Consider the following 144179-nt stretch of genomic DNA (forward strand, 5'->3'; position numbering starts at 1 on the left):
TTAGACTTGTATGTTAATGCTTGTTGTCGGTGCATATTATGAGTCTGAATAATAGCAGACTCTATAATATCATTAGAGTATCCCCTGTCGAAAAATCTCAGTCTGCTAGCCTCCTGTGAAGCCACACATTCGGCCTCCAAACTGCATATCTTCCTGATACGCAGCCTCTCCCCATAGGGGATGCTGCGAATCAGGTGGTGCGGATGATGGCTAGCCGCATGCAGGATCATGTTTCCAGCCTTGGGTTTTCTATAGAGTTTAGTGGCTAAGGTGTTATTATCCACATAAACCTGCATATCTAGAAAACAAATGGAGGTAGCATGAATATTGGATGTGAACTCTAAATTAAGGCCATTGACATTCAATTCCCTGACAAAATCCCTTGCTCCTTCTTCCGTACCTCTCCAGGCAAAGAATAAATCATCTATATAATGGAGGTATAAGACAATGTTCTGCTCCATGGTGCCTCTGAGTTATTGCATGAGGACCTGTTCCTCCCACAGTCCCATGTGTAAACATGCGTAACTGGGGGAGAAACAGGCCCCCATTGCAACTCCTCTAGTCTGTTGAAAAACTTGATTGTTAAAAACAAAAAAATTCTGTTCTAAGCACATTTGTATCATGGACAGTAACATCTGGGTTTATGCGCAGCAAAGTTCATTGGTCATCTGTCAAGAAAATGTTCAATGGCTTTCAGCCCATCATGATGTCTAATAGAAGTATATAGGGCCGACACATCCAGAGTCATCAAAAACATCCCTGGACCCCACTCCACATGTTCTATCTTTCTAATAAAATCCGAGGTGTCCTGCACATAAGACCACAGTCATTTGACCCAGTCCTGAAGAAAGAAATCAATGTATTTAGATACATTCTCTAATGAGCTGTTGATGGCTGAAATGATAGGTCTCCCGGGTGGTTTTTTGGAGTCCTTATGAATTTTGAGGATTAGATAAAAAGTAGGGATCACCGGGTGTTCTTTTTTAAGAAAACAAAATTCATCTTCTAATATCAGTCCCCCTCTCCTCCAGGCCTGGAGTTTAGCATGTTGATCCATCCACGTAGCTTTAACAATCTGAATATTGCTTTTCCTATAGCATGAGGAATTGCCCAATTGCAAGTCAGCCTCTGCCAAGTACAGTTGACGCGGCCATAAAAATATATTTCCACCCTTGTCCGCTTGCCGCACTAGAATATTGCAATTTGACTCGAGCTTGCCAACCAGCTGAGAATAGCACCAATTTTGGTTGCTGATGGCATATCTCTTTCTGTTGGTGGAAATATACAATTATTTAAGATCCTCTATGACCAAGTCCTGGTACACATCTACGTTATCATGTAACATTACTGGCTGAAAAATAGATTTAGGCTTGAATGGAGTTTTGCAAAGGCACATTTCTTCATTCATCATGCCTCCTGCCTCGTGATTATCATCCCCATTTTCATTTTGTAATGACCAGATCTCTTCAAATGCTTCTCGGTCCCCCACATTCAATAGCGATGGTGTCAGGTTCTGGTTGCGCCTCATCAACGAAAAGGGTTACGGAAGGAGATGGAACTACGTTTCCCAGAATGCCAAGCTTTCAGGAGGCGGGGTATATAAGGAAGACACGTCCTCCAACAGGCGTCGGATATTTTGGATCCTGACCGCCAATGCCAGGTGAAGTCTCGACGTTCTACGCTGTGTGCGAGGGACGGAGAGGTTTGCTGTACCGTTGTGTTCTTGGGTCCTCTGTTGGCGAGCCTTCTTGCATCGGCTCTTGCGGAGGACATCTATAGTTAGCTTCGTTCAAGTTTTGCTTTGTTTCGTGTCTCCGTTGGCGAGCCTTCTTGCATCGGCTCTTGCGGAGGACACGACTTGTGGTCCTGTTATTATAGTTTCTCTGTTTCCTTTTTTCCTCCGTTGGCGAGCCTTTTTTCAACGGCTATTGCGGAGGAAATACCTGTGTTTGTTTATTTGTTACAACCCAGTAATTCTCCGTTGGCGAGCCTTTTTGCAACAGCTATTGCGGAGGAAGACTGGTATAGGTCCCAGGCTGGGGACGAAGGAGCTCGTCTCCAGAAGTTACCGTGCAAACTTACAGGTAGCTCTTTTCATACTTTACTTTTGGGTGACGTAACCCACACGTTTGCTTTTGGGAGAGATTGTGTCACGTTGTCTTTAGCTTATCAAGTCTACTACTCTTCACCACCTACGGGAAGGGAGAATAGGGTATGTATACCAAGTCTTTCCGGTCATAGAGGGAGTAGAAACAAGATAACGTGGCGTGTTACAGGAGTGATTCTTTGTGTGTTACAGGGGGAATCAGATTGCATAAACGAAAGTGTATGTTCTCAGAAAGAATAGAAGTATCTACTGAGTTACTGCGGGCCACTTTCGATTCACAGGTAGAGAGCTGTTCGTGTCCGACCATCCGATATTATATGGTGTGTTTCTCGTAGAGCCTGTACCAATCATTGTGTTCTCTGTCTTCACAGCTCTCCCTCCCCGCTGTCCCCTTCCTTTCCTTCCCGTTTTGCCCTCATCTGATCCTTCCTTAGCCCACGGCTATTACAGCATTCGGGGCTTGGATAGATCAGGAGGTGGCCTATTTAACAACACGCTGATTCTGAGGACGGAGAGGACAACAGAATATCCGACCCACGAATTTTCTTCCTCCTGATCAGTGTGGTTGTTATGGCTACTCTGGATGATGTGTTGGCGGCCTTGGTACTGGTTCAATCAGAATTGATTGCATCCAGGCAAGAAAACACTGACTTAAGGAACAGGTTAGATAACATCCAGAGAAACCCTTTCAGTGCAGGGACTTCGGGATCTGGTACTACCAATACAGTAGTAGTGGAAATACCACCCAGCATCCCACTAGCGAATCCGGAACGATTCAAGGGAGATGCAGGGTCAGTACAAGTGTTTTTAACACAAGTGATGATGCATTTCTCTTGCAAACCCCGATCGTTTCCCACCAACCAGGCAAAGGTAGCGTTTGCCATTTCATATTTGGTAGGGGACGCGGCTCACTGGGCAGTCCCGTTTATTCAAAGAAACAACCCATTGCTACATGATTGGGATGCTTTCCAGACCGAGTTTACGAAAGTATTCGACAGAAGGGCAGACACTTATACCGCTGACAAGGAGTTGCTTGAATTACGTCAAGGGAATCAGGACATTCTGACTTATCTGAATACCTTTAGACGATTAGTCACTGAGACGAAGTGGCCTGAGGCCAAGCAAACTTCTTTGTTCCATCAAGGATTAACCGAAGAGATGAAAGATGTCATCGCTCAAATCGATCCTCAGCCGGTTTCATGCGAAGACCTAATAAACCTGGTCTTACGCTTGGATCATAGGATCAGGAATCGAAAAGGGGATTCTAAATCCAAGAATAGAACCATTCCATCCTCTAGCCCGGTCAAGAACAATGACAGTTCTGTACTAAGCATGGGCGAATTTTGCGGATCTCGCGTTCGCGAATTTTGCGGATTTGCGGATTCGCAATCCGCAAAATCCGCGAATTCCCGCGAATTTGCGGATTTTTTTTTTTTTGTGTTCGCCCGTGTTTCTGCCAGTTCGCGAGGGTTTTTACAATTTCGCAATTTGCGAACTTACCTGTCGGGTCGCAAGTTTTGCGAACTTGTTGTTTCTACGTGTCCAGCCTGTTTGGGACACTCTTCTTCATCACTGCCACTCTCTGTCATTACTGCCACTCTCTGACTACTCATGCCACCCTCTGGCCCACCCATGCCACCCTCTGTTTCATCACCACACCCTCTGGTTGTCCAGTGTACATTATTTTCGGCAAAGCAAAGCACACCTTCCCTGCCTCAAGTGACCTGAATTAATTTGGGGCTGATTAATGTGTCACAGAATATTTTTTTAGCTGGCACCTGCTTCCTTAGTGCGCCCTGATTAGTGATCTTTTGCACTTGCTAAGTGCTTTCATTGTTGCAAAATTAGTTACAACACCTGCCCTGCCCCAACTGACAATAATGAATTAGGGGCTGATTAATGGATTTTAACTTCCAGCCTGGCTCCTGCTTGTCTCCCTTAGCTGTAATTCAGGACCTTTGTGGCATATGTGTACCTATTCTGAGGTTCAGAGCAGGGTCACATAATAGTTTCAACTGGCAACTGAACTCTGGAGGGGCCCCTCAGGAAGCACTACAGGAAATGGCTACTAATGATGAGCCTGAACTTTTGAACCTGGTAAGTAGTTACTTTCAGTTTTGCTAAGAGCGTATTTCTGCAATTTTGCACTTATTCGCGGGGCGCGAACTCACGCGAACAGTGCGAGCAGTGCGAGCAAAATCCGCTGCTCGCGGATCTGCGGATTTTGCGGGAGATTCGCGAATCTCGCGGATTGCGAATTTCCAGAAAATCCGCAAAATCCGCGAGCGGAACGGATTTTCCGCCCATGCTTATTCTGTACCCCCAGGCCCTGAACCAATGGAGATTGGGGCTGTTCGAGCAGCCTTAACCGCATCTGAGAAAGAACAGAGGCGCAAAGATGGACTCTGTCTTTATTGCAGCAAAAAAGGCCATTTCGTTAGAGAATGCCCGGTCAAGCCTAAGTTTTCCAAGTTCTGTGTTAAGCGGGGTGTCTCAGCAGCTATGGAAAAACCGGCGGAAAACTGAAGCGCTCTGGGGGTAATGAAGGGGTTCCCTGGAGTCGTATTAGTATCCCTTCTATGTTGAATGCTGTAGTGGGAGCACAGCATTTATTCATCAACATCGTATTAATGATCAATATGGTGGAGGTGAATACGCACGCCATGGTGGATTCAGGGGCTACAGGCTTTTTTATGGACATGGCGGAGGCGGAGAAATTAGGCATACCTCTGATCCCTAGAGAGACTTGTAACGATGTCTTTGCGGTGGATGGTAGGAAATTGGATATTGGGCCCATAGGATACCAAACGGCTAAGACAGAGATGAGGTTTGGATGTCACAGAGAATGGGTCACCTTTAGTGTAATCAAGGCTCCGCAATATGGGGTGATCCTAGGCATACCATGGCTGAAACAACACAATCCCGACATAAATTGGGAGACAGATACGATTGTCATGAATTCTAGACATTGTGAAGAGCATTGTTTCAGATACTCTCAGAGTCCTTCGTTTGCTTTGGCATGTGGGGAGTGTGTGGCCACGGCAGCAGAGAAGGAAGTAACACTACCAGAGGCATACGTTGAATATGAAGGGGTGTTTGATGAGGTACTGGCAGAAGAACTACCACCACATAGGCCGTATGATTGCCAGATTGAATTAGTTCCTGGGGCAGTGATTCCAAAGGGTAGGTTGTATGCTCTGTCCGAACCAGAAAACGTCCATCTGAGAACGTACCTGGATAAACTGTTGGAATTGGGGTTTATACGCCCTTCAAGGTCACCTGCGGCATCCCCTTTATTCTTCATTCCCAAGGCTAATGGGGAGTTGAGAGCCTGCGTTGACTTTCGAGCTCTCAACGCGGTAACGGTGAAGAATAGATACCCCTTGCCTTTGATTAACGTGCTCCTCGAACAAGTGAAAAAGGCCACGATCTTCACTAAATTAGATTTAAAAGGAGCCTATCATTTAGTGAGAATGAGAACTGGAGACGAATGGAAGAACGCCTTCAAGACCAGGTATGGGCTATTCGAATACCTAGTCATGCCGTTCGGGCTGTGTAACGCCCCTGCTGCGTTCCAGTTCTTCTTAAACGATGTGTTAAGAGAGATCCTGGATCGTCATGTAATAGTGTACATTGATGACATCCTTATCTATTCTGAGTCGGAAGAGTTACATGTACAACATGTTAAATCGGTATTAAGCATTCTACAGCAAAACAGTCTGTACTGTAAACTGTCCAAGTGTGACTTCCATGTCACCACCGTGGAGTTCTTGGGTGTCATGCTCACCCCACATGGGCAAGAAATGGCTGAACGTAAGATACAAGCAGTTCGTGATTGGCCAATTCCTCGAAACATCAAGGATGTTCAATGTTTTCTTGGATTCGCCAATTTCTATCGGCGTTTTATCAACCAGTTCTCGAATGTGGTGTCACCCATAACACGACTGCTGAAAAAGGATCAGCGTTTTGTGTGGGATGAGAAGGCACAGGAAGCATTTGTGACTCTGAAAGGGGCGTTTATAACTGCACCTGTATTGACTCATCCTAATCCGGACATCCCTTTCATAGTCGAGGCTGACGCCTCAGAGGTTGCTATAGGAGCCGTACTATCACAACGCCATGAGTTAACAGGGCAATTGCATCCAGTGGCCTTTCTGTCTAAGAAACTGACTGGGGCGGAACTAAACTACTGCATAGCAGAAAAGGAGCTCCTAGCGATCAAGATCGCCTTCACAGAATGGAGACATTTTCTCATGGGTGCCAAGCACATGGTGACGGTTAATACTGACCACAGAAACCTTCAATTCATGTCAGCGGCTAGACATCTCTCCCCTAGACAACTGCGTTGGATGCTTTTCTTTTCAGTATTTCATTTCACCATCACTTTCCGTCCGGGAGTAGACAATCGTAAGGCGGATGCCTTGACCCGGCAATCCTCCACGAAAACTCCTGATAAGTGGATGGACGCTCCTATAGTGGATCCCACCAAGGTAGTCTGTGTCATCCAACCGGATGCCTTTTTGCAGGGAATACGGAATGGGGTTAGGTTTGGTTATTGGAAGAGATGGTTGCAGGCACATCCCGAATGGCAGATGAGACACGGTTTTCCGATGAACCAAGGGCGCTTGTTGATTCCTACAGAAACCCTGCAGAAGCAGATGTAACAATGGTGTCACTCTTCTCCCAGCGCTGGACATGTGGGAGTGGAAAAGACTTTAGAACTGATCAAGCGCAGATGTTGGTGGCCATCGTTTCAGGTTTCTGGACCAGGGTCAGCGGACTCGATAATTCTCTCGCCTCGGTGCCCACTCTGATCAGCGATCACACTCGGCAACTCTGGGCATTAGCTTGCCTCATCTTCACTAACGGCCCCACCAGACCGCCGGGGATGCCTGGTCTCACCCTGGAGATACCCATTAAGGGACCATCTCTCAGGGAAGCCAGGAAGGGTTTCGCAGCGGTCGAAGCGCGGAGATACTCCTCCGGGAGTCGATCCTAGCGCTATATAAACTTGCAATTAATTAATTAATCGTTAAGAGTTGATGTCAAGAGGTGGGTTGCATGCTGTGTCGTTTGTGCCAGAGTCAAGTCTGATCATCGTCGCCCTGCGGGGCTGCTTCAGCCCATGCCTACCCCGTCTATTCCTTGGGAACGTATCTCCTTGGACTTTGTGGTAGGACTGCCTAGAGACCAAGGGTGTACAGCTGTGTTGGTAGTCATTGACTATTTGACTAAGATGGGGCATTTCATTGCTTGTCCACAAGTACCCACGGCAGGTCAATTGGCACAACTACTCATGATGCATATTGTACATCTGCATGGCTTACCTGAGGTCATAGTGTCGGACAGGGGCTCGCAATTCACGGCAAGGTTTTGGAAGGCGTGGTGCTCCTCCCTTCATATTGAGACGGCCCTGTCCACGAGCTTCCATCCTCAAACTGATGGACAGACTGAGCGTCTCAACCAAACATTGAAACAACAATCTGCTGGATGATACGCAGTTCGGTTTCCGCAAACACCACGGCACAGAAACCGCTCTCATCAAAGCAGCTGATGATATAAGAGTCATTTGTGATCAAGGAGGAACTGCTTTACTAGTTCTCCTGGACTTGTCAGCTGCTTTCGACACGGTTGACCATAAGATCTTGGTCGACCGTGTCGAGAGGATGGGCATTCAGCTCACCGCTAAGGATCTACTTGCCTCCTTTCTAGCCAACAGAACCCAGGCGGTTACACTGGGCCCCTTCCAGTCGGCTGACCTATCGTTACCGTGTGGGGTACCTCAAGGCTCATCCCTAAGTCCGACACTATTTAATATATACGTGTCGGACCTCGCTAGTGTCATCAAAGCACACGGGATGAGCCTAACCTCATACGCCGACGACACGCAGCTGGTGCTGGCTATAAAGGGCGATGGTCAGAGAGTGGCGGAGAGATTCCAAGGTGGGATGATTGCTATCGGCGAGTGGATGGCAAGGAATTGCCTGAAGCTTAATTCCGATAAAACGGAGGTGGTGATCTTTGGCAATCTCTCCCCGGTCTGGTCGGAAACCTGGTGGCCATCGGCCCTAGGCACACCTCCCTGCCCCACGGTCAAAGTCAGAAACCTAGGTGTTACTTTCGATGACCAGCTTAACTTCATGGCCCATGCAAACAAGGTGGCAGCCAATGCCCACTTCAAGCTCAGAACGGTAAGAAAAATCACACCTTATCTACCAGACTCAGCAGCTAAAACATTAGTCACCTCCCTAGTGCTCACATCACTAGATTACTGTAACGGTCTGCTGCTCAATGCTCAGAGCAGAGTTACCAAAAAACTACAGACCGTGCAGAATGCTGACGCTCGCGTACTGGCAAAAAAAACCAAATTTGTACCCATTTCGGACACGCTCAAAAACTACCACTGGCTGTCCATCCACAACAGGGTCAAATTTAAAGCTTTGTGTACGGTATACAAATCATTACAGGATCAAGGACTATGTTTCCTTAAAAAGCAACTGATTCCTTATAACCCATCGAGAACGCTCAGATCCACCTCTCTCAACCAACTAGTGGTCCAACGTAGCCGTACAGTTTCCTGGGGCGATCGCCGCTTTACAATTGCGGCCCCCAGACTTTGGAACACCCTACCTAACCATATAAAAACAAGCTCCACACTTCTTTAGTTCAGAAAAAAACTGAAAACATGGTTATTCAATCAGTAATTCACAGCTCCGTACTTCCTGATCATGGTGAGACATCAATGCATTTTCAGCGCCGAGACGCCTAAGGGTATTTGTACGCGCTCTACAAATGGCATTAAATAAATAAATAAATAAACAATTCCTGAGGTGTTATGTGTCCCAGGGTAAGAACAACTGGGTGGAGTATCTGTGGCTGGCGGAAGTTGCGCACAATAATGCAACACATTCGGCCACGAAGGTCTCTCCTTTCTATTGTACCTATGGGAGATCTTCCCCGGTTTCTTCCATTTTTGCAACCCTTCAAGGAAGACAAGGTGCCTGAAGCGGCGAGGAGAGTTTCCCAACTCAAGGACATATTGGAACAGGCCCAGAGCAACCTGAGAGCTACGAAGGTGGCTTACAAAACCTCGGCGGACAAAAGGAGACGCCCTGGCCCATTGTATCAAGTAGGGGACTGGGTTTGGCTGTCCACCCGGAACTTCAGATTCAGGAAATACAGCGTCTTCAACCCCCGCTACATTGGTCCCTATCAGGTGATGCAACGTGTCAATCCTGTGGCGGTGAAACTACGGTTGCCTCTGCATCTGCGTATTCATCCTGTTTTCCATGTGTCTCTACTCAAGCCATCGACAGCGGTTGTGCAACGCCTTCCTCCTCCTCTGGTGGTTCCTGATGGTTTGGAGTACGAGGTGGAAGGTATCTTGGATTCTAGGAGGCAAGGGAGAGGACTTCGGTATCTGGTGGCCTGGAAGGGCTACGGACCCGAGGAAAACTCGTGGGAACCGGCGTCTGGGGTCCATGCGCCCCGCTTGGTGGCTGAGTATCATCGGAAATATCCCTTGCGTCCTGGCCCCCTTCGGCACTCTAGGTGAGGGGGGATGTACTGTCAGGTTCTGGTCGCGCCTCATCAACGAAAAGGGTTACGGAAGGAGATGGAACTACGTTTCCCAGAATGCCAAGCTTTCAGGAGGCGGGGTATATAAGGAAGACACGTCCTCCAACAGGCGTCGGATATTTTGGATCCTGACCGCCAATGCCAGGTGACGTCTCGACGTTCTACGCTGTGTGCGAGGGACGGAGAGGTTTGCTGTACCGTTGTGTTCTTGGGTCCTCTGTTGGCGAGCCTTCTTGCATCGGCTCTTGCGGAGGACATCTATAGTTAGCTTCGTTCAAGTTTTGCTTTGTTTCGTGTCTCCGTTGGCGAGCCTTCTTGCATCGGCTCTTGCGGAGGACACGACTTGTGGTCCTGTTATTATAGTTTCTCTGTTTCCTTTTTTCCTCCGTTGGCGAGCCTTTTTTCAACGGCTATTGCGGAGGAAATACCTGTGTTTGTTTATTTGTTACAACCCAGTAATTCTCCGTTGGCGAGCCTTTTTGCAACGGCTATTGCGGAGGAAGACTGGTATAGGTCCCAGGCTGGGGACGAAGGAGCTTGTCTCCAGAAGTTACCGTGCAACCTTACAGGTACCTCTTTTCATACTTTACTTTTGGGTGACGTAACCCACACATTTGCTTTTGGGAGAGATTGTGTCACGTTGTCTTTAGCTTATCAAGTCTACTACTCTTCACCACCTATGGGAAGGGAGAATAGGGTATGTATACCAAGTCTTTCCGGTCATAGAGGGAGTAGAAACAAGATAACGTGGTGTGTTACAGGAGTGATTCTTTGTGTGTTACAGGGGGAATCAGATTGCATAAACGAAAGTGTATGTTCTCAGAAAGACGAGAAGTATCTACTGAGTTACTGCGGGCCACTTTCGATTCACAGGTAGAGAGCTGTTCGTGTCCGACCATCCGATATTATATGGTGTGTTTCTCGTAGAGCCTGTACCAATCATTGTGTTCTCTGTCTTCACAGCTCTCCCTCCCCGCTGTCCCCTTCCTTTCCTTCCCGTTTTGCCCTCATCTGATCCTTCCTTAGCCCACGGCTATTACAGCATTCGGGGCTTGGATAGATCAGGAGGTGGCCTATTTAACAACACGCTGATCCTGAGGACGGAGAGGACAACAGATGGACTTCTTGTAGCCTCAATTATTATCTTTTTCTTAGGCACCTGTCGATGAAATGTACTCAATTTCAATTTCCTGATAAACCTGAAGGTGTCCATTCTTGTGTCCGCATAATTAAAGTTGCATGGGGGACAATACGATAGTCCTAAGCTCAGAACTGATTCCTCTCCTGGACTTAACTTCAAATCTGTCAAGCTAATTATTGCATTGGGGTTGCTGTTTGAGCCATGGAGCGGTTTTGGAATCGGTTCCAGCGCCCTTTTGCCGGTTTCTTTCCCCTGATGCCGCCTTCTTTTGCTCCTTCTGCACCTTTGACTGCGCTTGTAGTTTTGTCTTTGGCTTGGTTTCCAACCTGCACCTGAGGGCGCAAGGTATCTCTCCGATCCTGGCAGAGGAAATTGACTTCTTCTGCCAGCGAAAGTTTGGTAAACCCCAGCTGATGTGACGTGGCTGCCTCCCCTTCAGGTTCGCTTTCAGCTGCTGAGCTCAGGTCTGAAGCTGATATGGACAAGGTGGTTGTTTCCTTTAAGGCTCTATGTTGAGGATTGTTGTTTCTGGCCTTAACCGCATCTTAGCTGCGTGCAAATGTAAAAACTTGCCCGTTGAGGTAGTCAAGACGGTCTCTCTCGAATTTAAAAGTCTTTCTCTTTTTAATGACCTCCTCGTCCTTTTTCAATCTGGCCATCATGTCTTCTCTTAACTTTCGCATTTGATCATTCATTTCCAACTTCCCAAGCTCTACTTCAAGTGTCTCTATTTCCATTTGGATTTTGCCCGTTCACTCTCGGCATACTTTATCAAAATTGCCATCAATCTTGTGGAAGAATTGAGATTAGATTCAGCCCATTCTTTTAGCATTGCTGGGTCAGGTTTGTCGTAGCTGGGGGCCAAGGTAATTCATAGCCCCCGAGGCACTCTCCCAACCTGCAGATATCGGGACAAAGACCGGTGCTCCCACCACTTGGACTGTGCAGAGCAAATTAGTTTCTCCGACTTCTTAAACAAGTACCGAGTGGTGGGATTGCCAGTAACTGCGCTCATGTATGTTGCGGATAGTGACCCCCCCGCCGGGGAGTCCAAAAACATAGTTTCCGCCATCTCCTCGTGGTCTCGCAACACGTTTGCGGATATTTAGGCAATATGGCTGTAAGCAATATTAGTTTGGCACTCTATCAAACGGCCGCTGGCACACTACAAATGTCTTCTGCCAGACTGCAGCGCACACTCCTTACCGGCTCTTCCGTGTGGATACTGCCTCAACCAGACTACCGGCGTTGCGTCCTGTCAGCCGACACGGAACACGCCGGCTTCGGCACACGGGTAGATCAGTCAGCGGCGTCCGGGGGCTCTTGCGGCTTGTTCCTAGCTGGAGTTTTGTATTTCCTGTTCTGGATGACCAGAGAGGAAGACGCTTCCTGCCGCGCTGCCCAAAATACAAGGAGGGATTCTGCTCGTACCTTGGAAGCTGTTTGGTATGGAAATATAAAGTAAATAGTCACCTTCAAACGTTTCTTGAATCAAAACAAATGACGAAGAGCAGACCCGGAATCGAGTGCAAGATTAGAGTGCTTTTATTTCGCCCAGCCTGTCCGCCATAACGCGTTTCGCTTCCCCTGAAGCTTGATCACATGACATGTTGCGTTAGGAAGGACCAGTATTTAAAGTGCAAGTGCTAGTCAATCAGAGTTGAAACAGGCAATGACATAGAGAAAATACTATTATCCTGTAGCAGTTGATGACTTCATCTTTTTCGAGCTACATCGGGCTTGTTCACAAATATTTAAATAAAAATACAATATTTAAATTTCATGTTTACATCAATAGTTCATAAAAACCATATTTGTTTAATTCTTAAAAACCTAATTTGATACATAGTCCGCTAAAAATAATTTTTGGAGCAGTACTGCCCTGAACAGTGCAAATTGACTGTGAAATACAGATATGCTGTTCACAAATAGCTACATCAATGGATAACTCAAAATCCTATGCCTAATGTGGCATGCGCAGATTGAGGATGCAGGCGGAGGAGATGGCGTTGAACTGTGATTTCATGGTGAGCTTGTTGTCAATCATAATTCCGAGGTATGATGGCGTGATCGAAGGCGTAGGTGTGGGTCCCAGGTCTGATGGCCACCAGGAGTCGTTCCATGTGTTGCTGCTGTTGCCAAAGTTCAGTTCTTCTGTCTTGTCTGTGTTCAGCTACAGGCAGTTGTCCTTCATTTAGTTAGCGATATTTGTCATGCAATTATATATATATATATATATATGTGTGTGTGTGTGTGTGTGTGTATGTGTGTGTGTATATATATATATATATGCACACACATCATGTGATGCACGTGTGGGAGGAGCGGCCCATACGTGGGGTCAGAACCAACAACATAAAAGAAAACCAAAAATACAAATGTGGTGTGTGAACAAGAGTACGCCAGTACTCGAAACGTTGCATTTTGCAGGCTTGTGAATAAATAACTTGCCTAGATATCGTGGGGTCCGTCTCTTCTTTCGCCGCGCAAAGTGGAGGTCTGAAGATTTCTTGTGATATATAAATACATATATATATATATATATATATATATATATATATATATATATATATATATATATATATATATATATATATATATATATATATATATATATATTATATATATATATATATATAATGCACTAAAATGCATTTGTCACGCATTATAGCTTCTCGACCTAATAAATGTGCAAGGAAGCACAGTAGGAATAATTACTCAAATCTGCCTGGTTGCGCTTGGGCTTGCAGCCCTGTCAAGTGTAACTTATCACTGGTTACTCTATCGCAAATGTACTAATTTTCCTGCATTCGCGCACTGAAGTGAATTGTCACGAAAAAAACACTCTCTTCTGGCTGAGCGCTGTTAGGCGGGATGGTGTACCGATGCATTTACAAGTCAACTAGAACATTAGCACATCCTGTGTTAATATCAGCTGTGCTCAGCAGATTGTGCAGTTAGCTTCTGTCTGGGGTTGTTAATGGTGACTTTCTTGCCACATTTGGAAAACAGTCCTCCTTTGCCATATACCGTGTCACAAACAGCAAAAGAGCAAGGCACAGGGGCTTCACACGGCGATCGGGAGAAAGCCGCATTCTTCCAGGGTGGTTTGCTCGAGCATCATGGAGATGCAGAGTCCTGATCAGGGAAGGTGATAGTTGGGATTCATACGGTGAGAAGAGGGAGTCAGTCTGCTTTTACTGGCAGGTAAGAACCTCTCAATTTCTAAAAGTTTTAGCTCATCTCACAGCGCTGTGAGTTTTTTCACAACATGAACCATGTCACTAGAGGACGTGACCTTTGAGCGTTTCTTAGGTAGAACTGTGCTGCTATAGGAAGCATTATTTGAAAAAACTTACACAGTGGAGAGGACCAACAGTCACAGCTCTTTTTCCTAATCAAAATGTTTTTAAGTGCTGTGACAGTATCCTTGTGGATGATGCAGCTGGCTGAGAGTGACGAATAGAAGAGGAGGAGTACTTGAATCTGGAGGTCAGATAAACCAACGTCCAGCGTAATCGACATCCTACCAGGACAGGCATCAGGATACTAGTTTTCTACATAGTACTGCCTTCCTCCCTGCTCAGACAGCGTTGTTATCATTAGGAGGAGCACGCACAATAACAATTCAAACAAGTTTCAAACACTTTGCCAGACTCAGATGCATGGCAGTATAGTCCACAAAGCATTTTGATTTCTGGTTCAACAACAGTTCCCATGCATTATAATTTTTTTAATACACTACTGCTAGCTGCAGCAGTTTCCCACTTCTGCTGCTGGCCCTTATGTTCTGGCATGATTTATGTGACACAGTCCACGTGACAACTTCGGTAAGTCATAACTTTTCTGACAATTACCTAAAATGTGAAACAACAACTATGTGAGATGGTGTGCAGGGAGAAGCAGTACGTCTGTAACATAGCTGCCAGGCCAGTTTCTAGGGGTACTGACCCCTTGTGCTAGTCCTGGCTTTTTAGCAGGAGCACTTTGTATTCAGGGAAGACCATAACATTTTAGGAACATTGCAGCAGTCCATTTCATTTACATTGGACTGAAGGGGCTCATTTCTGACATGTATCTCATTACACAGCACTTCTAAAAGTGTCACTCAAAGTGTCACACAAAAGAAATTCAAATGTCACACACAAGCACACTAAATTCTGGAAATGCCACACATAAGCAAGCTGAAAATTTGGCAGCTATGTTTAAGATGTTATTAGAGTTTATCATTGCTCAAATGGGTGTAATTTTTGATAATTATATGTTTCTCTTGTCTTCATTGCTTGATTTTGCTCTTGCTGACTGTCACTTATAATTACACTGAAATTAGGAAAAGGTCACACAAGAAATCTGAAACCTTGGCAGATATGTGGTTCCCCTTCCTTATAAGTACCTTATAAAAGGGATTTTTCTGCTTGTTTTAATCACAATTAAGTTTCACTCTAAGTCAAACGAGGCATGGAATGTCACTCCTAAACACACTTAATCGATGAATAATGTCACATGTGCAATCTTAAACCTTGGCAGCTATCCAATGAGGATGAACAAGGAAGTGAGGAGGATAAAACGCGCCAGTCTGCGTGTTTACGTATGCGTGCGCGAGGGCGGATACATCAATATTGAGAGCAGTGACTGACGGAAGCGCGCGTGGCAAGGCCTCGTCTTTGGCACTAAATGCTAATGACTGAGGCCAGGGATGCCAGCACCGATGGCAGACTGTCTGTCATTCATTACACTGCAGGCGGCGGTGCCAGCAGCGGCTTCTGATGGCTAATGAAAAAGACAAACCTCTCCAGGGCGCTGAGCTGCAAGGATGAACGACAACACGACGCAGACAAATGTGCGCGTGATGTGCAAAACTAATACCCCTTCCTGGAACATAACAACGGTATGAGAAACTTCACGGGCGCGAATACATTCAGTAAAGTATGTACCAGTAAGAAATGAGTTTACAGTGTGCGTGCAGTATTACATCATTCGTATTACATTTAATTTTAATTCAGTGCTGCTTTGAGACCAAGGGACATGCATTCTAGCATAGAAGTACAATAAAGTTCAGTTTCTATCATGCTGCGCTATACATTTTGTTAATATTGTAGTATTTATGACCTCAGAACCAGTCATTAATACCAGATATTGATCTAACTTACATTGTAAGGAGGAGCCAATGTCAGCCATGCTTGTAGCACATGAAGAGACCAGTCCACCTTCTGTCTCTCCTCTGGTTGTCCATTGTAAGAGAGCGAAGCAAAGGCCCAGGGAAGGTAGTTATGGACTGTGTACCAAGCCATCTGATTGGCCGTCCTCCTCTTAACATTCCAATCCATGTCTATTGGAAATTCTATGTCAGGACAGGAGGCTCCGATTATGCTTTCTCATTTCTTTAATGAAATGCTCAGCAGCCAATGAAAAAACAGAACTACAAATCCCATGAATACTTGGGAACAACCATAGAGTATACACTATATAAGTTCCAAACACTAGTCCGTCTTCCTCTTTCTTTGCTGCTCCGCAGCCAGTTAAGTCTATTTACATTATTACTGCTTATTTGCTGTTGTGACTCTTATTATTGTGGTTGTTCATGCACTTGCCTTATCTTGCGCTTTGTGATACCTGCGCGGCTTGTGTGTGCTGTGTTCCGGTCCGCCCTTCGGTGTGCCGGTAATTTTTTCCGTCCGTTTGCGGCGTGTTGTTGGGAGCGCGTTGCTCGCCTCCCAGTGTCTGGCCGCTTGTGCCGGTCGCTTTCAGTGGAGCGGGAGCAGGGGTCCGCGGTTCGCATTGAGAGCGCGAGCGCTCTCGAGCCGGTGTTGTTCTGAGGCTTTGCAGCGTCGCGCATGCGCGCTGCTTTATTTCCGGCTCGAGGCTTTTCTTGTCACGTCCTCCTGCCGGTTGAGTGAAGGAACGCCGTTTGTCTGCATTCAAGCCCACAGCCCTGAACTTTTGACCCCGCTTGACGCCGGAGCACAGGAAAGTGCTTCGGTTGTATTGTTATTGTGCATAGGCTCTGCCTAGAGTGTTTTTTGTCGGCAGGCTTGTCTCCCTCCACATTCAAATTATTTTTTCATTGAGTTTTTACCTCAGTTAAGCCTGCTTTGGGGTTTACACTCCCCCTTTACTGGTATCTCAGATACTCCATATTTACTACAGTCTTGTGGGCATTGACTTTTGCATACTGTTGCAATGGCTGAGTATTATGACGCAGATGAAGACTGTTATTATGATGAGGAGGAGGATACTTCTCTTGAATATGACTTAGTGGAGGAGTTGGATAAAGGTGTTCAACTTTTAGTTAAGAAGGCACTGGTAAGGGCTATTAATCCCCTTAAACGCCATCTTAATGAATATGCAATTCAACAGGGCTGGTTGCCTCCTTCTCAAAAATCCGCAAAGTCTCCTGGTAACCCTCACAAATTAGATTTTCAGAGACTGGCGAAGGTTTTATCTTCAGACAAGCCCAAATCTTCTGCGTCTCTTTATGCGGAGGAGTCCGACCATGGTCAAGCCTCTTCAGGTCACGATTCTCCTCCTAAAAAACGTCTCCGCAAGGAGCATTTTGTTGACGCTCTCGAGCGTCCCCCCCTTCTCAATTTTGAGCCTGAGGACATTGTCCATCCAAATTCCACGTCATGGCTGCCCGCTCCAGCGGTGGCGGCTTATCTGGAGGCGCATGTTCGCCAACCCTTTGAGGCGCCTGTTCGGGCTCGGCTTCGCTCTGAGTGCCCGAGGCCTGACCTGGCAGACCATATTGCTGAAACCCCGGAGGTGGACCCTATGATGGTCACCTACCTTAAAAAATATTCTAAAGACCCCAAGAAAGGCCTGGACCGCTCCTGGCGGTCTTGTCAAGACAAGCTAATGGACATATTGGGTCCCCTATCCAAGATACTGGACCTAGGTTTCAAGGCCAAGGAAGCCTCGGCGACAGTTAACCCTGACGAACTCATCGAATGGGCACAGAGGGCCGTCTGCATGTTTGGGAACGTTAATTGTGCCATTTCAGCAGAACGTCGTCGATCCATTCTCCTGAAACTGGATCCAAAGTTAGCGGAGTTGGCCACCTCTGAGGCAGGTCCGGAGGCGCAGGGCCTTCTTTTTGGACAACCCTTCCTCAAGGAATTGACTAAATTTGTATCTGCCTTTAGCAGCATAGATAAAGCACAGGCTTCCTTGCGCCAGGCCATGCATCCGGTTTTCACCAAGGCCGGACGACAAAGGGGACGGTCGTTCGGCCGTGGATCTCAACAACAGTCCCAGAGGGGTGGCTCGCAGCATCGTGGTGGCCAATACGACTCTGGCTACTCCAACTTTTATCCTTCCAGAAAAGGAAAAGGACAATACGGCAAGGGACGTTCCGGTGGCCACCAAGGCCAATATCACGATTCCGGAGCTACAGGTGAGCTTAATTCAGGCATGCGATGTAATGTTGGGGGGCAGAGTGCAGTATTTTCTGAACAATTGGCGCATGATCTCCAACGTTGCTTGGGTGTTAGAAACCGTTCAAGGTTTCAAGATCGAGTTCTATCATCCAATTCGTCAAACCTGTCTGCCGACCCCTCTACTTTTTTCCGGTCACTCTCAGACTTGTCTTTCGGAGGAGATCAAAGTGCTCCTCTCCAAAGGGGCGATTGTTCCGACCCAACGCCATCCACGGGGCTTTGTCAGTTCAGTCTTTCTGGTCGAGAAAAAAGGAGGCGGGTCTCGCCTAGTTCTCAACCTGAAGGACTTCAACAGCGGAGTGATCTACAGGCACTTCAAGATGGAAGGTATCCATCTTCTGCGGGATCTCCTTCGGGAGGGAGATTGGATGGTCCGTCTGGACCTGAAAGATGCTTATTTATCTATCCCGATTTACAAGCCTCATCGCAGGTTCCTACAGTTTCAATGGCTGAACCAATGGTACGAATATCAAGTTCTTCCATTCGGCCTTTCGTCAGCACCATGGTGCTTCACGAAATTGCTGAGGCCGGTTGTAGAGCATCTTCGTTCCAGGGGGGTTCGTTTGATTATTTACCTGGACGACATTCTTTTCCTGGCGGATTGCCCTCTCAAGCTTCTGCAGCACCTGGAATGGTCCATCATTCTCTTGCAGTCTCTGGGTTTTCTAGTCAATGTTCCCAAATCGGTTTTGGTTCCCACTCAGTCTATCGATTTTCTGGGATTTCAAATAGATTCTTTGACTTGTCAGCTTCTTCTGCCCAATCAGAAGCTCCGTTACATCCGGAGGGAGTTGACATCTGTTATTTCCAGACAGACTGTGTCACTGAGGTCGTTGGCACGAGTGGTAGGTCTTTTAGCGTCCTCGATACAGGCGATTTTTCCAGGCCCTCTTCATTACCGGGCGATGCAACGCCTGAAAATTCAGCATCTTCGGAAAGGTCTCCGCTATTCAGATCAAATTCCTCTCTCGGAGGATGTGCGGATGGAGATGCAGTGGTGGCTAGACCACATGGAGGCCTGGAACGGTCGAGCCCTGTTCGGGTCATCTCCGGAACTGGTAATCGAATCGGATGCCAGTCGATGGGGTTGGGGAGCCCGTTGCGGGTCAGTTTCGACAGGAGGTCGTTGGTCTCCTCAGGAGTTGTCTCTCCATATCAATTGCCTGGAACTCCTAGCGGGTTCCTTTGCGATTCGGTGTTTCTCCCCCCTACAGGCGAATTGTTGCATTCTTCTCAGGATGGACAATGTTTCGGCAGTCCGCTATATCAACAAACTGGGCGGGACACGGTCCAAGATATTAGCGGAGATTGCCAAGGATTTTTGGCATTTTTGCCTCCACCGGAAGATCACAGTTATTGCAGAGTATCTCCCGGGCCGCGACAATCAGGTTGCGGATTGGCACTCCCGTCATCTTCGGGACTTCAGCGACTGGAGACTTCACCCTCGAGTCTTCCGTGCCATTCTTCGACTTTGGGGCCAGTGTCACCTAGATCTTTTCGCCTCTCGCCTCAATGCACAGCTTCCCCTGTTTTACAGCTGGAGACCGGACCCCTTAGCGCTGGCCACGGATGCTTTTCTCCAGCAATGGCCGTCGACTCTATGTTATGCATTTCCCCCGTTCATGATGCTTCCCAGAGTCCTTGCCTACACCAAACGATTTCGAGCGGAGCTGATTCTGATTGCTCCCTTATGGAAGGCTCAAGCGTGGTTCCCGGTTCTCTTGGAGATGTGCTGTGCTCCTCCTCTCCTTCTTCTCCCGAAGCGGAATCTATTGCTGGATCCCCACGGAGATCCGCATCCCCTCATTCTCGCCGGCACTCTCCAGTTGCTGGCATGGCGAATCTCGGGGAACGTTGGTCTGTCCCAGGCATTTCTAGCGACGCTGCCACCTTCATTAGTAACGCCTGGTCTCCCAATACCCACGAGCGATATCGAGGAGCCTGGAAACGCTGAAGTGATTGGTGTGTTCAACGGGAGGTTGATCCCGTTTCAGCGGATATCAGTTTAGTCATTAATTTTCTGACCTCTCTGGCCACTTCTGGCTTGGCTTACAGAACTGTTAGTAGTTTTCGTTCTGCCATCTCGGCGGGCCATATCCATGTCGATGGTAAACCTGTTGGTGAACACCATTTACTTTCCAAACTCTTGAAAGGTATTCACCTCGCGAAACCTCCCACACCGAAATATGTCTCTTTGTGGGATGTTTCGATCGTTCTAAAATTTTTGGAGGCCTGGCCTACTAATCTTTTGTTGTCCCGCAAACAGTTGTCTGCAAAACTGACCATGTTACTGTGTCTTGTTTCTTGCAAACGTGTTTCGGATATTCGTGCTCTAGACCTTGCGGGTCGCTGTTTCACCCCTGAAGGTGTTACTTTCACTCTCTCTAGGAGGACTAAAACCAACACCTCCTCCATAACGTATCCTTCTTTTCCGGATCACTCCAATCTTTGTGTTGTCCAGTGTTTGAAGGATTACGAGGTAAGTACTGCTTCTTTACGCACTGACATGCAGGGTCAGTTGTTGATCGCTTTACAAAAGCCTTTCCGTCCTGTTGCACCGGCTACTCTGTCTCGCTGGGTGCGTTGGCTCATGTCTGAAGCAGGCATCGATGTTTCTGTGTTTGGGGCACATTCTGCTAGGGGAGCAATGGCCTCAAAAGCTTATTCCATGGGTGTTACTCTATTTGACATTATGAAGGCCGCAGACTGGTCTTCGGATTCTGTTTTTAAACAATTTTACTATAAACCAATTGTTAGTATTGCTTCTGTTGTGGTGGACGAGCTTTAAAAAAGCATAATCGGAGCCTCCTGTCCTGACATAGAATTAAAAATTTGCAAACATTCGTGACAAGAATTTTCAATTCTATTAAGGACTAGGAGGCGAGGATTATCCCACCCTATTGTTACCATGTTGCATTATCATGTATTGTACAATATTGCATACTGTTGCAGTTGTTATTTCCTTGTTTCTTTCCCCCCCTGATCTACTTTGATTATTATTTTTCTACATTATTCGGATATTACGACTATATGTCTTTTGCAGGTTCTGACCAGAAGTGATATGGTTATTCTGCCTCGAGAGTTTCCTCTTCCTCCTTGTTCACGGACCCAGGATGCCTCCATCTTCTGCGACAGGATCCTTTGGATTTCGGCAGCTTGTTTGGAACTTTTATTGTTACTGTACCTGGGATTGTTTTTTGATGTGGATCTGATTACCCAAAGAAAGAGGAAGACGGACTAGTGTTTGGAACTTATATAGTGTATACTCTATGGTTGTTCGCAAGTATTCATGGGATTTGTAGTTCTGTTTTTTCATTGGCTGCTGAGCATTTCATTAAAGAAATGAGAAAGCATAATCCTCGCCTCCTAGTCCTTAATAGAATTGAAAATTCTTGTCACGAATGTTTGCAAATTTTTAATTACTGCTAGCATTAGACACTACCATACAGATAAGAAAATAAAACTCGGCTCTAAAGTCCACTTCGCTATTTTACTGGTGGGGTAAAATAAGTTACAGAAAAAAAACAAAAGACAACTGAAGGTTAGTGATTTTCAATTTGTGGGAGGCACGGTTGACAGAAGTGGATAACATGATTTAGATGAAAGATCATCCGATGTACAATTTTCACCAAGTTTGAGCATTTTGAACAGGTGACCTGGAGTCAGGGTCACATATTCATGACCATAAATAGTAACATTGTAACTTTATTTGGAAATGTTTTTATTAGCATATGTAGACTTCCCACATTTTTTAATTCTGTAAAGCGAGCAAAACAGTAAATTATGACAAGAGAATCAACGTACAAGTTGAGCTATGACTTAGATCAAGAAAAAGAAAAAATGGTGAAATATTCAAGAAAAAGATAAGCTGGTGAAATATTCATGCTGGTGCAAAATACTCAAATTCAGTTATCTCACCTTGTCATTTTTATGATGAAGTACGATGTCAACCCATGTGTAAACTATTTCCTGATACTTTGTGTGTCAGCTAGCCTCATAATAGAAAAGTTTAGGCCAATCATGGGTTATCAGCACAAACTTTCAATTTTCCCATGTGTCCCATTAGAAATATGATCTTAGAAGCTCCAGTATAAAGCTGTGGTCAAGAGGGAGGAAACAAGGACAGGCCAAGTACTTCAAAGTTTATTTCGGGTAACTAGCCCATAAAACATATCAAATATCATACAAAACACACTTATAAAAATATGTATATATAAATAAATAATCTTTTTAAAAACATCACACAAAAAAGATACATTTTCAGCAACCAGGGGGAACTGATGTATCAAAAAATCTTTGTGTGAAACATCTAAAAACATAATCTAGCCTTTTCACAGCCCAAAAGATCCATGGCAGGATGCGACCTGTGGAGAAATATTTAGCAAAGACCACTAAAAGCCCGGTCTACCTGGTATAAGGGCCCAGAGAATCAAAACAACAATAGCTGCGATGAAATGTATGAAAAAGCTAAATGCATTAAACCTGTCCTGGTAACAATTTACCAGCATAAATTGGATTGATCAGTAAGTAACTAGGCATAACAGGAGAGGGGTTGAACATAAGAAATCAAAGCATAAAGCCGCCCTCTTCCCGAATAACCACTCAGCCTATAAAGAGCGAATAAGGCCAAAATATTTTGGGGAACTAGTGCCAGATCATTGAAGTCGGTATGCCTCTGTTGCGTCTCACACGTAGACCGACGCATGGGGTCTTGATCCAAGTCCGCCTAGGCCTAACATATGCTGGCAAAATAATAAAATATGCTCAATGTCCTAATCCCATAATTTCAAAAAGCATAAGGATGGTGATTTAGTGCAGTTATTTTTCCAATTGCAAGTGAATTTGCTAACCAGCAAAATACCCAGCCTAAACTTTATCAAACATGTGCGAGCTTGTGGAACTGAATTGCATCCATGTATGATTCCAGAGCAGGTACAGGTTGAAGGCATAAAAAAGTCTCCCATCAGACCTCCTGAAGTTATATTATAATGGAATTTGCTAAGTTTCCTGCTCCGGTAAGCAGTTTTTACTGTTGACCTGGCACTACCGTTTATTGAAGCCAGGTTACTCCAATAGGCACTTAGTCCCAGATTGGCAAGGGGAGATTTGACATGAAAAAAACAAGGGATATGGTGGGCTTTACCGGTGTTTAGAACTTATTCTACAGCTAACCTATATTGCTGTGGCTCGGAAGTAGACCACAACCTGACTCAATAAATGAGAGGTTTTAAAGATGCTGTCTCACCTAACCTTTTGAGACCTAGATAAAAAAAATAAATGGGTCATGGCGGTGCTCTAGGGTAGATGAAACAAATATCTAAGAAAGATGTTTTCCCTGAGAGTCAAACCTCTAGTTTTTTCATTGCCCCTTGTGTCTGCCCCGTACAGGGCTGCAGCCTGTGCCTTTGCCCCATATACTTCTATAGCAGGGGAGACAGATATGGGGGTAGTTATCTTATGTCTCTTCCTTATTGCTGAAGCACTGTGGAGTAATGTAAACTTACATTTTTGAATGTGGGATTTCCTAACTCTAGATTTATCAAGTCTGACTCCCAAATAGTCAAATTTATCAACCATCAGCAGAGTCAGCCCCTTCATCTGGAACCCTCCTCTACTAGATCTATGGGGTTGGAATACTATGACCTTTGTTTTTGTGGAGTTTACTTCTAGGCCTTGGTGATCAAAAAAATCGGCAAATTTAATGAGCAGATTTTGAAGCCCAGATAGGGTCTAATCAATTAATCAATCAGGATTTATAAAGCACGACTAATCACCCGATAGGGTATCCAGGCGCTTGCAGGTCCAGGAGGTTTATTCAAACAGCCCTGTTTTGAGGGTCATTCAGAATTCCAGAATTGAAGTGATGGTCCCGAAGTGCGTGGGAGGCTGTTCCAGGTCTTTGCTGCAATGTGGGCGAAGAAGCGTCCTCAACGACTGCTTCAGTAGATGTGAGGGAGTATGGATAAGTGAAGGGAGGTGGAGAATAATCATCTTGGCAGTTGGTGGAAGTTCAGGCAGTGGTTAATGTAGGTAACGTCCTTGGTTGTGTAGAGCCTTGTGTGTGTGGGTAGGCAGCTTGATTTGGCATCTCTTCTGTACGGGGAGCCAGTGGAGTTTCCTGAGGTGGGGTGTGATGTGGGTTCGTCTGGAAAAAAACGAGGATGAGTCTGGCTGTGGCGTTCTGCATGGCTTGAAGTCTCTGTAGGAGGTGTGCAGCAATTCCTACGTAGAGGGCATTGCCTATAGTCCAGTTGGCTTGTGATGAGGGCTTGTGTCATGATGCGTCTCATGGGTAGGGGTAGCCACTTGAAGATCTTACATAGCATGCACAGAGTGAGGAAGCAGGCGGAGGAGACGGTGTTGATCTTTGACTTTATGATGAGCTTGGTATCATTGATGATTCCAAGGTTTCTGGTGTGGTTGGAGGGAGTGGATGCGGGTCCTAGATCTAATAACCACCAGGAGTCATTCTATGTGTTGCTGCTTGTCTGTGTTCAGCTGCAGGCAGTTGTTCTTCATCCAGTCAGGGATGTGTGCCATTCATCTTTGGAAGCTTATTCTGGTGGCGGTGGGGTCAGGAGTGAGTGAGAGGATGAGTTGGGTGTCGTCTGCGTGAGAAACTATGTTGAGACCATGGAATCTGACAATGTTGGCCAGCGGGGCTATATATGCGTTGAAGAGTGTGAGGCTGGGTGATGAGCCCTGGGGGATACCCCAGGTGATCGTCTTAGGTTCACAGGTGAAAGGTGGGAGGTGGATCCTCTTGGTTCTTCTGGTGAGGAAGGAGGTGATCCATCTGAGCGCATCTCCTTGGATACCGATGTGGTGGAGTCTTTTGATCAGTGTGTCGTGGGATACAGTGTCGAAGACTGCAGAGTGTTCGAGGAGGATCACAGCTGGTGTTTCTCCTCGGCCGAGGAGGGTGTGGATCAGCAGCGGCCCGCGCAGGTAAGAGCGGTGTGGTGGGGGGATTTTGACAGACGGCGAGGGAAAATTAATTATTTATTTGATTTTCCCTCGTAGTCGTCTGTCGAATCCCCCCTCCCCCCAACCCGGCCTCACCGCCCTTACCTGCACGCGCCACACCTGGTTCGCATGTTGTCGGCGGCTGCGATCAGGGCGGTTTTGGAGATGTGATAGATAGGGAAGCCGGATTGGGAGGCTCTGAGTAGCTGGTTCTGCTCCAAGTGTGTCATGAGTTGATTGTTGATAATCTTTTCCAGGACCTTCTCTGGGAATGGGAGCAGAGAGATTGTCCTGTAGTTTTTGAGTTTGCTGGGGTCAGCGGGCTGGTTTTTGGGTAGTGATCTGACTTCAGCTTGTTTCCAGGCATTGGGAAATGTTGCGGTGGTGATAGAGATGTAGAGGAGGGTGGTGAATTCCTGGCCGATCCATTGGTTACCGAGGTTGAAGATGTCATGTGGGCAAGGGTCTGGCGGAAACTCCAGAGTGGATGGATTTAATGGTGGAGGTGGTGCCCTGGGTAAAGAGGATATTCCAGGTGCCCAGTGTGTGGTTTGTGTCGGTTACGATGATGGCATATCTGTTGAGGACGTCCGTTGGTATGGGTTGGGGTTCAAAGTTTCTGTTTATGGTTGCAATCTTGTCATGAAAGAAGTGCGTGAGGTTGTCTCACAGCTCTTGTGAGTGTGTAATGTTGTTTTCGCTGGCAGCCGGGTTAGAGAATTCCTTAACGATGTTGGTGTTGTTGTGGCTGGTTTTGATGCGTTTAGCAAGGGCTGTCTTCTTTGTTGCCCTTAGCAGGCAGTATTAGAGGTTGAGGGAGGTCTTGCAGGGTGGGTTCAGGGTAACAACAGGGTATTGTCTTCAGAGTGCAATGCTGGGATGGAACAACCACCCATCCTGGGGGCGCTGTGAACATAAGTGCTTAGATAGTTAACAGCATCCTTTATATACAGAGAGAACAAGGTTGGAGAGAGGATGCATCCCTGCCACACCCCACTCTTGGCTGGTATATGAACAGTTAGCTCACCACCCATCCCCACCATACCTGTGTGAAGCTGTTTCTTGTGTAATCTCATGAGTACTTTAAGCAGTTCAGGATCAATATCCATTGCTGCAAGGGTGGACCACAGTTGCTCTCATGTAATTAAATCAAAAGCCACCCTATGGTCCACAAAGGCTATATAAAGCTGGTCCCTGGACAGCCTGAGATATTTAGCAACAATCCTATTGAAGAGAATGATCTGGTCGATTGTACTCACCCTATAGCAGAAACCGGCATGAAAAGAGACAGAATGGAGGCCTCATCCATCCAAGTAAGTAGTTTGGCAGGGCCAAGTAATGCAAAAGGAAGAGGGGTCACTCAGCAGGCCAGGGGAGAAGCGATACAGTGGGTTGGTGGAGAAGCATCAAGGCAGGCCAGGGGAGAAGTAACACAAGGGAGAGAACACAGGAAAAGAGAGCACCACAAAAGCAACCCAAGTGTGGGTTGATGAGAGAAGCACATGGGAAAGAGAGTAAAGTGAAAAGGGACAAAAGCATGCAAGGAAGAAGGTAGAAACGCATACACTCTCATGATGTGCTTAAACAAAAAGAAAAAGGAAGTTAATCTTCACCAATCCTTGTGAACACATATATTATTTGGATATTTTCCCATAGGCATTATGCTGTGTTCCCCATGATGTCAAGTGAGTAGACCGAATGCAAATGATTGTGGTATGTAGTTATTCTATACAGGTCACACACTGATTCAGTTGTCTCTCTTTCAAGGTTCAGTTTTTTCTATGTGCATATGCACTGTGGTTTAAAGTATAATTTAAAATATATAGCAAAAATATTTACATAGTTCTAAACAATTTAATGATTTATTTATAGTGATCATTGCCCAGATGATGAGTACCTTTTTTACTGGGGTGTTTTCTGTTATTTAAATTAGTATACAAACGGTTGATGAATCTTTTTTGAGTCTGTGGCACTACAATCCTTTCTTGAAATAGCTATGATGTGACTGAAAAGCACCAATATTTCAGATTACAACTATAGAGACAGTTTCTGTTCGAGAGTTCGAGGTTAAATATCTTTCACAAAAATACAGGTACGCGCAGAGGCCAAATTTGCCCTCTGTCACTTTTTCTTTTTCTGCGAACAAAAGAGAGTTGGCTAAAGATGCCAAAGGAGCCGAAGCTGTGTAAAGATTAGATGAACTCTTGTTAGGGTGAGCATCAAAAGCAGAAGACACATTGCTGCAGGATTAAAATGAGAGATATGATGATAATCAGGTAGAGCACTAGGCAAAAACCCCATGTAAGTAGGAAGGTGTGAGCATGCCCATGTCTGTACAGGAACTCACCTATGTCTTTTAGGTATTCAGGAGCATCTCTAGAAGTGCTACCAACTTCAGTGTTGGGTTCCTGGGAGCAGGAGAAAAGGAAGCGGTATACGAAGAGCCTGACTACAGGGACAGAGATTAATATGAGATTATGAACAGTGCTGAAGCCCAGGTGACTGTCTATGGACGATGTGGTAGAAGTCAAAATGTACTACCGTACTTTCAGCAGGAGCCAGTGAGCAGGCTCTGACACCTGTGAAAACGCGACCCCTACAAGGTCATGTTAATTCCAAATTTGAGTCTGATTATTACCCCATGGAGCAGCGGTCTGCAGATGGCTGCAGTTTGGGCACTTCACTATTGGCTGTCAGTGGGTACTTCTTTGACAAGGCCTAGGGTTATTTAGGAGATGGTCTAGCACCAGGGGACCAAGATAAGGCCATGTTACCCAGGTCCCTCTTTCAAAGGGTGCCTGGGGTATCCAATTTGGGTTGCTCTGATTGATTTAGCATCTGACTTACTCGTTGACCGAAGGGGGCTCCCCTGGTATGAGGGAATGGCTGAGTTCACATAGGCAAGTACTAAGTAGGGGTCATAGTGGTCATCTGGAGGTACCAAATTCCATTTTCTTGGTGATTGTGCTTTACGGGCCAGCGTGGTGGGTAACCATGATTTTGAGTCTTTCAGACAGAAAATTTTATTTCTAACCTTGTATTGATATAGATGTTCAATATAAAGGATATGAATATTTAGAAGTGTGTGAGTATCAAGAAATTATATTCATGTATCCTTAGAAAAATAAATATGACTCGATAATGTTTCATTGCTTTCATGTGGGGTGGGGAATGGGGCTGGTGTATCCGCCCAGATGTCATTCCCACTCTACCTCAGAGGGTCCCTTGCTTGTGTTAATGTGAACTCTTGTCTCTGGAACCAAGCTTGAGCTTTAAAATCCCCTTTTCAGGCAGACATTCAAAAGATGGGAGCCATCTGGACTGTGTTTCATCATTAGGTGCATGAACACACAGGACTACAGTTGCTAGACTGAAGTTGCTATAGGGTAGTAGAAGGCAGAGTGGGCACCGGCTGCTGCGACAGAAATCTTTGGTGGGTGCAGTGCCATGCAGATCCACTCGTCAGTCTATTACATGTTCATCAAACAAATAGCCAGGGCAAGAGGCACACACAGCACTCTTGTGAGGTGGACTGTGAGAGGTCAGCTCACAGCACCTCTTGATGAGTTGCATTGGAATATTGAAATGCATGAGTGTCCCTACTGTGGTGCAAATGTTCCACCCTACCCAAACTGAGATGGATAGCAATTATGAGGTAGAGGAGCACAGTGACTGGCTGCTCTCCTCTGCTACCTTTGGACATAGTGTCAGAGTAACTGCTTGACTGTTAAAGTAACTGTGTGACATGACGTTATTCCCAAACCATCACCCTGACGCCAATGATTCCTGACAGACTCGCAAGCAACATTAACACTTGGGCCATGGCTGGCCTTCGTCTTCTTCTGGTATAGAACATCCAGGAGCATTTTATTCAGAGACTGCCCACCATCTTTTAAAAGTCCCTGCCCCCACTAATAAGTACTGGGGCCACCTACCATCAACCACCAAAACAAAGTAACTGCTGCCCAGACCCCTATTTTTCAATATCACTTTGCATGCTCTAACTTTTTAGCCTGAACTTGTACTTTTTAGAAGCAAAACCACAAGCGTCTCAGATTCCAAGATGCTGTTGGTGAAACATTCTGGACTGTCTGATGGACACTGATTCACTGGAATACCATTTTTAGGTTTCGGCTACCGTCCCACTGCATAAGCAGTGGGTGGGCGGAGCCGAAATCTTTTGTTAGTAGTAGGGGGGCCTGAACACGCCCCTCTTCTCCATTGGCTGGCCTCGTAAATGCTGGCCAGCCATTGGAGGAGAGGAGCGTCACTGAGTTCAGGGCCCTCCTTGACGCGATTCGGGGGCGTTTCCGTGTCTTTTTTTAAGTCACGCCCTCTCCTCTTCCCATTGGCTGGAATTTTACCTTCCAGCCAATGGGAAGGGGAGAGCACGCAAACACGCCCCCAAATCCCAAAATGACCTTGTTTTATTGGCTACTTGGATCCCGGGCGGAATCCGACCTCCGCAGCAAGCTGAAGCGTCAAGGAACAGAACGGTAAATGTGGCTGCCGCCGTGCCCCTGTTTATGTAACATATTCTGGTACAACAAGTGTATGTGTCCTCAAATGCATTTTGCGAGGTTGCTCGGCTTGTGTTTAGATTGTTTTGTAGTTTTATTTAGAGCGAACTGGTCCTGAAGGTATTGGAGCGTGAGCACTAGATACATTGAGCAAGGGTTTTAGGCACGGGAGATTAAGTAGTTTGCCCAGAATCACACGCAGTTTAGCCGACGCAGAGACTCGAGCCGGGGATGCTACATCACGTACCCAGCCTCACTACTCCAGGTGAGCACGTCTCAGTATTTACCGGAAAAGCTTCGCCTTCTGAAGCAGCTGAGCGGCTGCAAGAGTGTGTGGCGCACACTGGGGTCGTCTCTACGAGCCTTTGAGCCCGAACGTTCTCCACGACTCCGTCCGCAGGTCTCTGTGATTAAAAATGGATGCCGGCGAAAAGAAATTCGCAGGGGGAAAAGGAGGAGAATGCTGCCCGTGCCATGAGCACTCCCCCCTGCAGCAAGCGACAATTACAGGAGGCCCGGGCTGAAAACACGAAGAATGAGGCGACCGGGAGCTCACCCCGCACCTCCCGTGCCCAGCGTGTGTGCCCCCCTACGTGGGGCGAAGAGAGCGCCAAGCGGTGCCCGCCTGCATCCACCGCGGCGGAGTGCCCCGGAAAGCGGAGACCCCTGCGGAGCCCACCCGCGGGGTTGAACAAGGGCCGGAGGTGAGCCCGGGCGGTATACTGCCTGGGGGGCGAGCAAGCCTGAAGCGCCCCCCCCCCCCCTTGTGAGTTATTTTAAGCGGTGCCCACCCGCATGGTCGTGGCGCCCTGCCGGGCGCGAGAAAGCCGACAGCAAACACACAGCAAAAGCAGCGCCAGCGGAGCCCACCCGCGACCTGCCTGCAGCGTCTCCGGTCCCCCCCACCCCCGCAGCGCAGCATGTGTGGTTCGTAGTTGCCGCTGCGAGGGTGAATTGACATTAAATGTGAAGCGGAGCGAAGCCCACCCCTCCGTTTGCCCTACAGTGCTGCACCAAACACCCGTGGCACAGGACGCCACTATTGAAACCCCCCACCAGGCAGAAGCCAAAAGGAAACGCACCCCGCTATTTCACACCCGCGAAGAATCAGGAACTCCGCCCACTAGTGCCTGCAACCCGGTCCGGGGAGGTCCGCAGCGTGAAGGGAGCTGCCAGGGCCGACCAAAGCGCCTCAAGCAGGAGAAGAGACGGGGCGGCGAAGAACTGAGAGCCCGACAGCAGCCCAACACTAATCCCCCCCCCCCAGAAAGCTCTGTGTGCAGCCAGCGCCACGAGGTCAGGAGAAAAATCCCAGTACAACTGATGCCAATCCCCGCTCCCGCGTACCGTGGCGAAGACTCCCGGTGAACGCACGCACATAAACATATAGAAGGGCACACTGCACAGCTAAGCGATATTTAGTTTATATCTTGCTGAACGATGAGCGCTTTAGTTCCACTGATCAGGGGCGTAACACAGGCCCCTGCAGCCCCCGCGTTGCGGGGGTCCGCGCTCCAGGGGTCCCGCGCTTCAGTGGCCCCCCACTCTCAGCGGGAGCCAGCAAGCCTAAATGCCGCGCACTGCCTTAAATGGTGCCCGCAAGGCATGCCAGGGCATCTTCTTCATTAATTAATTAAGGTGTGCAGGCCCAGACTCTTAATTAATTATTGGTGCGCACTGCGCAGGCACGGGCCTCGAAGCCTCGACAGTCAGGCCCTCTGGGATCTTTTTATTTAAAGTTGGGTGTGTGGCGCCCAGTTCGTTCCCCGCCTGCGCGTTCTTCAGGGTGTAGCATAGGGGGTGAGGCTGGTGACCAATGCCGTTTTCATGCGTATTGTAATTGAAAGTGCGGGTGACCAGTGAGATGAATCGGAGGCATCCTAGGACCCAGGCCAGCCGGAGATTAGTGCGAACTTGGAAGGACAGTGAGGCCGTCGGGCATCATTTAATTATTACAAGCCCCTGCTTGGCTAGCCTTGCCCTCTTACGCTGCCCGCTCGCACCTACCTGCTCTGAGCAGACAGCTAAGGTGTGTGTTATGCTGCTGGAACTTTTCGGTGCTTGTTTTCAAGTTGGGCCACCAAATAACAGCCCTGCCTTCATTAACTAATTGACGAACGCTACAAATGCCTTTCGCAAGTCCCTCCAACAGTGGCCGATATGCTTTACGTGGTGAGCAACCCTCAGTGATCATTTACATTGATTTTCATTCAGGTTTGTTCTGTGGGATTTTTTTTTAAAGACACAGTCGGTACACAACCGGAAGTACATACCACAACGTGTTAGGTTTTCACAGCCTGAATTTCATACCATTTTTTAGATCCTGCTTTGGCCAGACCTTTTATTTTAAAAGAAAATACATCTGTACAATATGCTTATTTAAAGGGACTCTCGGCCAACTTTCTTCGTCTATTGGGCCGTTGGTGTAATTCACATTTTGCACACAGTATGGGGAAGGGGACCATATCTGTCAAGTTTTCACTTCACTTTTGTGGGACATTTACAGGTCTTCAGTCATTTATGAGTGACATTTCACTGCCTTATGTGTGCACTTTAAGCGACACTTCATAGCGAGTAAGCAGTTGTTTTGATTAAATAAGGTAATATATGTAAGCAGCCATTTTTTGTCAAATGTGACAAACTTGAATCGCATTAGAACAGATGCTATGCTCATGACGTTTTTCAATCACTAGCTATCCCTATCCTTACTGGGCACAGGGCACTTGACTCCTATGCTACACACTGTTCTTTCCACTGTGTAATTCTGGGCATGGTGCTGATGAAGGATTTATTAAACCACAACTGATGATTAGTGATATGTCAATAAAATCACATAGCAGCAGTTAGTGACTACCTGCAGAAACAGATCTCAACATTTAAAAATGTGAATCATTCTGCGTATACTTTTAATGCCTCCTTGTTAAGTATTTCAAGCACCTTAGGTGTCTCTTCCTTGCAGAAGTGAGCCAAAATAGTGAAGAGGCCTTTTTTGTTTGTGGCTGTGACATGTCCAGGGCTTAATTTCAAGTTGTGTGTTAATAGAAATCATGGGGATAAAAATGTTCATGCGAGTTTATTTTTCCATAACACTTCTTGTAATAAATATTGTGACAAAGGACAAAGAATATACCTCAAAACAAAGACACATCACTCCTCTTTGTCACATGATTAATTTCTACAGACCTTTTTATTATTGCGGTTCCATGTTCTTGGAGTATCTTGTTGTTCTAATGGGTGTACGTTCTGATATTTATATGTTTCCCTCGTCTTCATTGCTTAATTTTGCTTGCGAGAAAGTGTCACTCATCATCGTTGAATGTCACTCATAATTGTGCACTGGAATTATGAAAATGTCACACATAAGCAATCGGAAACCTTGGCACCTATATAGAGGTCCTCTTCCCTTACCAAATAATCCATTGGCCCCCATACGCACACAGTGAGTAAAAACACACGTACTCATTATCACATGCACAGGTCAGCGCCAATCAGCTCTGGCCCTGCTTCAGTTGTGTAACAAAGGCACCTGCAGCCCCCCACGGAGTGGGTTGGCCCCAAGCTCCATAGGGCCCCTTCAGAACAACACCCTGGCTTGAGCGCGCCTGAGTGAATCTGAAGGGGGCTTCCTCCGTGTACTTTGCTGGGGGGCCCTCTCAAGTTTCGTGACGCCACTGCCACTGATTGTTATTTAGGAGCTGAAAACAGGAGTATTATATAATTTGCTGAATTGAAGATTTTTTTCCTTACATGGCTTCAATTAATGTGCTACAAAACATTTATTTGGTCACCTCTGTTTCTCGATCATTCTAGTGTTCCATTAGACGTTTCTGCGTATATGTTAATTAGCCCCTGTAAATATCGTTTAAATGCGATGCTTGACAGGGAAGCTCAGTGCCTGGTGTGGTGGGGGTGGTGGCGGTGTTTAAGAGGAGGAAAGTTCGATTTGTGTCTGTGGGGGGGTGTTCTCAATAGGGGGCACGGGTAGCCCTAATCCCTCTGGGTAAGAACCCCTTGCTCACAAACAAGAGACAGCCCATAGTCCTAAGGGGGGCTCAGTACTCTGTGGGAAAGGGGGAGGGGGGGATGGGACACGAAATGCCACTGCCTCCTCTCCCTCCCCACCCCTCACACTTTGTGTCGTCATCTCCCAATACTTTTCCTTTTTAACTTTAATATAATCACAGGCTCTCTGCACGAACTGTTATTGCATCATGAAATTTAACAAATGGCTATTTATTTATTTTATTTAGAAGTTTTCTATAGCGCTAACAAGACCCGAAGGTAACAGAGCGCTTTACAGTAAAAGGAATGACAAGGTGAGACAACAAGACACGTAACAAATAAAGGCGATCCCCAAAAGACAGTATTGGAGGAGGAAAAGTTCGTAACAGTAGGGCTTTTGGTAGAAGGATACAGAGATAGCACATATTTCTGTGGGTGATCCTGGTCATCTAGGACCTAGGGAAAGGATGAGGAACAAGGATTTGAGTTGGTTCTTGAATTCTGCATAGGACGGTATAGTTCTGATATGCGGGGGATAGAGTTCCATATTTTGGGGGCATTTCCAGTGAAGGAGCAGTAAATGTGATAAACGTCAACATTTATAGTTTCGTTTAATGTTCTTTCACCATGACTTAGTCTGCACTGCAGATGACTACACCGCTTTAGCTCTGAGATGGTAACTTTCCTTTAATTGCAATAACTCCACACGTAGAATCTAATTTGATTATCAGAGCTGGCTAACACTGTCATTAAAGTTTAATGCTTTTTGATTGATTGTGCCCATGTTAAAATCTAGAAAATATAATAGCAGTGTCAGCTTCTCCTTGTAAAGCGGATCTTCAAAGGCTCATTCAACTTTTGTTTTGTAATTAGATTTGACATAGAATTATCATTCGCCTTCAGGAGTCAATTTTGCTTATTAATTGGTGCATTCTGTCTTTAAGAGACAAAAAGGTGCAGATATAACTCCATAATCGTATCTGCCCACATCTTCACCATAACATCATACGCGCACATACACTATGATTGGTAAGTGATGTACACTACGTCAGCGACGGTTGTATTTATAAAACTGACGTAATGTGCGCACTCCTTATAAGGAAAGGTGTCACTTGGTGTTTACTCTTTACTAACCAAAGATCTGCAGATTCCACTCTGAAGCCTGCAGCCGACGGTGTCTGCCTACAGTGGGTCTCTATAAATTGGTATTGACACGGAACAAGCCGTGGGTGGAAATATTTATTTAGCTCTTCAGTGGAACAATTGTCACGCCGGCTAATCTGCAGGGATTCTCCCTGAGGCTTCGGGCCGAGACGGTCAATACGGTCTCTGGTTTCTAGGTGTCTCTGCTGTTGCAGGCCCGGGACGTGGCTAGGCACGGAGAGCAGATGGGGACAAGACCTCCACCCCCATTTTAGCGGATCCCTAGCTCGACAACTCAGGGTGCATCTGGTATAACGCCCTATGGGCCATTATTACAGAACAAGCATTTACAATGCAACGGTTTCGCCTTTGGAAAAGTTAGAGCTATTGGCAATGTAAATGACAATGCCATTTATTCATCTGTTTTCAAAACCAACACATAAATACAAATGTTGTCATTTACAATGCCAATAGCTCAAACATTTCCAAAGGCGAAACCGTTGCATTGTAAATGCTTGTTTATAAATGTTCTCTGCTTTTTTACATTTACATAGCGCTTGCGACCCCTTGTAAAGGGTTGTAAGCGCTATATATACAATCAGATCCACTGGAATTAGCATTTTATGAATTACTGATGGCATCGACTCTTCCTTGGAAGACACTTTCCAGTGGCAGGAGAAGCTGAATGTGTTTCTCTCAAAAAAAGCAATTTTTTTCCAACACTGGCTTCCCAAAGAGTGCTCTGCCTGGGCATGCACCTGAATCAAGCACCCACAAAGCTGAGTCCAGGCTAAAGCCATACAACGGGAGGACTGGGGGACAGTATGTGAAGCCCATTTTTTAGCCAATTGGCATTGCACTTTAATTCTTCTACATATAAATTGATTTGCCATAGAGTAAACCTTGAAACAAAAGGAAAGAAAAACCCTGTACGCTTGAAAAAGCCAGAGATTCTCTAGAGTTGCTTGCTAAATTTGTAGAAACATTGTGCAATCAATTAACAGAAGGAAAGAAAGTACGATGCGGCCTTCAAAAACGCTCTTCTTTGTCCTCTGCTGTTTGACAAATATTGGCCAGTGCTACTTTGGAGAAAGAAGAAAGGCCATTGGTATTGCTGAAATTGTCACCACATGGGTACTGCTGTAACCGTTAACTGAAGTGGTAATGGTTGGCACCACATTTCCCAGACCTACTGGCTTCATCAAAACGTATTTCCCGAACACCCTCTTCAGAGAGTACTGTACTTTGTATTGTGAGGAATAACCTTGGCCTTGATCCCCATTCTCTTTGTAAACTGGTCACTGAAAAAGGAAACCCTCAGCCAGGGCTGGACTGAGAATCAAAACCGGCCCTGGCAAAGTGTTTGGCCGCTCCCCTGGGGGGTTGGGGGTGCGGCCGAGCTGTTTACCATGGCCGGTTCCGGGCGATTTCGTTACAGCAGCCAATATTGCAGCTATGCTGCATAAACGGCCCTGTATCAAAATCGGCCCCCAGGGTCCAAAACCGGCCCCCAATCCTGGCGGCCCACCGGGGAAATGCCCGGTGCTCGCTACGGCCAGTCCGGCCCTGCCCTCAGCTTCTGACCAGTTTCTGAGCTTGCAAGTTCACACAATCTATAATTAGCCAAGCAATAAGACGGTGTGATTTTCTAACAAAATAACTACATTTGCATTATCAGCAAAACACAAATCGCGCTGAGCCCAGTTCCACAAGACAGTCTACTGAATACCTAGACCCCTTGGCTTGTCCTGTGCATTTTAACGGATCACTGAAATAATATCGACCTCACAAATATCGAGTTGACAAAATATCGTTGACAAAATATCGATGGACAAAATATCGACTGGCTATCTTTAAACAGGTAAGTACAAAAATATCGACTCTAAAATATCGAGTTACTAAAATATAGACTGTAAAAAATATCGTTTTTTTAAAACGTCTTTAAATTAAGTTAATACTAATGTAGTAATAAATATATTTAGTCTAAACTTTAAATTATTAAAATAATGTTATATTAATAATTATGTATTTTAAAATAAAAATAAATCTAAAAAAATAAGACATATATATTTATATAATTTTTTTAATATTAAATAAACATATATAATAATTTTCCCGTAGCATAGCAAAATAGTTAACAATTATTGTAACAACTGTAGTGAATTCTACAATAGCTAAAGCGTTGGATAGCGTAGGGGTAAAATTTACTATTCCCACTCCAGTGGGTGCAACAGTAGGGAAAGCGTTGGATAGCGTAGGGGTAAAATTTACTATTCCCACTCCAGTGGGTGCAACAGTAGGGAAAGCGCTGGATAGCGTAGGGGTAAAAATTACTATCCCCACTCCAGTGGGTGCAACAGTAGGGAAAGGGTTGGATAGCGTAGGGGTTAAAATTACTATTCCCACTCCAGTGGGTGCTACAGTAGGGAAAGCGTTGGATAGCGTAGGGGTTAAAATTACTATTCCCACTCCAGTGGGTGCAAAAGTAGAGAAAGCGTTGGATAGCATAGGGGTTAAAATTACTATTCCCACTCCAGTGGGTGCAACAGTAGGGAAAGCGTTGGATAGCATAGGGGTTAAAATTACTATTCCCACTCCAAAGAGTGCAACAGTAGGGAAAGCGTTGGATAGCGTAGGGGTTACAATTACTATTCCCACTCCAGTGGGTGCAACAGTAGGGAAAGCGTTGGATAGCGTAGGAGTTAAAATTACTATTCCCACTCCAGTGTGTGCAAAAGTAGGGAAAGCGTTGGATAGCGTAGGGGTTAAAATTACTATTCCCACTCCAGTGGGTGCAACAGTAGGGAAAGCGTTGGATAGCGTAGGGGTTAAAATTACTATTCCCACTCCAAAGAGTGCAACAGTAGGGAAAGTGTTGGATAGCGTAGGGGTTAAAATTACTATTCCCACTCCAGTGGGTGCAACATTAGGGAAAGCGTTGGATAGCGTAGGGGTTAAAATTACTATTCCCACTCCAGTGGGTGCAACAGTAGGGAAAGCGTTGGATAGCGTAGGGGTTAAAATTACTATTCCAACTCCAGTGGGTGCAACAGTAAGGAAAGCGTTGGAAAGCGTAGTTGTAAAAATTAGAATTCACACTCCAGAGAATACAACATTAGGGAAAGTAAATCTTTCATATATAAATCAAAAATCTAACAAGAATTATCTAATAATAATTATTAAAAATCAATTAAAAATTTTATGTAATAGAATAAATAATAATTGACATTTACCAATTAACAATAATTATTTTAATTATTCACCTAATAATACAAATTAATTAAACATAAACAATTAATTTTTTATAATTAAAAATTATTTCACTATTATTTCCAAATAAATAACGTGTTTTTTATTTTATTATTTAATTAATTATTAATATATTACTTTCCACCCTATGCCCCTATAAACTCACAACCCGCTACAGAAATTAAATTAGTAAAAATCACATAACCAATTAATCAATTAATATAAAATAATTAACAATTATTATTAAATTAATTAACACATATAAATTAATTAACAATTAATTACTAATTACTATCAATAAATATATTTACATATTTAATTGTTTTTAATTAAATTACTTCCCACCCTATTCCCCAATAATCCCACAACCCGCTACTGCATTAAACTAGTAAAATTTACATATTTACCAATTAATCAATTTTTAATAATTATTTTGCAATTACTATTAAATTAATTGACACATATAAATTAATTAACAATTAATTACCAAATTAATATCAATTAATAAATTTACATATTTAATTATTTATAATTAAATTACTTCCCACCCTATTCCCCTATAAACCCACAACCCGCTACAGAATTACATTACGCAATAATTATAAAACAAAAATCATTTAATACAATTATTTATAACATAAATACACACTTATCACACATATTATTACATACAAATACACTATAAAATATTATATATTATTAAAAAATCGATATTTTTGCTATCTATATTTTATACAGTCGATATTACTTCACTTACCTTAAAAACAATATTTTTGTAGTCGATATTCTGTCCAGTCGATATTTTGTCCAGTCTATATTATTTACTCGATATTCTGTCCAAACGATATTTTGGACTCGATATTATGTCTGTGCACCCATTTTAACATCTGAGTATATGGACCCACGGCAGCTAAAAGCTTGTCCTGGCAGGAGGCACAGGTCCTCTCAATAAAATTCTTAGATTCACAGAAACAAATCATCTTACTTGTTTCATTGAAACGTATTGTAATGAAACAGACACATGACTATAGAGATGCCAGGACTCAAACCATTGATCTTTGGACTGAGAGTCTTGCACCTTAACCTCAAGGGCCCCAGTGACCCTCTCCCTTTTGTTGAAATATGTAACTATTCTAGATTCTAATAGAGGGGAAACTGTGGAATTTGGGTGCTGAATAAGAGATGGATCAAACCTAGGGTTAGCATTGACATGTAGAACAACTGACAGACGTTCTGCGATACCCTGTCTTTAGGGACACAGGGAATCTTTTACCCAAGTAATGGATCAGGACCAAAGCAGAAAGTAATGGGCTCATTCCACTACATCGCTTGAATCCGTAGTATTAGAATTATCCGACCATACTTTTGTGCATTCTCTGCAACATTAGGTTATTTATTTCTCTTGCATTTTATCTCCTGTCATGAGGGTCGAAGGATTGAGTAAGTGTCATTTTTGGGTGGTTAGGAATTGCTAATTACAATACCAAAAGCACTTTAATCATCCCACTCACTGTCTAAATCAGTGACATCATAATTATCATTATCATCCTTTTGTGCAGTCTCCATTAGGACATTAGGTTATTTCTTTGTCTTGCATCCTCCAGAGATGAGTGTCAAAAGGTTGACTGAGTGCTAATATCTTTGGGCGTTTGAAAACCATAATCACAATACCAACTCAGTCAGAAATCGATTGAATAGAAAGCTCCTGGAACGTATGAGAATGCACGTTTGATTTAAAAATAAAACATTTACCTACTTTGAAGTCTGAATTTCTCTGGCTACAGAGACAGACTCACCAAAAGAGTGCACTCCTTCAGAATGGGATGTGCGCAGCCAGCTCCTACAGCAGGTAAGGCTCTGGTTTTCAGTAAATGCACAGGCCAAGGAGTCAATGGGGCCGATTCACAAAGGTAGTCTGAGACAAAAGTCTAACTTTACGACTTTTGGTATTCACAGAGATCATTTATGAGTCGTTATTTTACGTTCGCAGTTGGGCTGGAATCTCCACACCCGGGCCGTACTCTCCACACCATGGCCGTACTTTCGGCCACTCTCCGGCTCAGGCCGGGTGAAGTGTAATCAATGGGCCAGAGTGCAATTTTTACAAATGGGAACATTAGGAACCTGTGATAAATGGTAGAGGAGGTCATGAAAAACTGTTTGGGCTGGGAAAAGGGTGTGGCCAGATACTACATCATATCCCAGAAAAGTTTGCTCCTTTGCATCATGATACAATTTACGCTACCCTCAGTGTTCACTGTAGTGTTATTACTACAGTCAACACTGAGGGGAACGCAAATTGTCGTGACCTCCTCTACCATTACACGTTCCTAATGTTCCCCTTTGTAAAAATTGTATTCTGGCCCATTGGTTACACTTCATCCGTCCCGAGCCGAAGAGTTTGGCCCGGGCCCGGTGAGTATGGCCCGTGTGGAGATTCCGGCCCAACTGCGGACATGAAGATACGGCTCGTAGATGATCTCTGTGAATACCAAAAGTTTTAAAGTTCGACTTTTGTCCCAGATTACCATTGTGACTCAGCCCATACATCCTCACCCATACACTTTCATACAGAAATTGGGAGGGAAGAATGTAGGTCATATTTCATCAATTCTGAAATGAAAAATACCAAACCTTTCATAACTTCTGTTTCATAGTCTCAAATTTACATGAAAACGACTACAGCAGTATTCACAAAGTGTCTGTGTACACATAATTACACATAGAGAAGTAGGGAAAGGAAGACACTTTGGCAGTATAGGAAAGGTGAAGGAATCTTCATTTTCTTCTTTCATCTCCCTCCTTCACATTTTTAATCTAGCCGGATGGCCCCAGAATAAATTTGATAGTGGGTACACATCTGAGCTAGTTTTAACTTACTTTCACTGGCAGCACTTTTTAGGTCTCGCTAGACCTATTGCTACCAAGTTCCTTTTCAAGCGACCTAGATCTGGCCACGAGCGCCGATTACACATCGTGAACGCGCAAGCCCAGCCCCCAGAGCCGTGCACATCTCTGATCTCAGTCAGCCATGCTCTCTCAGTTCCGCGCACACACACACACACTCTGCATACACACACACTGCATACACACACTGCATACACCCCCCCCCTCCCCCCCCCCCCCCACTACTCACCGGGCTGACTCAGGAGTCCCCCGCTGCTCTCGAGGCCGGTCTTTCCTCCTCAGGTGTGCAGGGTTAGCGGCTCAGGCTCGGCAACAGCAGGCGACGCAGAAGGTGATGACGAGCTCCTTAGACGTCCGATGTGCATGCTCACGGCACATGGAAACGCGCACAGCGTGACTTGCTCCCGTACAGCTGAGGTGCATGCTCACGTACAGCTGAGGTGCATGCTCACGTCGATATCCTTCGCTTGGTTTAGTAACGGGATCCGCTGGCGCAGGTCCGAATTGGGAGGATGGTTCGCTTCACGTTGGCCGTTCTGAGTAGCGAGCTGTGGAAGGTAATACTTCAAGTTGTGGGAGAGTCGATGCAGGCTTGTTAAATGTACCACTGAGGCCACTAAGCCGAAAAGCCTCCCGTGAAAGCGTGCCTCGTTCTGGAGTCGGCTCCACGTTCCAGAAGGCTCTAGACTTCAGGCACGCGCCTGGCTCGAGCGTTCTGCGGCTCGCCCACCTCTGACCGCCCCTTTTAAAGAAGCGACTTTCTTACCGTGGCATCGCACGGCTCACCATTTTCTATCCGTTCAGCTTTCAAGGCCTATCCCCGGGTCTCCTCGGGCCCCAGACCCCGTGCTAATGAGCGCTGGAGCAGGGGAGTATGTAGGGCTCCGCCACGGACGAATCCCGAGCTTTGTTTTCTGCCGTTAACGAGAGCTGACAGGGGCGCTCTGGCCATTTCTTTTCTAATTAGCACACTTCCAGCTCGAGCGGAGCCAGAGGCCGGAGAAAAGCGATCGGACAACCGTGCCGAGGCGGACAAACAGGGCCCGTAGTTCGTAATTAGGTGAGACAATCCTTCAGTCTGTTCTCTGTTGGAGATAGCTGGTAAAACTCCCTGTTTTGGTAAGTCCGGCCTTGGCGGGACCCTAATAAGCTGTAATTGTCTTCCGCTTCGCACGGCTGGTACCAGGGCCCTGACTTCGGGCCCTTCGGCTAACAAGCATCTACAGAGCCTCTGAGGGCAGGACGCATACGACGAGGAAGCCAGCGTGGCTGCTGTAATTTGTGATTTTATTTATATCACGCTTATTACCCATGACGAGGCGTCGAAGCGCATTTTAGCTAGTCGCAGGGAACTTTGTGGAGCAACCGGTGGCAATCCCGATTCAGTTCTTGTGATAGAAGCATCCAGGCATTGGGTATTTAACATTTGTTTTCAGTCCGGCGAATAAGAGCAGTGTTTGGGAATTGTAGATGGTTCATAAGCTTCCAAATCTTGGGATGAAAACAGTGGCACGTTAGATGAATAGTGGCACGCTTAGATGAATAGTGGAAGTTAGATGAGCCCCTACTTGACCCTTCGTTTCTGTGGAGGTGCAGACAGTACTGGACCCTGAGGTTTTGCTCGAGAGTGTGTCACATGTTACCTCCAGACCAGTGCTCAGTTTGTGGAGGGAGGGAGTCGGGCGTCCTAGATTTGCTGGGACTGTTCTGATTTTGTCCACGTCCCGATTTGTATACAAGTCGATTAAACTCGAAGAGGCCATGTTTTCATGTGTTCCAGTGCAGAACTGACATCCACCAGCTGAAAGCAGTTTGGTTAAAACACAGATGATATAAAAGTTGCATGTAATTTCCAACTTGTTGCCTCAACGTTATCGTTTCCAATTTTGGTGAGTGTTGTATGTTGTCGTTCTGTCCAGTCAATGCAAAATTGTAGTGCCCTGTTTTTGGTTTTCAAAATCGGCCCCCGTTGCTGGGCGTGGGGCGTTCCGAGTGGGTATCCCTGTGTAATCTGTCGAGCAGATACTGGCATTGTTGGAGGTGAGCTGTTGAAGACTGTGATTTGTAACCTGGGCCAATTGTGTTTGGGTTGTTGTTGGTGTCCAGTGTTCACTGGGGGATGTTGGCAGTGCTCGAGGAGCGGCAGCTGGATATGTGTAGGTCTGGATACTGCCATTGTCTAAGGTGTTGCTCCGTGTGACTTTGTGTATCATGAGTAACCACTGAGCTGTTGTAGGTGTTTCCAGAGTCTCAAAAACGTGGCTATAGAGAGCGTTCAAGAGCTAATTTTTGCCCCTAGGCCTGGTGTTTAAGATGTGTTTGCAGAGCCATTTGAAACAGCACTGTCTAATTGTGGGGTTCAAGCAGTGTCTGGGGAGTTACTTGAAGAAGTCTCATGCCCTCAGTAGGGTTGCCTATTTCACAGAGAGAAATAACGGGCCATTCATTCACAATTTGGATTCTACAAAGCCTGGCCTTGATCACGTAAATAGAACTTTACAGAAAATCGTTTCTATTTTTAATATGGCCTTTCTGTATTTATTTACGGTAATTACCATCCAAAGGTCATTTAGACAGTTCAAGAACAATTGTTTTTTCCCTAACCAACTTTATCCGATTTAGTGTACACTGTGACAACACACGTTTTACAAGGAACCCCAACCCTTGTTTCCTTCAATGTCTTCAGCCGTCGCCCGGACCTCCCCCACCCATCTGTCTCTTTTCCATTTCTCTTTAGTGCACGTTTGTAATACCCAAATGAGTCTACCATTTTCTCTAAATCTTGTTGTCTTTCTTCAGAGACCTTCCGGCCCTATATATGGGTTTTTAGGTTTCGCTGGAGAAAGGAGCCGTTAGGCTCCTCCTCCAGAGAAATCTATTGAGTACAGTAAGCACTATGGAACACGCCCCCCCCGTCCCATTGGCTAGCTCCATAAATGGAGCCTAGCCATTGGACGAGGGGCCTGTCCATCAATGCCGGACCAGACACGGGGGCGTTCCCGAGATTCTTTGGCTTTTGCCGACGTCACGCGACGCCGGGAACGCCCCCGAGTCTGGTCCGGCCGTGCTTGCTGCTGTCCTGCCTTGTGTCCCTCCTCCCGCCGTCCCCACGTTTCCCGCCTCCCTCCCGACGTCCGTGTCCTTTCCCGCCCCCCTCGTCCTCTCCCGCCCGCCCCCCGAGAGTGCTTGCTGCTGTCCTGCCTTGTGTCCCTCCTCCCGCCGTCCCCACGTTTCCCGCCTCCCTCCCGACGTCCGTGTCCTTTCCCGCCCCCCTCGTCCTCTCCCGCCCGCCCCCCGAGAGCGGAGGAGGGAAGCCCGACTCGCCCAGCATACAGGTTTAATGTGGGCGTAGGATCCCGTCCGTATGTGGCAGTGATACAGTGGGACTCCAGTCCGGGTTTTCCATGTCTCATCGGTCGTCTGATTTCCTGCAACGCTGAAGGAGAGCGCACAGGCAGGCATTCAAACCCGAGCGAGGGAAGAAGGGAGTCTAGAGACCTTCTCACGCCACCCACCTCCCGAAGTGGCATACCTGCAAGAGCAAGCATGGGGGAGACGGCCCGTAGGCTGTATGTGTAGGAGCTCTCAAGTCTCTCCTCTTCCGCCGACACAAAATAGCGGCAACCCGCTTCGATAACTGCAGTGACAAAAAATACATCGATTTTGCTCCGGTAAGGGTGGACGGTGTTGTGGCAGGTAGCGGTGGAAGGCTTCGTGGGAAACGTTGCACAGAGTTATTTCCTATGCTGCACGCCACCCGGGTGGGAGGGGATCCTGGGCAGGCGGAGGGGCGGGACGAGGAGCCTCGGCAGGTGGAGGGGCCGGCAGGGAGGGAGCGAAGAGGCAGCGCTGTCCGGGCATGCTGCGGAGCACCGAGGAGCTCCCCTGCACTAACCAAGCGGCCACTGCCCTGCCATATGTAGGACCTTCGAGAGACCCCATACTTCCTGGGATTGAAGAGCCGACGGTAGCCTGGTCTATTGTGAGACCAGCAAGAAGCTCCCTACTGCTAACGGTTGGAGGTGCCGAGAGTCAGACTGCCTACTATGGTAGCAGCAGACCCACCTGCCCCTCTGCTGCCCGTGGAGCCCGGGGCTGCACTTCGGGGAGGCTCCGTAGCCGCTTCAGTGGAGCTGGGCTGCGCTATACTCCGGCAGCATGTCTGTGCCATGCTGAGTGGGACAGGTAAGGAGAGACCGTGCTGGTGCTGTGTTTGTAAACAACACGCGTGGGAAGCTTGGAGTGGCTGAGCAGGCGCTGTTCGCATTGCCTGATGCTAGAGCCCGGTGTGCCATATAAATCTCGTTTGCAGTTAATGTGGGCGTAGGATCCCGTCCGTATGTGGCAGTGATACAGTGGGACTCCAGTCCGGGTTTTCCATGTCTCATCGGTCGTCTGATTTCCTGCAACGCTGAAGGAGAGCGCACAGGCAGGCATTCAAACCCGAGCGAGGGAAGAAGGGAGTCTAGAGACCTTCTCACGCCACCCACCTCCCGAAGTGGCATACCTGCAAGAGCAAGCATGGGGGAGACGGCCCGTAGGCTGTATGTGTAGGAGCTCTCAAGTCTCTCCTCTTCCGCCGACACAAAATGGCGGCAACCCGCTTCGATAACTGCAGTGACAAAAAATACATCGATTTTGCTCCGGTAAGGGTGGATGGTGTTGTGGCAGGTAGCGGTGGAAGGCTTTGTGGGAAACGTTGCACAGAGTTATTTCCTATGCTGCACGCCACCCGGGTGGGAGGGGATCCTGGGCAGGCGGAGGGGCGGGACGAGGAGCCTCGGCAGGTGGAGGGGCCGGCAGGGAGGGAGCGAAGAGGCAGCGCTGTCCGGGCATGCTGCGGAGCACCGAGGAGCTCCCCTGCACTAACCAAGCGGCCACTGCCCTGCCATATGTAGGACCTTCGAGAGACCCCATACTTCCTGGGATTGAAGAGCCGACGGTAGCCTGGTCTATTGTGAGACCAGCAAGAAGCTCCCTACTGCTAACGGTTGGAGGTGCCGAGAGTCAGACTGCCTACTATGGTAGCAGCAGACCCACCTGCCCCTCTGCTGCCCGTGGAGCCCGGGGCTGCACTTCGGGGAGGCTCCGTAGCCGCTTCAGTGGAGCTGGGCTGCGCTATACTCCGGCAGCATGTCTGTGCCATGCTGAGTGGGACAGGTAAGGAGAGACCGTGCTGGTGCTGTGTTTGTAAACAACACGCGTGGGAAGCTTGGAGTGGCTGAGCAGGCGCTGTTCGCATTGCCTGGTGCTAGAGCCCGGTGTGCCATATAAATCTCGTTTGCAGTGTCTGTGTAGGGGTTGGCAAACAGCGCGGATAAGCCTAGATTTGGGTAGCCCAGACTCGGCTGGAAAGTTGGTAGCCTCGTCCACAGACGAATGGCCCCGCGCTAGGAGGCGCCGCAGGTGCAGCACCTGCAGCTCTGCATGGATATTCCAAGAGGCAGCAGCCAGGGTCCCCACCCACAGGCGCCTGCCTGTGCAGGGAAGGTGAAGCCATCTCACGCCTGTTCTCAAATGCATCGGCTCCCAGTGCCTGTTTAATCAAAGGTCGTCGAAATGCCACAATACCCCCACTCTTTTGTCACTGTTTGTCCAAAGGTTGTCTCCATTACATTGTAGACTGTGTGTGCCTTAAAGCAGCGCCATCTTCTGTAGTGCTCTGCCACCCAGAAATGCGTGTGTACAGCTTTGTAGAATGCATCTGCTATCCATAAGCAGCTGCTGGCCACGAGGGCCACAGGCTCGGATCCCTTGCATTGTCGCCCTCTTTTAGCCTCGGGAACCAAGCTTGCAGAACAATGTGTAAAATCATGCGGAGAGCCGAGAATTCACAGGTACAACTGGCGGTTTATTGTTGTTTTTGAACTGCATTTGCGCTGGGAAGCTGTCTACCCGGATCATAGTTGAGCCTTTTGGAGCCCCTGGTCGTTTTAGTCATCCACGCTGATGCAGTGGGGTTGCTTTCAAAAAGCTTGTTTCAAGATCACTCATGCTTTGTCGTGTGGCTCTGTGTGTGTGGTTCTGTGTGTGTGTGTGGCTCTGTGTGTGTGTGGCTCTGTGTGTGTGGCTCTGTGTGTGCGTGTGGCTCTGTGTGTGTTTGTGGCTGTGTGTGTGTGGCTGTGTGTGTGTGGCTCTGTGTGTGTGTGGTGAGGAATTAGCATTTTAAAAATACTTAGAAATTCACAGAAAAAAGCAAAAGTTACAGGGACGTTATAGTTAGCAAATGGTATGTAATAAAATGTAGACATTTTCTGAAAAACACAAAGCTAACTGGGACGTTATAGTTAGGCTTAGGTTTCACTTGTACGACACCAGTGAACCCGCAGCAGCTATAGTTAACTATAGCTCACATCCCAGCAATACGCTGACCGTGTGCTGTTCCCGCCCCCCCTCGCTGTCCTGTGCCCCGACCCCCCCCCGCTGTCTGTTCCTCCCCGTGTGTCCGTTCCGCCCCCTCCCCGTGTGTCCGTTCCGCCCCCTCCCCGTGTGTCCGTTCCGCCCCCTCCCCTTTCACTTCCTGCGCAGTCCTACCCCACCCCCCTCCCCCCAGTACTCGCACAACACGCCTATGTGCTAGGTGCACATTCTTTTGGGGGGGCACACTGTCGACGCACACACATTGTCCGCAGCTCTGCCCTCGCCCTCCTCCTTTCATCTCCCCAGCCCCTCCAGGTACCCCACCCCCCACATCACGCACGCATTCAGACAGCACATCACCCCTTCTTTCCCCTCTCCCTCCAGGTACTGCTTCCCATGAATGTAAACATTCAGGTGGTGTGACACCCCCTCCCTTACACCCCCTCGGGGCACACCTCGCTATCCATGCACGCACCCAGACACTGTGTCGCCCCTTGTCTCTTACACTCCCTCTGCCTCCTCTCCCTCAGGACACACTTCCCCCCCTATCCATGCACACATTCAGACGCTGTATTTCCCCCCCCTCCCCAGCATGCCCCCCCTCCCCAGCATGCCCCCTCTCCCCAGCATGCCCCCTCTCCCCAGCATGCCCCCTCTCCCCAGCATGCCCCCTCTCCCCAGCATGCCCCTCTCCCCAGCATGCCCCTCTCCCCAGCATGCCCCTCTCCCCAGCATGCCCCTCTCCCCAGCATGCCCCTCTCCCCAGCATGCATGCCTCCCGTCCCCAGCATGCATGCCTCCCGTCCCCAGCATGCATGCCTCCCGTCCCCAGCATGCATGCCTCCCGTCCCCAGCATGCCTCCCCCAGGACTTCTTTCCCTACAGGAACACTTCCTGCCTCAGTGTCCTCTCTGCAGGACACGTCTCCACCCTACATACAAACAGCACCATCTGGGTGGAGGGCGGGATGCACGTGCGCATGAAAGAAAAGTAAGGGGGGTATTCTGCAGGAACTAATCCATGCAGTTGTGCAGGCAGTGCAAGCCGCCACAAAGTGATGCAACCAAGGCATTGTTTTCAGAAGGCAGTCCTTCGAGGCAGGAGAGATGCAGGAATCACTGCATGCAGTTGTGCAGGTAATGCAAGCCGCCATAAAGTGATGCAAACAGTGTTTCGTTTTAAATTGAGGCCCTGCGAGGAAGTAGAGGTGCAGGAACCAATCCATGCAGTTGTGCAGGCAGTGCAAACATCCACAAAGTGATGCATGCAACCAGTGTGTTGTTTTAAAAGGCGGGCCCTGTGTGGGAGGAGAGGTGCAGCTGTGGTAGAAAAGGCCTATGGACCTGAGACAGGAGTGCATCCCGTGACACGATACAGCTGTGCACGTGGGCGCTGCACACAGCTGGGCTAGAATGCTGTAAACAGACTTGGGCATACAGCAATGAGAGGGAGCTAGTGACTTTCTGTTCCTGTAGAGGCGCTTTAGGTGTAAATACTGCAGTGTTGTGTTTGGTATAGGATTTAAGATGCAATATTATTTTTTTGGGTTTAAATCTTGTACAGATATTGTATTGTTTGCTAAGAGCTGATTTTCGATAATAATGTTTGAATAAACACAACCTGTGTGATGAATCCAAATTAGAGATATTCAGTATTGTCAGTGACTCAGCTGAGTTGGAGGGTGCGGGATCCAAATTGGGTGTCTCCCTGGCCCAAGCAATACAGAGTGTTACTGATTCTTACTCAACTAGCTGGCTAACAGACATGTTATCCCCAAACATCAGCTGATCAATTTTTGAAAATAGCCATATGTTGCTATCAAATACACATTTTCTTTTTGAAAAGAGCAAACAAAATGACAAAAGCTTATTAAGAAAAAATAAAATAAAATGAAACCTGTTTTGTCACAAATATCTTTTCATTTTTCGTAAATACACATTTGACAATCAAACTTCAATTTGTCATTTTCATCACATACTCACAGCCATCACTGCCACACATGAATGCCATGTATCACTATCTCATGCCATGGAGGTCTACAATATGCCAAGAATCATCATGCTTGGATCAACATTAGACCAAGGGTGGGAATCCTGATGCCATGTGTGCCAACAACAAGAAGCAAGTAATTGCCACGGTTATACCTTGGCCACCACTATACTAGGTTGAGCAATATCATTCAGTGGTGGAAACCAATATTTCAAAAATTGACATCAATATGTCAGAGGTGGCATTTGCCAGCCGTTGCCATCATGAAATTGATTCTCACATTATGCAAAGCATTTCCACCTGTATGCCATGGCCACCAATACCAAAGGTGGGAACCATCAATACGCTAAGAATTCCAATCAATATGCCCGGTACAACATTTTGCCAGGAGTGGGAACCATCTTTTATATTGAAGCACACAATATGCAAATAATGAGTGCTAGGAAGTGAGAGTGACTAAGCAGTGCTAGGGAGTGCAGAGTGACTAGGGAGTGCTAGGGAGAGCTAGGGAGTGCAGAGTGACTAGGGAGTGCAGAGTGCTAGGGTGTGCTAGGGAGTGCAGAGTGACTGCAGAGTTCTAGGGAATGCAGAGTGACTGCAGAATGCTAGGGAGTGCTAGGGAGTGCAGAGTGACTGCAGAGTGCTAGGGAGTGCAGAGTGACTGCAGAGTGACTAGGGAGTGCAGAGTGACTGCAGAGTGACTAGGGAGTGCAGAGTGACTGCAGAGTGACTAGGGAGTGCAGAGTGACTAGGGAGTGCAGAGTGACTAGGGAGTGCAGAGTGACTAGGGAGTGCTATGGAGTGTTAGGGACTGCTGAGTGACTGCCGAGGCTAATGGCAATGTAAATGACAATGCCATTTATTTATCTGTTTTCAAAACCAACACATAAATACAAATTTTGTTATTTACAATGCCAATAGCTCTAACTTTTCCAAAGGCGAAACCATTGCATTGTAAATGCTTGTTATATCTTACCACACCAGTCCATAACAGAGGTCCATTTTGCCAAAGCAGGGATTGTGGGCCAATAACCTTCTATGTTGCATTTTGCAAAGAGCACTGCAATACCGAAGGCTACTCAGCCCGCCAGTCCCCTCGAGGAAGCCCAATTTGGGAACAATGCAGGTACTATTGCCCTGTCAGTAAGATTAAGGGTGAGTTAACTGCTTACCTTACCGGGGTGCTTACAAATAGCATCTTGACACTCTCTATAGGTCCTGAAGAAAGCCCCGACCCTTCTGGGCAAAAAGGGCTGAAACATTTTGACCTTTCACTTGGACAATAAGGTGCTGTAGAATAGTAACACTTCTACAGTATCTTGTTAGGTCTCGCTATTCGATGCGCATGCGCATCGAGCTTGCGAGGATATAGGGCTTTAACCAGAGTTAAACTAACTGGGCGATTTGATGCTGTGCCCGTGGCTTTTAGGTCAATGCGCAAGCGCATTGACCTAAAATGCGCGTGCACAGCATCATTTCACCAGCCATCTGTTGCCCAGCTTGGTGCCGCTCCACCCCCTGCCGGATCAAAGGCTTTCACGCCGAGCGGCCGTGCTTTCAGTTTCACGGCCGCTCGGCCGGCCGTGTCTCCCTATTTTACTTCTTTTGCTTGTCTCAATAGTATTTTGCTTTTTTTTAATGCTTGGGTTGTCTTTAGTGTTCTAGAAACATTAAAATAAATAAATATCGAATTACTGCCAGTGTATGAGATAGCGACAGTGGTACATAGAAAATGACATTTTATATGCCTCAATTCCTGACGAATTCCTCCGGAGTGCTGCTTTCCCCAATCTGTGATCTTCTTTTTCGGCGGGGACCCACCTCTTGCCAAGCAGCTGAGCCAAGGGCCAACCCTGGCTCCACGGAGCTTTTTAACATTGTTTTTGTAATTAACATGCACCACAAAGTGGGTCGTTCTTTTTGTTTAAAATAATGCATGCTAATATTGCCCAATAAACAGCACTCTTGTAGTCGATCTTTAAACGCTGTATCAGATTTGGATCTGAGATGACCTGTTGATTACACACACAACCCACCGAGCTACCTATTTTGCAGAGGACCTTCTACGTGTATACAATTAAAGAGAGAGCTGCCAGGCAGTGAATCATGCGACGCTCCCAAATAAAAAAAAAAAAGGCTTAGATTGTGCTATCAGAACTCTGCAAACCCGAATAGCACATCCCATCCGACAGGCTCCGGGCCAGGAAGGAGACGTAACCCTTAGTTCCAGGCCGTTTGTGCACAGTGGGAGGCTGCAACCGGGAAGAGCTCGGCCCAGTCGGCCCCATTAAAGCACCGTCACCTGTCATCAAGGTTGTAGTTAAGGAGCATCTCCCCAGAACAGGCCCAGGGGGCATGGGAGCCGACCTAGACAGATGCCGCCCCAAACAACCTGACCGTACCCTGTTATTGGGCAACGTGTCATTTCCGCGCTCATCCACTCTGCCCAGCACTTAGGCAGCACTTTACAGACACTTTGCACAGCTAGAAGTTACTTTGTGCTGGAATGCCATTAACTAATCTTGTTGTGGGAGGTTAGAGTCCACATACAGCATCTTCCTAATCCTGTTTTTTTCCTGTTTAAAAGTGTTATGCACGTCGGAAATTATTCAATGCAGTTAATTGTTTATTTTCGAATTTGAGAAGTAGTCTCAAAAGGGAATTTGAACGTGTTATAGAGTGGGTGGCAACTGAGTCGAAGCATCTGCATCATTTTACCTAAGTGAAAGTTATCAAATAAACCTAAATTATAATACAATATAGTTAACAACTGCATTCCATTTCATTGTTCCATTTTTATGTAATTTATGTACATTAAAGGAGAATCCACCGCAAACGCCCGAGGTATTCCACATCCACCACACCCACCACCACCACATCCACCACACCCGCCACCACCACATCCACCACACCCACCACCACTACATCCACCACTGCATCCACCACCACCACTGCATCCACCACCACCACTGCATCCACCACCACCACTGCATCCACCACCACCACCGCATCCACCACCACCACTGCATCCACCACCACCACATCCACTGCATCCACCACATCCACCACCATCACCTCCACATCCACCATGACATCCACCGCCACATCCACCACCACATCCACCGCATCCACATCCACCGCATCCACCACCACATCCACCACCACATCCACTAACACTTTAACCACACCCACCACCACCACACCCACCACCACTAAATCCACCACCCCATCCACCAACACCACCACCCCATTCACCACCACTGCATCCACCACCGCATCCACCACCGCATCCACCACCACCACATCCACCGCATCCACCACCACCAACACATCCACCACCACATCCACCACCACCACCACCGCATCCACCACCACCACATCCACCACCGCATCCACCACCACCACATCCACCACCGCATCCACCACCACCACATATACCACCACATCCACCACCACTTTCACCACACCCACCACCACCACATCCACCACACCCACCACCACTACATCCACCACCCCATCCACCACCACCACCCCATCCACCACCACCACCCCATCCACCACCACCACTGCATCCACCACCACTGCATCCACCACCACCACCACTGCATCCACCACCACCACCACTGCATCCACCACCACCACTGCATCCACCACCACCACCACTGCTTCCACCACCACTGCATCCACCACCACCACCACTGCATCCACCACCACTGCATCCACCACCACCACTGCATCCACCACCACTGCATCCACCACCACCACTGCATCCACCACCACCACATCCACCACCCCATCCACCACATCCACCACCACCACCGCATCCACCACCACTGCATCCACCACCACCACCGCATCCACCAGCACCACATCCACTGCATCCACCACCACTACATCCACCACACCCACCACCACTACATCCACCACCCCATCCACCACCACCAACACCCCATCCACCACCACCACCACATCCACCACCCCATCCACCACCACCACATCCACCACCCCATCCACCACCACCACATCCACCACCACCACTGCATCCACCACCACCACCGCATCCACCACCACCTCATCCACCACCACCATCACATCCACCATCACATCCACCATCACCTCCACATCCACCATGACATCCACCACCACATCCACCACATCCACCACCACCGCATCCACCACCACCGCATCCACCACCACCGCATCCACCACCACCACATCCACCACCACCACCGCATCCACCACCACCGCATCCACCACCACCGCATCCACCACCACATCCACCACCACCACCACATCCACCACCACACCCACCACCCCATCCACCACCACCACTGCATCCACCACCACCAACACCCCATCCACCACACCACATCCACCACCCCATCCACCACACCACTGCATCCACCACCACCAACACCCCATCCACCACCACCACCACGCCATCCACCACCACCACCCCATCCACCACCACCACCCCATCCACCACCACCACTGCATCCACCACCACCACTGCATCCACCACCACCACTGCATCCACCACCACCACAGCATCCACCACCACCACATCCACCATCACCACCACATCCACCATCACCTCCACATCCACCATGACATCCACCGCCACATCACCACCACATCCACCACCACTTTCACCACATCCACCACCACATCCAACACATCCACCACTGCATCCACCACATCATCCACCACATCCACCAACACCACATCCACCACACCCACCACCACCACATCCACCACCACATCTACCACCACATCCAACACATCCACCACCACTTCCACCACCACCGCATCCACCACCACCACATCCACCACTGCATCCACCACATCATCCACCAACACCACATCCACCACACCCACCACCACCACATCCACCACCACATCTACCACCACATCCAACACATCCACCACCACTTCCACCACCACCGCATCCACCACCACCGCATCCACCACCACCGCATCCACCACCACCACCACCGCATCCACCACCACCGCATCCACCACCACATCATCCACCACCACATCCACCACCACCGCATCCACCACCACCGCATCCACCACCATCACCGCATCCACCACCATCACCGCATCCACCACCATCACCGCATCCACCACCACCGCATCCACCACCACCGCATCCACCACCACCGCATCCACCACCACCACCGCATCCACCACCACCGCATCCACCACCACCGCATCCACCACCACATCATCCACCACCACATCCACCACCACCGCATCCACCACCACCGCATCCACCACCACCACCACCGCATCCACCACCACCGCATCCACCACCACCGCATCCACCACCACATCATCCACCACCACATCCACCACCACCGCATCCACCACCACCGCATCCACCACCATCACCGCATCCACCACCATCACCGCATCCACCACCATCACCGCATCCACCACCACCGCATCCACCACCACCGCATCCACCACCACCGCATCCACCACCACATCCACCACCACCATATCCCCCAGATCCACCACCACCACATCTATATGTGTGTGTGTGTGTGTGTGTGTGTGTGTGTGTGTGTGTGTGTGTGTGTGTGTGTGTGTGTGTGTGTGTGGCTCTGTGTGTGTGTAGGTGCAAATGCAATGTTCTTGGATTTTCGTCACAATAAAATACACTGAACATAATCTTCACAAAAGTTATTTACAAACGTTTAAGGTATTGCCATTATAAATTACAATTACTTTTATTTAAGTATTAATTAATTACAAAATTAAAAGCCATTGTTATTTGTAATATCAATACATCTAAGTCACGTAAATACAACACACATTGCATTACAAATGCTATAGGTGTCACATTTGCGAAAGTTAAAACTATTGACATTGTAACTGACAAAGCTATTAATTTTGCTATTTTCAAAACCAACACATAAATAAAAAAAGTGTCATTTACTATACCAATCGCTCAAACTTTCCTAATGCGAGACCTATTGCATTTCCAATGCTTGTTCTTTGGTGATCCAAAGGTATTTGATTGTTTTTATTGTCTTCCCCTCACTGTTGCTCCACCCCAGGCGTTGGTCTGCGTGTGGGTGTCTGTAGCTCGCCCTATGATGAGGCATGTCACAATTTTGTGAGTTAGGGCAGTTTTTTCCACAGTGAACACGTGACATTGTTTTCTATGTTTTCTATGTTTTTATGTATATTGTGTACACACTTCTTCCTTTCCCCACTCCTCTGTGTGTAATTCAGTGATTGGAGTAGGGAGTTTTCTTCCCCCCCCCCCCCCCCTTCTTACTGTGAGCATTTTGTGTGTGTACGCACACACACATGTGTATTGAAATTCAAGGTTTAGAAATCAGGAGGCTCACACCCATGTAAACTGTAATTGTCCTTTTACTGTTTATGCCATGTACCAATTAACCTGATTTCTACATGCAAAATACCATCAGCCATTACACCTTCAAGCATTTTCACCAATGCTTCCTTAGAAATAAATGGGCAGGTGTCCCAGGAGCAAGTGGTAAATGCATGTGGGCAGCCATGGGGCCTATAGTGATGTATCTAAACTGCAATACCAATGCCTGGAGGTCATCGTCCAGTCCATATTATGTCTTTAAACAAAATGCCAGTGTATGAAATATAGTGCACCAGCAGTGGGACCCCAAGTAGCAATAAAGGGAAAAGGTTGTGTGACAGAAGTACGCATGGCTAAACCACATGTGCTCCTACTACGCGGCCCTAACCACGAATGCGGCTGAACCACGCATTCCTTTACCATGCATGCCTTTACCACAAAATTGCGTTGTAATGGCGTGCATGGTAAAGGCGAAATTGGTGAAGGCATATGCATGGTAAATATTACCACTACCTGATCCTCCCTCTCTGCCCTAAGCCCTAAAATCCTATCCACCTACCTTGCCCCCTCTCACCCTGAGGCTAAAAACCTGTCCTGCGGGGGCGTGGCTAAGATGGCGGCCTGACCAGACGTGTCCTGCGAGGCTCCCCGGCCTTGAACCCTGTATCGCCCCTTTAATAGCGTGCAATACCCCCTAAACTCACAGAAATCATGACTGGGGGTGCAGTACTTACCCGGTGCTCCCCGATCGCCGATCTGAGCGACACCGCCTGCGGGAGCAGTGGGCGTTATGCGGAGGCCCTCACCAGAGGGAAGCGGCGTAATGGCGGCTGCGGGAGCCCGGCGCCTGGGGAGATATCGGTGCCCCTGGGTCCTGTGCGGCAGTTCGCCCACAGCATCCGAGAGTGGCGGACTACCTGCGACGGCCCCTGGGACAGCGGCTGGGTGACCGAGACTTCCGACGGCCGGGGCGCAGACTGGGCGGGCCGCGGCGGCGCCTGGTGGCGGCCGGGCGGGCTGCTACAGCAATCGAGCCCCCGGCTTTGGGCCTGGTCCGCGAAGGGGCGGTGACCGGGCTCCGGCTTCTGAGCCTGGTGACATCGCAAGCTCATCTACCGGAGGTCGGGACTCCGAGCCTGATGTGTGGTGGTGAGCCCCGACGCCTGGTGAACCGGCCAGTGCAGGGACAGCGGAGGAGACGGAGGACCGGAGCTCAGGCCGCGAGGAGCGCAGAGGGCCGACTGGAGGCCCGAGATTGCCAAAGTTGCTTTGCGCCAGCGCCTGGTCGGCTAGAAGGCGTCCCTGGGACCAGCGGGTGAGGAGCGCACCCCCCCCAACCCCCCAGCTTGCGGGACTGCATGCACCGGGCCCTGGGCTCGGGACCCGGGTGTCAGGCCTGTGGGGGAGTGATTCGGTTGCCCCACATGAGAGGGGAGAACAATACCATCCCTGCACCGGGGTGGCGGCGGCCGGCCCCACTGGACTCCCGCCACGGCTGGCCCCTTGAAACTCGGCCGCTACACTCGGGGCCCCCTGCGAACACGGTGTGCCTGTGATCCACTCCCCGGACCCAAAACGCGTCCCAACTGGCCAGCTAAGTGAGTTCCTTACAATTAGAATACGGCTAACCTGCAGGAGGAGCTCCCGCCACCCTGCACCCTCGATTGGACAAGACTACTAGGTCTCTGGCTAATACCTCAGGAGCACAGCGAATCTGGACCTGTGCTGGCCGACTCTGGGCCCTATCGAGCGGGTGATAGCGCCTGAAGACACTCCAACGGCCTTGCCGCGCTGCCCTCCGGACCCCCAGCCGAGCTCACAGGCCTAACAGTTCTTGTCCTCGGTTTCGCAGAGGTGCTGCCTGCGGCCTCGTGGGAGGCCCCCCTGGCCCCTCATCGTCTCTAGAGCTCTGACATCATGGCCGCCACGGGATGCAAAGGAACCCACAACATTGTGGACATGCTTCACAAAAATGCCCCGAAAGGGGAGAAAGCCCCGGTGCCGTCACCCCCGAAGACACCAGTCAACGCCTCAAGCCAGGATGATGAGTCTGCTCCATCACGAAGGCCTTCCTTGCCTCCCTCTTCAACACCTTGAGGGACGACTTCCAGACCCTGAAGCAGGAACTGGCGGGAGAGCAGCGGGAGCTGCGCCGAGACATAGACGGTCTGGGGGAGCGCGTGGCAGCGGTGGAGGAAGCGGGTGCAACAGGAGATCCTCCGCCTTCAAGACCAACAGGTGGACCTTCAGGCGCACTCAGAGGATCTTGAGAATCGTTCCCGGAGGAACAACATACGGGTCCGGGGAGTTCCGTTGAAATCGGAGGGGAACAGCATCGTCACCTACCTGCAGGAGCTGTTCCGGGAGATTCTTGGGGAGCCTGGTGAGTTCGACATCCGTATTGACCGCGCACATAGGGTCGGGCCAGCGCGCAGCGCACAGACCCCCCTCCGGACATACTGGCTTTTCTCCCCGATTTTCCCACTGAAGGTGCGCATCTTGAGGGAGGCCCGATCGAAACAACCGATCACCTTCCGGGGAGACCCTGTGGCCCTCTTCCAAGATCTCTCCGCCATCACCCTGCAGAAGTGAAGGGCCTTCAGGGTAGCTACGGACTTACTGAGAGACAAAGGAGTGCCATACAAATGGGGCCACCCGTTCCGCCTCATCTTCAAATGGAAAGGGACACTACATCAACTCAGATCGCTCCGAGACACATGTACGGTACTAGACATTGACCTCCCGGAAAAAGCTGGTTCGAGGGGGACCTCCCCGCGTCGATCGCCGGACGGGCCCACGCGACACTCCAGAGACGGTTGGCAGACTGTGCGACGACGGCGATCCCCTAGGTCTCTTCCGAAGCCTGACCCCCTCGTGGCTGCTCAGGAACGAGAGGCAGCTGTGCAGGAGGTAGCTGACAACACAGCGGCCAAACAGTAAGGTGTTTCTGTCAAGGGGTTTGCCTTCATGTTACAGCTCCGTCTGGGGGGAAGGGCCGGGGGGCCACTGAGTCAGCCGCTGCCATGTTCTCCTCCACTTTGACATTCTACGGACCTGGACTCTGTCCCGATAGGCCCGAGACTATGGGAAGAGTTTTGTGGGGTTGTTTGGGGCAGGCATTGTTGGGGGTGAGGGAGTTGGGGGGGGGGGACTGGTTACTATTGGGGCTGAGGGTTGAAAGGGGTCGAGATGGGAGAGTTGGTTCTGTTGGGAGGCGGGAGAGAGGGGGGGAAGGGGTTCAGGGAGGGTTGGCTCTGGGGACAGGGGGATACTACCGGTGTGGTTCACCCTAGGCAGACTACATAGGTACCGGAGGTCGGCGAACTTCTGACACACATTGCAGTCCTTACATGTTCCGACTATGGCGGATTCCACGCTAAAAATTCTTACCTTGAGTGTAAAGGGGCTTAACAACCCCATCAAACGCAGGGCCGTCCTGTCCTATCTGGAAAACTCTGGCGCAGAGGTGTGTCTACTTCAAGAAACTCACCTGCTACCCAAAGACTGGCACAGAATGCGATCCAAGGCCTTCCCGTTCCAATACTACTCTTCAACACCTGAGAAAAAGGCGGGGGTGGCCCTACTGGTGGCACGAAATTTCAAAGGGCAGGTAGGGGATAAGGTGGCCGAAATTAAAGGAAGATTCTTGGCTTATAACCTCCAGATAGGTGGGATGACGGTGGTCATAGGGTCACTTTATGCTCCAAACTCTAAACAAGAACCATTTCTTAAAGGGGCCCTGGCAGACGCACTAACCCCCAACACGAAATCCGTACTGGTGGGTGGGGACACCAACCTGGTGATGGACCCCAACACGGACAGATCGGGCCACCGATTTGGGTTTGCGGGCACGATCTCAGCGGAAGGGAGCCATTGGCTATCGGACAGGGGGTTTATGGACCTGTGGAGAAAACATCACCCCACCACCCCGGGTTACACTTTTTATTCCCACGTACACCACACATACGCTCGAATTGATCACTTTTTCCGAAACACTGACCTGGCCCCCCTGGTAAATGACATGGAGGTCCTCCCGGCAGCACTTTCTGATCATGATGCACTCATGACACACTTGCGAGTCCCGAGGACCGCGATGCGGAAGGGTAGATGGCGCCTCAATGAAGCCCTCCTGCAGCACACTGGGGTCAAGCAACAGCTTCATGATAGCATTATTGAATACCTGCGTGTGAATGATACTCTTGAGGTCTCACTGACAGCGGTGTGGGGAGCGCTTAAAGCGGTGGTGGGGGGGACCTAATCGCTGTGGCCGCTTCGGAAGCCAAAGAGTGGAGGGACAAGCGGCAATCCCTGTCTAAACAGGCGCCTGAACTGGAACGGGCTCATAGTCGAACCGGGGCCCATAGGATCTGGCGCCAACTCAAGGCAGTTAGGGCCCAGCTCGCGAGTTTAGACCTGGACAGAGCAGAGCAGAGTACTACGTAGGAGGCGATAGAACAGGGCGCTTACTCGCGAGCAGCCTCAAGGCCAAGACTCTGCGCGCTAAAGTCTCCTCCATTCAATCCCGCGAGGGGCACATAACTCAGGAGGACGACCAGATCGCAGAGGCGTTCTGGGCATTTTATGCCTCCCTGTACACGGCAGAACCGCCTACCGGGCAGGCGGCTGCCGAGTCCTACCTCGACGGGACGGCAATCACACCTCTCGATGAGGCCACTCAGTACTCTCTAGACGCGCCTATCAGGACAGACGAAGGTATCTCTGCGATCGCACGCCTTAAGCCGCTAAAGGCTCCGGGCCCTGATGGCTTCTCCGCAGGCTTTTATAAAACTTTCTGTCCTTTACTGGCGCCATTACTGACCAGGCTGTTTAATTCTTTCCAAGGCAGGGGCTCTATTCCTCAGGACATGCTAGAGGCCGACATTGTGGTCCTTCCCACACTGGGCAAGGACTTGTCTCATTGCGCAGCCTACAGACCCATCTCGCTCCTCAACCTAGACCTCAAACTATTCACTGGTGTGCTGGTGGCGGCCTGGGGATCCCTGATTTACTCCGCTACTTTCAGGCGACGCAGCTCCGATACCTCTTGGAGTGGAGCCAACCTGAATCGGAAAAAAGATGGTTATTCCAAGACCGAGCAATGGGCCAGATGTCCTTATGGAAAGGTCCATTCCTGAAACGCACCGACAGGCCCTCGTACCTTAAAAGATCGCCCATCACGAGAACAGTGATGCAGGTATGGGACAAAGTGGCAGTCCCATGTTGCCTCACCACCTTTCCATCCCCGATGACGCCCCTGTTTGATAACCCGGCCTTTCAACCGGGCATGATCCCTGGGTCATTCCCACAATGGCGGTCGTCGGAGTGCAAGGCGGCTGGCGACCTCTACGATCCCGAGGGTTTCCTGCAAATGCGCACCCTACAAGACTATTACACGCTCCCTCAGATTCGGCGTTTTCAATACTTTCAGATCAGGCACTGGCTAAGGGCGAGAGAGGTTCTACCCCACGTGAGCAGACATCTCACAACTTATGAGAAATGGCTACACACGAAAACAACGGACAAACAGGCGATTACAGACCTATATGAGATGCTTGGCCCACATCCTCGCGGTCCGCGGGCCAAAAGCGATGGGAGTGAGAATTGGAACGCTCCTTTACAGACAAAGAATGGCAGGACATTTACTTCAGAGCCCACCACACTGCCCGTAACGTGGCTAGCAGACAATCTGCGGTAAAAATAGCATACTACTGGCACCTCACACCTGCACGGCTACACCAGAGCAATCCGTGCAGGCATCCGACATGCTGGAGAGGGTGCGGCCATACAGGGACACTGACTCATACACTGTGGGAATATGCGGAAGTACAGGAGTATTGGGAGCAGGTGTTATGCGACATAGATAAACACTTTGAGACGGAAATCCCCCGATTTCCAGCATATGCACTTCTCGGTCTCCCCAACGCCATCACGTTCCCCCTCAAATCACTCAGGAGAGACAGATGGGGTTGGCAATGGGGGCTGCCACTCAACACATCCTATCACTATGGGGCACCAAGAGGAAACCCACACACACGGGGTGGCTCCAAAGGCTATGGTACATTATGGGTATGGAAAGGATACAAGCCTCCCTCACTCAGACACGAGACACATTCCTGGACACTAGGCAACCCTTAGTCTCCCTCCTGTCAGACGAATTTAACGAACTTACATGCCCAAAATACCTCAAGGTGCTCCGCCTACCAGATGACTTTAGGAAAGACGCGGAGACCTCAATCTGAACCTCACAATATATGTATGCCTTAGAACGCTTGGCGGACGCCTACCGACCACACTGGGGGGAGGGATATGGGAGGTAAAGGGGGAGGAGGGTTGGGGGAAAGGGGACTGTTGGTTGTTGATGGGATTGTTTCATGACATTGTCGGTCAAATCTGGGCCCTCACCCACCTTCATGGACACATTCTCCTGCACAGAGGTGAGACTTGCCCTCGAGCGGGAGGGGTGGGCAGCCAGCTGGAAGGGCGGGAGGTCTTATTATCATGTTGTCTTGTCGTGTGTTTGCTGTTAAAAACCTCAATAGAAATGATTTAAACAAAAAAAAAACCTGTCCTGCCTTAAAGGTACCCCTTCCCCTCTCTGACCCTGAGGCCTAAAACCCTGACCCTTACCTTAAACTACCCCGACCCAGCCCACCTGCCCTGAGCTCTAAAACCACCCCCACTCCAAAAACTCCCCCAAACACAGTCCTCAAAACTACCTAACCCCCTCCCCCCGCCCTGAGTCCAAAAACGCTGGCCCCTTCTAAAAAGTACTCCAAAACCTCCCACGTCCTGAGCCCTAAAAGCGAGCCCCCTTACCCCCCCCCCTGCTCCAAAAACTGCCAGCCCTACTTATCTGTCCGTGTCTTGAGCTTTCTGCTCCGATTTTTCCTCTTTTTCTCCCCGCCCATCCTGAACACTGGAACGCTAACTGCCTTAACCACACACATGCATGGTTAAGGAAGATCCTTGGTTCAGGCAAGCGTGGTTAAGCTTGTGGGAAAACGGCACGTGTGGCTCAGGCCACATTGTAAAGGCTGTTTCCCAAGGGAAAACAGTGCCCCAAAGCTTTCTAGATATTACATAGCAAATCAGAAGCACAACTTTTTGAAATACATTCCAATTAAGTCTAACCCTATCAGACATGCAATACCAAACGCATTTCTAACAAAACAATATAGAAAAGGTTTGGCAGGGAGTTCTTTAAGTCTTGCTGAGCATCAAGAAAAGAGGCTGTTACTTCCTGGTGACTACTATATATAACTGCTATAGATAGACTAAGCTCATGCATGATGAGTAGTTTCACTTCCCCTCCACCTGAAGTTTGTGATCCAGGGTTTTCTGGGAAGTGCAGCTTTTTACAAATCAAGGCTGCTATAATAGAAGACACAAGTTAAGAAAGCATAAAGCATAACATGAGCCTCTACACTATTGATAAGAGACTCTTTACTTACAGAACCCTGCAATTGCATGTGGTCTAGGTTTCGCCATGGCTGAAACGGCATGTGTTCCGCTAGAATAGTTCCAGCAGTTCCTTAGAATGGCCCTCTATACATGTAGCTAAGGTTATTCCTAATTAGACCAGTGTGTGCAATACCTATTCGGTCTCACTACTGCCTCTGTGACCCCCATCGTCTGCCACAACTACTGACACCAGACTCCCAGCACGCTGCACCTTTCACTCTTACACACCACCTGAGACCCCGAGGAGTAAGGGTATGGGGACCAACATGGCTCTCCCCCAGAGGTTTGGGGTAGGGTATTGAGACATGGAACCTACCCCATTTCATCAGGCAGACGTTGCAAGTAGGACTTCTACATCAGTTGGCCCCTCCCCGGACAGGACTGCAGCATCCACTGCACAGACAGGAGAGCGAAGTACCACCAGTGATGCACATGACACTGCAGCCGCGCCGGTGGTCAGTGAGCAACTGGCTGACCTGGTTCAAGTGCCGGTGGAAAGGTTGTGGTCCACACAACTCCATCGCATTCAGCTGTGCCATGACACAAAGGCTGCCCTGCAACATAGGGTACTGCATTTGGTGGAAGAAAGGATGAAACTCAAACTTGAGCTCCTTGGAGACGGACGTCTGACCACCAGCCACATGCTGGATTAGACTCATGATGAGAGCAGCTGTTGTGTTTATTCTTGAATGTGTTGGGGCACGAGTGAGCTCATGTGAATGTTCCTTGGTGGTCAGTTACAGGTTCTGCTGACTTGACATGACGTTTTGGCCCCAACCTTCCATTAATACTAATAAAAAGGTTACTTTTCTCCTGTCTCCGTGTAGACTCAACAATTTTGGCGACAACGAAGTACTTACCCACGTCGTGCAAACTTTTGGAGTATGTTATCACCGATCACACAGAGTATCTGCTTGGAGTGCATGTTCCTGCTAGCCTGCTGAGCATTCCTTGGTGAGTGGGGCCAACGTAGATCCTGTTTACCACCCATTTGGCATATTACAAATTTTGCCATAATTTATACGGGTGTAATTTGTGAGGCAAACAGCGCCACGGCAGTTACAGCATAGAGGAGCGCGCATTTATGAGTGTAAGGAATTAACACGATGTGAGTTAAGCCAAGTGCAGCTATCTTGGATGTCTGACATTGCATTTATTTACACACTTTAGTGTCCTGCTTCTTTATTTTCCTTTGGAATTCACGGTACCTGATTGCGGTCTCCTGGAAGCTGCTGTTAGTCTCTGAGGTGCTTTGCCAACCTCCGGCAGCGCACCCTTTTCCTGGGAGCTGCTGTTGGCAAGTGTACATGGTGAGGTGCCTTTCTATTCTTCTGGCAGTGCCAATTCGTTGCAAGTGCCATTTCTTTTCTTTACAAGCTGCTTAACCGTCATAAGACAGTTGTTCTCCATACTGCCTACTGTTTTGTAGTGTTTGCTGCTTTGCCATCAGTGCCTGTTTTTTTTTTATCTACCTGGGAAGTTAACTGTTGCTTGCGACGTGTAACCAAGAGGCAGTACTTCTGTACAAGGAAGCTGTGGTATTTCTACTCCTTTGAATCTTGGCCTACTACACTGGTTGTACTGCTTACTTACAGTGTCTTGCTGTAGGAGGCTTGCTTAGTATATGGTGTACACTTATTTCAGTGGCGCACCCTGCACGAATCCAGCCAACCCTTATGGTGATTTTAGTGGTCTTAGACAACCTTAGAAAGCTCTCCAAGTGGTAGCTGTGGAGAGAAGCCTTCAGGCTTTATCCAGAAGGAGTGTGAAGCAGCTTTTTTTACCAGTACTAATCATAGTGTAGGTTAAACGAAAAAGAAAGGCACAGTGTAGTTATAACAATAATGTTATTTCCTGTCCAGAGATATAAACACAATACACACAATATTTCAATACGAGACAGGTAACTAGCATAAATACACAATGGTCGCCAGAGGGAGACCAAACCATATACTAATAAAGGGTGAATGCGAACTGTAACCGAAGTCGACACTGAACCCAGAAGACTTAGAAGCGCTGGAGACCCAAGGAACCACACAGTAAGTACCCAGTGAATATACAGCAGTGTACTCAATACAAGTCAACCGGGAGGTCGCCGTTGCAGTTTTCAAGAAGAAGGACCCTTCCCAGTGGACCCTGTAGAAACCCCGTGGAAGATGTAACTTTGGAGAGTCACCCCACTCGTGGATACCGTGGGAACCAGGATACCTACACCAGGGAAGCTGGTGCATAGGCTTGAAGTGACATTGGGAACTGCTTGTAGACCATCATGGAGGACTGCAGAAAAGATGCCGCTGTTGAAGAAGGTGAAAGAGTCCGGAGGAATCCCAGGGTGGATTCATGAAGAGAGGTACCTGCAAGCAGAGGGAACAGAGTCTATGCTACTCAGGAGTGACCAGGAGGCACGGAAGACGAATGCCCACCGATATCGGAAGATACAGGAGAGTTGACTGTGACCTTGGTGATGCAGCTCTGCGGACCAGGTGACGCTGTGGAAGACAAGGAGACATTCACAAGCTGTCCCACATTGGATGTCAGGAGCCAGGGGGTCGGTCTCGGGCGGCAGCACTAACAAGTCTTGGCAGCGGCAACAAACGTGGCAGACTAAAAAAGGTGCAGTGTCAGGACCAGCAAGGTCCTAGGGTTTCACCACGAGCAGTCAAGAGTAGGCCCCAAGCAAGCAAGAAAGCCCATGGAAGATAAAGAAGACCCTCAAGAGGACCCACAGGCCAACGGCACAGGAGTCGGAAGAGGACCTTGAGCAACTCACCAATGATGCAGGTCCATGGTGCAGAGGATGCGGTGAGAACAAAGATTTTGGTAGCAAGAGCTGCTGGAGGCTGGAGCTTCTTGGGTCCCGAAGATTTCAGGAAAAGAGAATCCACAAGCATTGGCAATGGCAAGTCGACGCGGTGCACAGGGGTTCTGTTCCAGCCGTTCCGACGAAGGATACTGATCTCAAACTTGGCGAGAAGACAGTACAGGCCTCGAGGGAGTTGCACAACTACCAACTGTGTTGGTGGGCCTTGCGAAGTCCAGAGGATGTCAGGAACAGAAAAACCGATCAGCTTAGTTGCGATGCCTGCAGAGGCTGGGGAGTGACTCTTTCACTCCAAGGGATATTCCTTTGGGTGTCTTTGATGTCCACAGGCCTGGAGAAGAACCTGGGTGGAGCACAGGCACAGACAACGCAGAAGACTGGCAAGACGACTAGACCCGGAGCAGTAGGAATCATCCAGATGTAGTCTTGGTTCCCAAAGTGAAGTCCAGAGTGCCCAGGCGGTTGAAAATTAAGTGGTTTTGAATCTGAATCTTGGCCCACGATGAATCTGAAGAGCCACCCACAGGTAAGCCCTGAAGTACCCTAAGGAAAGGGTTGGGATGATTCAGGGGTCCCTCCCAAGGGAGGGGCTGGACAGTGGGGAGGATACTCCCACGTCCTTTGTCCAGTTTTGTGCCAGAGCGGGAGCCAAGTGCTTCCTGAACTGGTTTCAACTGAAGTATGCAAGGGGGACACCAAATGTGCCCTTCAAAGCAGTCTAGTGATGCTGGCAAGTGCCCCTACCCCAGCCCAATACACTTAAGTCCTGTCTGGAAGGTTTTCACACCTCCCTGTGACAGGACACCTATTGTTCTACCTTCTCCTGCTTAAGTTTGGCTCAGCAGCAGGAGGGCAGAATCGTGTCTGTGGTTGGCAGCAGCCCTATCTTGCTGTCAGACTCTGGAAAACTGTTACCAGGAGCATGGGGGCTTCCCGGAGGAGCTCCACACTGCTTGGTTATGATTCCAACATGTTTAATAAAACATGCCAGGATTCATTACTGCGAGTTTATAGTTAGCCATCGTGTAATGACGCATGGCCACTAATATGTATCGTAATGGCTGACTCGCCTACAATGCCTGGAGAATGGACTCCGGGGTTTATAAGGGTGTCCTGCTCATGCAGGGGCACCCTCACGCATATAACCAAGCACCCTGCCATCAGGATTGAAAGGCCTGCCTTAGGGATGGCTTATAGGTTTTAAGTGTAGCGATCTCAGATAGAAGAAAACGTACATGGTCGTAAGTGGTTCTAGCACCAGTTTACACAGGCTGCAATGGTAGGCCTGTGGTCAGAATTTGCGTGGTCTCCAAAGGGTGGCATAATATATTCTTCACCCCATAGGGGTTCCCTAGTGTACCTGTGCCGTGGGTACCTTAGTACCATATACTAGGGCCTTACAAGGATACACCAGTAGCCAAAATGTGGGGTACCCAAGTACTCACCGTCGTCCAATATAGGGAGGAAGCACAGAGACTGGGGTCCTGATTAGCAGGATCTCAGTCAGACTAGTCAGAAAACAGAATTACAACGGCAGAAAGAGGGAGTAACCATAAAAGCAGATCCTACTTTCCTACACTTGTGAACTGCCAAACTAAGTGTTCTTCAAAGATGTTGCTGTTGAAGGCCAGTCAAGGGTCTGTAGCAACACACCGTTAAGTATGTGCGCATCTCACACTTTCTCAAGGACCCCGCTACAGATGTTTTTAACAGACATGGGGGAACCACCGATCAAATAGAATGAGTGAAAACAGTATTTTAAAAACCCATATTAATACGATTGAGGACGAGGAGTTGTCACAGGTTAAAAAAAAGAACATTCTTTTACATTCACTAGGTCCTCAAGGGATTATTTTGTATTATGCAATGGAAAAGAAACTGTAAGTGAGTCTGATGTGTTCCAAAATGCTTTAGAGGATTTGGATAGGTATTATTCCACATCCGTGTGCATAGCCATAGACCGGCACAACTTCTCCAAATGCAAAGAAAGTAAGGTTGAATCAATTGAAGAATATGTGTCTGCTTTGAAGAGGTTGGCTGTAACCTATAGGTTTTGATCCTTGCATGATGAGTTGACCAGTGATCAGATCATCATGCATGTCAATAATGAACACATTCAAGAACGACTCTGAATTTATGGGGAATCTTCACTTAGTGAAGTAGTTTCAGTAGTTAGGAAAGAGAAGATTTCTAACAAATGTGCTGTGGCTGTTTAGGTGAATTTGAAGGATGTGGTATGCAAAGTCAAACTAAAAAAGAAAACAGGTAATTCTTCAGGAAGAGAATAAGAAAGGTGCTGTTATGCAACTATCAAGACTATTTGGAAAGAAAGTGTTAGAGGTGTGGCAGCAAGGACCATCTAGCATACAGTACGAAATGTCTTGCCCGTAACCAAAAATGCGGGGAATGTGGTACTTTGGGACATTTTGCTAAAGTTTGTAGGAAGAGCCAAACTAACAATAAAGTGAGTGCAGTCAGAGGAGAGTCGGATTCCGATTCTGACTCGCAGTAATAGTTCTGCATCAGAGGGACCTTCCCAACAGAGTGAGCGTGTACTTGTTGTGATGGTAACACAATGTGATGGTAGTGTGAAAATTCTTTCCAAATTATCTCGCAATAAACCAGTTTGTAACGTAAGGGTAGGTGGTGTGGAGATCCTCATTGTGGCTGATTTGGGGTCTCCGTACACTATTGTGGACAAAACTGTCTGGGAAGAAATATTTGCGGGAATTTTGGGCAAGGACTTGACTCTCTTGATGTAGCACCTAAAAGCTTCACATGGGAACCCATTCCTATGGTAGGGTTCTGCAGGTTGACGTTCGAATTCAAGGTGAAAAGACTGGTCAGCAACTAGTACATTGCGAAGAATGGTACGTCAGTCTTTGGGTGGGTGGACCAGAGAGCGTTGAACATAATTTTGTACCCCAACAGTCGGGAACAAGTGTTGGTCACTAGAGACAGTGAATCAAGTGGCTGTGAGTTTGAGGGGAAACCCCAAAGTCTTTTAAGGGAAAATTAGAATATTGGTTGGGTATTCGAATAAAATTGTTCTCAAACAGAATGCGGTGCCCAAAGTCCACAAAATCAGAAATATTCCTTGGGTAGAAAGGAAAGAAGTCAACTCCAAGATTGAGAGATTGCTGAATGAAGGGATTATTGACATGATTGATGCGGCTGAGTGGATTGCTCCGATTGTGGTAGCCAAACGAAGCAACGGCAAGATTTGGTAGTGTCGACTTGAGGAACCTAAACAACAATATTGTCATTGACAGATTTCCTCTATCTTTAAATAAGTGAAATGTTGGTGCAAACTAAGGGGATTACATTTTTTACATCAATAGACTTCTCATCAGCGTACCACCAAATAAAATTGCATGAGGAAAGTAAGGATTTGACAGCATTCATGACTCTTTCTGGATACTTAAGAGAAGTGCATAGCATCTGTGGCAGACGCATTTTAAAAGTTAATGCATAAACTGCTGAAAAATCAGAGTAGAACGATTTTTTTCCAAGATGACATTTTGATCATGGGGGAAAGTGAGGAAATACATGATGCCAGAGTAGAGAAAGTAACATTTTACAAGAGAATGGGTTGACTGCAGAATTTTTTTAATGCAAATTCAAAGTGAAAAGTTTTAATTACTTGGGGCTTGTCATCTCGAGTGAGGGTATCAAGCCTAAAGAAGAGTTGTTACGTGCAGTGAGGGAAGCTCCTACTTCCATCTGTAAAGATGAGTTACAGTCTTTACTTTGATTGGCTGAATTCTATGCCAAATTTGGAGGTTTTCAGAGATGGTAGTGAAGAATTTACTGTGGTATGGGCTAGTGCAGAAAAACTGGATGCAATCACCAGGATGGAATGGAAGGAAGCCTTTAAGGAGGGTCCTGTATTGGTAGAAGTTAGGAAGTACGTGGTGGAAAGTTGGCCAGGCAAGCGACCTTGAGGGAAGAGTGGAAGTCAAGGTGCATAATGAACTGACTGTGATGTGTGACAACGTCTTAAGGTGAGGCAGGATAAACCCTCCCTTGTCTTTAGGACAGCCATAGTGAAATTGTGCCACAAGGGGCATTTAGGCATCGTGAAGAGTAAAAAGAAAGTGAAAGAATCATACTGGTGGCTGGGTATAAACCACTAGCGTAACGAAACTTGAGGGGGCTCCCCTGCAATGAACGTGGAGGAGCCTCCTCCGTACTCAATCTGGAGCTCTCCACCCAGACTACTGTGCTGAGGGGCCCCCTGGGTCTTGGGGTCCTGTGGGGGCCTGTGGGGGCCTGTGTTACGCCACTGGTATAAACAAAGAAGTGGAAAGGGTGGTCGGGGAGTATGACCTATGTGAAAGAGCAGATAAGTCGTAGGTGCCTTGCCCTGATATGGCCTGGGAAACCATAAGATGGACATAATGGGTTCTTGGATGGTATTTTCCAAAGAGAGGGCCTCCCAAAGAGAGTCGTAACCAACAATGGGGTGCAGTTCTGGAGTGAGGTTTTGAAGGAGAAGTTGAGAGATTTAACAGATTTGTAAAGGGCTCCTTGCAGATTGCTAGGAGTAAGAACTTGGATTGGAAGGTGAGCATTTTAAGGTTGGTGTCGGTCTGTTGTACTACCCCCACTGTTACCAGTTTGAGCCCTTTATCAATTATGAGAGGTAGGGTGCCTTTTATGAGGGATAACCAAGGTTGTGAAGGCTCAAGGTAAATATAAGGTGTATCGGGATACAAGGAAACGCTCAGTGCGCTAGAGAGTTCCAGGTGAAGGAATTTGGTAAGAGTAAAATTGCCCTTTAGAGTTGGTAAAGGGCAAAGCAAATTCTCCAAACCATTTCGTGTGGAAGAAATTTTTACGAACTCTGCAAGATTGAGTGGTGGTAAGGTGTGGCACATGAGCAGATTTGCTAAATGTCTAAAAGACAGTGTTGATGATGGTAAGCACCAGGATTTGATGATTTCATGATTGACAAGAGGGATGCTTTGTGTGAGGGTGCTGAAGAAAGTTATGTGAATGAGAATGTGAATGGAAGTATCGAACAGATTGAACAGCTTGATAGTGAAGTGAATGGTAAAACCCAGGAACACAACACAATGGTTCAGCACTCTCCACAAAGAACAATAGTAAATAAATAAAGTTTTTTTGGAATCTGTTCAGTAGGGATTTAAAGTTATTTTATTCTTTTTCTTCATACAAAACGTAGCCAACGCGTTTCGTCCAAGAGGACTTCTTCAGGGCTACAAGTAAGTATACAAAAATACATATTATACACACTGGTATTTACAAATTCAAAAAAGGCATTTATGTCTTTAATATTTCTGTTTCTTTTGTTTTTGTTTCTTTTTATTGAAAATGATAAACTAACAAGGCAATAAGGAACATCCTACAGAATACCAGTTCAAACGAGAGAGGAACAAGGCAGTACAGAATCATATACAATCGGCAATGGGATGGGGGAGATGGGGGAGAAACAAGTCAGTGCGTCATTAAGATGATACTTCAGTAGAAACGTGAGTGGAGCATCAGCGTTAGTTGTCACGGGGGGAGTGCAGATGCCACCACGGTAATTGTTCCAGGGACCCCATATCTTGTTCCACTTCCGGGGTCGCCCCCGGGCTACGTATACCATTTTCTCCCTAAACATCGCCCAATCCATATTCTCCCTCCATGCTTCAACGGTAGGTGGCCTCTGTGACCCCCATAACTGTGCTATATCCCTTTTAGCGATCATATTTCCAAGGGTCACCCATTGGGTGTGTGCAGCATTGTGATCTGTTGGCTCCCACACATTCAACAAACAGCGCCTGGCTTCGGGCAAAAGAGCAACACCCGTGGCCTCCTCCATCATTTTATGCACCTCATTCCAGAAGACAGTCACATCACGACACTCCCAGAGAATGTGGAGAAATGTCCCAACCAGCCCGCATCCCCGCTTACACGAACCATCCTCAGAAAATCCCATTCTAACCAGACGGGGGCCTGTAACGTAGGTCCTGTGGAGTATCTTGAGCTGCACTAACCGGAGACGAGCCGGAATCGCAACCTCCTTAGGAGAGGAGATCGCAGACTGCCAGTCCTCATCGTCCAATTCTAGGCCCTCTCGGGTCCATGAGTCCCGGAGCTGAACCAGTAGGTCAGCCCTGTTGTTTATTAGTTTTTTGTAGATCATGGAGATAGTACTGTCAGGCACATGACCATCCAGCACCCTATCCTTGAGCGGGGACGACTCTGGGATTTTCTCACCCTCTGAGAAGCTAGACTTTAAGGCATGATGGATCTGAAGATATCGAAAGTATTCCCTATCATTTAATTGGAACTCTGTCTTCAGCGCCTCAAATGATTTAATACGATCCTTTGCCCAGAGGTCACCAGCCTTACTGATACCTATCAGGTCCCACTTCTCAAACCCCTTGATCTTCCACAGGTTACCCAGTCTCTCAGAAGCGAAAAGCGGGGTAGCCAGAGTCGTACAATCTTTCCATCCCATCGCATTATACCACAGACACACAGCAGTCCTCGTAGGCCCCGACAGATCCCTACCGGCTGACCTTGAGTACAGTGCTCTATAATAATCACCCCCAGGCAACAACCACCTGTCCATAGTAAACGCGGGGTTAGACGGACCATACATGCCATGATTGATAGCGCTCAGTTGAGACGCCCAATAATACCGCTTAATGTCAGGGAGAGCAATACCCCCATCGTACCAAGGGAGTGTTAACTTTGCGAGCGCAATACGGGGTCTACCATCCCAAATCAACTTCCTCTGGAGACACTCCACTGCACGAAAATAACTAGCCGGAACTATGTCAAGGGTGTTTTGGAGTGCATAGAGGAACCGTGGCAAAGACATCATTTTGAAGAGAGCTGCCCGGCCGCAACGTCCAATTTCAACCTATTCAATGGTGGAATCAAATTCTGCTCATAACGAGCCACCGGGTCTAATGAAATATAAATTCCGAGATACCTAAACCCCGAGGGCGTCAACTGGATGGGACAGTCACGCGGGAGAGGAGGGACCGCACCCCACAGCATATATAGACAAGACTTGGTCCAATTTATAACAAGACCAGAATTCTTACCAAAGGAGGTCAGAACGTCAAATAGAACTATCAGCGATTTCCGGGGAGATGTTAAATAAAGCAGGATATCATCCGCATATAGCGAGATACGATCCTCGAAGTCAGGGGACCACCGAATACCCTTCATCGAGGGCTCCCACCTTATCCATGCAGCAAGGGGCTCGAGGGCCAGGACAAACAGTAGCGGTGACAAGGGACAGCCCTGTCTCGTACCTCTCCCCAGACCGAACGGCTTGGAAACCCGCCCGGTCACAACGATCTGTGCCAGGGGTTTCTCATAGAGGAGCCGCACCCAGCCAATAAAGCCTGGACCAAATCGGAACTTAGTGAGGGCAGCCCACAAATACGGCCATTCCACAGTATCAAACGCCATCGTGGCATCTAAAGAAGCCAAGATGGCAGGTTCACGCAACGTCGCCGCCCTCGCGAGAACACCATGCAACCGCCTAAGATTCAGAGCTGTGTTTCTGTGCGGGATGAAACCAGATTGGTCTGGATGAATCAGCTCGCTAATCAGTTATTAATCGATTAGCCAATACTTTCGCGAGAATCTTAGGCTCAGCATTTAAAAGAGATATCGACCTATAGGAAGCACACTTATCCCTCGGTTTCCCTTCCTTATGGATCACCACAATGGTAGCCAGACGCTGATCCCTGGGAAGGGAGCCTCTCTCACGCGATTCCACAAACATATCCCGTATATAGGGAGCCATCTTGTCAGGACGCAATTTATAGAGTTCAATTGGGAGACCATTGGGTCCCATAGCCTTATCCGATCGCAAGGAGCGAATAGCAAGGGCCACTTCGTCTACCGTTATCACCGAATCCATTTGTTCCTTATCTGCGTCAAACAGGCGATATCGCGTAACAACAAATGCGAATCCTCTTCCGGCCGCTCTGACACAGGGGAATAGACTGCCTGGAAGTGCTCCGCAAAACACTGGGCGATCTCACCAGGGTCGGTCACCCGTTCACCACTCATTCTCTCAATCACCGGAACAACACGACTCGCCCTATCTCTCTTATCCAGCCACGCTATCAGTTTACCCGCCTTGTCTCCAACATCATACAAACGACCCTGCTGCTCCCTATTCATGATCTTCGCCGCATCCGTGACCAATGCCTGGTATTCCAATTGCTTAAGATGCAAAACATGTAGCTTCTCACGGGTAATTCCCTGCTCGAGGTCACACTCCAGGTCCACAATCTCGGACTCAATCTTTACAACTTCCTCATTTCTTCATTTTTTCACACCCGCAATTAAAGAAAACGCATGGCCTCTAATTACAGTCTTGAAAGCCTCCCAAAGGGAACAGCGGACGATACAGACCCCTCATTTCCCATGAAATACTGGTTAAGAGACTTTACAAGGGCAGCACGGGTTGTAGGATTACGAAGATAAGAGGGGTTAATCGGGGCCACCCGGCCCTCAGCACCCGCATGTAACTCCATCTGAATCCACACTGGGGAGTGGTCGGATATACCCCGCGCCAGATGCCTAACCTCGGTGACCGAGAGGGCCTGTGCGGCGGGCATCAGTACATAATCGATCCTGGAAAGGCTACCATGTGCTCCAGAATGAAAGGTGTATTGGTGCTGGGAGGAATGTAGCAGCGCCAACAGTCTACCAAGCCCAGTGTGTCTATAAAACCGCGGAGCCAGGTCTGGGCACTTGTGAGGTCCCTAGGCGGATGTCGATCCTCTCTACCAGAAACCACTGAATTAAAGTCACCACCCAATACCAAAGTCCCCTCCGGGAGTGAAAGGATGACTCACCCAAGGTCAGCAAAGGTAGTCTATTGCAGGCCGGGGGGAACATAAACAGAAACCAAGGAGAGGGTGCGACCCTCCCACCTACCCGTGATAGCGACATAGCGCCCTCTATCGTCTAGAACCGTTGCATCAATCTCTAACGGGAGGGAATTCTTCATTAGGATGCCTACCCCCCTAGAACCAGAAGTAAAACCGGCATGGGCGACTAAACGATAACCCCTCCTATTCATGGCATGACAAGTGTTGCCTATTAAGTGTGTCTCTTGGAGGAGTATCACATCAGGGGAGAGACGTTTCAACAATTGCAACACAACCCCACGTTTTATCCTATCCCCCAACCCATTCACATTCCAACTAATTAGTTTCAGTCCCCTACCCCCCATCCCGAATATGTAGACAGATCCATCCCTCTCCAGAACTGGGCATTTCAATCAGACAATAAAACAGTAAGCTGCCTTGCAAAAAACCAAAACACCCAAACCAAGACCCCCCCACCCCCCAACCATAACCCGTTACTAACCCCCCACCCTGCACCCCTGCAGAAGCCTAAAAAGCCACCCCAATTTGCAGTTTGCCTGTCGTCCTAGCATAAAACTAAACTACAAAAAGTGAAACGGATGAGGAGAAGACCCACCAATAGCCCCGCCACCCCCAAATTGTCAAATTGTCTCTTTAGTTCAAGCAGCTAGTGTAGCGAACCACTGTCCGGGGCCCGCAGGATCCAGAGTCAAAGGGTGAGCGCCTACTCCTATTCCTCCGATCCGCCCTCCGCTCCTCTAGACTGTCCATCCTGGCCACGCTGATTGGGCAGATTGTCAAGCCAGTCCGCAACCACCTCAGGACGATCAAAAAAGTATGTCCGCTCCTCAAATTCGATTCTCAGTTTGGCTGGGAAGAGCATCTCGTATTTTAGGCCCATGTCTCTCAGTCTCCTTTTGACACCCATGAAACTTAGTCTCTGTTTCTGGACCACTTGCGTGAAGTCTGGGTAGAAACTCACAGTGGTATTTTCAAATTTCGTAGGCCCACCCAACCGCGAGGCCTGCAGAATTGCATCTTGATCTCTGAAGTTAACCCCTTGCATGCTGATGAAAGAACGGTTCCGTCATCAGCTACGGGTGAGCTGTGCTGATGACGGAACCGTTCCGTCATGACTCCGCCCGCGCAAGGCGGAGTCAGCATGGGCGGGGAATTCCCGCCGCACGCAAGGGGTTAAAGATCCTGGCAATAATAGGCGGCGGTGGGGCCCCCGGCTTTGGTTTACCACCCGGAACTCTGTGGGCCCTCTCGACTGTGAAGAACTTACTCAGTCCTTTAGGTACGAGGTACCGCATCCCCGCTTACACGAAACATCCTCAGAAAATCCCATTCTAACCAGACGGGGGCCTATAACGTAGGTCCTGTGGAGTATCTTGAGCTGCACTAACCGGATACGAGCCGGAATCGCAACCTCCTTAGGAGAGGAGATCGCAGACTGCCAGTCCTCATCGTCCAATTCTAGGCCCTCTCGGGTCCATGAGTCCCGGAGCTGAACCAGTAGGTCAGCCCTGTTGTTTATTAGTTTTTTGTAGATCATGGAGATAGTATCCATCCAGCACCCTATCCTCGAGCGGGGAGGATCTGAAGATATCGAAAGTATTCCCTATCATTTAATTGGAACTCTGTCTTCAGCACCTCAAATGATTTAATACGATCCTTTGCCCAGAGGTCACCCACCTTACTGATACCTATCAGGTCCCACTTCTCAAACCCCTTGATCTTCCACAGGTTGCCCAGTCTCTCAGAAGCGAAAAGCGGGGTAGCCAGAGTCATACGATCTTTCCATCCCATCGCATTATACCACAGACGCACAGCAGTCCTCGTAGGCCCCGACAGATCCCTACCGGCTGACCTTGAGTACAGTGCTCTATAATAATCACCCCCAGGCAACAACCACCTGTCCATAGTAAACGCGGGGTTAGATGGACCATACATGCCATGATTGATAGCGCTCAGTTGAGACGCCCAATAATACTGCTTGATGTCAGGGAGAGCAATACCCCCATCGTACCAAGGGAGTGTTAACTTTGCGAGCGCAATACGGGGTCTACCATCCCAAATCAACTTCCTCTGGAGACTCTCCACTGCACGAAAATAACTAGCCGGAACTATGTCAAGGGTGTTTTGGAGTGCATAGAGGAACCGTGGCAGAGACATCATTTTGAAGAGAGTTGCCCGGCCGCAACGTCCAATTTCAACCTATTCAATGGTGGAATCAAATTCTGCTCATAACGAGCCACCGGGTCTAATGAAATATAAATTCCGAGATACCTAAACCCCGAGGGCGTCAACTGGATGGGACAGTCACGCGAGAGAGGAGGGACCGCACCCCACAGCATATATAGACAAGACTTGGTCCAATTTATAACAAGACCAGAATTCTTACCAAAGGAGGTCAGAACGTCAAATAGAACTATCAGCGATTTCCGGGGAGATGTTAAATAAAGCAGGATATCATCCTCATATAGCGAGATACGATCCTCGAAGTCAGGGGACCACCGAATACCCTTCATCGAGGGCTCCCACCTTATCCATGCAGCAAGGGGCTCGAGGGCCAGGGCAAACAGTAGCGGTGACAAGGGACAGCCCTGTCTCGTACCTCTCCCCAGACCGAACGGCTTGGAAACCCGCCCGGTCACAACGATCTGTGCCAGGGGTTTCTCATAGAGGAGCCGCACCCAGCCAATAAAGCCTGGACCAAATCGGAACTTAGTGAGGGCAGCCCACAAATACGGCCATTCCCCAGTATCAAACACCATTGTGGCATCTAAAGAAGCCAAGATGGCAGGCTCACGCAACGTCGCCGCCCTTGCGAGAACACCATGCAACCGCCTAAGATTCAGAGCTGTGTTTCTGTGCGGGATGAAACCAGATTGGTCTGGATGAATCAGCTCGCTAATCACAGTTATTAATCGATTAGCCAATACGTTCGCGAGAATCTTAGGCTCAGCATTTAAAAGAGATATCGGCCTATAGGAAGTACACTTATCCCTCGGTTTCCCTTCCTTATGGATCACCACAATGGTAGCCAGACGCTGATCCCTGGGAAGGGAGCCTCTCTCACGCGATTCCACACACATATCCCGTATATAGGGAGCCATCTTGTCAGGACGCAATTTATAGAGTTCAATTGGGAGACCATTGGGTCCCATAGCCTTCCCCGATCGCAAGGAGCGAATAGCAAGGGCCACTTCGTCTACCGTTATCACCGAATCCATTTGTTCCTTATCTGCGTCAGACAGGCGATATCGCGTAACAACAAATGCGAATCCTCTTCCGGCCGCTCTGACACAGGGGAATAGACTGCCTGGAAGTGCTCCGCAAAACACTGGGCGATCTCACCAGGGTCGGTCACCCGTTCACCACTCATTCTCTCAATCACCGGAACAACACGACTCGCCCTATCTCTCTTATCCAGCCACGCTATCAGTTTACCCGCCTTGTCTCCAACATCATACAAATGACCCTGCTGCTCCCTATTCATGATCTTCGCCGCATCTGTGACCAATGCCTTGTATTCCAATTGCTTAAGATGCAAAACATGTAGCTTCTCACGGGTAATCCCCTGCTCGAGGTCACACTCCAGGTCCACAATCTCGGACTCAATCTTTACAACTTCCTCATTTCTTCATTTTTTCACACCCGCGATTAAAGACAACGCATGGCCTCTAATGACAGTCTTGAAAGCCTCCCAAAGGGACACAGCGGACGATACAGACCCCTCATTTTCCATGAAATACTGGTCAAGAGACTTTACAAGGGCGGCACGGGTTGTAGGATTACAAAGATACCAGGGGCTAATCCGGGCCACCCGGCCCTCAGCACCCGCATGTAACTCCATCTGAATCCACACTGGGGAGTGGTCGGATATACCCCGCGCCAGATGCCTAACCTCGGTGACCGAGAGGGCCTGTGCGGCGGGCATCAGTACATAATCGATCCTGGAAAGGCTACCATGTGCTCCTGAATGAAAGGTGTATTGGTGCTGGGAGGAATGTAGCAGCGCCAACAGTCTACCAAGCCCAGTGTGTCTATAAAACCGCTGAGCCAGGTCTGGGCACTTGTGAGGTCCCTAGGCGGATGTCGATCCTCTCTACCAGAAACCACTGAATTAAAGTCACCACCCAATACCAAAGTCCCCTCCGGGAGTGAAAGGATGACTCACCCAAGGTCAGCAAAGGTAGTCTATTGCAGGCCGGGGGGAACATAAACAGAAACCAAGGAGAGGGTGCGACCCTCCCACCTGCCCGTGATAGCGACATAGCGCCCTCTATCGCCTAGAACCGTTACATCAATCTCTAACGGGAGGGAATTCTTCATTAGGATGCCTACCCCGCTAGAACCAGAAGTAAAACCGGCATGGGCGACTAAACGATAACCCCTCCTATTCATGGCATGACAAGTGTTGCCTATTAAGTGTGTCTCTTGGAGGAGTATCACATCAGGGGAGAGACGTTTCAACAATTGCAACACAACCCCACGTCTTATCCTATCCCCCAACCCATTCACATTCCAACTAATTAGTTTCAGTCCCCTACCCCCCATCCCGAATATGTAGACAGATCCATCCCTCTCCAGAACTCGGCATTTCAATCAGACAATAAAACAGTAAGCTGCCTTGCAAAAAACCAAAACACCCAAACCAGGACCCCCCCACCCCCCAACCATAACCCGTTACTAACCCCCCCACCCTGCACCCCTGCATAAGCCTAAAAAGCCACCCCAATTTGCAGTTTGCCTGTCGTCCTAGCATAAAACTAAACTACAAAAAGTGAAACGGATGAGGAGAAGACCCACCAATAGCCCCGCCACCCCCAAATTGTCACATTGTCTCTTTAGTTCAAGCAGCTAGTGTAGCGAACCACTGTCCGAGGCCCGCAGGATCCAGAGTCAAAGGGTGAGCGCCTACTCCTATTCCTCCGATCCGCCCTCCGCTCCTCTAGACTGTCCATCCTGGCCACCCTGATTGGGCAGATTGTCAAGCCAGTCCGCAACCACCTCAGGACGATCAAAAGAGTATGTCCGCTCCTCAAATTCGATTCTCAGTTTGGCTGGGAAGAGCATCTCGTATTTTAGGCTCATGTCTCTCAGTCTCCTTTTGACACCCATGAAACTTAGTCTCTGTTTCTGGAACACTTGCGTGAAGTCTGGGTAGAAACTCACAGTGGTATTTTCAAATTCCGTGGGCCCACCCACCCGCGAGGCCTGCAGAATTGCATTTTGATCTCTGAAGTTAAAGATCCTGGCAATAATAGGCGGCGGTGGGGCCCCCGGCTTTGGTTTACCACCCGGAACTCTGTGGGCCCTCTCGACTGTGAAGAACTTACTCAGTCCTTTAGGTACGAGGTGGGAGACTATGAGATTTTCCACAAAGACATCCGCTGCAGGATCCTCCGCTTGTTCCGGAACCCCAATAATGGGGACGTTATTACGCCTAGCTCTTCCCTCAAATTCCTCCAGACGGCGGGCGAAGAGATCGTTGGAGGTTCGCAAGTTGCGGACCTCGGTCTGTAGATCAGTGACATCCCCCGTCAAGTTAGCAGTCTTGATATCCAAAGATTTGACCTTCTCGTTCGTTTTGGACAAATCAGTTCGAATCAGATTGACTTCTATAGCCACTGTGTCCAACTTGAGAGCGAGGGCCTCTATTTGTTGTCCGAGGGAGGCTTTACTCCCGTCAATGCCTGCCATAATGTCCTGCAAAGTTAGTTCCGTTGACGAGGGAGGAGCGTCTCTTGTGTCTTCCATCGATTTACCCGGTCCACTGGGGGATCCCTTTGGTTGGGCGTACCGATCCATGTTGTTGGACTTGGTTTAACCACCTCGCCGAGTAGTCTTAGCTTTCGTCTTGTCTCCATCAGTTTTGCTTGCCATTGCGAAAGACTAGGGTGCGCGGTGGCGAAATATGGCGGCACAAAGTCTTTAAGACAAAGGAGCAGTGGCAGTCAGAGGAGACAGGCCAGGCTTCTGTCCGATACCGCAGTCGGATAAGCGATCTAACGTGCCACATATAGCAGTAGCCTCAATCCCAGAGGGGCATCCTTTGACGAGATCACCAAAATCGAAAGTGAAAGTCAATCGGACCGCCAGTCCGTCTCTTCTCAGGCTGATGTTGATCAATTACTGCAAGGTCAGCATGCCAACTCGAGCCCCGGGCATCGCTCCAGTGTAAGCCGCGATCTTCAGAGCGTTGTATCTTTGGTTCCCGGTGTCAGATTCAAAATCCAACTGCAGGTTTTGCCTCACCCGTGGTTCGTCTATACGAAGTCGTCAATGAAGAACAGGATATATTACAGGATAGATGCGGGAGGTAGCGAGGGTCTGGGGAGCCCTGTGCTCACGCAGCCATCTTGGTTGCGCGCGAAGCTCCTCCCATTTCTGTTTTTTTAAGCTTTGTTTAGCTTACGTTTATTCATTGTCTTACTTTATATAAAGGGGGATTGTATATGCCACAGAGACTGGACATGAAATTGAGCCGAATTGTGAAAACTCTTTTCCTTGTTAATATGGAGGCAAATATATGTAGGATATTGAATAAATAATAGCAAAGTATGTTGGGCGTTAAATTTAGTTTTTTGAAGCGACCGCATAGGTTAAAATGTTTTAGAACATTTAAAAAAATAAAATATAAAGGAGAATATTTTTTCTGTAATAGGTGGCCATCCCCGGGTATTTACTGGATCATTGGATAACACATTTTCTCAGAAATAAAATCATCATCTTGCACGAACTAATTATCAACATAGGACAAAATCCACATGCATACTTAAAGGTATATAAGAATTACTGGTTATCAAACTATCATTAGTCTATAGATCACAGTGTATTAATTACGTATTGTATGTTTACCTACATTTATTATAAGGTGCTGCCATCAATGAACGTCTTATTGTTGGAAGTGAAGATTGAAAGAATACTTATCTTAGTCAGATTCACCACTTCTTGGTAAGCGAAGGGAACACCCAAATATAAATATGAGCAGCTCTTCCCTAAAGAGAGATCACTAATGAATGTAAAAGTGTTGTGTATCAGAACTTTTCTTGTTTATATTACTTTCAGGTTTTTTTCCCTCATCTATACCAAGTTATTGTCTTCTCTTCCTTTTTGTAGTTAATAAAGTAAACTATGTAAAAAAAAACGTTAGTAGGTGAATCAGGTCAATGTATTGGGATACATTATGTTTTTAAAGATCTTTGCATAGAGGACATGGATTGCATCTGTGATTATTGTCTATCTGTGTATGTTTTTATTTGTAAACAACAGTGTGTATAATATATATTTTTGTATACTTACTTGTAGTCCTGAATAAGTCCTCTTGGACGAAATGCGTTGGCTACGTTTTGTATGATGAAAAAGAATAAAAGTACTTTAAAGCCCTACTGAACGGATTCCAAAAAAACGTTATTTATTTAGTATTGTTCTTCGTGGAGAGTGCTGAACCATTGTGTTGTGTTGTAAAATTTGAGGTATAAAACTTTGGAAGCATAGGGGTATGTGGCTTCAGGTTCTTGGCACCCAGATCTTTTGAATATATGAGACCAAACTTTAGATAAGTGCAGTCACTATTGCCTTGTACCCTGTTTTCTGTCATTGTTGGTAAAACCCAGGAAGTACAGATGAATAGCAGATCAGGTCGGGAAATAAAGCTGTGAGTGTATTTACAGGATTATGTGTCTTAATCTTGCAGCCCTCTAGTGTTTTGCAACTCTTTTATTAGACTATTATTTCCTATGTATTTTTTTTGTATTCATATTATTCATTCTTTTTAAAAGGGATTATTACGTCTCATTTGTATTCATATTATCCTGTGTTATTTATAGGAGGAAGATGTTTTTGTGTTTATTCTTGAATGTGTTGGGCACAAGGGAGCTCCCGTGGTTACGTGTTTAGAATGCATTCTTGTCCATGAGAACCTTGTGAATGTTCCTTGGTGGTCAGTTACACGTTCTGCCGACTTGACACAGCGTGTTGGTCTCAACCTTCCTTACTACTAATAAAAAGATTACTTTTCTCCTGTCCTCTGTGAAACAAACAAGGACCCCCTGATATGGATCAATTTCCTGGGTCAGGGCAAACAATTTGTGTGAATATAATACCAAGGCAAATCTCTAATAACCACTAGCACATGAATAATGGCATTTGCGAAATCAAATAACAGTGATCAACAAACGTTTTTGCACATAGGATACATTTTAATTCCTTTTATAAAACATGATTAAGTAATAAAAATTGGTACATTAATTATACATACATGATAAAATATTTCAGCATTATAGCATATGCTTAAATTCAGACATTTATCAAATACAATTTGAATATATTAAAAGATGGTTTCCTGTCTACGCGTTTCGACACAGGTGTGTCTTCCTCAGGACTGTACCATCATATTTCTGTAAAACATATTTAAAAAGATATTTTTACAAATTTGTATTTACAGTGCAAAAAGCAGTTTGTGGTTTAGGTTATACCATTATATATACAAGGCTAGTAGTTTTTACATATTGGATAATACCGCTGCACAGTGATATACAGGTTTGCCAAAAAGAAAACATCATTTGTACATATTTACATTTCAGTCAAATCTATATATATCTATTTACATAATTACAACCTATTTATGAACACCTAATGTGTTCAATGTGAGCATTTTATCTTAATTCCCTCATGTTGAGAAATATCTTATATTTGAGACAAACTTACTTGAGACAGACTTACGATAGGGAAAGAAAAAGTAAAAGTATAGGTGGGAGAGATGAGAAAATAAGATATTATTACTGGATTGCAAGTACCTTGGCAAGGCATTAGAATTATTTATCATACATTGCCCATAGTGATTTTTTGATATGTACAATGTAACTCTTTAGTATTGTTTTGTCACATTGTATAATTCATTTAGATTGTTCAGTTTTTTATTTTTTATGAATCCATCTGGGGACAGATACTACTCACCCAACGTTTCATTTCGATAAATGCTTACCTAGGTAGATTAATTATAACGGCTAACATCAGATACTGATATGGAAAAGGATTTTGCCGGTATACAGGTAGGAACAGATGATTAAATTACCTGAATGTGGATAACACATATTAGAATCTGCAAACGGGTCGATGTACATTGCAGTGCTCCAAGTTCATAGTTGGCGCTATTTTATTTATTCTCTACTACTGCATGCTATCTTTTAATGTTACTGTACTTTTTCCAGATGATTTTTACTTTATTAAAAAGGAGACATATCTAGTATGTCGTAGTCAACCAGTGATATACTTTAATGACTAAGTTCATAAACAATGCTGTTGCGATGTATCCTATTGATTATTTCCTTTATTGCCTCTATTACTTGTTTATCATCTTCAGAAGACATATTATGATATTAATTCCAGACGGAAAAACAAATGGGAATACTACCCACATGTAGTCACCTAGTTAACATATGGTATTTTCCCTATATACTACTAAGCAGTAGCTTTCTTACCAAATTCAAATGATTCTGTTCTCTGCAGTAATGGATTCTGTGAAGCGCCAAAATGGCACTGGTTAGAACGAACGTCCCTGGTTGGAAATTTTTTTCTCTAGATCATAAAAAACGTATGACGTGCATTAGGTTATATCAAGTAAATAGAATAATTTTCCATCTAATAGAAAAGGACAGCTAACATTTGTAGTTATTTGGGTATGGTGTATCTTATATATATTAGTTTGTTGAAGGATAATAGCCTTCTTACCAACTTGAAAAGTCTCCAGCGGTATAGTTGTTGTGAGATGCCACGTGTCAGTAGTTTAGTTATGCGTCCCAGATGCGAACGTCTTTACTATAGATACCAAGAGAAAACGCAATACGGGTGCTATCATTCTATGTGAGTCATTTTAAAAGATCTCATAAATAACAGTCCGCCTCATATTGAGAATTCCTATTGTTACCTGTATAGATGTCGGTTAAGACAGACCGGCTGCCGAAGGTTCCCGGCGTCTTTTTTCTACAGGGGAAACAGAAGCGCGACTCGCGTCATTTTATAGAAGATATAAGCCGACTCTTAACGCGCATTTATGCAGTGTGTGGCTTACCGTGATTAATATCAAGAGGGCGTACGGGTGGCGTTGTGATCCCGGCGGTATCTGAAAATTTCGGCAAGAATCTCATAGGCACGCTTTGATTGGTTTATATATATAACGCCTACGTCCATTGGTTTACTTGTTGTCACGTGTGTCTTTAAGGGAAACATCTCACTTTTTATATTAACGTTGTACCCAGACATAGTATAGACTATTCTATGGGAATAGTTTTTATGGAACCTTTGCTTAAATCCTATGGGAAGCTCAAGTACATATTTATTTGACATATTACGAGTATTTAAGGGTGGCAAAATTTTCCATCTATTTGTTACAGTATCGCGTTAATCCATGGTAAGTCATTATTTAAACCATGGGTAAATGTGTTTAAAGAAAAAATCCAGTACACCTCTCTTTTTTTTCTTATTTTGTCTCCACCATTACTATTAGGTGTATGGATCTTTTCTAAGATGACGCGAGTCACGCTTCTGTTTCCCCCTGTAGAAAAAAGACGCCGGGAACCTTCGGCAGCCGGTCTGTCTTAACCGACATCTATACAGGTAACAATAGGAATTCTCAATATGAGGCGGACTGTTATTTATGAGATCTTTTAAAATGACTCCCATAGAATGATAGCACCCGTATTGCGTTTTCTCTTGGTATCTATAGTAAAGACGTTCGCATCTGGGACGCATAACTAAACTACCGACACGTGGCATCTCACAACAACTATACCGCTGGAGACTTTTCAAGTTGGTAAGAAGGCTATTATCCTTCAACAAACTAATATATTTAAGATACACCGTACCCAAATAACTACAAATGTTAGCTGTCCTTTTCTATTAGATGGAAAATTATTCTATTTACTTGATATAACCTAATGCACGTCATACGTTTTTTATGATCTAGAGAAAAAAAATTCCAACCAGGGACGTTCGTTCTAACCAGTGCCATTTTGGCGCCTCACAGAATCCATTACTGCAGAGAACAGAATCATTTGAATTTGGTAAGAAAGCTACTGCTTAGTAGTATATAGGGAAAATACCATATGTTAACTAGGTGACTACATGTGGGTAGTATTCCCATTTGTTTTTCCGTCTGGAATTAATATCATAATATGTCTTCTGAAGATGATAAACAAGTAATAGAGGCAATAAAGGAAATAATCAATAGGATAAATCGCAACAGCATTGTTTATGAACTTAGTCATTAAAGTATAACACTGGTTGACTACGACGTACTAGATATGTCTCCTTTTTAATAAAGTAAAAATCATCTGGAAAACGTACAGTAACATTAAAAGATAGCATGCAGTAGTAGAGAATAAATAAAATAGCGCCAACTATGAACTTGGAGCACTGCAATGTACATGGACCCGTTTGCAGATTCTAATATGTGTTATCTACTTTCAGGTAATTTAATCATCTGTTCCTACCTGTATACCGGCAAAATCCTTTTCCATATCAGTATCTGATGTTAGCCGTTATAATTAATCTACCTAGGTAAGCATTTATCGAAATGAAACGTTGGGTGAGTAGTATCTGTCCCCAGATGGATTCATAAAAAATAAAAAACTGAACAATCTAAATGAATTATACAATGTGACAAAACAATACTAAAGAGTTACATTGTACATACCAAAAAATCACTATGGGCAATGTATGATAAATAATTCTAATGCCTTGCCAAGGTACTTGCAATCCAGTAATAATATCTTCTTATTTTCTTATCTCTCCCACCTATACTTTTACTTTTTCTTTCCCTATCGTAAGTCTGTCTCAAGTAAGTTTGTCTCAAATATAAGATATTTCTCAACATGAGGGAATTAAGATAAAATGCTCACATTGAACACATTAGGTGTTCATAAATAGGTTGTAATTATGTAAATAGATATATATAGATTTGACTGAAATGTAAATATGTACAAATGATGTTTTCTTTTTGGCAAACCTGTATATCACTGTGCAGCGGTATTATCCAATATGTGAAAACTACTAGACTTGTATATATAATGGTATAACCTAAACCACAAACTGCTTTTTGCACTGTAAATACAAATTTGTAAAAATATATTTTTAAATATGTTTTACAGAAATATGATGGTACAGTCCTGAGGAAGACACACCTGTGTCGAAACGCGTAGACAGGAAACCATCTTTTAATATATTCAAATTGTATTTGATAAATGTCTGAATTTAAGCATATGCTATAATGCTGAAATATTTTATCATGTATGTATAATTAATGTACCAATTTTTATTACTTAATCATGTTTTATAAAAGGAATTAAAATGTATCCTATGTGCAAAAACGTTTGTTGATCACTGTTATTTGATTTCGCAAATGCCATTATTCATGTGCTAGTGGTTATTAGAGATTTGCCTGGGTATTATATTCACACAAATTACTTTTCTCCTGTCTCCCTGTGGGCTCAACAGCAGCACCAAACTTGCACCCTAGCCTTCCACTCTTACCCCCTAAGACCCTCATTCCTTCCAGCATTTCTACGAGATTTGGCCTTTGCCGCTGTCAGGGGAGAACAAACGGAAATGTGACGTTACAACGCATGCCATTACATCACATGCTGTTGCAACACCAACCTTTACCCCGACTTTCTGTCGGGGTGCGCTGGAAGTTGGAATAGATTAATTTTCTATTCCAACTCCAGTGTGTGCAACGGTAGGAAAGGTGTTGGAGTTAAATCCAACACCTACCCACTGCCTCACACCTTTTTCATTGCAACAGCATGCAATGTAATGGCATGCATTGTAACAGTTGCGCTGTAAAGGCTGTTTCCCGAACAGACCCTCCTACAAAGAAAAGTAGATGGTAAGGGTAACCCTATGTATTCAGTGTTGGCTAATTATGGTAATGGAGACAGTGTAGGGTGTAGGGTGTAGGGGATGGGTTAGTACAGGACCCACAACTGTCCCTGCCAAGAACAGGGACAGTTGTGGGTCAGAGTGGGATGTGGATTAGGGCAGCCATAAATGGCTACCATAGGTTTATTACTGCCCTTTTAAACTGTTTTAAAATTAGCCTCTCCTGGATATTGTCATAACGCTGGTCATGTCCGTTAATGACTCTGCCTTTGACCGTTTCTAAAGGAGGTTGATAAATGCTAGTTCCGCCCCTACCCTCGTAGCTTAAATAAGATTAATCTGCAGTTCTACAATAACTGCCCCTGAGGCAAGATGCCATAATGGGGAAATTTTATATGATAAAACGTTGTGACTCACAGTTTTACGTTTCTCAAGAGAAGCAGAAGTTAGCATATCAGGAAATTGTGAAATTACCAGAAAAGCTACAACAGTTCAGCTACATCTATAAGCAATAAGAGTCTAATCAACAGAATCTTACACACTAAAATTATATTTTCATTAGACTCAAGTCAGAAAATGAGTCATATTCTGACTTGCTTGGAATTCACAAATAATTATAGTTATGCCACCGTAAAGTTGAAAAAGTTGTAGCTTTCCGGGACTAGTGAAATGTACAAACATTTCTGCCCACAATAATGTTTGTTGTCCATGGGGAAAATATTTTTTGCCCACGGATAAATCTCCTCACTGCACAGGCGCATACAATATTTGTGGTCAGAATGTCAATGTCTGGGGCTTACCTCCCTCATCACAGGATCAGGATTTCCAGGGCTATCAGGGAAGATCTCCAGATCTGGCTGCAGTTCCTTGAGGATTTCAATGGAGTGTCATTGTATTTTGTTGAAGGCAATATGTTATGGCAGAGACAACTTTTTTCAGATGCGTCAGGTGCACATGGTTTTGGTTTGTTCTGGGAGGGTTGTTGGTGCGCAGAAAGTTTGCCCTCACACTGGTTACAGCAAGGGTGTAGCATTGCCTTCCTGGAACTATTCACTTTGATTGTGGCTCTTTTTGTCTGGGGGGAATTTCAAGAGCGTTCTTTCTTTTCCATGTCGACAACATGTTTGTTGTGGATTTAGTCAACAAACCGAGAGAAAAAGACTTGAGAATTTTGCGCCTTTTGTGGGCATTTATGTTGCAGAGTTTAAAGTTGAACAATGTATTTAAGGCTAGACACATTCCTGGTACCAATTACTCCATAGCAGATGCTCTGTCTCGCTTCCATTGGCAGACGTTTCGCAGTTTGGCGCCAGGGGCAGACACCACCAAGACTCCGATTCCACAGAGTGTTTGGGAGTTGGGGGATTGAGGATCGTCAAGCTAATTGAGGAATCTGTAGCTCCCACCACCAGAAGAAGCTATTGGCAGGCTTGGAAAGAGTTTTTAAGTTATGGCTACATTGACTTTCATCTTGGGAAGGTGGATAATAACGATCGCATTATACTGAATTTTGTACTGCATTTGATAAACAAAGGCTTATCTCCCACTACTATTGCAGGAAAGTTAGCAGGGATTTCCTTTTATGGTGGGGTCACGACCCAGTTAAGGGTGTTTTGGTGAGGAAAGTGTTAAAAGGTCTTTTCAGAGAGCAGAGTCATTCACTGCCTCTACGGGAACCAGTGACTTTTGAGTTGTTGCTTCAGTTGCCTTTATGTTGCTATGAGTGGGAAGTTTTTCAATTCAGGTTATGTAGGATTTGGTTATTTTTTGGTGCCTTCAGGGTCTCTGAGTTATTAGGATTGTGTGACCAGACTAGCATTCACAGTGATGAGGTTGTCTTGCAGCAGAAAAAACTCAGGATCTGGTTGAGAACATCAAAACGGACCAGTTAGGCAAGGGCATGTGGGTACACTTCAACAGCAGTGGGGCAGTGGGGCTGTTGTCCTGTGAGTGAGTGGGAGCATTTTACTAATGCAGTCTGATTCAAGCCCGGTGCAATATTTTGCCATAAGAGGGGGAAAAAGATTACTAGTACTCACTTGTTCGCAGTATTAAGAAAGGCCCTTGTTAGGTTGGGTAAAGAACCTTTTCTGTTTGGCACTCGTTCTTTTCGTATTGGTGCACCACTGAGGCCGTGAGGTTGGGTTGGGCATGGGCTGACATATGGCGGATTGGGAAGTGGAAATCGTCCTGTTGTGCTTGTTATGTTAGAAAATTAGATGCTGTTTTTCAATTTACCCTTCGCTAATATTTGTTTTTCTATTTAGGTTGCGTGCAGGGCCCATTATCGGCAAAAATGAACACCTGGATAGTGGGACATTGTTTCATAAAGTGGGCAGCAAATTTTGCAGAACAACAAATGTATGGCAGATCTCTTGGACTTCCAAGTGCTGGGCATGAAGTTTTCTGGAAGGGAAAAGGTGGTATGCAGTGGGAGGGATTGTTTCCTACTTTGTCCGAACTGTGTTTTTTTCGGGGTTTTCCTGATATGCTAGTCATCCATTTGGGAGAAAGCGATTTAGTGTCTTTGTCAGGTTTGTCTCATTAAGCAAATGAAGCTGCATCTTGCCGTTCTCAAGAACAATTGGGTGGGCACCTGTTTATTTGGACAGAATTTGTCTATAGGAAACACTGGAGATGGGCAAGGAGTCACGCCGCAATGGAAAAGGCCAGATGTAAACTCAATCGGGCTATGAAGGTATTTTGTCAAGCCATGGGCATTAAAGTGTTGTCACATGGCGACATTACAGGATCTATGGGGCACTTATTTCGGGACAATGGTGTTCATTTATCACAACTGGGACAGGCCTATTGTTTCTTGGAACTGAGGGATTTGCTCGCTAATTTATGGAATGAAAATGTATGGTGCAATCAAAGTTTCTGATGCTTTTTCCTTTTCAACAATCTGTTAGGTGGGAGCCAGAAAAACTCTTCGGTTTTCCTGGGTGGCGCTTTTTGTTGGGTGGAAAGTCTGGGCGCGCTTATTCATCCCTCGGGGCGGGGGGGTAGAACGTAGGGGAGGGGTAGAGAAAAGATGGGGTTTGCAATTACATGGAGTTATTCTGGACGATTCGACTGAGTTGTTTGGGGTATTTTTATTCTCAAAGGTTGGGGGGTTTTGGGAGATAATTTAAGGGATTTTGATGCCAATGTTGTTTACAAAAGTGATGAAAATTCACCTGTCTTAATAAAGTGGCCTTTTTTGTTATAAGAAGAATTAGTGGTTTGTGGTTACTGCGTGATGGGGACCCAGGGGGAGCATGGCACGAGCCGGTCTCTCCCTGGGTTTTTTTGCGCAATGGAACAATCCACATTCCACGATAGGTGTAGGTAGGGGAGGGGGCAGAATTTAGGTAGGGTATGTATATAGGAGGCTTTGGACGGGAAGACACTTGCGGCATCAGAGCAAAAGGTGTTTGTAGATCTTTTTTTGACCCACCACCCACCCTATAAAATAAATAAATTCTCACCACTCTAAGATAGGTAATGATTTTTTTCCACCTTTCCTTAAATGTAGGCACTTTTTGGGGGTGGAAAGTCTGGAGTGGGCTTGTCTGTCCCTCTGGGGCAGGGGGTAGGACAGAACGCAGGAGAGGGGAAGAGAAAAGATGCGGTTTGCAATTACATGGGGTTTATTCTGGAAGATTCGACTGAGTTGTTTGGGGTATTTTTATTCTCAAAGGTTGGGGGTTGTTGTGAGATAATTCAAGGGATTTTTATGCCAATGTTGTTTACAAAAGTTGTTTGCTTGAAAGAGATGAAAATTCACCTGTCTTAATAAAGTGGCCTTTTTTGCTATAACAAGAATCAGTGGGTTGTGATTATTGCGCGATGACGGCATATTGGTGCATAGGTGAAATTCAGCAGTGTAAATACTTTGGTGATTGAGCCTTTGTATTAAATAGAATAATATTTTCAAAAATTCAATCGAATCAAGCCTTGTATTTATGAGAGTTATGAAAATGATTTAGAGGCGAGATACACAATAATGTGCTACAATATTTAACGTTGAAATTTTTTCAGGACACCCTTAAAATGAATCCAGAATCATCTGACCCATTTCGAGGATGAATTTCATAAATATAGTTGCAATGTTTATCATGCAGTTATACATCACAGATTTGCCGTCCACTATTCCATATACCATAATTTTGTTTTCTTTTATTATTTTGGATTACCATCATTTATTTTCAAATTCACTAAAGACCTAAAAGTAACTCTTCCATTTCTATTAATCATTGCTGGTATGATATGATAATTAATATCAAGAAGCCAAAAATATTGAGAATGAATTATAAATGCATTTTAAGTTTATTTAAGTATACAATTGAATTTCACATTCTAAATTTATGAATTCAAAGTCTGTCCTACCTGTCTTTTGGGAGCATTACAATTCAAAACATTTGCATTTATTTAGTCACAGCATTGATGGTATGCAGAAAACTTTTGCAAAGATAGGCTGCAATAAAAACAAAACAAGACATCTGGAATGCAAAATCCCAATCCCGCCATCTCCTCCACCCCTGGTACTAAACAGAATCAAGATGAACGGAAGTGCATCCGTTATAAGCTGAAGTACATGAGCCTCAACATTCGGTCAAGGATAGAGAAGTATTACCATCATTGACAATACTCAACAATCAACGGATATGTGACGTTACAAAGCATGCCATTATATCGCATGCCGTTGCAATGCCAAGCTTTACCCTGACTTTCTGTCGGGGGGAGAGCTGGAAGTTGGAATAGATTAATTTTCTATTCCAACTCCAGTGTATGCAACAGTAGGGAAGGTGTAGGAGTTAAATCCAACACCTTCTACCTACAGCAGCACACCTTTTTCGTTGCAACGGCATGCGCTGTAACGGTTGCGTGGTAAAGGGTGTTTCCCCAATCAACAAGAATTGAGAAAGCCAATAGGTCTTAACTTGGCTATGCATGCCAATGCTTTCTGCCACTACTGGAGAAACACTACAGGAGAAACACAAAAAAAGAGAGAAAAGAGAAAACAATGGTGAAGCGATGGGGCTGCTGTTGATGGTCATATCATTCTCTAGGTGCACATATGGGTTATGACTTATGCATGTGCACTGTGCATGCACCTGCCTACTGAATGACACATCTTAATTTTTTTTCTTTTTAAAGATGGTGAACACCTCTTGGTTCATTAGGGAGTAAATGAGTTCCCTGAATGTGAGCAGCGGAAGGACACACAAGACAGCCAGTCAAAAGAATGGTAAATAGTCTATGCTCCAGGAGAGGCACAAACGCAAGGAAAGGAAGGAAAGCCATTTAATCAGAAGCAAGCAAATGAGTGGCAATAAAGCCAACCGTTGTTAAGCAATGGGTGGCTTCTAAGCCCACAGTACGTTTTTCGATATGGTCCACAAGAGGTTTTCATCTCCAGATATCTAAAAGCTGTTTGGTAGACAAGAACTAAACAGTTGTAGAGTTGTAAGTCTAGCAGGATAGAAACATATGTGTTCCAGGTGATGACAATCTGCTCTATAGGCCTCCTTATCTTCAAAAAATGTACTCTGCCCCACCGATTCATGCGACAGCTTTTCCATGCCCATCAAATGCCATAGTTTGTGAAATGTGAAGGCAAGCCCTAGGGGTTCAACTTTTTCCAGGAAGGAGCTATAAACATCTTATCCGCACAAAACAGCAGTTGTAAAAGATGCCACCTTATGCCTCTCACCCCTCTACCTGATGATGGAAAGTCACCAGGAACAGTTTATTGACTGCTTTCCTGTAGGGATATACTTAAAGCTGTATGCAAAGCATTGCCATTTTTCCTCCCATTCCTTCTCATCAACGGCCCTCCCCAAAGATGTTTCCCACACCACTTACCAGGCCCAACACTGGCCAGGGGGGAAATGGTGTAAAATGTTGCAGACTGCAGACAAATGGCATTTCTCCCCAGTGTACTTTCTGATAAATGTTTCACAGACTGCTCACGGTCCAGTGACCACTGTGTAGCCCCCCAATGATCAAGTTGCAGATATTGGAGCATATCTGCCTCCCCCACCTAATACACTGCTTTGCAGGTCTCAAAACGTTTGAAGGGTCCCTGGTTAAAGATCTGAAAGCTTCAAGCTGCCGCGCCGCTTGCACTCTTTGAAGGAACTGCCATGAAGCGCATGGGCAAAGAGTGAGTTTAAGTGAACTGTAGTGTTAGAGGAGATAATGGAGGTCAAGGGACTCCGAAAGGCCACATTGTCCATGGATGTCATTTAGGGGACACCAGGGGTCGCTGCTGCAAACCCTGGCATGGCCCTTGTGTCCTCTGGCACTGCTTTTGCAACCCCTAGAGTCAGCAGTGGCAAAATCAGTGCCAGGAATAGAAGCAGCTCGGCCTTCTGGACGTTGCTGGTGGCTTCACTCTCCGATTCGGGGAGTACAAAGTCCTGTTGTACTCTCCAGAAGTCCAACAGTCCATGCTCATCAAACAGGTCCCCAATGCACTTGCAATAGACTTCTCGCCATCGCGAGAACGTTTGCCCCTGAACTGCCTGCGGGAAATCCACATTCCCCTTAATTGGGGTGAGGGGAGAGATCGGAGTGTAAAGCTGCTTGATTACAATGACTTTGTCCCAGACACCCATGGTGGCTTTAACCACTGGGACGATGTACACTCCTGGCGGACGATTCCTGCGTGGGAGCCAAGGTATAGTCCAGATATGAATTCTGGTCACTGCTTGATCTAAAAAAACACCAGTGCTTCTCTGTAAGTTGACGTTTCTATTCCACAAGAAAGCATAGCTGGACGGCCTGATAATAGCGCAGTAGGTGTGCTTTACCCAGCCCTCCCCAACTACAGGAAGATACGTACGACTCTAGGCCATTCTAGCCCGCTTACCTCCACAGATAAAATATTCTATACTCAACTGTAGCTTATTAATCATGGAGGTAGGTGGTTGAAATGGCATGACCTGCTTGAGCTAGAGGATTTTGGGCAACAATGACATCTTCACGGCTGCTATTCGTCCCAACCAAGAGACGGGCCACCATGCCAGGACTGAATGAGTGCCCTCAGCAAGGCCAACAGTTCAGAGTAATTGCGCAAGACTGAAGTTTCAATGGTGGAGAATATATGTATGCCCAGATAGGAGGTTCCCTGCTTGGCCCATGTAAAGGGTAACTTTGCTACAAGGTACGTCTGTTCAACATACAGGATGGTGATGTTTAGTGCTTGGGATTTTGAGTTGTTCACCTTAAAGCCGGAGCCCACCAAATGCCGCAAGCTTCTCCAGCAGTGGTGGCAGTGACTGGTGGTGTTTAGGGATTGTGAGCAGAACGTCATCTGCGTAAAGGGTTATTTTGTGTGATTGGACACCCATCCAGACTCCCTCTATTGGGGGATGCCTTCTGACACCCCTGTCGCCTTCCCCTGGAGATTGAGAATGAGGAGGATAGAGAGTTGTTGGCTCTGACCGGTGCCTGTGGGTTTGCATACCCAGCCCATATCCATTTCTGAAAGCGTGGACCCAGCCCAAAGGCATCCAAGACCCTGCAGAAAAATGGTCAGTGAACTCGATCAAACGCCTTCTCAGTGTCTATTAAAAGGAACAGTGTCAGAACTTAAGATCGCTGAGTCTTGTCCAGCAAATGAAAGAGGCACTGAGTATTGTCCCCACAATCGCATCCCGGTATAAACCCGGATTGGTCAGGGTCCACCAACCCGGCCATATGTTGACCTAGTCTACGGGCTAAAATCCCTGTGAAAATCTTTGCATCCACGTTGAGTAGAGATATAGGCCTATAGGATGTGCAAAACTGAGGATCCATCCAAGGTTTCGGCAGGACTTTTATTATTGCAGTACGAATGGATTCTGTGAGTGTTCCTGTAGTGCTAAAGGTGTTGTACAGCCGCGCCATCTCGGGGGAGACAAGTTCCGCATACCGTTTATATAAGGCAGCTATGCACACATCTGGCCTGGGGCTTTTTCTAGCTTAAATCTCCCTATTGCCTCATTGACCTCTTGGACAGTAATGTCGGCATCCAGTGGTGCCGATATTGAGTCCGGAAGTGGTGTTAATGGTGACTGCACTATGTAAGAGGAGCAATCGGCAATGAGGGACGTGTCTGCCCTGTACAGTTGCACATAGAATTGACCAAACTCTTCCACTATGTACTCGTCTCTAGTCTTGATTCAATGATCCTGGCCAATCAAGCTGTGTATGCATCTAGAGTATGTTTGAGCCCTCAACCTATGTGCCAGTAGCTTCCCAGCCTTGTTGCCCCCTGCATAGTACTTCTGTCTTGTTTGGAGCAGGGCATGCTCCACACATCCATGTCAAGGGCTTTGAGCTACTTCCGGGCAATAGCCAGCTGTCTCTGTGTTTTGAGATAGCCTGTCTGTCTGTGTGTTTCTTCCAGTTCCCTCACCTGTGCCGCTAACCTGTCGCACTTTGTCTTGCACTCCCTATTAAGCAGCGCCGCTGTGGCTATGTACATACCCCGCACCATTGCTTTGAGAGCATCCCATAGCGTCACTATTGCTTTGTGTGGCAGTGTCCATAATCACGAGATAATCGGTGATTGTGGGTTCCACCTCCTTGACTGCGGGTTCATATGCTAGCAGTTTGGGATTGAGACGCCACATCCGAGAGTCTTGATTGCATGTGGTAAGTGTAGTACTATCTGTATTGGAGTGGTATCTGAAATGGAAGCTACATCAATGTCCGCGTGTGCCACTACAGAGAGCAGAGATGCTGAGAGAAGGAAATAGTCAATCGATTCTGGTATAGGATTAATGAGCGGCCGAGAAAAAGGAGTAAGATCGTGTTGAAGGATGCAATGTTCTCCATATGTCGATCAGCCCTGTGTCTGCCAACCAGCAAGCGCTCTGTGGAGAAATGATCTCGGTAGACCCTTACCTTTGGGGAGTCCGGTCCATTGAAGTGTCAAGAGCCAGGTTAACGTCCCTCCTTACCACTATGTGTACATCAGGTGTGGTGAGTATGGGCCCGATTGCTTGGCAAATGTAGGGCTCTTGGTGATCGTTAGGCCCATAAATGCATGCTACGGTGAATGTGTGACTGTATAATGAGATGCGAACTGATAACATCGGGCCTGTTATCTCTCAGTGTGTTTGGATGATATGTCCCTAGAAAATGTGTGGCAATAAGAATAGCCACTCCTGCCTTTTTCCCTGGACCTTCAGACCATACTTGTCGGTCAAACCATTTGAAGCTCATTCGGAACAAATCTTTCCTTTGGAGGTGCTTCTCTTGCAGAAGACATATGTTACAACATGAGGCCTTGAGTTGTGACAACAGTGCTATTCTCCTAGCTGGTTAGTTCAAACCCCTTACTTTGAGGCTAACTATTCGCACCATCTATTAAGAGAATTGCAACTAGCAGTGAGGGTTCTAGGTAGAACAGGCAATGTCCCCCCTCCCGTACCATGTGGGGTGATGAGACAGTATAGCAGAAAGTGGAGCAGGGCAGTGCATGACAACTGTATAAACATGAAAACTGAAGAAACTAAAGCACCAGTCGATGCTAAACTAGCAACCATGTAGTAGGGGGTCCATGTCATCGGTTCCTTGAGGCAGTTCTCAGAGGAGTAGTAAGGAGTGCTTGAGCCTCTGCAGCTACCTGCGATTTGTTGACGGTTGACCGGGGGGAGGGAGGGGGGAATCATCCAGGGACCCTGCCGATGGGCCCGCTGGGTTGTCCCCTTGCAGGCATATCTCCGTTTCAGCACTGCCCAATTTAATCAATTTCTCGCTCTGGTGACTGATTTTGCTCTGTGAGGTGTTGCAGTATCGCTGATCTCTCTCTGTGGCTTTTGGTGGCTGACGGTTTGTTCAGTTGCTGTTGAGTCCGAGTCTTAAAATGCCGTCGTCTGTGGTGGTCCTGTGGGGGCCCCTGGGGTCCTTGTTGACGGAGAGGGTCCCCTTGTTCCAAATCCATCCCCAAAATAGTCACCACCTCTGGGGGTGTGCGGACCACATGTGTTTCCCTTTCTCAGGCAAAGATTAGGCCAAAAGGGCGTCCCAATTTGTAAAGCACTCCTTTGTTCCTTCGTAATTTTGTGACTGGCTTCATGGTACGTCGTCGCTGCAATGTAATTAAGGACATGTCCTGGTAGAGGCGGATCTTGTTCCCTTCGAAGGTTATATGTGGTTGGTCTCTTATAGGAGCCATTGTGCTCTCTTTTTGGCTGTAATTATGGAGGCAAATAAGAATGTCTTGTGGAGAGGCAGGCGCTTGCGAAGGGCGGGACCAGCCCTGTGCGTTCTGTCCAACGGGAGGTCCTTTCCTTCAAATTCTGGGTCGATATGGCAGAACAGGCATAGCACATACTCTTCCAGGTGGCACATGTCCGCCTACCACGGGACTCCCTTGATGCAGATATTGGATCTGCGGGACCTGTTTTCCAGGTCTTTCAAGTGGTAGTTAAGGTCTGCATTGCAATCTTTGAGTTCTAGAATTTCCCTGCAACACTCCTCTAGTTCTTCCTCCCTTGCATCCCCGACTTCTCCACTGTGCCCACTCATTGTTCCAGTACACTCATATTATGGCGCAGTTCTTTGACCTCCTTAGTGACTTCAGTCCGCAGAGTCGCTATGTCTTCCCGCAACATGGTAAAGAAGGACTCCATAAAACTATGCGTGATGGGAGCCTCCTCGCACGCGACCTGCTTTCCCACCATATCTGAGGTGGCAGGGTACAAACGAGCCGGGTCTGAGATAGGCCCCGTTTGTTTAGTTGAGCTCTTGGTGAGCAGGTCTTTGATGGTGATTTCCCTTTTTCTCCTGGTGGAGGTCTTGGGGGCAGCTCTAATGATGCCTCCAGGGTTGCCCTCGAATTTCAGCGTTGTTCCCTCCTCCGGTGGCCGGACAGGTTCTGTCTTCACCTCCCCCTGGGCCCGTGTCCGCCGTCAGCCCTCACGGTCCCCCGGCTCACCCAAACCAATCTGGATCCACCTGCAGTCGAAGGCAGCGCCGGGAGAGGCCCCACAGCCGGCCTGTTTGGAGTACTGGGATTGTTCTCCTAAGGTCGTTCTCTGTATTAACCAGTACCTCTCTGCTCAAAGGCTGTGGCCACAGCGTGGTCTATGAGCCCACCTTCCAGCTATTCCGGGCCCCTGGCTCACCCTCCCACTTGTGGCTGGTATTGCAATCAATTCCAAGGCCTGTTATCGCTCGAGTGGCTGTGATCACCAATGTGGAAGCCACTTATCCTGTCGCCCTTTCCCTTTGCTCTTAGCCCGATCACCGCATCTTGACCTCCTCTCTGCTTTGATGGGTGAGTTGGGAGGGAGCGTGAGGCCCAGGCAGTTGCCACTCCAAATGCTGTTGTATTCGTATCCTCTGTGCTGCTAAAGTGTTGTCCGCATTCATAAGACTCCCCCACCGGCCTTCACCGTCCGAGCCTCTCTGCTCGAGTCGTGGACCCTTCACGATGCTTATCACTGGTCAGCGCTGCCCGGCCGCCATCTTGAAGTCAGGCAAGCTCAGGTGCTCTCCGAGAACTCCGCCGCCAGGATCCACCAACGTCCGGCGACCCTTGTCCGCTGGCAACCTTGACGTCGATGCTCTCTGGCGCCCAGCCTGGAGCATCAGATTCGACCTGGGAGGCCCCACTGTCCGCTACTTCTCGGGGGATCGAGGGAGGGGGGCCGGGAGGAGGCAGCGATAAGAGGGCGGTCGCTCTCCCACTGGGCAGGTTCTCTCACCCCGCCCATGCACTGCAGCTATAGCACTCACTGATTCAGCCGGTTGCAAGCTGCGCTCTCGCTCCCCAGCAAGACAACCACCCGTTGCTGCCTCCTGCTGTGGTTCAAAGGCGTCCAGCCACCATCTTGCCTCCGGGCCGGGCGGTCCTACGAGCCTGTGTCACCTTCCGGTGCTCGCTGGTCGGATCTCGGGACGAGATGCCCCCGTCTCCCCCTCCGATCGCTGTCTCGGTGGAGCTCCGCAGTTCAACTACCGTTCGGGCGCCATCTTGGACACGCCTCTGCTATAAGTTTAATTTAAAAAATGGAGTACAAATAGCTGGAATATGACTTTCCCTAGCACCTGAGGTACGGTATTTTCTGGCGTATAAGACTACTTTTTAACCCTTGAAAATCTTCTCGAAAGTCGGGGGTCGTCTTATAAGCCGGGTGTCGTAATTGCCAGTGTCCCAGTGTCAAGTGAAATGAGCGTGTGTTGATCTGTAAATTGTGTCCTTCGAGTAATGTGCAACGTTACAGTGCACAGCATTAGTACAGTGTACAATTGAATTCTGTTTTCCTTACAGATTGGATAAATTAATTCCCTGAATAGAGCAGCTAGGATTATTGATTGATTTTTTAAGAACCATGGGACCTACGCGGCCTTTTGTTCGCATATTGGGTGAGTGAATCACAACACAATAGAGGTTGGATAGGCCTTTTAAACATATTTGAGGTTGGATGGGTCATTAATTTCAATAACCATTGACCCATTGAAGAGGGGTAGTCTTATACGGCGAGTATAGCCCAAACCCTATATTTTTTTAACAAGAAAAGTAGGGCGTTTTATACTCCGGAAAATACAAGTTAAAAAAATGTATTTTAAATGTATGGATGTTGTATGCGTCCTTAAATGTTATATTGTGTTATTGTACAGTGTGTATGTGTGTGAATAGGTGTAAATGTGTAAGGAGTGTGTATTTGTGTATGTGTGAGTGAAGGTCAAAGGGCATGTGAAGTCACTTTTGCTACCCCCGGCATGTTGTTGAATTGACGTGCATGACATTGTACCAGACCGCTAGCACCATTTCAGTAAGGCTAGCTATGCAGGCAGTGGGGCTCTGCACTGCCGTACCAGCCACATTGAAATCCGTGTTTAGGAGGGTGACTGGCCTACAGAAGATGTAGGCTTTGGGAGACTTCCCCCACTTAAGGTTAGGAGTGATATCTGCTTATTGTATAGTTAGAGTGTCCCTGCGCCCCTCTTAAAGCCTTGAAGAGCCTCTTGCCACAGATAAGGGAAAAAACTCCCTGTAGGAGGTGCATGTGGGCCCAGAATTTTGCTCGGTCCATTAGATCGATGCATTTCGTCATGGGCTTGTCCAGAGCCTTAATGGAGCTCCGTGGAAGCACAACACACGTAGGTGTGCGATCTAGCTCGTTATAAATACGTGAAAGAAAACTGGGTGATGTTTCACCAACGCTAGCATTAAAATTCTTTAGAGCTGCGCCGAGGAAGTACGTACTTAGTAGTATACACACATCACTTAGGTAGCAAGGCCGCCTCTCCCAAGATGCTTCACTTCACAGTCTAATTAAGCCGAACACTGAACCTGTTGCAACCCGTCCGCATCTGACCTGCCAGTGCAAAACCGACGTCACTGAGGCCCGGGCCGAACCATTGCCTGAGAGGGGGTCGATGCTCTGCTGCTGCTGTTGTTATCCAGTCTGGGTTTGCCCCTACATAGCCTGGCCCCGCGGGGCATGGCGTGCGTCTCAGGTGATGCCCATGCGGGGAAGTGACGCGTGTCTTTTTATTAACAAGAGAATGAAAGAGGGGCGGTGCAGCGCCGAGGAAGCGCCTCGCGGTGGAATGTCCACACAAGCCGCAGACGCTTCTGGGCGCCGATGACGTGCGGAGGGCGCGTGAATCCCCATCATGTCTCAACGAGAGCGGATGGAGCCACATTTGGGGATGACAGGGCGCTGTCGGTGTGAGAGGAACACAATGAGTGCCTGCGTCAGCCATCAGTCTGCACGTGTGCCTCAGATATGAACAACGCAGAGTGAAGGGAAACGGAGGCACGTGATGGGCGTCGTGTCGAGCGCATTCCCATTAGTAACACCATTTTGTGGAGTATTTTACAAACTGTGTGAGGGGCACCTTTAGCACGAGGGATACAAGCATGACACGTAAACTGAGGAAGAAGGTGCCCCCGCTGCAGAGAAGCGCGCCCCCTTGTGCATATTATTGTAATACTGGAACAGTTGCACACTTTTATCTGAAATAGTGAAACAATCAATAGTGAAAGAATGTCTACACTCGATGGTTGATACGGTTGGACTCAACATACGGTACACAGCCTATCACAAGCATCTAATATTGCACAGATATGGCCAGAGCTTTAAATAGGCATGTACTCTCCGGTACTGAGTACCTTTACTTTTTTAGGTCTCGCCTATGCAGCGCTTCATAGGAGAGAGACCTAATGCCATCGGCACAGCTTTGAGGGGAAAAACGTGCACGCGTTGCATTGCTTGCAATGGCGATGCGTGCACGTCTGGCGATTTCCTTGCGGGAGCGTGTGGCGCCATATGGTGGCGCCATATGTTCGCACGCTCCCGCAAGGGAATTGCGCATGCCCCCCTGCTGCCGCGCAAGGCGCGCGCTTGTTTTATCAAGCAGATGTTACCACCACTTTTCTGTGAAGACGTTTTACCTACAAAAATGCTTAACAAAAAATAGCTAAAGGAAATAGTTACAAAGTTTTAATTCAGCTGTTACTTCACAAACATCTGCCACTTCCTGGTTTTTGTAGTCAACGGTAAAACAGAACCATGTTGGTTAACGTTCTTTTGTTTTTGAACAGGGAGCACCTGCTGGCATTTTGCTTTTAAAATCGTAGAAAAATACCGCCATACATACACATTTCGGAATGAACCCACAAAAGCCAGACAAGCAGGTATGTGGTCAATACACAGCAACCTTAGGCATACACAACGATGACTAAACTGCTGGCGTTTTAATTCGGACCGGTATGCTCACATTCAGCTCGCGTCGTGCACTGGTGCCATGAGCAGTCTTTGGAGGAAGATAAAGTCGTCTGTGGGGGCCAGTACCTTTCCCTTCACTCGAGTACCCTTTTAGAGCTCACCTCTGCAGATGGTAATGGCTGCCTGATTGACAGAGGAGCCTTCGGAAACAGCTCAACAGCCCAATAAAGGAAGGAGTTGTGTCAGACCTACTGATCAGTTTAGCCGGCATCTCGCATGCTTCCCACTCCCTGCACTATTCCATGCATTTCACACCGAACCCTTTCCTTTCATCTACTTCCCATTCACCTTTCTAAACTATTTATACAGCGACCAATGGCTTGAAAGCTACTGATAAGAACTCTGCTTTCTGTTAAAGCAGGTTTCCTGGCAGGCAGCCTCTATCCACTCCCTTCTGAAATACACAGCCGTGTAATAACTAGATGATATTTCACTACTGGGTGCCTCTCGGTATGTTCAGGTTCTGGTAGGCCTTTTCCTGTTTGACAGAATAGGAAGTGGCAAAACCTGCAGATTTGGGCTGTCGCGTCATAATGTACAAATCACATAGGTCTGGTAATGCATACAAAGGCAAGGGTTTTACTCTGAGTGAAGAACTGACACGCAGCCTGTAAAGCCCTAATTGCCCCAAAAGTCAAGCAATCCTTGTGGCATCCACCACCACCACCACCACGTCCACCACCACATCCACCACTATGTCCACCAACACCACCACGTCCCCCACCACCACCAGGTCCACCACCACGCCCACCACCACCACGCCCACCACCACCACATCCAACACCACCACATCCAACACCACCACGTCTACCACCACCCGTAAAAGGTAAAGTGTCACTGTAGGACAGGGGTAATAGGAGTGTTAATCCCAGCTGTACATGGGACATTTAAGGATGCATTTGGTGCGAGAAGACAGGAATAGGGGCTAGAGGTAGTACTCCAGTCCCAAGATACATTTTGAAGAGGCGCAATGTCACAGGGGCTCCTGTAAAAGCACTTGCAGCATCTCTACCTCACAGTGGCATACCTGCACGAGCCACTCACTCAAAACAAACATTGCCATAGTCAATAGGTCTCGCCTTTGGGACCTTATAAGTGTTTAGGCATGCAACACTTCATGCTGTTGTACCAAGGATATTGTGCTGGATAACTAAACACTTATAAGGTCCCAAAGGTGAGACCTATTAGCTATGCCAATGCTTGTTTTTTAATATAAACACATCCCTGCTCTGCTACAATGCATTTAATGAGACAGTACCTGCACTTATCATTTGCACACACAGATACTCTGGATAGTGAGCACCAGGACTTCTCGATTTCCATTTAAAGCACTAGAAATGGCTCATAGGTGGACATCATTGTGGTCACAACAGCACTAACAATCTAGAATCAACAAACACAACCAATGCACATAAACAAGGCCACTGGAATTATGCGGTGGTGCGGCTGCAGCAATTTTCGCGTAATTGTGATTTGCTGCATTTGCCACGTAATCTGCAAAATAACAAAATACTATTTATAGCTCAAATGGTTCAAAAGTTAGTTAAAAACTTAGCAACACGTGGTGGGTCCTTTGCAAAGGTTGACTGGTCACCTTTCTGTAGCTTATTGCTATATTTGTGTGTCAAAATGACACTAATGAGTTGAAACCATTGCCCAGACAGTGTTAGAAAGTGTACAAATGGAAAAAATAATGAAGTTGTACTATCACAAATTGTGCTGCATAATTCCACATAATTTACCTTTTCTTGCTGCATAATTTACTCATCCCTGTCGCATAATTCCAATGGCTGTGCATATAAGACAGAATTTCCTTCACACCTCCAACACAGTTCAGATACCACATAGTTGTCTATTCCATAGCACACACCCTACCTGATACTTTGCAAAACAACCAACCAACAGATGAGGCTAAACAGAATTCCTCGCGCACACCCAACATAGACCAGGTATAGCAGTTCAGGGGTATCATGTCTCCTCAACCGCACTACTGAACCCAGTTAAAGGCAGCAATCCCATACAAATATGTTGGGAAAAGTGTAAGCTAATTAACTGAGACAGCAACTAATTGGTTTTGCAAAGACCTTAAGCCACTAACACTAAACTCCACAACCAGTCGATGTATTGATTATTTAAACACATGTGTTTTAAAATGCTGCAAACATACTACTGACTTTACAGCTCATACACTCAAACAGGCTCCGGTCTAGTTTGGAATACTTAATGTAAGAATGAGACAGCTGACCACAATGGCAGTACAAGGTCATACTAATAGCAGAATATGTGTTTTATAAATATGTTTAACAATACTCGACTGATTGATTGATTAAGGACGTTCACATTGTACACACTCGCCATAATGGTCTCTTAGCCGCAGCATTACACTATTCTTTAAGAGCCTGCCTAAAGATGAAAAGGTTGGACATCTGTGCTATGACAAGGTGGAGAAAGTTCCAGAACTGATACCCCTACATGATTTTGTCTTAGGTTTGACTCAACAAATACACAGTAGATGGATGCAAGTAGAGGGAGACCCAGGAGACCAGGAATTGAGTTACCAAACCAATGGTGTGTTTGTGTGAGGTTGCACTAACCTTGTGCGCAGGATCCCGCAGGAGTGCCTCGCACCACACTCACCAGTGATCACATACACAACAAGCATTTGCAATGCAATAGGTCTCGCCTTTACGCGAGTTTAAGCTATTGGCATTGGATATGACAATGCATTTTATTTATGTTTTAAAAGCCAAAACTTCAATAAAAGGCATTGTCATTAACAATGCCATTAGCTCAAACTGGCTTAAATGTGAGGCCTATCGCATTGCAAATGCAAGGCACTGACGCCAGCAGGCTTGGGTTGGCTAAAGGCATGGACAACGGGAGGAGGGGCACCAGGCACCAAAACACGTCCTGCATGCAGTAAAAAAAAGTGAAGAAAATAGTGCTCACAGTCTAAATAACACACACCCTTTAACAAACAAAGTATAGGGGCCAGTCGCAATGGGAGGTGACAAATGAAGAGGCGGCGTTACTAAGGAGACGAACAATCCTATTTTCGAATCAGAAGTTAGCATTTCAGACGGACTGACACAGGCCAAAGGCAACAAGATGAATGATGCTTTCACCTTCGAGTCTGAGACACAAAAGAGATGCAAGGAAGTGTGTATGAGAGTGGTATTTTTTTTAAAGATCACAACAAAACAGAGAGCGAACAGGGAAAAAGAAGATGAAATGAGGAGGTAGTAAACCTGTGGATTGTAGGAAGAATGATGAAAGAGGCGAACAAAGAGAGAAGGAGTGAGAAAGAGGAAAAGGGGAAGGGTGGGAGTGGAGACGGCAAGAAAGAAATGGAACAAGGAAGGGGTGAAGAGGAACAATGTAGGGAAATATGGCATAAAAGAGAGAAAAGTAACAACAAAGAAAGATAAATACATAAAGTATATTGGAAAGAAAGAACCACAGAAATATATAAAGATAAAGTGCATGTAAAAGAAAGGACAAGACATAAACATTGAAAAGCAAACTAAGGAAAAGGAAAGATAGAAGAAAGAACGGGAGGGCGACAGACAGGAAGAAAGAGACGCAGGAAGGGCTACCTTAAGCATTTTAAGGCAGGGCGCTTTGTCTCGGCCCCCGTCAGTTCCTGCTTTCGCTCGGACAATGCCCCAGACTGAGGTGTGAAGTCCCTGGCAGGATGAAATGAAAGGCCGGGGTGCCGAGCAGGAGGAAATTGTCCCCGGAGTCTGACTCAGATACCGGGCAGCCTCCCCGTCTCTGGTGGTGGAGGGCAGTGGCCCCTCTGAGGACAAGAAGTAGAACCTGCCCGGCCGGGAGGGCCGTGGGGGCGCACAGACAATGCAAGCAGTTCAGGAGATGGCGTACAGAAGCTCGCTCCACCACAGTCCAGACAGTGGCCTGTGTCGTAGATGTAACGCATTCATCTTTCTGAAAGCACGTCATTAGTTAAGTATTAGGATGAACCCTTCAAAAGACGAGCTTTAGCAGTTGATCCCTTCGGCTAAAACAACCACATTCGAGCACTCATCAAACATTGATTTCAGAAGTATTGCAGCTTCTAAAACACAGCCAAAATCAGTTTTAAATCGCTTCATCTGCGCCAACGTCAATGCAGTTGACAACAGCACACTGAAGACATGCCATGTACAACGATGCCATCCATGACTGTCAAGTTTTCACCTGTGTACCTTTCGTGCCGATCACTACGCGATGCTGATGTTCCTAACCGCTACACATAAACGTTCCTAACTAAACAAATAGAAGCACACCCTCCTACGTCACGGGAACAAAGATGTCATCGGTGTGTCGAAATGTTGGAAGGCAGTTGACCTTAAATCTGGGGGAACCGGGTTCCAGTCTCGGCACCCACGCTCAACGTCCTGTGATTCTGGGCAAATCACTTAATCTCCCCATGCCTAACAAAAACAAGAAGAACCATCATATTAAAGCACTGCACGACTAACAAGGGTGAAATACAACCTAACTGACGTCGCTCTGGAGCCTGCAGTGGAGCCCGCCCTTCCTCTCCATGACCACGGTGCGGGACGTGTGGCGTCTGACGGCCCGCTTCGCGCCCGCGCTTTCATCCTTCTCTGACGACTTCAACCCAAACAAGGCGGCCTGGAGCGCGCTTTAGAAGAGACGCGAGAAGGCAGGAGCGTGACGCCGTGAGCGCGCACTTTGGCGTTCCCTGCGGCTCGCACGTTCACAGACCACTGTCTGCTCGTGCACCTGTCTGTGCCACTTGGGGAGGGAAGACAACGACAATAAGGCTCGCTAGCGGCAGCGCTTCGCGCTGCAACGCCAGGCGAGCCCTAAAAATACCAAGACCAGTGGTAGAAGAAGGAAAAGAGAAATGGTTACGGGAGAAAACAGAGACGCAGGAGTCAACCACTTCCACCTTGTCACGCAGCTGGTCAGCGAGGTCTGTGTAATGTAGTAAAACTGTACAAGACAAAAAGATTTAAGCTTCTTGTCATTCACAGAAGTAAGCATAACTGCAATGGTGAACGGATAGACCTGATTACTATCCCTGTCTAGCCAACTGTCTGTACTTCAATATGGGATGGGTAATTTCTGAAAAACAAATATACAAAACATAAGATTCTGCAATAGTATTTTGACCTATTGGTACAATTCTACACCAAACTTCGCCACTACACCATTCTGATGGAAGATGAGTTATAGTGTCTACTTGATCTTTGTAGAATTCATACATGAGATTCGTAAATACATACGTCATAATCCACTTCAAGACGCCACCCTGCTTCTTCACAGGAAGACCTAGTTGAATATGACCCCAGTCTAATAGAACAAATACATGTTGACGAGAATAGTTCAAAGTTGGTTTTATTAACATGACTTCAGGGAACTTCTTGTAATCCAATTGAGAGTTCAAAATAATCCTTTCAGAAGCAAAGGGTCTTTGTGAGGAAATTTGGAATCCATGTAGTAGGGTTATGCTGCAGCCGATTTAGCACAATTACTGAGCAGAGGGCGTCTTGAACCAGGAGCGAATTAATCCTGATATCCCAAGATGACCATTATCTCTCTGAGACATGCCAGAGTCTGCAGGGAATCATATGACGTCAAGCATGACGCCTCACATTGTGTCCTCCACTTGTGTGCGGCTTCATTCTAAAACAGCATCAGCCCTCATTGATGGCAGCTAGCCTTTCTTCTGCTTAATGGTACCATGTAGGAGCGGATACGCCATCAGACACTTGGACCGCACAAAGAGGGAAGCGGTACCTAGTTCATCCCTGCTTCCTGGCAGGTTGTATAGTTAACTTTTAACCAAACTCTCCCTAGCAGGGAGCAATCTTAGGTACATGGCCTGTCCTGCTTAGACCCGCAATGGCTCTAACTCTGGCAATCTGAGCACTGTACAGCGGATTCAGGTCCATAGCTGGCAAACCAGTGCCTAGCGGCAGCTGCAGTAGCACAGACTCAAATTCATGACAGCTGCTGCTACTTGAGTCTAGTTTGAGGTGAAGTTTTGGGGCAGAAGTGACCTTAATATGACCGGTCAGTGAAAGCAGATGCCCACTACATTTCCTACCTGAGTACTATGGGTCATGTTTGAGCCAAACATGGTACATAAAAGTCTTACTTTGAGAAAAGCCACAACTGTATGGCTGGAGATCCCTCTTCTTCTTCTGGCAAGAGAGACGAGTGTAGTAACACAGAAGGAACAGCCAGTTTAGTAGGTTAGATAGAGCCTTTATTGGCTTGGCAGTTCGGTCTGGACTGTTCCCATGAGGCACAGGGTCAAGACTGATTTGCATATGGCTAGGTCCAAACTGGGGTGGTGCAGTGGGCAAACGAACGACGAATTTAACCCAGATCTCTTGACTTGGGGAGAATGTTTGAATCATTCAGCATTCTGTCCCATCATTTGTTGCAGTTACACTTTATTGGCAACCAAGCAAAGATACAACAGTAGGAAAAGACTGGTGCAGACATATGGTCTGGTACTTACTTAGGCCCCCTATGCTACAGGACCCACCACAGTTAGAAGTATAGACAACAACCCTCTCCCCTGGACCAAATATTGTGACAAACACCAGTTTTTTTGGATTGGGGGGTGTAACCCCCCCAGCCATATTTATTACAATATTAAAAACATTTATTATTAAAAATGATATATACAAAATTAACGCAGAAAGTACAGATACATTGTGATCCAGCGCCCCTATAGAAATTCTGTCTCAACTACACTATTCACTACCTAATACTCACCATACTATAATATCACCAAAGGCCCATGTGACTGAGACAGAAAAATTGAGCAACTGAATCATGTGGCCTAATTAATCAAGCTACCTAAACTTTATATGTACATTATATACAACTGCAGTATAACATTCTGACCATTAGTAAATAATGAAAACAATTAATTAAGCCACTTTTGGCCAATGAATCTACTGATGGTAACGACTAAATTAATCAAGACCAGCTCAACGTTTTAAGTCTTTTATTTTAAAAGTTAAAGCTTTTTATTTCCAATCACTTTATTAGCTCTTTTAATATTTGCAAACATTTTTTATTAAATCAGTATCTTTTAAAAGGCACAAAAGTCTGGCATTTAAAAATTGCTCAAAATCAATGAATTAAAGCAAACAAACCCTAATACCCTAAATTAAGCTTTCTGACCTGTTAGGAAAAATACATTTAAAAGCATTAATCATTCTTACGTGTCCCAAGAAATCGGACAGCACTTCGCCCTCAGGAAGAGTCAGCCCCACTCCTCTCAAAGGGCTTAGTCTTTATACCTTTGTAACTCACTAATCTAACTAAAATGTTATTATTTAATGTTTTTCAGCAACCTGATTGGTTGCTAGTCGTCAGACCATCTTGAAGCCACTTTTTAAAAAACACGAGAACATCATTGCCATTGTCCTTTCACATGAAGCGACACCGGCTTCCAAAGTTTGAAACATTTTATTTAAAACAGTTCACAGTTTCCTCCATAGCTCGGCCGATCCGCCGCTTGTCACTTCCTTAGCCTTGGAAAATAACTTTTCAGAGCACATTTTGCACAATAGTTCTTTTTTAGACTTCAGTTTATTCAAAGAAATGTCTTTATGGAAGCGCTTTCCATCATGGCTGTGCTTGGCTCCTCTCTGTCAGGCTAACCAACATTCTCCATAAATCACAGGCCTCAAGCCTTTCACTCAGACTAGTATTCAAACAAACACAAAAGAATAATTAATTTCAGGTTATGAAAGTCATTCTGTTACCCACCCTCCATTGCTAATGTTAACCCATTAATATATGTTACCTAGCAAAAGCACAAAGAAAAGCGGCATTTTACAAAATATCTACCATTCTTCATAATGTCCAGCAGGATTCTTCATATATCTGAAAAAGATAAACAGACACAACATAGACGAAAGCACGTATAAAATAAGCACATGCCATTAATTAATCAGCCGCATTAATGTTGACAAAGACAATAGGACAAACAAAAGAACATTAATTATGAATTATAAAACATACTTGCAGATGCAACATAAAGCACATAACGTTAGTCCCGTGTAATGGTGTGTGAAATTTTACTCTAGATTGATTTAATAATACATAAACATGCAAAAAAAAACTATTAATATAATTAATCAAGTTATGGGAGATTAACTTCATTAGCCAGAATAAAATCATTTCTGAAACTCGCTCCATCAACTCCCTCATCTGGTGATTTCAAAATCACCAAACAACACCCAAAATTTAGAAAATTTTGAACCCAATTTTAGAGACATCACATTTTGACTTCTTTCAGTATTAGTTTCCCTAAACCCCTGTCTCAGCAGTTTGTTCGATACTCTCATATTGAACCCTCTGCATCTCCTCCAATTCAATCTCCTTCTCCTGTTCCTTTCTAAGTTTATAAATCCTCCTCTTTTCTCTCTGATGTTTCTTTCTCTTGTGAATCATGCAACTAATTTTTAACAGAAGTATCGCCATAATGATGACAATTACTGGACAGAGCACTTTGCCAATGATTGAACTACCAATCCCTGAAAACCATTTTTTAATTGCCTCAATCCTTTTAGCTAATCGTTCAGTGAAATTTTCCTCTTCCAGGGGTTCTATTTCAGCATGAAATTCAGTGATATTTTTAATAAGGGTCTCAATATTCCGACTCTTGTCAGGAATATATGTACAACAATGCTGGACATGCAAGACCCCACAGACTCCTCCCTCCTTTGCAAGCAGAATGTCTAATGCAAGACGATTCTGCATAACCATGCTTCTAGTAGCAACAAGTTCTGTATTGACTAATTGGAAACCACTTGCAGTATCTGTTGACAATCTGTCTACAATCGTGGAAACCTTTCTAATTTTAATTGAATTCATGGTTATTCCTACCATGGGAATGACTGCACCAAAAATGTCTCCCATGACTTCTGTAAAACTTTCCCTCTTAAACCTGTTCAGGTGTTCACCAAATTCAAAGGTACCCTTCTCATTTCTGTCAACATGAAAAATCTTTGGAAAAACTAATCCAAGGTAGCACGTCCCATACCAATGGTCAGGGAGACTAAAATATGCCTTGTTACCACAGATAAAATAAATTCCAGGAAAAATAGGATCTTTCCCACCTTTAAATCCCCATCCCCCTATGATACGATAAGTATCCTCACATTGACTAGCACCAACGAAAAAGTTATCATAAAGTGTGTTATCTCTTCTAATACAAAATTTACCACTAACTGGTTCATCAATGTGTATTGCTGCATTTGTATTAACACCATTAAGCTTGGCATCCTACATTTGCTAGAATTTGGACTTAGCATGTTTAAGCACCTCATTTCTTTTGTAAATTGCCCTTCTCTCTTCAACCATATTCAGAATAGTCTTTTCTTCTGCTCTCATCTTGCATGTTAAATTATTTCTATAAGCATATTCATAATTAAGCTCATTAGTTACCAAAAAGATTTCCCTCATCTGCTTCGCAAGCTTAACTTTGTTTAAGCTATTTACAACTTTGAGGTTTGCAAAAACCTCATCAAAGTCTGAGTAATAGTATTCCAATCGACCTGTTTTATAAAACAAGCTAGCAATAAGCATGGGCGAATTTTGCGAATCTGGCGTTCGTGAATTTGCGTATTTACGAACTCGCAATCCGCAAAATCTGCGAATTCTCGCGAATTTGTGGATTTTTTTGGTTTTTTTGTGTTCCCAAGGGTTTCTGCCAGTTCGCGAGGGTTTTGTACCAGTTCGCAATTGCGAACTTACTTGTCGGCACGCAACGGTCGCGACAATGTTGTTTCTACGTCTGGTTCATCATCACAGGTTCACAGCACCCTCTGTTTCAACACTGCCACCATCTGTTTCACCCATGCCACCCTCTGGTACATCAATGCCACCCTCTGGTTCATCATCACTGTAGATTATGGGGGGGGGGGAAAGCAAGCACACCTGCCCTGCTTCAACTGACATGAATTAATTTGGGGTTGGTTTATTAATGTGTCACTGTTTTAAAATTCCAGTCTGGCACCTGCTTCCTTATCAGTAATTTGCTTTCTGTTGCAGTGCATTTTTTTTCCAGGACCTGGCCTACTTGTAGCTATTCTATGAGCCTGCTGTGAGGGTCAGAGCAGGGTCATACAATTGTTGCAACTAGCAACTGAACTCTGGAGGGGCCCCAGTCAGGAAGCACTACAGGGAATGGTTACTAATGATGAGTTTGAACTTTTGCACCTGCTGAGTGCTTTCACTTTTGCAAAACTCGTTTTTCTGCAATTTCGCGGGATTCGCGGGACGCGAACTTGCGCGAGATTGAATTCGGAAGCCGCGAATATGCGATTTGTTTTTTTGCGGCGTGTTAGTTCGCAAGGTTTTGTGCGTTTTAGTGAGCCGCTTGTAGCGCAACGGCGTGAAGATACCCTCGCGGTCATTCACGGGCGCGGCCATCTTGTTTGCATGACGTATTTCCGTTTCCGGGCGCGATGTGTAATCTCGCAAAGTGTGCGGCTCGCTAGTACAATTTCGCGTGTGTTCGCGAGCAAAATCTTGCGCGAACTTACCCACGCGGTCGTGAACGGGCACGGCCATCTTGTTTCTCATTCATTGCTATGGTTCTGGGCATGCTTCTTCTATCCTCTCTGAATCTCTCTGAATCTCTGCCATCCTTTGCTTGTTTGAAGTTTTTTTAATCTATTTTACTTATTATCTATCCCTCTATTTTTCTAGCTCTATATTTTTGTGTTTTCTACTACTTTTGGTTAATTTTAAACTACTTTTTTAAACTCTGTTATTTTCTTGTCTTCCCTATTCTATTTTCTTTATTATTTAGCTTCCTTTCTGCCCAGACCATGGTAAAGGGAGCCGGGAAGCAGCCAGAGAAGGGGAGGGGTCCCGCACCCTGTGCCCGGCTCCCGTGCGGGTGTTTGAGGGGGGAGACAGTCGCACCCCGGGAGATCTTCAGCCTGGAGGAGGTGGCCGCACTAATTTTTTATGTTCAGCGCCGCCTCCCCAGGACCATCATGGCAGGCGGCAAGATCGGTAGCGGGTACGGGATCCGGGTGCGCCGGAAGCGGTGGGAGAAGGTGTTCCGGGCCATGTACCGCCACTCTGGGGTCCGGCGCACCTACAACCAGGCCACCCACCGCTGGACGGATGTCCTGGACCGTGAACGCGATCTGCTCGACCTGCCTGGCCTAGAGATCCCCGGGCTTGGTGAGTAGTAGTAGCTATTTCTTTACTACTCTGTTTTCTCCTGCCCTGTGTGTTATTATATTGCAAATTTTTGTTTTTTACCAAGAGCAATAATGCTGCTGATTACATTGTAGGTAAATTATATTTCAAAATCTTCTGTGCATTTCAGGTGCACTGCTCTCCTTCTCAGTAGTGTTGCTACTATGCTATTTTGTGTTCATTTCATTGGCCTGTGAAATTATGTATGAGTGTAGTTTAAAGAACTGCGTAGTGCTAGACACTAAGGTTCAGATTTTTAATTACTGGCGCATCCCTGCAAAGTAGCAGGGATGCGCCAGTAATTGTGCGCCACGCCACCACCACCCATGGTGCGCCGTACTTACAATGCGGCGCACCATGGGCCCAAAACATCACCAAAGCGTTACGCATCTGTGCCGTAAATGCGGCACATTGCTGGAGTTGCGTCGCAACGATGGCGCAGCTCCATCAATGCTCTGGGGTGCCCTATCTCCCAATGCTGCGTCAAGCCGTACATCTGCTTCAAGCAGGCGCAGGGTTTGAGTCACGCATCATTGTCCTTAAAGTGACTGATTGAAATCTTGTAGATTTCCCTCAGCCACTTTTAGGATGCGTTCCTGCGCAGGAACGCCCTCCCTTGCGCCGGATTGCCTCCTGATGGGGCAGGGCTTTACAACGTGATGCATCTCCCATATGCGTCACGTTGTTAATATACGCCGCACCATTGCGCCTCTTTTGTTCTGCCGCTGCGTCACAAAAGTCACGCAACAATGGAGCAAAAGAGCCACAAGGGGCTTCTAAATCACCCCCTACAGACTCAAGTCCAATCCTTCCTTTGTACACATGGCGATAAGAAGAAATAGTGGTGGTGGATTGATAGTTTGAGTATTTTTTTTAATGACTGGTTAATGTAGTAGGAAACTTTAGTGTTGTCGCTGATCTGCAATCACAATGGACTTTGTCTGTCACTTTGCGTGCTGCGGACTGCTGCCTGCCAATCCTAGGCAAACCTTTTTAGTACTTTATTTAGTGAGTTACATAAGAACTTTACAAGTCGACGGTCCGCACATCAAGCAATACTAATAACGTAGTAGACCACATGAGATCGGTCAATATATCCTGTGGAATAGTTGTCTATTTGCTATTTCGCCAACATTTTTTGTTATTGTTCTTTTGAAATGTTTGATTTGGTTGACAAATATCATCCATGTTTTCTGGTCTTTCTTTCTTTCATGTTGTACATCAGCTCCCCCCAGGGGCAAGATAACACAGGAGTAGGAGGAGGGTGCTGTTCAACCGGATGCAGGCCAGGATCGGGCAGGCGAGGGCTCCTTTGCTGACCCCAGTAAGTTTTAATTTTAATATAGAGTACCTATTTTTTCCTAGCGTTCCTCATTCGATTTTTTCTAAATCCCTCTTCGATCTTCTTGTAGACTGGATCTAAATTCTTATCCTGCCTCGACTATGACTCCCTGTGGTATTACTAGATTATTCTTATTAGTCTGTCTGTGTAGCTAACTAAGATTGCACATTTGGCAATTCCATTGGACTCCCATTCTAGACAGCAATAGCTCTATGCACTGAGTGCAGTCCTCTGGGATTGTCCATAATGTCTTTTCAAGTCTTCTAAATGTTCATGCTTTGACAATTGCCAACAATAAAAAGGTGAATGACCACCAAGAAAGAATAAGATACTACTTTACTTTTGGTTTGGATAGGAGGACAATCCATTCTACTACTGTTGCAGGGACAAATCTGCACAAACAGAACTATGGACACTAAATAATGCATTGCTTAGCCTATCAATTATAATAGGCGCTGTTAGACTTTCCACATACCTCAGTGATAACAGACTTTGTAGTTGAACCCCCAATCTCCTTACTGACTAGATAGTGTGGCAGAGTCATTTAGCTCCCAAAGTCACCGATGATTGATCCCCAATGATGATTAGATTATCCAACGCAGGACAAGAGTACGGAGTCAGAGTCAAGAAGTGTCAGAGGCACGGACTCATGCTTGCAAAAATTCCAAAACCTTTAGCTCATCCACTCTAGTCTGGAGGACCAAAAACCACAGAGTCTATTTAAGTTTAAAAGCTTTATTAAAAGTAAACACATTTATTAAAATCAAGTTTGTCATAAAACTAAACGTTTAACTGAAAATGGAAAAGTGCTTAGTGCTGACGATTAATTGGACACATTTCTTGTGGTCGAGCCGAGCTCTCACCTGGTTTGAACTTGATCCTGCTCGTGTTCTTAGAAGTCAAGCTTCTGTCTGTTAGGAGAAAAAGTGGTGCGTGTTAAAAATAAAAAGCAAGCATTCATCAGTTGTGCCAAAAAGTGCAGCAAGACAACAGCCTTCCCTGGAAAAAGGGACATTTTTACTTTAGAGTAGACAGTCACAAATTATTACATTGTATTCCGTTTTTTTCACATTTCTTTATTCCTCCTAGACCAAATATTATATAGTAGTGAGTGGTGTATTCTAACATTCTTAAATGTACTTTGTAGGTGGAACATCTGGTGGCGGGGCCAGCGCGGAGGTGGTGGTATTGGACGAGGGGAACAACTCTGGGGAGGAGGCGGTGCAAGTGCCGGACGACACCAATGTGCCTGTGAGGGTTAACACGGTGGTGGCGGGCAGAATTAAGCTATACATTCCTTACTTATTGAGATTGAAGACTGCAGAGTGTGCTTTCTGCACGGGTGTATTATAAATCAACCAGGTAGTAGCCTCCTCTAAATGTACTTCGACTTAGCTGTGAAGTTTTTGGCGAGAAGAATCCCAATCACATCTGAGATGAACTTGGTGGATGGGATGAACGAAAAGCGAAAGAAGGGTGTAAGTAAGTGTGGAAGGACGAGAAATTTAATGATGACTGGCAAAGAAGAATGATATGTGTTTGCTTGGTCACCGAGGTGGCTGGGAAGGAAAGAATATGGCATGGCTGGGTGAATGATGAAGCAAGGATGGGTGGAAGGAGAACAGCCTGGGTGGGTGAAACAGAAACTGTATGTGTGCATATACTTTGAATGGATGGATGCCTGGATCGTGGTACTATCTGACTCTTAGATAGCATATGTGTATCTAAAGAGAGTAGACGGTCACTGGATGAACTAAGTGTTACTTTGAAGAACATGTAACACCGCACTCGCACGTCCGTTCCAGTGTAGGAAAGGCAAGAAAAAGAAGTTGTAATTTTGTCCAAATACTACCATGAATAGTAGCAGTAGTTTGTATTGCAACTGCAAGCACAGCATATATCAGGTTACTACGGTGGACACTCCCTACCTCTCTTAATAACTTTAGTTTAGTAGTAGTACGTCATTCATGTGTGGGTGTATCACTGTTCACTCAATAATAAGCAAAGCACCTAAAGTCATCCCATATGTAATCAAATACATCCCATGTGAAGTGATAGATAATCAGATTATTTAGCTTCTTCATTTTCCTTTTCTAGTACTCATTTGCACTGTAGGGTGAAAGCTAAATTAATTAAGCAGTAGCCCTTTTAACAGAGTATTCTCAGTGCCACCCGTAATAGAAAAGTAAGAACTTCACCACCTGCATGTACTGGACCGGTACAGTAACGCAAGTCTGTCTCACTCATCATGGTGTGTGTCTGTTTTTCTCGGGTGCAAGTTCACTGCGCTGGCATTATGCCGGCTTGCATAAGATAACGTACCAATTTTTCTAAACAAGAGAGAAGAAGAAGAATAAGACTGGTGTACTGTCATAGTCGACTGTAATGGAAGTCCATAGTGCTCGTAGAATTTGTTCCTTAAACTCCCACTAATGTTAGAGCAAGGATGAAGAAGTGGGAGGTTAGATAGATATTAGTTATGTACTGTGCTTTCAATTTGCTACTTGTACTGTGACACAACTTTCTGCTCAATCATTTTGTGTTAACCTTAAGGAGCATTGGTTACAGACTATGTCTTTCTTTCTTGATATAGTTGCTCCTTCCAAATCAAACAGACCATCAAGGAGGGAGCTGGCTCGAATGGCCCGGCAACGGAGGCTGGATGCCACTGTCGCCGAATATCGGCGGCTGGTGGCCCTGGAGGAGGAGGACACGCAGTCTACCGGTACAACAACAACATCCACTGGGACAGCTGCATCCTCCTCCGTGCCCCCACGGGCTGCCAGCCAGCGCAGTGCTCCAGCGGTACGGAGCCAGGCTACCAAAGCCAACCGCCACCGCCGAGCAGCAAAGACAGCAGCTGCCCCCCACAGGAGTTGCAAGGCACGCCAGCGCCGCTTATGCCTCAGAGTGTCCTACCTGGAGCAGGAGGTCCTAACCTATAAGAACTTGGTGGAGGGCCTCCGCTTCGACCATGCCACCCTCCGCAAGGAGTATGATGCACTGGCCGCTAAAGTCAACAGCACCCTGCCGTAGTGTCCCTTGCCCCTTTTTTAGAGACTTTTGGGGGGTGGGAATTGGGAGATGGGTTGTTTTGGGGACTTTTGAAGGACAATCGTTGGGGTTAGGGAGGGTCTTGCGGGAGATTATTTTGTTAGGGCTACAAAAATATACTTTTTGAAACTTTATCTGACCATACCTGTTTTTTACTGCTTTTGAGTCTGGTGGGTGGGGGTTTAACAGTAAGTTTGTTTTCCTGAAGAGTCCTAGGACTTTAGTAGTACTACCGTCAATCTCTCGTCTCTCCTAATACTCCATTATACTACCTCCCACCAAACGCTTATCTTACCTGTAATTTGTGTTTGAAAGTAGGGCTAGGCCCAGGGCTGGCTCCACGGGAAATGGCGATTAAGGTTGGCAATCCTGGGCGGATGAAGTGTCCTCCTCATTGCGGTGGTACTAGTGGTGTGACACAGTGGAAGTTGCATGCCTATGGAAAAAAAAGAAAATCAAACCTGGTTTGTCCTTACTGTAGCATTACAACGGTACGATAGAGAATATAGCAGGTGACAGTACACTAGAACAGTGCCACAATGTAGCCTAACAAATGGTAAAGTATTGAAAGTATAACTTGTACTTGTGTTGAATTTCTTTGACATTGGCTACTACTACAAGAAATAGTACTGAAGCTGAGTAAGTCTAGAATATATCCTCGGATTCCTTCACCAGCCTGTTGCTATGACCTTATCCTCCCCAGCAAGTGTGTGGAATTATTGATGTCATTTAGTCACACATTAAGCAAAACCACACAGCCCGGGGGAAGAGGGTTAGGGTTTGGAAAATGGATGGGAATGGGGGTTTCTTTTTGGGTAGGTTTTGTTGAGAGAAGAAAAAAAAAGCACAGCATGGACAAACAATAATTGAAGATAAAGAAATCTTTGGGTACAAAGCTAACCATAAATCTTTTAAGTGACATAAAGGAAGTGCATGCACTACTGCATGCATTGTTACTGAAAAGTAAGTAGTACTAGAATGCGACAGTACAGGGCTACAGCGTTTTCACTTGCCTATCTCTGCACTCAGAGAAACACTTCTTACATTAAATTAGGTTTAAAAAATAGCCGAAGTAAAACCTATAGAATGGCTGTAGGGATCAATTTAGAAGCAGAGAGAGATCCAAGAAATGCAGTCACACTCATAGAAGAAACCAATGGATACTGTATCTGTATGTTGTTGTAGTTGTCCTGTTGAATTTGGTAAGTAAGTTGCATGCAGCAAACAATTCCTCTTATTAGCGCCACTCCTCCATTCCAGCTGACGCTTCGTCCATCAATGTTGGTGACCAGAAGACACCCTGTCCACTGCCTGCCTGACGGATGCTGAATTGCGGCTCGCTAATGTGAAGCCTGACTCCATCCTTTTTTCCCCATTGCACAGACTGAAACCCGGCCTGTAAATATTGAACAAAAAACAGGAAGTGATATTAGAACACCACTGATAAATAAATATAAGGTATGTACGCTGTGTAGTGCACAAAGTCACACTTTGATTTTCCTAATAGACAGTATAATATTTTTGAAAGTGCGTACTCTGTCTGAGTCACCTTTTGAAGGATAAATAAGTATGGGCAAAATAAATTAGCGGATCTTTCCCCTCAAGCTAGGTGTACTGTAAACTGTGTTTTAGAACAAAATTAGACCTTCCCAGCAGTGCTCCCACCCAGACCCTTACTAAAGCCAGTCGCAAAAATGTAGAAGACCCCCAATCAGATCTCAAAAAACGAGGCCTAGCAGAAAACTGGTGACAAAACGTACTTTGAAAGTAAAAGTAGGCCCAAATACCCCCTTACCCACCGTGGATTGTATTCAAACCACTTGCAAGCAAGCAAAAGTATCCATAGCCAGCATCGCTCCAAGACTCGAAAACCCCCCCACCCAAACACATGCTATAGAAATACTGCCAGTGCTAACCCTAACGAGCCCTAAGTTAAGAATAGTGGCAAAGGCTTTCTTTAACTATTTAAGAACAACAAATAACTGTGGGTCTAAAAGTGAGCTCAAAGCATGCTAAGTGTTGCTGGCTATGTGTCTGCTACTATTATGACGATAGAAGACAGACTGGACAGTTAACCACTGTGAAAAATGTCCATCAGTTACGCGATTTTGGGCACCCAGTACATCATTTGGTCTACTCCACAGTAGTTTCACCACCACTCTATCTCCATAGATATATATTGGGGATACGGAGTGATGGGTGGATGTCTGGTAGATTAAGTTTATTTGTAACTGTGAGCAGTGCACAAAAAATGAGTGTGATAAAAATTATAAGTGTAAGATTGGATGGTGCATACAATTATTACTTTATTCTGGAGTCATGCACCTCCAAAGTTAAAAACAATAGTGCAAAAAAGGTCAGGTGGTTCAAACAAATACCTTCTGACTGGGCTATCTGGTCGACATGTTTCTGCGGTTACTGGTCGGTTGTTATACCATCCGCTTCCTCAGGACCCATAAACTTAATTGCTACTGCTAAACTAGTGATATGTGAAAAACAGGACATTTGTGAACGAAAAAAAGTGTCACCTGTACACTTCCATTTTTCTCCTGTGAGTGTCCGTTTATGACACAGCCAGCGAATCCACATGTAATGAAAACACAAACAATCATAGCACTTATGTTAGTTCAGGCTATACAAACATTATTGTTCAAATTATTATAATACTGCATCTGGGTCGAATGACCCTGGTGTGTATAACATTGTCAGCGTAATCAATGTCTCACCTTAATTTTTAAGGGAAATGGCCTCACCTCACCTGGCAAACAGCTCAGGAAAATGAAGCACCGCTCTATAGTGCAGAGAAATATATACAAAAGTCAGTGTTAAAAGCCAGTGCCTGGCAGGTACAGAGTCACCACCTATAGGATGCCTGACAGCACCCAGTAGGGGTCAGTTGTCTTATCATTATTCACAAATATGGCATATTTTTAATCATTCGGAATAGATCGCCATGAGGTGTCTATCGTTACCACCTATAGGATGCCATGCAGCACCCCCATAGGGGTTAGTTGTCTTATCAGTATTCACGATTATGGCATATTTTAAAACATTCGGCATTCAAGAACTTGTTAGATCGCCATGAGGTGTCCATCGTTAACACAACGTAGTGCTTATGTACCAAAAGGTGATGATATGGCCGTAAGCACCAAGCGCATTCATGCATTAATGGTCTATAATCATTGGCGCAGACAGATACAGTCTGTTTACCCCAGTTTAGTCGCGCTGTGTCTTCAAGCGCATTCTAACCATTTACACAAGCAGCGTCTATCACGCCCTACATTTCGAGTAAGGAGTTAATGAGTTAAAGAGTTAAGTAAAGCCCCTCCCGCCGCCTCACCTCTCCGTCGGTACTTCAGACAGCCAGCCGGGCTGTTTGGGGAGGTGCCGCGGGGGGAGACGTGCACTTCCTTATTGTTTCTGAGCCAGCGCGATAGGACACACGCGCGGCTCTCAGAACTACAAGTGCTGCTGGGAAATGTGGTCCCGCTCGCGCTAGGCAGGCGTCCTCTGGCGCGTGTCAGTTAAGAACTACATCAGCCTCTGGGAAATGTAGTTTCGCACGCGTCCCATGGTCGCGTTTTGTTTTTACTGCCGCTATTCATGGAAATGTCAATTTCAGCGCGGTGGCTAGTAATGTCAATTGTCGCGCGGTGACTATATTTCTTGTCTTAAAGTGTCAAATGTTTAAAACACTGTCATACAGCCATCAAGAGTGCTGGGAACCGGTATGGACTCTGACAGGTAGTGGCTAATGAGTGTGTTGATGGTACAGAAATCGCCAGTTTCTGAGCGTATTTACAAGGCAGACATCTACCTGGCTGTATAGCCTGAATATCTGTTGTGGAAATGAATTGATATGGTCCATATCTCATTAGATAGGACTAACCTCAGGATAATAGCAGGTGGCCAGTCACATAAGCCTCTCAGTGTACATGCAATCATCGGATAATGCTCCTACAGTGTCATCCATGGGATGTCTTCGTTTAGCCCGCCTTTATCACTGTTGAGCTTGTACACCCATTTTTGCTCGATTTTAAACAGGTACCTAGATATGTCCGTGATATGAGTTGGAATATTTGGTTGTTCTAACACAGTCCACTCAAACTCCGTTGGTCTGTGCCCAACTTGGATAAAGTGATTCGTCAGTCTTGTTGCTTGCTTTTTGCACCTTATTGTGCTCTTGTGTTCTGAGATTCTTGTTCTGATCTTACGGGTAGTCATTCCGACATACCTTAGTGCGCACGGGCAGGTGATGAGATAGATCAGATTGCTGCTGTTGCAGTTGGTGAACCTCTTTTGTTCCCATGGACGATTCGTTCCTATATCGACAGAGGTGGTTTTTTTGGTCTGTGGACATGCAGCACAGTTGCCACACGGATGGTGCCCTGTCACAGGTGGCATGTTCCATATCGTCCCCACTTGATGAATTTCCTTAGGAGGAGGTCTGGTGTGTACCAGCTTGTCTCTCAGACTAGTTGCTCTTTTAAAAGCAAATAGTGGTTGTGGTAGGGAGTCTGCACCGGTGTTCAAAATCCTCCAATGTTTTCGGACTATACGCTGAATGGCGTTGGATCTAGTGCTGAACGTGTTCACGAATGTGAGCCTGTCATTCTTGGTCTTAGGAACAGGTGGTTCCAATAAGGCTTCCCTATTACTGTTCGCTGCTCTCTTCATTGAGCGCCTAATCAATTTCTTCGGGTAGCTCCGTTCGGCAAGTTTTGATGCCAAGTCATCAGAGTGCTTGATCGAGTCTTCTTTGATGGTACAGTTCCGCTGCACTCGCAAAAACTGTCCATACGGGAGATTATCGCGTAACGATTTGGGATGACAGCTGGTGTATTGCAGCAAGGAATTGCGAGCCATAGGCTTTCTGTATAGCTCGGATTTCAGACCCTGTGGCGTAGCCGTAATCAACAGGTCTAAGAAAGCCAATGAGTGTTGGCTGTTCTCCAATGTGAACCGTAGATATGTATTCTGCTCATTGAGCCACTGTGGAAATCGTGGAGACAGCGTTCATCTCCACGCCAAATCACCAGGATATCATCGATATACCTCTTCCATGAGCATATCAATCCCAGAAAAGGATTCTCATTGGTTAGAACACAGTCCTGTTCAAACTTGTGCATGTACAGATTCGCCAGGGACGGAGCAAAAACGCTGCCCATGCTTGTCCCAGACGTCTGCAGGTAGAACTGGACCTCGAATTCAAAAAAGTTCTCCTTCATAGCTATCGTTGCCAGATTCATCACTAGTGGAATGGGTGTTATTGACTCCCACAGTAGTTCACCCAGCAGAGATTCAATAGCCTCTAATGTCAAAGGATACCAGGTGATCTGTCAGGATGTTGAAATCCAGCTCTGGTAGCAATCTAAGTAGGTCCTTAGTGTCCTGCAGGTAGGTTGGCATCAATTTCACCATTGGCCTCAGAAAGACATCCACGAATGTAGACAGGGGTTCTAGTATTGACCCAATACCCGAGATAATAGGTCTGCCCGGTGGTGGTCTCCTGGCCTTATGGATCTTTGGCAGGACATAGAAGTATGGAGTGACCGGATGTTGAGTGGTCAGGTAGGCTGCTTCTTTAGTCGTTATCCAGCCTTCTGCCAGTGCCTCTTCCACAATGTGCCCAATAGTTGTTTTCAGTCTTGGCGTAGGGTCTGTCGTTAGAAGCTGGTAGGAGCGTGTGTCTCCCAACTGGTGTAAACACTCCTCTCTGTAGGTGGATGTATCCAGAAGGACTGTAGCACCCCCCTTGTCAGCTGATTTGATAGTGATGGAGCGATCATTAGCCAGATCTTTGAGGGCTTCTTGTTCCAGTTTTGAAATATTCACAAAAGGATTGTGAGATTGTCTGAACAGTTCTTGTATGTCATGCTGTACGGCTTCTTCGAAGGTAACTACCTTCGCGGGAACCATAGCTGTGAGGGGACTGAAAGTAGATGGTTTCTTAAGTCCTGTATTCTCGAGGAGAATATCAGCTGGTTCTGCCTTCGAGAAAAAGAAGTGTAATCTCACTTTACGGAAGAATTTCGACATCTCAATCTGTGTCAAAAAGGGGTCGCCTGTATTAGTGCTCACAAACCCTAGGCCTAGGTTCAGTACCTTTAACTATGCCAAATCCCCCCTTTCCAACCATGGATTTTCTTCAAATGACTTGCAACCAAAATTACACATTCTCACGAGTGCTCTAAGACCCCAGAACTCAGTTGCAAAAATCTAGAGCACTGAAACACATGCAATCCTGCTGCTAGGGCTAACCCTAACAAACCCTAAGTTACAAAAAGTGCCAAAAGGCTTTTCCTTATGGATTTTGTCCGAACCACTTCTATCCGGTATTAGACCTTCCCAGCAATGCCCCAAGACCCGCCAACCCACCCGCAAAAAAGCACAACACCCCCAAACAGCCAAAAAGGAAAATCTCATACTTACAATATTTCTCGGCCTTCGGTCCAAACGCGCTGTGCAGCTAGGTCATAACTCCCGTTTTCCACCACGGATTTCCTGAAAAGCAAATGCAATCAAAATTAGACTGTCCCAGCAGTGCTCCCAGACCCCAAAACTCACCCACAAACACCCAGAACCCCCCCAAACAGCACCTGAAAGGCAAGCAAGTCAGCAAAAACGCAAACAAATTTCCGCCTCCGATTTGGTCCAAACCACTTTTATCCGGATTTAGAGCTTCCCAGCAATGGCCTCAGAGCCGTCAACCCAGGCGAAAAGTAGTAGAAGACCCCCAAACAGCCAAAAAGCAAAAGTACCAAAATGGGGACTCAGTCATTTTTTGGGAAATTTCCAAAATCACTCCGCGCGTGCTCTGCAGCTAGGCCCTAACTCCCCTCTGCCACCATGGATTTGCTTCAAACCTCTTGCAATCTAAAGTATCCATAGCCAGCAGTGCTCCCAGACCCCGAAACCCACCCACAAACACCAGGAAGCCCCCCAAACAGGCCCCCGAAAACGCTACATTGAGCAAAATGTCAGAAATAGCAAAAAAAAATTCTGCATGGATTTTGTACAAACCACTTCTATCCGGTATTAGACCTTCCCAGCAATGCCCCAAGACCCGCCAACCCACCCGCAAAAAAGCACAACACCCCCAAACAGCCAAAAAGGAAAATCTCATACTTACAATATTTCTCGGCCTTCGGTCCAAACGCGCTGTGCAGCTAGGTCATAACTCCTGTTTTCCACCACGGATTTCCTGAAAAGCAAATGCAATCAACATTAGACTGTCCCAGCAGTGCTTCCAGACCCCAAAACTCACCCACAAACACCCGGAACCCCCTCAAACAGCACCTGAAAGGCAAGCAAGTCAGCAAAAACGCAAAACAAATTCCGCCTCCGATTTGGTCCAAACCACTTTTATCCGGTGTTAGAGCTTCCCAGCAATGGCCCCAGAGCCGTCAACCCAGGCGAAAAGTAGTAGAAGACCCCCAAACAGCCAAAAAGCAAAAGTACAAAAATGGGGACTTAGTCATTTTTTTGGAAATTTCCAAAATCACTCCGCGCGTGCTCTGCAGCTAGGCCCTAACTCCCCTCTGCCACCATGGATTTGCTTCAAACCTCTTGCAATCTAAAGTATCCATAGCAGCAGTGCTCCCAGACCCCGAAACCCACCCACAAACACCAGGAAGCCCCCCAAACAGGCTCCCGAAAACGCTACATTGAGCAAAATGTCAGAAATAGCAACAAAAAATTCTGCATGGATTTTGTACAAACCACTTCTATCCGGTATTAGACCTTCCCAGCAATGCCCCAAGACCCGCCAACCCACCCGCAAAAAAGCACAACACCCCCAAACAGCCAAAAAGGAAAATCTCATACTTACAATATTTCTCGGCCTTCGGTCCAAACGCGCTGTGCAGCTAGGTCATAACTCCCGTTTTCCACCACGGATTTCCTGAAAAGCAAATGCAATCAAAATTAGACTGTCCCAGACCCCAAAACTCACCCACAAACACCCGGAACCCCCCAAACAGCACCTGAAAGGCAAGCAAGTCAGCAAAAACGCAAAAAAACAAAAAAATTCTGCCTCCAATTTGGTCCAAACCACTTTTATCCGGTATTAGGGCTTCCCAGCAATGGCCCCAGAGCCGTCAACTCAGCCACAAAGAAGTAGAACACCCCCACAAGTGCAGAGTCTTTCTTCATTGGGCGTAATCCAGCCGTCTGCTTTGAGGGAAATAGGAGTCTGGAGAAGGAGGATAGAGGAGCATGTTCTTGTGAACTTGTGAACCTGAGGAATGCAGACTGCGGCACCTTCAAATCAATAAGCAAACAAGTGAAGACAGTTCTGCTGATGGGCTTGTTTTTGTGATTAGGTGATTAAAGTTTGAATTATATTAACTGTGCACAACAAAGAAAGACAGACACACAGGAATAAAAGTGAATAAGGACGAAAAAGAAAGTTATTGATTCATTGTCTCATTTTCAGGGCTCGGTGTCAGTGAATAAGAATAAGGCTTCGTCATCATACTCTGCGAATTCAGGCAGGGTGAGGTCAGTGTCACCTAACAGAGAAGAAATTCCCTCATCTACGTTGCTGTCCACCTCGTCTTCATCCGGCGTGCTTTCTCGTACTTTGTAATCTGGTGGTATGAGGTGCTGATTCATCTTGATCATTGTTAACCTCTCCACATTTTTGGGCGAGAGGCAGCTCCGTTTGGAAGTTACAATGCCACCAGCAGCACTGAAAACACGTTCAGAAGACACGCTTGGAAGTGGGCAAGACAAGTAGTTTATAGCCAGGTTGGAGAGCTGTGCCCACAATTCTTTTTTCCCATGCCAATACGCCAATGGGTCAGCATTAACATAGACCTCTGTTGAGTCATTCAGATAGTCCTGCACCATCGACTCAAGGTCCTCCAAGGTTCCTCCACTAGGCTTACTTTTTGCTGTGACCTTTTGAGAACCAAACCCTAAGCCGAGTTAGCCAATCCTCTTCTGCATCCAATGTTACTGTTGTGTCTGGTGCAGATGATCCGGTTGCTGGTGTCTTTAACGGCTGAGAGGTCACTTGTGCCACAGCCACAGGTGCAGAAGTGGATTCTTTTGACTTGGGATGGCCTGCTGATGCTGATGTACTGCCTTTTCCTTCAATTTTCTGCCGTTCTCTTTCAAACCTCTTGGCTGACAAGGCTAGCCAACGTTTTTACTTTGTAACATCTTGATCACCAAAAGGAAAGAATGCTTGGCCTGCCAGCGCCTTTTTGTAGCGTGGATCCTGAATAGTAGCACAAATGTAATGCTGTTCTGAGTGGATAATTTTAAGACGTTCATCGCCAAGTAGGCGCTCTAATAATTTCTCCGCCAAAACAAAAGCGTCTTGCTTTTTTTTAATCTTTTTGAAACATAGAAGACACCGCCTTCAGTTGGTGCTCCAGCATGCGCAACAATGGGATAGCTTTTCCCAAATTACAGTCCTCCTTGCTGACTGAACGCGTGAAGACCTCAAAAGGACGAAGCATGTCTGTCAGGCTTTTAACTAGGTCCCGTTGCCCCGCATCTAGCCTCAGGTCCTTCAGAGCTGTACCCAGTGTTAAGAAATACTGATCGAGTACCGTATACTGCTCATACAGACGCTCAAGCATGTAGAAGGTTGAGTTCCAACGTGTTGCCACCTCCTGGATGAGTCCTTTCACTGGCATTCGACGTTCATGTAGCAGGGTCCTCAGATGCTTCCGGGCCTTAAAAGAATGGCTGAAATGGTTGCACATTCTTCGGCAGATGGCCACTATCTCGCACGCTGGACTGTCTTCATCACTCAAGAATTTTTTAACAACCAGGTTTATACAGTGCGCCAACACGGCACTCTGAAATAGTCACCCAGCTCCATGGCCTTAACTATATTGGTGCCATTATCCGTGGAAACATAATCAATCTGGCGTTTTTTTGGGGACAGCCAGTGAAAGACCTTTGTGTTAAACTCATTCAAAATGTTTTCTGCTGTTTGACGTTTCTCCAAGCCAAACATGGCTAGTGTTGCATGTTTCCGAGCAGCTTTAAAAACTTGGTCCGGGTCAACACCTGCGTTTAGCTTTGCTTTAACCCCTGAAAAAGAGACCCAGTGTGCAGTGATGCACATGTAATCAGCGCCTGCGCCACTGGTCCACATGTCTGTTGTCAGATGTATAGTGTGAACAGCACTCTTCTGCAAAGCTGCCCCAATCACCTCCAGCACATCTTCATGTAGTGCTGGAACCGCAACTCTGGCAAAATAGAACCGGCTAGGAACCTTCCATTTAGGGCAGAGCGCTGCCACTAATTCTAGAAAACTAACCCCTTCTACAAAAGAAAAAGGGAGAAGGTCCAGAGCTAGCATTTTAGCCAGCTTAGTTTTATACAGACGCGTCAGTGGGTGGTTGCGTTCATATGGCGCTTCTGTAAACAACATGGTTCTAATGTTACCCTGGACCAAGCATTTACGGGATGATGATGATGACTTCTTCGACCCAGTTACGCTCGCTGATGAACTTTTTCGCATTGGTGTCTCACTCTCTCCCACACTCTTAGTGTGGCTCACATGGGGTGTGCTGCTGACAGGGGTACTGGGTGTAAGTGAAGTGTTTGACACGTCTTCTTCCTCCTCGTCATCATCAGATGAAACATCAATGTTTTCTTGACGTGCAATTCGGGCTTCCTTGATCGCCTTTAGGTGCGCAAACCATTGGACAGCGTGCTGTCTCTTAAGATGACCTCTCTGGCCTCCGGTACCATAGTTGGTACCAAACTTACCACGACTAACTGCATGCTTACAAATGCTATAAATGGCGAAGTTTTCCCTTTTTGGGCAAACACTAAAGAAGTCCCAAGCTGGGGACTTGAATTTTCTGTGGGGGCCGGAGGAGGCGGCGATACTGGTGGTGGTGGTCATGCTGCTAATGCCAGATGAAGTGGAGGATGTGGATTGCCGAACTTTAGTACGTTGTGCACTTTCACCACCACTAATTGAGGTCGAGGTGGATGGAGGTCCCTTCTGGCGAGGAAGAAATATGGAAGCGGTACGTGTTGGTGTACTAGTTAACTCTAATGATTGTTGTATTTCCATTGCCTCCTCGTCGACATCATCATCACGCTCAGCAGCTTCTCGGGCTAGGGTCAAAATGTCTGTTTGCTGCATGCCCGCTGGGGCTGCAGTGACCTTTATGATGACTGGGTCGTCGTCGGGAGAGCCTTCATCAGCAGCAGTATCCGCCACTTCTTGTTGAGCCTCATCACACTCCATAACTATGAGACTTTGGACAAGCTTCTTTTACGCTTAAGTACCTTTGTCAGATCATGGTGTGCCTCACTCTCAGACGGCAGTGGTGCTGGTTCCCAATTGTGATCCGTATTGTGGTATACTTGTGGTATACTTTTATAGCGCAAACCTGTCACCACCAAGGGCATCCTGGCGCTTTGACTCATGATCCAGCAAAATTCAGCAGCTCAACCAGTCCTGGGGAAGAGGTAAGTTTTCAGCGCCTTTCTAAAGGCTAAAAGATCATCAAGACTTCTCAGGGATATTGGCAGAGAGTTCCAGAGTTTGGCCGCCGCCACTCTGAACGAACGGCCACCCATCCTCACTCTCTGGAAGCGCGGAACTATAAGTAGCCTGGATGAAGAGGGAGGTGTGCTTGAAGAAGATGTAGACCTCACCCTTGATCTCTTCCTTGCTAGGGGTGTGGAAGACAATGAATGATCATCAGGAGGAGTGGCTTCCTCAAATGATACCTCGCCTTGATTGTCGATTTCCTGATGTGCCCCTACTTCGGGAGGAACAACTATTGTGGGCACTTGTGACCCTCCATGCACCTCTGCTTGCGCATCTCCTTGCGCTGCCTCTCCTTCCACTTGTACTTGGGCTTGTACTTGCACATGTGGTTGTTGTTGCGGCTGTGGTTGTTCAACACTCGTCAGATGAGTTACAACAACCTGTGTTGATTGAGGGACATTGCTGCTACTTTCTTGCGATGAGCCAACATCACTGGTCGATGGTGATTGAACAAGTACACTGGCTGCCTCTGCAGCACTCAAGGGCTTGGACTTAAGTTGGCGTGGTGGTGGTGGTGGCACTGAGCCCAATGAAGCGGGGGTTTGCCCTGTTCCCATCATGCACTGGGACAGGAACAGACTAATTTGCATACAGCCAGGTTCTGAAACTGGGATGGTGCAGTGAGCTAAAAAACGGTGTTGGATCTAGCCCTGATCTCTTGACTGGGTGAGAGTTTTCTGCTTAATTCGGAGACTCTGTCCCTCACCACCCCTTGTTGTAAATATTTTTGTCCACCCTAAGCGTGGAAGGGTATACTCAGATGTGAGTCCCTTGCTCATTGCACCATCAGGATTCAAGCAAACCGGGCCGAAGACGGCTGTAATGCCAGAAACCGGTCCCCGGGAGCTTGTTTCCTTCCCAGTGTAAGAATTGGCTTTTGTAGTTTGGTTTGCCCTGTTCCCATCATGCACTGGGACAGGAACAGACTAATTTGCATACAGCCAGGTTCTGAAACTGGGATGGTGCAGTGAGCTAAAAAACGGTGTTGGATCTAGCCCTGATCTCTTGACTGGGTGAGAGTTTTCTGCTTAATTCAGAGACTCTGTCCCTCACCACCCCTTGTTGTAAATATTTTTGTCCACCCTAAGGGTGGAAGGGTATACTCAGATGTGAGTCCCTTGCTCATTGCACCATCAGGATTCAAGCAAACCGGGCCGAAGACGGCTGTAATGCCAGAAACCGGTCCCCGGGAGCTTGTTTCCTTCCCAGTGTAAGAATTGGCTTTTGTAGTTTGGTTTGCCCTGTTCCCATCATGCACTGGGACAGGAACAGACTAATTTGCATACAGCCAGGTTCTGAAACTGGGATGGTGCAGTGAGCTAAAAAACGGTGTTGGATCTAGCCCTGATCTCTTGACTGGGTGAGAGTTTTCTGCTTAATTCAGAGACTCTGTCCCTCACCACCCCTTGTTGTAAATATCCCAGCTTGGTCCCCAGCAGATCCCGCTGCCGCTGCAGGCGTACTTTTATTATTACTCCCAAAAAATGTGGCGGGCGGCACACCAGTCTCCTTGGTAACTTGCTTCTTCTGCTCCTTACTGGCAACTTTCTTGCTAGAGGAGCTACGGGGAACTTTTTTTGGGGCCATCTTCTTCAGAGCAGGTCAGAACAGCAGGCCGCAGTTGCACGAGTTGCAGAGTTGTCTGTGGCCAGACGTGACGTCGCGTGACGTTATGCTGCACACACACACCGCTGCAGGACTTCTTCCTGGCACTGGTGGTTCTCTTGAGTCTTGTGCACCTAAAAGCAATGGAAGACAGAGGAACATCAGTTCAGTTATACACCCCAAAAATACGAAAATCACAGAAAAATCAGCACAATCCCAAGCCATCCAGGCCCTCCATGATGTTTAAATTCAAGACACCCCACAGAAAGACTAGGCCCATGCATCACTCACTACCCCTGGGCATAAAGGTTGAAAGCTAGGCAAAATGGTTGCAGACCTAAGAACACTGCCTGCATTCAAAATGGCCCCCTGCCTCCCAGCACATGGCCAGGGCCTGCCTGTAGCAGCACTCAAAATGGCCCCCGCCCACATGGCCTGTCCCCATGAACACCCCAAAAAATCAAAAAACACAGAAAAATCAGCACAATCCCATGCCATCCATGCCCTCCATGATGTTTAAATTCAAGACACCCCACAGAAATACTAGGCTCATGCACCACTCACTACCCCTGGTGAAAAGGCCACAACAACAGCCCAAAAAAAACGAAAATCACAGAAAAATCAGCACAATCCCAAGCCATCCAGGCCCTCCATGATGTTTAAATTCAAGACACCCCACAGAAATACTAGGCCCATGCATCACTCACTACCCCTGGGCATAAAGGTTGAAAGCTAGGCAAAATGGCTGCAGACCTAAGAACACTGCCTGCATTCAAAATGGCCCCCTGCCTCCCAGCACATGGCCAGGGCCTGCCTGTAGCAGCACTCAAAATGGCCCCCACCCACATGGCCTGTCCCCATGAACACCCCAAAAAATCGAAAAACAGAAAAATCAGCACAATCCCATGTCATACATGCCCTCCATGATGTTTAAATTCAAGACACCCCACAGAAAGACTAGGCTCATGCACCACTCACTACCCCTGGTGAAAAGGCCATAAAACAGCCCAAAAAAACGAAAATCACAGAAAAATCAGCACAATCCCAAGCCATCCAGGCCCTCCATGATGTTTAAATTCAAGACATCCCACAGAAAGACTCAGTCCACCCACCACTGAGTACCCCTGGGCAAAAGGCCCCAAAACAGCCCAAAAATCGAAAATTCCAAAATTGTAGTTGCAGCAACTGTAATGCCCCAAACAAACTTACTTGTGAAATTTCTAATCCAAAAGTGATCCAAAGAAAGTCAAAAAGGCCCCAAATCCAAATATCCAGCAGCATCCACAAAAAGTAATCCTTCCAGGTGAAGAATCCGAATGAAAGTGACCAGCACATGAAGAAAGCACTGGGAGGAGCCTGCTGGACAGGAACAGGAAGTTGGAGACTGTGGGGCACTTCCTTCCTCTCCCCCCCCCCCCAAAATGGACTCCTTGCAAAAAAAAAGTGCAGGCAAATGTCAACCTGAGAAGTTATTCTGATAAAAATCATCATTTCCAGAAGGTTTATGCTGCTTGCTGGTGGATTTCTTGTACAGAATTGCGAATTTTGTATTTTCGCGAGTGCGAGATTGTTGCTGCCCGCCGCATGTACGTGTTCGCAATTGCGAACTCCCGCGATACGTGATCACGGCGTACTCGCGTTGACAAACTCTCGCTGTGCAAGGTGGCAAGCCGCGATGACGTAATCGCGCTCGCCAAACTCCCGCGGGATCCCGCAGCAAGATCCAAAATGGCGCAGCACTCGCAAAATATCGAGAAAAACAACTCGGCAAACGCTGAATGACGGTAAGTGAACGCCGCGCGCCGCAAAATTGTATCACCAAGAAAAAAAAATCCGCTGCGTGCGAATTTGCGGATTTTCGGTAAATTCGCGAGCGTTTGCGGATTGCGAATTTAACGAAAATCCGCAAAATCCGCGAGCGGAACGGATTTTCCGCCCATGCTTAGCTAGCAATCACACTGCAAGTGATGCCATATGTGAGGGGTAACATGTTATAAGTAACCCCCTCTGAGACAGAAGCAGGAAGCTTCACACAGACATAACAGTCCTTTACATTCATTACTTTAACATATTCAGATAAAAGCCTTGAAAATGAATTGCTAGAAAAATCACCAACAGATCTATCTTGATGGATCTCTGGATTATGCTCAATACCTCTGTTAGACTTGCCAGCATGCTTTTCCTGTTTAGTTTCTGCCTTACTTGTCATATTAGCCTTAAATTTCTGCTTATCAATACCAAAAGGGTAAGCAACAGCTAAAATTAACCAAACCAGTATTAAAAGAACCACACAAATTGAAGACATTTTGCAACACCTTCTCAAAATAGAACACCTTGAAGTATCAGAACTAGGCATTTTTTCAAAATGAGTAAACAAAAATCAAAATCAAAATTTTTAAATTATGATTAATGTAAATAATGTAAATAAACTATATCTCCCCTTTAAATTTTTTTTTTTTTAAAGTAACCCTAAAACAGCTTTTCTTCGACCTTGCGTCACATGAACGTGTCTTTCCAGCTAACACAATTTCTTCGACCTTATGCCAGGAATTAAAACCCTAATCTAGAAGAAAACAACTTCAATCACTAGCTTCTTCCAAATCTTCCTGACTGCTACTTCCAACGTCAACAATTGGCGGGATGATGATATACGTCCACTCTGGGGACTTATACTTTTGATTTGGCTTAATCACTCTTTTTGCTTTACCACTAATTACTTCAATTTTTCTACCTTTCTCATTTTTCTTTTCAGAATCACCTCCCTGACTCGAGATTTCGTTGACCTGTTCTTTTGATTTCTTTATCAATTTGAATTTCAGATTTTCTTTAGGCCAGACATCTCCTTTTCTCGAAATTTTCTTTGGCACAGTTTCATTGCATTCAGCTTTCCAAGCTCTTTTTCTGAATTTTCTTACTTCAGACTCTTTGTCACTCCCGTCTGTATCTGTTTCTGAGACTTCAAATCTGCACCTAGGAACTTCTTTACTCGGCAGCTTCACTCCATTAGGAACATCATCCTTATAGCTGGTACTTGGTAATTCTTCCTCTTCTTCAGGGATCACCTTTAGCTTCCCAGTTTCAGAACTCTTGTTCCCACATTCAGAGCTACTCTTCTGCTTTTCAATACTCTCCTGGACTAGATTATCGTCTTGCTCAGAATTTTCTGCTTCTGAATCCTCTTTTTCTTCTTGAGACTCTTTTTCTAACAGATTTTCACCATTATCTTGATCTAGAGTCATAATTTTCAGATCTTTTTCATTCAATGCCTGATTATTTTGCTGATCATCAGATTCTGGACTTTCAGGATCTCCTTCTGAATCCGAATCAGTTGTTGTATCACTTTCTTCATCAGAATTATCAGGAGGTGGTACACGAATGGTATGACTTGCATGCACCCACCTTTTCAGACCCCTACACTTTACAGCATTTGTTGTTACAAGAATTACTTGTCTAGCCTTCTGCCATCTAGGTACTAAACAGTTTCTCCTTCGATGCACCTTTGTTCTGACCCAATCTCCAGGTAACAGATCATGAGCTTGTTCTTTCTCTTTTGTAATCACATCTGTTCCCACCTGATGAAATACAGAATTAACTACATCAGAAAGATTCTGACAGTACTCAATAATGCACTATCATTAATACTCAAAAGCTTGCCAACTGGAACAAATGCTTGCTTCATAACTCTACCCATTAAGATATCATGGGGACTAAGGCCTGTCTTTTTCTCAGGAGTGCTTCTCAAAGACATCAAAACAAGTGGCAAAGCGTCTGTCCACTTCACTCCTTTAGCTAAACACATTTTTGAAATTCTATTTTTGATTGTTCCATTTATCTGCTCTACAACACCTGATGCTTCTGGTCTGTAAGCACAATGTAGCTTCTGCTCGATTCCCAAAGCTTCACAAATCTGTTTTCAAAATGCGTTCCACAATCACTTTCAATAGTCACCGGAAAACCATATCTAGGTATGATCTCCCTCAACAGTAATTTTGCCACAGTGACTGAGTCATTGTGACGAGTTGGGAAAACTTCCACCCATCTTGAAAACAGGAAACAAACACAAGCACATACTTGAGCTTATTGTGCTGTGGCATGTCAATGAAATCCATCTGCAATCTGGTGAAAGGACCACCCTCCCGACCTATGGTTCCCAAACTCACAACAGTTTTCCTGTTTGGATTCATTTGTTGGCAGGTCAAGCATCTTTGGCAAAGTGATTCTGCAATAATTCTGAATTTTGGACTAAACCATGTTTCTCTGAATAATCATGAAATCTCTTCCTAAATGCCCTGGACCATGGTACATCCGTGCCATGTCAGCAATCATGCAATTTGGCATTACTGGTCTGTCATCTTTGTAAACCCAAACTCCATCTTCCTCTCGCTGTCTGCACTCTGCTTTTAACCATGTGTTTTTCTCATCTTCATCTGCCTCATCTTGTAATTCTTTTACTCCCTGCCATGTTTCCACTACAGATATTAGCATGAGAGAGTTCAAAATGTGACTTTTGTCTTTTTCCCGATTGATTGAATAATTATTCTTTGCACAATACCTTGCAATTTCATCTGCATAAGCATTACCTTTGGTAATATAGTCCTCACCTTTTTTATGAACTGCACATTTCACAACAGCAATTTGTTCTGGTAACTGAATGTCATCAATCAATCTTTTGATCAATTTTGCATTTCTGATTGGCGTTCCCGCAGAAGTCAAATAACCCCTTTGAGAACAGAGCTGACCATAGTCATGAACTACGCCATACCTATACTGACTATCAGTCGCTATGGTAACTTTTTTCCCTTCTGCTCTTTCACAAGCTCGAATTAGGCCAACCAACTCTGCAATTTGGGCTGAACGAATGCCATCAAGAGGTGAACCCTCTACAACATCTGAGACTGTACATACTGAGTATGCTGCTCTCAGAATACCCTTGTCTGTTCTCAGACAGGAACCATCAACAAAGTAAACCAAATCAGATTCAGGCAAAGGAACATCTTTTATATCCTGCCGGGGTTTGGTGCAGTAATCTACAACATCCAGGCACTCATGATCAATGTCAATTTCATTATTAACTTCAGTACCAACACCATCCGGCAATAATGTGGAAGGATTTAAATTCACACATCTTGCAATAGAAACATTATCTGATCCCAGAATTGTTTTCTCGTATCTAGTCAGTCTGTTACTAGTTAAATACTGAGTTTTGCTTCTGGTAAGAAGAATTTCAACCAAATGAGGTACATATACCTTTACAGGAAATCCTATAATGATTCCTTCACTCTGCTCAAGGCTTACACTTGTTGCAGCCACTGCTTTTAAGCAACCTGGCAAAGCTTTTGCAACAGGGTCCAAACCAGCTGAGAAATAAGCAATTGGCTTTCTCGGTTTTCCATGTCTCTGGATCAAGACTGACAGTGCACAACCTTCCCTTTCACTGCAGTACAACTCAAATTCTTTTTCATAATCTGGCATTCCCAAGGCTGGAGCTTCACACAAACTTCTTTTTAACTGTTCAAAAGCCTCTAATTCAGTTTTTGTCAATCTAATTGGATCCTTTATGTCTGCTTTTGTCAGTCTTTACAGTGGGTTTGCAATCACCGAAAATCCACTAATCCACTGACGACAGTAGCCAACCATTCCCAGAAACATTCTGACCTGTCTTTGTGTTGTCGGGGTTGTATTGCTCGAATCATTTTAATTCTTTCTATTGTCACTTGTCTGATTCCCTTTGCAATTCTATGACCAAGATATTTTACCTCTTCTTTGCAAAACTGTAATTTTGCAGGTGACACTTTATGTCCTTCATCTGCCAATTGATTCAAAAGGGTAATGGTGTCAGTTACACAATTTTCTCTTGTCTTTGCAGCTACAAGGAAATCATCAATATACTGGACCAATGTTGAATTTCCAGGTAAAATCAAATCTTCAAGGGATTTCTTTAATAACTGATTAAAAATGGATGGACTTACGTAGTTCCTGTATGGGACAAAGTGCAGCAGGAAATGAAATGCTGGTCCCGCATGCCTCTCAATATTTATGGTAGATCAGCCATCTTCAAGATGGTTGCCCTTCCCAGACTGTAATATCAACTACAAAACCACCCGTTCCCGGTCCCACCGCAGTGGTTCCGACTAGTCAACTCGGCTCTTGGTCGCTTTTTGTGGGCCGGTGACGCGGCGAGAGTAGCGCTGCGAACCTGCTTTCTATCCACATATTGTGGGGGACTGGCGACCTCGGATATTCTGTCGTATTACCAGGCCTCGCATCTGGTGGTCCTGAATGATTGGTGGTACTGTGACGGGGGGACCCGGCGTATGCCCTGGAACGATTTCTGATGGAACCTGATTCCCTCCATACGGTCTTATAATCACCCCAGCTGCGAAAGAGACTGCCTAGAGCAACGCAAGTGGTGTTCCAGATATGGCGGCAGGCACTGCGCCGCATGGGATGGTGGGGAAAGCTGACTGGGGAGACCCCGCTCTGGCATAACGGGCAATGATGTCCCTTTCAGGATTTAGGAGCTGGGACTTGATAGGAATTTCTACTCTGGGCCAGGTCCTTAGAGGCACCACGCTTAAGACCTTTCAGGATCTCAGTGCAAAGTTCAATATGCCCCGCACCCAGTTTTTTCGCTACCTACAGCTTAGACATGCTTTGGCGCCTGCGCTGGAGGGCTTGGTTATACTACCCGAATTCAGCCCGATAGAAGCAAAAGTCTTTATGGGGGACTTGGAGGACCGTAAAATATCCAAAATATACCAAACATTAGTGATGCACTGTTCCTCAGACCTACAGCCCTTAAGAGATCGATGGGAGCGGGATGTGGGAGAACTGGAGGAGGAGGACTGGCGGGAGGCTCTTGAGTCCCCAGGGGAGCAGCAATAGCAGTCCGTTTACGGCTTAATCAATTCAAATACTTGCACCGTGCATATTATACCAGAGAGAGATTGTGGAAGGCAGGGTTGATTGAGTCCCCGGCGTGCTTGCGATGTAGTCATGAGCTGGGTACCCTGTTGCATACAGTGTGGGAATGTTGTGGCCTTGGGCGGTTCTGGAAGGGTGTGTGGGACTGTTTGTCGGAGGTGCTGGGGTGGGAGCTCCCTCGCACGGCGAAATTGGGCCTGCTCCATGTGCTTGAAGGGGTAGGTGGGAATGTGTACAAGCGGCACTTGTTATTATTGGACTCACACTGGCCAAACGTGATGTGGCTCAGGCCTGGAAGGACCCTGGGGTCCTAAAGTGGTCGGTGGAAGAAAGGTCTGGACTTTTGCATGGGACTGGAGAGGCCGGTGTTCGAGGCCAGGGGCTGTCCCACGAAACATTATAAGATATGGAAGAGGTGGGCGGACTATAGGGGATTGTGGCTGGAGCCCCCACCGCCGCCACGGAGCGAGGAAGGGCAGATGTAGAGGGCATATTTTGGGGCTCGATTCTTTCATGCTGGATTGTATGCTTTTCATAGCAGTGTTGGGGAGATGGAGTGTTGCAGGACGGGGGGTGGTTGGGTAGTTAGGGGGGGGGTGGAGGGGAGGGAGTATTTTTCACTAAATGTATCGCACAGCATGACCCGTGATTGTAGTCACAGTCCCTCCGGGGATCGGAGCACTGTGGATGTTTGTTTCTGCGATTCAATAAAACCAGTTTTGAAAAAAAAAATGGATTGACTTTCAGTATACCCCTGTGGGATACGACACCATGCTAATATGCGGTTCTGGAACCTAAACACAAAAATTTGTTGGCTTTCTGGATGCAATGGAACTGTAAAGAAGGCATTACATAGGTCTATGACCGTATACCATTCTGCATCATGCGGAATCTGATAAAGAATTACTGCAGGGTTTGGAACAATTGGGCAACATGGAACAACAATCTGGTTAATTTTCCTTAAATCCTGAACAATCCTGTAAGTTCCGTTTGGCTTTTTGATACCCATAATCGGTGAATTACATGGGCTGCTCTCAATCTCTTTTAGAACACCTTGACTAATGAATTTCTCAATCACTGGAATGACTCCTTCAATTGTTTCAGCTTTTATTTTATACTGAGGAACATTCGGGAAATCTATTCCTTGTTTTAAAGTAATTTTTACTGGATCCACATGTTTCATGAGACCCATATCATTTCCAGTTAAGTCCCAAATTTCTGGATTGACTGGCTTTTTAAGCTCTTCAGGCAAATTGTTTTTGTCAAAAGCAGGAAATAATTTACTTTCCTCTTCGACCATCAACATTGTCAATTTGTAAAGACCATCTACTTCTGAAGTTTGTAGCTCAATACCATCCGGTGAGCAATAAATTCTACAGTTCATTTTACATAGAATATCACGACCTAACAAATTTACAGGACTACTGTCACAAACTAAAAACCTGTGTTTATCTTTGTAATTCCCAATCTCAACTTTTACAGGCTCAGTTAGGCTTGTTTTAATCTGCTGATTTGCTACGCCTACAACTTGGATACACTCACCAGAGAGAGGAAGGTTTTCAATTTCTGCTGATCTAACAGTAGAACGGGTAGCACCTGTGTCCACAAGAAAAGTGAAATCAACATCGTTCACTTTACCATTAACAAATGGACCAGCCTGGTCTACCTCAAGAGTGGGTCCAAGCACACACTCTTCCTCTTCTCTCAGGCACCGTCATGAGTAATCTTCTGATGAATCACTCACTTCATTATCTTTCAACCAAAATTGTTGAGAAACATTTGACACATTCGTTTTTGACAAAGAGTTTACCTGATTACCTCCACAGAAACCAGTTTCTGGTGTATACCTTTGAGCATTTACACAGTTTGGAAATGGTGCTTGTGGAATCTGGCTCTGCTGATTCGCTACCTGTCGCTTGAGCTGTCGCTGCTGACTTAACTCGTTTAACTGCTGCTGTAGCTGTTGCTACTGATTTACCTCACTCTGCATCTGTGAATTCAATGAGGTATTTTTAAAATTTCTGGGCGGATTTTTACACTCGCGCTTCCAGTGTCCAATTTCGCCACAATTAAAACATGGGAGCTTCTGTTTTAGCTCTTCAATATTCACATTAAATTTAGGTTTGTTATTAAAATTATTTTTAAATTTGCCTTGATTCTGATACACATTTTGTTGCTCAGCTAACTTCACTTGTGCCCACATAGCTTTTCCTTAAGGTTTTTCTGTTTGGCATCAATCTCGTCACTGCAATATTTTGCTTTTCTCAGGATATCATCAACTGAAAGTGGTTGCCATCCCACAATTCCATGTTTAATCATTTCACCTATTTCAGGTCTCAGACCAAAAACAAATCTGTAAATAAAGTGGCTCATATCTTCTTCACTTAATTTTTCATAGCCACTGTATTGCTTGAAGACTTACAGTAACCTTTCATAAAATGAATGTACTGACTCTTTTGGCTCTTGATTTGTTCTGTCAATTTTAACCCCCTCTGCTTCTTTCGGGCGGATCTTTTCCTTCAGCCAATAAATTACTTTATTGTATATTTCCATGACATCCTTCGATGGGGCACCTGTAATTGTGTCTCGAGCAGGTTCTTCTTTGGGCCAACTCACAGAAATTTTGCATTCTGTCCAAAGATCTGATGGGACAACAATGTCAAAGAATCCATCCAGATCGATCCACAGAACTTTTGACACTTTGATGAATCTTTCTACCTGACGATACCATTCCACAGGCTTTTCTCTCAGCCGAGGAAAAACATTAGTAAATAACAAAATATCCTGTCTTGACCAAGGGACATGCACATATCCTCCACCTGCTATTTCCTTCATTGGAAATTCAGAAACTGTTTCACCTCTTTGACCATTTTATTCTCCATTTACCTAACTCACCTAATCTTTTGAGAAAAATTATCAATTCTTTAATATGGGTTATTCTTCCAGAAGTATTGAGATTATCAATATCTTTCTCCGATAAATCCACTCTGTAATGTTTCTGCAAATGTTTCTGTTTGCTTAAGTCAATTTCTAATTCAGCAGCCATTTCTTCCAGTTGTTCATACCTGTTTTTCGTTTTCCACTGAATGCTTTTGCAAATAAAAAGAAGTTCATCATCCTGATACAATCTTAAATTGTCAGTACCAATTGTGCCAATAATTAATTCTTCCAAATCCGCTTTTAATTTTGCAACATCAAGCTTTTTAAATTCAGGAGCTTCTGGTGATAATGCACTTTGCGTTAAATCTATTTTATTTAGACTTATTTTGGAGTAGCTGAATCAGATTCTGCAACAGATGGTGTCTGACAACCTGTCAAGCTTTGATTAAAAGTTAAATTTGGCATCATAGATTTTTCCCTATGAATTTCTGAAAGTTCCGAATAAAATTTCTCAGCCACTTTTTGAATTTCTGCATTTAATGGAACCGTCAAAGCTGAATGTCTATTTTCTCGCTGTTCAAAAATTGGTACAACAGGACCAATCGTTACTGGTACTGTCACTGCATCCATGCCTTTTGTTAATTGCTGAATTAAATCTTCTTTTGCTCTATTATAATTTGAAATTTCTGGCATATCAGCAAGTCTTTCTCGGTTTCTCAAAAAATCATTTCTCTGTTTAGGAATTCTGTTTTCTCTAGGTGTACTAGAACTATTTATTGACCCTACTCTCTCAGGTAATTTTAAAAATCTGGGTGAACCTTCATCAGCTTCCCTAGCAGGTGCACTTGGAGAATTTCCTGTAGAAACTCCTCTCTGGGTGGACTGTGAATCTGCCTGATAAGGTGGCGGTTTGCGTTTAGTAGAATAAATATCTTCTAAAACTGCATCATCTAATTCCTCATCAAGTCTACTTTTCTTTTGTATTTTCTTTTAACCTGGTTCTTCAGTAATCATTATTCTCACTGGGTACAGACCATCATACATGTCTGCTTTTCTCCAGCGCCTCACTTTGTCCTCATGTGTTTCTCTATTTACAATATATTTTGAGTTTCTAGGTGCTGAGCATTTGCTTTCACGTTCTAGTTCCATCATCTCAACTTCCCATTCAACTAAAGCTTCAAATTGTATAGGTCTAGGCTTCGGCATAAGAGCCATCATTTTTTCTCTCGGGTTTCTCAAAACTTTCATATTAAATGACCCATCTTCCGGCCAGGCTAATACACCGTCATTTTTTGTATAATGCATCCAATTTTCAAACCAAATTGCAGTATGATAACCATACTCGCCTTCCATATAGGCTGCGGGTGTTTCATACTTATGAAGTAATTTTCCACCACGCGTTTCAATTTTCTTGTCAGGCGTAAATAAATTTGTCATTTTCTGAAACCATGATGGCTTTGTTTTCTCTCTATCGTACCAATAACTCATGTTTTAAAACAAATTTGCTTATTCTTAGAAGATCGTAATATTTTCTTGATGTTCCGCTACTCTAGCCAATCCGTGCACGAAAGACACCAACAAGCCAATCAGGTTAAGCTACGTCACCACCTTGCTCAACCAATATAAATACTGTATTCAGAACAGACCAATCAGCTATCAGCTCGTCACTGTCACGTGAACCAATCAGTGCGCTTGCTGTGACGTATGTTAGCCAATCACAGCGCGAACCGAATGACGTACACTGCCGCTGCAGCTTCGCTGTGTGTTACTCCGTAAACTCACCCCTCCTTCACAAAAACTTTTCACCGCGCCATTTTAAACGATTCTTTTCAATGAACTTCAGTTAGTAACTACAAATAAACAAACCATTTGTCTGTTTCTCTGTTATTTTCACAAACTCACGCATTCAAAACGGAAAACCCTGATCACGCACACACGAAATCTTGGCAGGACTTTAACCAACCATAGAAATCCACAGACGCTAGTAAGAATAAACAACGCCTCCTTACCCTTCACTCAAGCTCGAATAGTTCTATTACTCTTTTCACAGTTAGTTTTAAAACGGGCTCACCAGGTCCCTATACTTAATGCTACAATTTCATAGACAATCCTCACTATACATTTAACCAATCACATCTAAGGTCCCTAAACTTGTGTTGTACGTCCGCAACACCTGTGATATATTCTATACCACAATTTTGAAACAGATCAAATGCACTGTGTATCTTCACCTGTCACACTACTCTTTTGCCGGCAATAACCAGGAATTTTTCACATTGCAGGGAAAATCCTTTCGACTACATACAACAAGTGAGCAAACTTAACAACATGTTTTAGACATGTATCCTATGTAATTAACATGTAACATGTCAGACACCATAGTAACCATCCTCTGCTACCAGAAGAATTGATCCAGCGCCCCTATAGAAATTCTGTCTCAACTACACTATTCACTACCTAATACTCACCATACTATAATATCACCAAAGGCCCATGTGACTGAGACAGAAAAATTGAGCAACTGAATCATGTGGCCTAATTAAGCAAGCTACCTAAACTTTATATGTACATTATATACAACTGCAGTATAACATTCTGACCATTAGTAAATAATGAAAACAATTAATTAAGCCACTTTTGGCCAATGAATCTACTGATGGTAACGACTAAATTAATCAAGACCAGCTCAACGTTTTAAGTCTTTTATTTTAAAAGTTAAAGCTTTTTATTTCCAATCACTTTATTAGCTCTTTTAATATTTGCAAACATTTTTTATTAAATCAGTATCTTTTAAATGGCACAAAAGTCTGGCATTTCAAAATTGCTCAAAATCAATGAATTAAAGCAAACAAACCCTAATACCCTAAATTAAGCTTTCTGACCTGTTAGGAAAAAGACATTTAAATGCATTAATCATTCTTACGTGTCCCAAGAAATCGGACAGCACTTCGCCCTCAGGAACAGTCAGCCCCGCTCCTCTCAAAGGGGTTAGTCTTTATACCTTTCTAACTCACTAATCTAACTAAAATGATATTATTTAATGTTTTTCAGCAACCTGATTGGTTGCTAGTCGTCAGACCATCTTGAAGCCACTTTTTCAAAACACGAGAACATCAT

General features: G+C 46.2%; 1 long non-coding RNA gene across 1 annotated transcript; it reads left to right on the forward strand.

Moving 5' to 3' along the window:
* The first annotated feature begins 15466 nt into the window (after nucleotides 1-15466).
* On the forward strand, nucleotides 15467-91569 carry LOC147660675 (uncharacterized). The gene is made up of 3 exons (XR_015306213.1): nucleotides 15467-15714; nucleotides 64039-64165; nucleotides 90049-91569. It is a non-coding gene; the product is annotated as an uncharacterized LOC147660675 (long non-coding RNA).
* The last annotated feature ends 52610 nt before the right edge of the window (nucleotides 91570-144179 follow it).

This window comes from Lissotriton vulgaris, unplaced genomic scaffold, assembly GCF_964263255.1.
Source record: "Lissotriton vulgaris unplaced genomic scaffold, aLisVul1.2 SCAFFOLD_310, whole genome shotgun sequence".
NCBI lineage: Eukaryota > Metazoa > Chordata > Amphibia > Caudata > Salamandridae > Lissotriton > Lissotriton vulgaris.